The 144,179-nt window shown below is 37.7% G+C and overlaps 6 protein-coding genes across 22 annotated transcripts in view; 2 read left to right on the forward strand and 4 right to left on the reverse strand.

Annotated features, from left to right (window-relative positions):
• Positions 1–6,873: 6,873 nt before the first annotated feature.
• msrb3 (methionine sulfoxide reductase B3) lies at positions 6,874–28,118 on the reverse strand. 7 transcript variants are annotated; one of them, XM_065285022.2, is made up of 8 exons: positions 27,991–28,030; positions 25,420–25,503; positions 23,977–24,103; positions 18,361–18,469; positions 16,080–16,157; positions 15,269–15,297; positions 8,588–8,685; positions 6,874–8,513 (listed from the first exon to the last, which is right to left on the reverse strand). In XM_065285022.2, exons 3-8 carry the CDS (start codon positions 24,092–24,094, stop codon positions 8,340–8,342), a joined length of 606 nt encoding a protein of 201 aa, XP_065141094.2. In that variant the 5' UTR covers positions 24,095–24,103; positions 25,420–25,503; positions 27,991–28,030; the 3' UTR covers positions 6,874–8,339. The 7 variants fall into 7 exon arrangements, with proteins under 7 accessions (XP_065141094.2, XP_065141093.2, XP_065141096.2 ...); XM_065285021.2 differs by lacking the exon at positions 25,420–25,503 and having other exon boundaries at positions 27,991–28,111; XM_065285024.2 differs by lacking the exons at positions 23,977–24,103; positions 25,420–25,503 and adding an exon at positions 23,156–23,310 and having other exon boundaries at positions 27,991–28,095.
• Positions 28,119–29,005: 887 nt separating this feature from the next.
• Positions 29,006–51,300, reverse strand: lemd3 (LEM domain containing 3). Its single transcript, XM_065285015.2, has 13 exons — positions 49,901–51,300; positions 39,966–40,006; positions 38,789–38,858; positions 38,594–38,670; positions 38,355–38,434; positions 36,855–37,000; positions 36,661–36,762; positions 36,475–36,577; positions 35,982–36,160; positions 35,322–35,403; positions 35,050–35,155; positions 34,884–34,962; positions 29,006–30,501 (listed from the first exon to the last, which is right to left on the reverse strand). Exons 1-13 carry the CDS (start codon positions 51,246–51,248, stop codon positions 30,338–30,340), a joined length of 2,577 nt encoding a protein of 858 aa, XP_065141087.2. The 5' UTR covers positions 51,249–51,300; the 3' UTR covers positions 29,006–30,337.
• Positions 51,301–53,818: 2,518 nt separating this feature from the next.
• On the forward strand, positions 53,819–70,323 carry wif1 (wnt inhibitory factor 1). Of its 2 annotated transcripts, XM_065285016.2 has the most exons (11): positions 53,819–54,674; positions 54,759–54,898; positions 57,739–57,847; positions 58,580–58,720; positions 60,640–60,735; positions 62,986–63,093; positions 63,289–63,384; positions 65,357–65,452; positions 68,429–68,524; positions 68,818–68,913; positions 69,455–70,323. In XM_065285016.2, the coding sequence occupies exons 1-11, from the start codon at positions 54,521–54,523 to the stop codon at positions 69,586–69,588; spliced, it is 1,266 nt and encodes a 421-aa protein (XP_065141088.2). In that variant the 5' UTR covers positions 53,819–54,520; the 3' UTR covers positions 69,589–70,323. The 2 variants fall into 2 exon arrangements, with proteins under 2 accessions (XP_065141088.2, XP_065141089.2); XM_065285017.2 differs by lacking the exon at positions 62,986–63,093 and having other exon boundaries at positions 54,265–54,674.
• Positions 70,324–79,902: 9,579 nt separating this feature from the next.
• On the forward strand, positions 79,903–81,973 carry vhll (von Hippel-Lindau tumor suppressor like). The gene is made up of 3 exons (XM_065289850.2): positions 79,903–80,117; positions 80,187–80,321; positions 80,837–81,973. The coding sequence occupies exons 1-3, from the start codon at positions 79,937–79,939 to the stop codon at positions 80,995–80,997; spliced, it is 477 nt and encodes a 158-aa protein (XP_065145922.1). The 5' UTR covers positions 79,903–79,936; the 3' UTR covers positions 80,998–81,973.
• A 183-nt stretch (positions 81,974–82,156) lies between these two features.
• tmbim4 (transmembrane BAX inhibitor motif containing 4) lies at positions 82,157–88,209 on the reverse strand. The gene is made up of 7 exons (XM_065289849.2): positions 88,009–88,209; positions 87,351–87,459; positions 86,909–87,014; positions 86,698–86,731; positions 84,240–84,357; positions 83,748–83,793; positions 82,157–83,668 (listed from the first exon to the last, which is right to left on the reverse strand). Exons 1-7 carry the CDS (start codon positions 88,127–88,129, stop codon positions 83,462–83,464), a joined length of 741 nt encoding a protein of 246 aa, XP_065145921.1. The 5' UTR covers positions 88,130–88,209; the 3' UTR covers positions 82,157–83,461.
• A 6,986-nt stretch (positions 88,210–95,195) lies between these two features.
• grip1 (glutamate receptor interacting protein 1) overlaps positions 95,196–144,179 on the reverse strand; it is a 342,888-nt gene continuing 293,904 nt past the window's right edge. For 4 of the 10 annotated variants that reach the window (XM_065289844.2, XM_065289839.2, XM_065289843.2 and 1 more), the window contains 15 exons: positions 138,123–138,309; positions 135,215–135,360; positions 133,215–133,295; positions 124,448–124,517; positions 120,879–121,024; positions 115,020–115,224; positions 114,680–114,819; positions 114,416–114,601; positions 108,302–108,470; positions 105,445–105,483; positions 105,017–105,128; positions 104,839–104,883; positions 101,392–101,625; positions 101,156–101,302; positions 95,196–97,806 (listed from right to left, as the gene is read on the reverse strand). In XM_065289844.2, the coding sequence (XP_065145916.1) occupies positions 97,552–97,806; positions 101,156–101,302; positions 101,392–101,625; positions 104,839–104,883; positions 105,017–105,128; positions 105,445–105,483; positions 108,302–108,470; positions 114,416–114,601; positions 114,680–114,819; positions 115,020–115,224; positions 120,879–121,024; positions 124,448–124,517; positions 133,215–133,295; positions 135,215–135,360; positions 138,123–138,309 (2,162 nt within the window). In that variant the 3' untranslated portion in view covers positions 95,196–97,551. The remainder of the gene's footprint in view (positions 97,807–101,155; positions 101,303–101,391; positions 101,626–104,838; positions 104,884–105,016; positions 105,129–105,444; positions 105,484–108,301; positions 108,471–114,415; positions 114,602–114,679; positions 114,820–115,019; positions 115,225–120,878; positions 121,025–124,447; positions 124,518–133,214; positions 133,296–135,214; positions 135,361–138,122; positions 138,310–144,179) is intronic. The other 6 variants (XM_065289842.2, XM_065289848.2, XM_065289840.2 and 3 more) reach the window with 6 other exon arrangements.

The following is a 144,179-nucleotide window of genomic DNA, read 5'->3' on the forward strand; positions in this document are numbered from 1 at the left end:
ACTACAAAAAAAGGATTTTGCAAAAAATAAAATAAAATAAGAATCAAATTAGTTATTCAATCTTGCAAGCAGTCAGAGCACAAAACTTGTCCATTTTTTCTAAGTGATCTTTGGGGACTTTAGGATGGCTTTGGTGAATTTAGGGCAATATTCACCTCTGCTGTACCAATATGAACGCTTTAGGTACAAAGGTGTACTTTTTAAAAAGGGTAGTGCCCACATGACAACTACACTTCAAAAAAAATTGACCAGTAGGGTCAAAAAGGGATGAACACCACCCTTTGGGTTATGCTAGATTGTTTTAAACCAGTTTTGTGTCAAATATAAACATTTTCTGGGTTAATTTTGGGCTTGTCTCTTTTTGACCCAATGGTGGGTTGAAAATAACCCAGCATTTTTTTAGAGTGCAGGGACGATGTTTTGACCCTTTTTTTGGGACAGTTTAACAAACCCCCCTGCCCCAAATGGTACACTTCATGTGGACTTTTGGTTCAATTCCTCATGCTCGCTTAGTCTTCGAGTCCGTAAGCTGTCCCATCTGTCATTTTTATGCTCCGAAGTGTGCTCACCAGAGCCCCCTGTGCACCCTTGATGCGGTCTTCCGCAAAGGCCGCACTGCTGCAGGCTCCACGCACTTTCCCAATACAGAAGTCCTTGGGAAAGAGCAATCAGACGACAGATAGGATGAGTTCACGCTTATGGGCAACTTCTCTTCCTATTTCCGGCGTGACGCTCGAGTCTGTCCCAAAATATGACTCCGGTGCGCCCTCATGGACTTGCCTCAAGGGTCTCTAAGGTCTGCACTCATATTATCCAAACCATGCCCCAGCGCGATTGTCCCCTACTCCCCCCGATGCATCACACTGCACTTTTATTGATCCGAGCCCGGGCACGCTTTCGTCATTAGAATGTGATTGTTTTGAACAAAGCAGGAAGTAAAGCGGTCTCTTAACACTCGAACCCACCGTAATGATAAGTCTGTGTTTTTTATTCGGAGTCGTATGGTGCGCGATGACACACAGCCCTCTCACATGCCTATCATATTGCTTAGTTGATCTGTCACATGTGCAGCTCAGACATTCACCTAACCCTGCTGAACGAATCATAAGGTAATCAATGAAGGCAGATGAAGGTAAGTGGTCGGGCAATTGACGTCTCTCCTTTTGAAACGCGCTCTTACGCGATTGCGCTCACACTATAGCCTTTCACGCCTGAGCCCAAGTGAACCGCCTTCCAGCCCACCTCTGCAAGTGCGCGTTACAGAGCGATCACGCTAGTCAAACGAACTAGGCTTTCAGCAATTTCCAAACGGTTACTTATCCTCTGGTATACACATGCAACAACATATGTCAAGGTTATATATGCTCCAGCCTACATATAAGCATCCATTCATGCCCTCTGTAGGGTCATACACTGGGTTCATCAGGACATGATGCAAAGTCAGGCAGTCAAAACAACCTAGCGGATTCAAAACAAACAGGTCGAGAAGTTACATTTCCCAGTTGGAAAGATACACTCGTACTCCACGTTCCCACACACCACATCCATTATTTCCTGTACGTTGCTGCACACGGACACACACGTCCCCAATTACAGCACGTACTGCTAAACCAAACACAGGGGCCGTGGTGAGCCTCACCCCTTGACCAACTTCAAAACACAGAGCTAGTTTGTAATTCCTCGTCCTGGGAAAAGAATGTCTTACCGGGGCTGCGAATGAACTATTTGAAGAGCATAGATCACCAGCAGACACTTCCTGATAGTAATATAAGGAATAACAAGACTGCTGAATCCCGGGGTTTATTTATGTTCGGCATGCCAGAGAGAGGTGGTGTGGTGATTGCCTGGTGGCATTCCAGAGCTGTGATATATCACTCACAGACGCCTGCCGTCATTTAGCAGAGAAGAAGAAAAATGAAGTTTGCTGACAAAACTTTAACAGAAAAGAAAAACCTGTACAACTTTCCCAAATAATTGGGGTTCACTTGTGAAGGATATTTTGTGGAAATAAATGAAAACACTGGTTGCAAAGTTAGGGTGGAAAAGGAAAAAAACATTTTTGGCTCAGTCCAAATGCCTTTAATTTCTTTACTTTCTTTGACAAACGGCTCAAGCCGCAAAATCGCAGAGGACAAGACTTCACTGCCCTCGTTTCTGACCTCACTGTAATTTTTTGATTGGGACATCCTCCGGTAAGGTAGCCGAGCCCGACTGCGCACATTTGGAACCAATCAGGCGAAAGGCGCGCTCGGTACGAGAGTGTCCGGCGATGCCGAACGCTGCTTCCACGCTCCAGAAACCTGGCCGCGCTGCAGACCCCAAGCCCTTCATGTGGTTTCTGTCAAATTGCATCATTTGGAACGGGGCCACAGGCCGACTCTGTCCTTCTGCCCCCACGCTGCTCAATGAAAAAAGTAAATACTTGGCAGACGTTAACAGAGCTAAAATGAGATCATTGACTTTTCTCCGGGAAAGGAGTCACAACACATCCATCAGACGAATGCCTGATAGCTCTAGCGGAGATGCACTGTTGCATAAATTATGCATTTTTTGGCTTCTGCAACTAACCGGATTATGACATCTGAAGATTCCCAAATGCAGGTGAAAGGTGAAGCATTTAACAGGTTAGTTAGGCCTTGGGATGGAGCAATCCTTTCGGGATGGTCCGTGATAACTTGGAAAGGACTTCATGACAACAAAAGAAATTAAGGTATCCAAGGGTGCTACAAAATTTTTGCTAAAACAAATCCTAATTTACTCTTAGACAACGAAATGTGCCCACTTATAGACAATTTATGGAATTGGGCATTTCAAAAAGATGTTGGCCACAAAAAGGATTTGAAAATGAACACAAGCAAGCGTTTTCAAGCAAACACTAATGGCCGAAGTATGATTTGTTTTTTTTAGGCGTACGCCAGGGTCCTCGTACGCCACGCCAGGGTCCTCGTACGCCAGGGTCTGGCGATTTTCGTCATCAGAAGAGTGCCCGTGTACTGTACGCGCACAGCCAGTTTTTGAAACATAGGTTGTGCATACATTGTGCAACGTTGTGTTCAATGCACATGCTTCAAACACTTGTATACACGTAGGAGTCAAATGCAGTGCATTCGACCGTGCACGTACCTTCACGTTAACAAACTGACTATACGTCGGGCTTAAGGCCGATCTAGGCAACGCTTCTCTAATCCCTAAATCAGCAAAGACCTACTGTTAATAGCAGCAACTAACCAAAAAAAGTTGGTTTGCATGTACACATACTTTACGAAAAGTGTCGAGTCTATACAAAGGTCTATATGTTTATCCCAGGGTTGTATGGAGGTGTTTACGTCTTGGGATGACTTTATGGATCACGGACGGTATGTTTGGACAGCATGGCTGCTGTCATGGGTTCTTTTGTTTGGTTTAGTGCTTGACTAATGGGCGCACCGGGACAAGTGATCGTGTGACCCGCCTGGCGTGATGGTTTGTTGGCTAACCACGTTAACAGGAAATGAGGTGGACCGACAGGAAACTGAAAGTGCGAACCGACCGACGTATAAAGTTTACAAACATCTTAAACGCAAGCCGACTATGGAATGCTTTGGAATTTTGACTCAGCCGTCATGCATCCCGAGAGTGTGTCCTGCTTGTTCACATTTGCTCTATAAATGACAAAATTTCCGGATGGGAGATGACATGAGGTCAAAAGCCGGCTTGAGACACCCCAGCTGCCAGTCTAGTCAAACCTCTATCCTCCGTCGAAATCCCCCAGCGCACCAGCGTCCCACAGTCTAAACACACCTGACTTGTAAATATTCTTTATTGCATCAGTAACGTAAACGCTCTCAGCGACAGACCCGTTGGACAATTTTTCCCACACTCTCAGGCTAAGTCCAACCACTCTGTTCTTTAAACAACAGCACCCAGGAGAGAGCGGCGAGGCTTACGTCACCCCTTAAGGGTTTTGAAAAAGCACCACTAGCAGCTCACCAAGTGCACTGCCGCCCCAAGAGACTCCTTGATGATGTTCCAGCACGTGGTGATCTGCTGTGACAAAAATACAATTGAAAACATGCTTTGGTCTGTTGAAATGAAAGTAATTGGTAAAATGTGTAAGGTTGCATTTTAAAATAATAATAAAAGGGGTTTTAATAGTAAAACATTAAAGGTATAGTTCACCAAAAAGTGGAAATTCTGTCATCATTTACTTACCCTCAAGTAAACAGGAGCACCATTGACTTCCATCGTAGAAAAAAATACTATGGGAGTCTTTGGTGGTCCTGTTTCCTGCTCAATTACAAATATTGTCCTTTGTGTTAAGCACAGTTGCAGCCGGTGTCACATGTAAGTAGCTCTAATTTTTTAATATGTGTTCTGTGCATTGAGTGAACTTATGTGCATCAGGTGTCTTGTCAAAATAAGTGCCTGCGGCAGATGCGTCTAAAGGGTTTATGATCAAAGAGATGTGTAATCAAAGTTTACTGTTAAGGGAGTGTCTTGCGTGTATTTTGTGAATGTGAGTGTCTCTTTAATCATAAACATTTTTTAATTTATTTTGACAAAACACGTGATGCACATGGTTCACATGATGCAACAAACACATATTTTGAAAACACGAGCAACACACGTCACACTCCGAACACTTATTTTGAATTTGCGCCCCTCCGAAGAGCAGTCACGCGCCGCCACTGATTAAGCAAAAAAAATTACAAATAAATTAATTAATAATAAAAAAAACCACACAATCATTTTTAACTAAATCATTGTTGTCAAAACCATGGTTATTTTGTGGTTTCCATGGTTTTACTGCAGTAACCATGTTTTTTTAACTGTAGTAAAACCATGGTTAATTTTCATAAGGTAGGGTTCCCACTCTGAGCCAGATGTGAAATTCCCTGACTTTCCTTGTCTTTCACTGACTAAAAAGGTGAATTTCCATTTCTGGAAATGTATGAAAAAACATATTTTGAAAATATGAAAATCCATATTCCATATTTAATTGCTATAATTGGCTCCCCAGTGCTTCTATCAACCTAGAAAATTTGAAAAAGAACTAACCAGTAACTTAGTTTTGGTAAACCATTCGCTGCAAGCATGGCTCCCCTTGTGATGTCAGAACAGAATAATACCGCTCCTTAATCTGCACTATCCAACCACGGCACTGGCATTTAGTGCAGAGATCAACAAATTTTTTCACGTTTTCCTTAGTAAACAGGTGACTGCATGTGACTTAAGTTAAGTGACTGCCAGTTGACGAGCGGGAAGGGACTAAAATGAGTGCCGCAGGGATGACGTATTTTTGTAGGCAAAGCCCGGAAGCAAGTTAGCATTTTAGCAATTCTGGTTCCATCCAACCATAAGAAACATACTTCCAAAACTGTTTGAATCCTGACCGTGCGCTGGACCACCGTTGTCTCGTGCGAGACTCGGAGGTCACTCGATGTTTAGGGCGCAGTGCGACCGCAGTGCTTGCTGGGACTTGTAGTGCAATGCTGCGCATTCTGAATGGAAGCAGGCCAAGATCAAAAAAATTAAATCATTGCATGGGCCGGGTTTAAATGTGCACCTTGTATTGGAAACATCTATGGGATTGTTGTGAAGAACCTTTAAAGCACCTTTATTTTGAGTGTCCCGCAAACTTCCGGGTCAGCCTAAAAAATTAACGTCATCCATGCGGCACTCATTCTCACAAGATGCGTACAAATGACACGCAGTGTGATTATCGTGCAATAGATACGCCAAATTCCACTTTTGCGTGCATATGATACGCCAGTCCTTCCCATTCACTTGTATGGCGAATCGTTTCGTGTCGTTTTATTTATTGGTTTCTCATTTGTTTCCTGTTTTTTAAACCATTTTCGCTTGGGTTTAGGGTTAGATTTTAGATTTGTTTAAGCAGGTTATTTAATATACAGGTTTCTATATGTTTTTGTCTATATATAAGCCATGGTCGCTTGGAGTTGGGGTTAGAGATGGGGTTTGGGTTAGGATGTAATTTTTATATAACAAAAAGTTGTTCTAACCTTAAACCCAAGCGAAAATGGTAGGAAAAACAGAAAACAAATGAGAAAACAATAAATTAAACGACACGAAACGATTCGCCATATAAGTGAATGGGAAAGACTGGCGTATCATATGCACGCAAAAGCGGAATTTGGCGTATCTATTGCACGATAATCACACTGCGTGTCATTTGTACGCTTTTTGGTGAGAATGAGCTGGAAACAACGCAATGAAAAAAATGATATAGAAATTTTTCAATATATGACTTTGTCTGGAATAGACCTATTAAAATTCCATGATATTCCAGAAATTCCATGAACCGTGGGACCCCGGATTAAGTCAATAGATTTACTTAATGTAACATTAAAGATGCTAAAAAGCAAGAATAGGTGTTTATACAAACATACTTTTACCATAAAGCACAAAAATGATGAAGAAAGGCTCATCTACAACTAGTTACAAATCAAAGCCAAACAGGACTTGACAAAAGTATTAAGTATTTTAGGGTATATAAAGCATAATTTGTTTAACAAATATAATACTGTATATCACCTACTAGCAAAACACAGTAGAAAAACTTGCGTTGATGTGTTGAATATACAAACGGTAATTTCCATACAGTACAATCAGACAAAAACAAGGTGCTCCAAAATGAATAAAAAAGCACCATAAAAGTAATCTGTACGACTTATGTGATGTAACAAATCGATTCGCATTAGAATTAAAGAGCAATGGGAATCAATTAATTAAAAATATGAAAGTGGATGCTGTATAATAAGAAAATTTGCTCAGGAACATCATACATTACATGCAATATATGTATTATGGTTAAAAAACAATAGCATTATAAATATATGTTCCTAACATATGACAAAACTCACATCAAACACATTCTTAATAACTCTTTATTCACACTGAAAAATTCATATTCAATATCAATCAAAGTGAACTCACATCCAAGAAGAAAAATAGGCACTGCAAGCAAGGAGACCAAAAAGCACCTTTAAAAGTCAGGCTACATTTGTGTTCAGACTAAACATTTATCATCTGTTCCATTTTATTTCAAAGAATGCTTTGTTCTCCACTTTTGCTTACAGGAGCACTTGCATAGCATTTTCCCCAAACTTCATGACCTCCCTGTATCGCATGTCACTTCAGAAACAGCTCGGCTCTCCGAGTGCACGTATAGGATTTGTTTCTAATCATTGGGCTTTCAATACACAGTGGAATCCAAGTGTCTTTGACCACTACTATGATTTTCCAAAAAATTTTAAGATCAAAAATTTCAAATTGAATAAATTGGATAATATTTCCAAATCTTAACGATCCATGTTTTCCAAGGAAGATTTGTGAATTCTACCAAAAATTTAAAAGGAGGCAAGAAAATCCGATCTTGTGTAACTTCATCAGTATTACAGATTTGCTTGAAAGTTAAAAATGTAAGAAATTAAAGGAAATTATTAGTCATAGAAATTATCACATACAAACATTAGTTTCCTCAACATCTGACTCTTTTTTTCCGTGTGCCACAATTTCTATAATTTCCATGGAAAGTTTCCAAAATTTCCAGAATTTGACTTTATTTAAAATGTCTTGATTGTTTCTCCTCACTGTTATCTGTCGCTTTGGATATAATCTCATGGCAATTCGTACATATTTTACGTATTTACATGCTATATGCGCAACGTTTGGTGCAAAATACAAATTTAATCATTTAATTTACATTTGGCGTTTTCTACATTCATTGCGCGCTATAATGAAAATGCAATCCCATGTGTTTTACCAGTTAATGTATTTAGTCAAATTACATTTAAATGATCATTTTGCTACAGTTTTTGCTTGATCATGTTAAACACATCTAATCAGCTCAGGTAATACATTTCCAATTTAATTTTGCAACTTAAAAAGCATAGAAAACGCATTTAAAACAGGACCAAATGTAAATTAAATTAATGAATTTTCATTTTGCACCAAACATTGTGCATATAGCATGAAAAATGCACATTTAAATACAGAAATGCATTGCCATTGATTTAAATTTGCCACAGGATCTCACTGTATCTTTGATCTCAAAAATATTACACTGTATAGTCCAAACATTATGAAAGCCACCAAACTTTTTTTTCAGATCAAATTCAGCTTTTCAGAATGCTATTACTTATGTCATGAAATTGAGAAGCAAACGTAAGGCCATTATAACCAGATCCTGTATCTGGCATTGCATACTGCATTTCTGAAGGACCAATCATTCAGACAAATGTTGCAAAATATATTCACCCGAACATGAAATATATGGAATTGATATTTCTGGAGTAGTCTATGCGTGACATATGCAACTTGGTCTATTTCAAGTCTTGTTAAAGTTCATCGTTCTTACTAGAAGACGGTGATTGGCCTGCTTCTCCGATTGGTCGCGCCTCTCCAGAAGCACTGTTTTTTGATTGGAAGCTGAGGGAGGCGGAGTTTATGCAGTAACGCTTCTTTGTCGGCCGGGGTCCATCATCAAAGAGGTGGCCAAGGTGAGCTCCACACTGCATGAAAAAAATACACTGTAAAAAAACGCTTGAATGGCTGATGAAACTAGATAATCGTCTTTGTTTTGTACCTGACTGCAGGTTGTCTCCACTCTATGCATGCCGTATGAAAAGTCATCAGTTTGCGTTATAGACTCCTTATTGATCAAATCGAAAAAGGAAGGCCATCCTGGAAAACCAGCAAAGAATTCATTAAGTGAATCTTCAAATGCAAAATGTTTTAGGATCTTGTAATGAAAACGCCTTGAGTATTGTATGGATCGCATTAATATTTAACAGGACTTTGTTTCATGCTGATCCAGACACAAAGTGATCTTCCATATGCCCTACAGTATGGCTAGCCAGCGTCTCATGAGATCAGGAAAAGAAATAAACCTTACCAAAAACGGACAGTGTTATCGACTATCCCGAAACCGTGTTTCTTTTAAACTTTTTACCCAGTAACAGGGGTGGGAATGGAAAGAATGGCTATGTTGGCTCATGGGTGGTCCCTGCTTATGGCTCTTTGGGATGGTGGAACGTCTGGAGAAGAGGAACCTTGGGAACTTACTACTACACAGCGTTGCCCACATACATGTTTAGATCTTTCACACAAAAAAATCACGGCGAATTGAAAAAATACTTAGGACCTCAATGTGTCACTTTGTGCAGCCTTCTTATTGTTGGTAAAACGCCAATAGCACTGTAAGATACATGCCACATCCCATTATTATTCAAAACATGCGTGTGCAATTTCTGAACCACCAAAGAAAAGTGCCAGAAAGAAAGTTTCAAATATTGACAGCCTCGAACAGTAAATATGACAGTTTAGCTACTTAAAAACTCTTTGGCCGTCTTCCATTGCTCACAAATTACATGTTTGTCCTCGTGATTATGCCAATGTTGAGGATGAGTTTTGTCGGGCTGTCCAATAAACAAATCGTAATTCTGTTTGGTTGGCACAACATGCTTTCAAAAATCCCTGTATTTTAATTAGAGATGCACCGATAATACATTTTTCCACTTATAACCGATTATTCGGGGTGATATCTGTTGCCGATAGTTTGGTGGTTATAATAGCTTGCATTATACTACGGGTCTGTTGAATGCTTGAATCTGATTGGCTGATGAATGTTCTGAGGCGTGCAATTATTTTCTGGGAAATGCACGGCGAAGGTAGTTTCAGGCAGCTCTCTTGACCGCATTACAGTCCCATATCTCTTCGCATAGTTAACTGTAATAACGTACTAACAAAAACAACATGACAGAAGATTTTCAGAGGCAATAACAACGCAAAGAGACGCACAGAGGTAGCCTCATTCACACAATCTCTCTTGCTCGCCCTCTCTCTCTCTGTGTCTCTGTCGCTCTTGCTCTCTTTCTAAAAACTTCATTAATAACTGAATTAGAATGCTATCAACGACTCAAGCCTCCATTGCCAACTTTAAGATGACGTTTTAGAACAAACAAAAGAGCCGTTGGATGAGACGCAGAAGAAACAGTCCTACTCACAATAGCAATTTTAGTACAAAAACCACACGAATCCCTTTAAATATATCATGTGATCGATGTCTTGAGGTATGGTAACCGTAGTATAAGCGGAATAATTGACTCCGGGCCGTTGAATTATTGAAAAATAATGCACACCCGAGGTGTTATTTTTCGTATAATTCAACGACCCCTTGTCAATTATTCCTTACTTAACTAAATTATGAAGTTTACATATTCTGATTGTTATATTGAACTAGTGATATTTATTTTACGCTTTCTATAGACCGTTTCATCGGATGCACACACGTAGCGGTTAAGCTATGTTTATACTCGGCACGTCCCACAGGCGCGTTGGTGCGCACGGCAAAAATTACGTCAGGGAGGAGTGGGCGGTCGTGCGCGTTGGGTGCGCGAGACCCCATTTCGCGTGGAGGTGTGCAATGCATTTTTTGTAACTGTGCACGCAGCTCCGCATCCGAAAATTACCGAACTCGAGGCGTTTCTGTCCGAGCAGACAAGCCTGTGACGTATCTCTTTGATCAATCCAAGCAAACAATGTATATATTTATCTGACACACTGGAAGTAAAATATGGAAACTTTGCAGTTTAAAACACAAATTATTTAACATGATTCAGAATATTCGGCTTATATTGGTATTGAATGAACCACTGGATGAGGAATAAAATACAAACCTTAAGATGTCTGTACTGTTTGTTTAGTAAAAACGTTAAAGACATAATAATGTTTAATAAAGACCTGGCGGTTCAAAACATAGTGCAACAGGGAGCGCGTCAACTATAAACGCCTCGTCCGTTTGGTGAGACGCGCGTGCGATCCGCGGAGGCTTGCGTTGCGGACCAAAGCGCGAGTATAAACAAAGCTTTACACGCCTAAACTGAACTTCTGGTCTGTATTTATTTATTTTTCTGGCTAGTGGCTTAACTGATATCTAAAACAAATACCATGCTTAAAATTTAATTTTTGGGTTTCTAAAGATGAGAGGAGACAACGAACATGGATCACAATTTGGATCACAAAGGTTTGTCACCCAGGCAAGGATTTAACTCTTTTCCCGCCATTGACGAGTTATCTCGTCAATATAAAACGAGTTCCTGATTTAGCATAAAAAACGTTTTCCTGATAAATTTTTATGCTAATCTGCAATAATGCCATTATCTACTAGATGGTGCCCTTACCCAATAAAAAGAAACTTGAAGCCAAAACGTTATTAACTAAATTTTAAACTCCGTGTATGTTTTGATTATCGTTCTGAATCTGATCTCTAACAAAATTCCTTCACAAAAATTTAATTGTTTTTTTTTATGCCCGTTTTTTTGTTTATTTTAAAGCAGAGGGTCTGTTGTTTCATTTGATATATTTATATGTTTATATATTTTTAGAAGAAAAGAAAGGCATTCTGTGAAACTTTGTAAAAAACCACAAAAAATGATGCCGGGCAACTTTTAAAAATATGGCTGCCAGGGAATGAGTTAAAGGTGCTCTAAGTGAATCTGTGTGAAGTCACTTCTTGTTGACATTCGAAGTGTTGTAAAACAAAACGGAGCGTAGCTAACTCCTCCCCCTCAATTCATGCTTTCTAAACGAGTCTTGAACGCGTCCCACTCCCAAATCCTTCTTGTCGTCTATTGGCTGGAACACTTTGTTATGTTTCGTGGTGGTAGGTTTGACCACTTTGTTTTTGTTGCAGTTTCTGGAGCCTGGGCTGTCTACAGAGACCGTGTTTTGTCCAGTGTGTTCAGGGGACAGGCAGCTGGAAGATAGTGAGGAGATGTTACTATATGAAAAAATAAATTGGCCTAAAACCTGTGTAATAGATGATATGCGGTAGATATGATATATAAACGAAGGTAATCTACTTACCTTGATACAAAAATAAACTACTATGGCTGATAGCCGACATTGTAAAAAATTGCTTTTATCTACCACTACTAATTATTGGCCGATATATCGGTGCATCTCTCATTTAAATAACACTATAGTGAGGTGCATGTTTCACCTTTTAAATCCTCAACCACTATCATCAGCACCATGTGCGGCCATGTGCCACACATCAATGATTCAGTTAAGGCATATTTTCCTACACTGTCAGAAACATGGTCAAAAATGTTCCCAAGCGGTCACTGAGGCAGTACCCTTTAAAAAGGTCCTAATATGTAGGCACACGCATGTATACATTTGGTACCAATATGTATCTATAAGGTTCTAATATGCAATGTTTAGGTGTGAAAGTGTACTTTTCAAAACAGTAAATGCATTTTTTGACATCGTCTTGCAGGGAGAATTGTTTAAGGACCATTGTGGGAGATTTGGAACTTAATTCGGCAACCGGTAGCGTAATCCATTATGATAACCAAGCATCTTGAGGAAGCAGGAGTTGATTCACTTCTGTCATACTGTAAAACAGAAGTCATTTGAGCACTGCCTGTCCACCTTCCAATTTTATCCCCCCCAACTCTTCCTGTTAGGATGGAGATGCTTGGCTACAACTACAAAGCCACAAAATTCCAATCAGATGGAGGAAGCTCTATGAGGAATATAGGAATCCTATGACTCAGACCGGGAGGATCCCAGCGGATCACAGCAGATCTACTTTTAAGGAGCATTATCAACGGGCCAAAGCGCTCGGTGAATGAAGCGGTGTTGCAGCACTTTAACAGAACAGGAAATTGAGTCTATACGAGGCCAGTTCTACCCGTGCACGACGCGGGACGTTCCACTTCCACCTCTCCAGCGAAGACAGAAACAAAAATGTGATTTTCAACACTGACCCCATATGGTTCTCATTTCTGCCCGCTTTCTGTGGAGAATTCATCCATACACATAAACGGTGTTTAAAAATAGCACGTATAAGGCTGCAGAAGTATGGGATTCGAGTCTGTAACGAATCAGCATACCATAGCTGCAATATATTATGCTGGCATTGTATACATTTAGCATTGGTTTAGTTTGAGCTGATGAGTCTTTTTAAGCTTTTAAAAAAAGGTTTTACGCACATCTTAATCTCATAAGAGTAAACTATGTCACTGCAACAACAAAAGCCATTTGGGCTTCATTTCGAACAAGATGCTCAGCACTTTCAAACATTACTTCATGACCAGATTCATGGGATTTGTCACACGGCTGTTTGTTACAACGAGCCGTAAAGCTTGCATTTGAATCATGTTAGGACAGTAATGTACCTTGACATAACATCCACATTAAGACGACTAACATAGGTATTAAAGTCTGTGTGAAGTTCAATATTCAATGTGTTCTCCGTTTGTGACAACACAAACAAATTTGATATTAACCACCCAGCCAAATTTGAGCGAATAAAAAAGCTAAATAAATAAAATAAGGTTATCAAATTCTTGGAAAAACACTGGGGGTGTGCCCGCCTTCTTTGAGGAAACCACGCCCACCCATGGGAAAGCTACCGTCTCTTTTAACTTTCAAATACCATTACAATTTGGAGTGCGTTTCCCAAAAGCATCGTTAGCCAACTACTGTCGTAAGTTTCGTCGTTATTGATAAAGTTCAACAATCTGGTGTTTCCCGAAACCATAGTTCAAACGAACATTCGCAAGCTGCATCGCAAACTTGTGTGGTTTGAACGACACCTCTTCACCTGTGGTTAGAAGCATCGTTCCTTGTTATTAAAATATGTAGACTTACGCTGATCGTGCTTTTGAACAAAATAAGCAAAACAAAATTTAGTGCATTCTATAGCCATCATTTTAAATATATAAAAAATGTATTTTATGCCGTTAAGTTCATAAACTACAGAGCCCCTAAGGGGACATGGAGCAAAAATTAAATAAAGTTTAGTTTTGCGTGCACACGTGAAGCTATCGTGTAGTTTCAGGTGCGCATGCGATAGTTTCAGGTGCTCACGCGATAGTTTCACGTGCGTACGCGAAAGTTTGATGTGCGCGCGAAAGTTTCACGTGAGCACACAAACTAAACTTAAAAAAAAATTCTGCACATGAAGGTTTCGCGTGTGCACATGAAAGTTTCACGTGAGCACATGAAACTAAACTTTAGATTTTTTTACTTCAATGCCACCTTAGGGGCACGGTAGTAAACAGAATTAAAGCGCTGTATTTGAAAACTGCAGTCGTAAGAGCTTTAAGACCCTGGGGAATCCCTGGGAGAAGTGACTTAAGAGGGAACTTGCGCATGAATTAAATATCTTGAACTTAAACTCAAAAAAACTAAAATCACTGTAATAAAATCCGTTTTTCGATTCAGTGTACATTATTTTACAGCAATAATCTGACATTTGATCGATTTAAACAGATTAATTAGTACTCCACCTTCCACGTGACATCATCAACTATGTTGTTAAACCAACATGGTTCAAACGACGAATGTGCGACAAAGTTACTATGTTTTCGGGAAACAAGTCTTGACAAGGTAGTTAATTTCTCCAACTTTGCATCATACTACGGTGGTTCAGCAGCGATTTACGTCGTTGTACTGGAACGCCCCCCTTAATGGATGCTTGTGATTGTGTTAGGGGTGGGGCCATGCTTAGCCCCACCCAAATAATTCTGAACACAAAGTGTCGAAAAACTGTTCATCGGTGTAACATTCAGTACCATGTAATTCACAGTCTTTGTAACGTGTTTCAGCAATACATTTATAAGATTTATACAAACAATTCTCTTCAAAATCAACCCTTATCAATTTTTCACATCTCATTAAACAAAATTATAAATATCCACTTTCCCCAGAAACACACCAATTTATCCGTTATTCCCTAATTGCCAGGAAGTTATTTCCTAATAAGAAGACAGATTACTGCTCACTGGCCGAAGTTTGATTTGCACAAATTAAGAATTCCCAAAAATTCCAAAGTGACAGCAGTTGAATGTTTACAGCCAGTATCATTAATCTTACAGGAAAAGATAGCGATCATTAAAATTGTAAGCTTCTTAAATCAGGATGTTGTTTGATGTAGGTGCTGTAAATCAAACATTAATGAGCAATAAGGCAATTTACTGGATTCACATTCGTCCTTGCAATCAACCATAACGCAGGTTGATGAGGTCAAACTCTCCCTTTAAGGAGAACGAGGGTAAAATGAGCTTTTCTCTTTTACTCGATTCTTACTGTAAACATTCGGCACACTACACTCAGAACGAAAGTTACAAAATCTGGGACGGTACCCTTTAAAAAGGTCCTAATATGTACCATTTAGGTACATATATGTATCTGTGTATTTTGTTAACCAAAGAAAAAATGTTGTGTTGTGTTATAGGATAGTGTGGAAACATACCTGATCCTGAGTCAAACTTCTTATCAGACCTGCAATGATATGCAAAGTGACAAAGTATTAGTATAAACTAAAAGCCCCATTCGCACGTGATGAGTATTACCTGGTGACCTTTGGTGACTTGTAATAATTGCATAGGTTGAATTTAATCTTTGTACAGCGCGTTGTGAATGTGTTAGCATTTAGCCTAGCCCCATTCATTCCTTAGGATCCAAACAGGGATGAATTTAGAAGCCACCAAACACTTCCCAATATCCCTATTTAAAGTCTGTTACATGAGTAGTTACATGAGTAAGTATGGTGGCACAAAATAAAATGTGGTGATTTTTAAGCAGATAAAAAATGAGAACTATATTGTTATGGCGGAAGTGCACTTAGTTTGCAGAACTTCGACATCGGGCGCAGTAACATCATCACTCCTGGGGCTAGGCTAAATGCTAACACATTCACGACGCCCTGTACAAAGATTAAGTCCACGCTTTAAAAAAAGATAAGTATGTATTAATTCATCTAAGTTGAGGTAAGAACATAGTAAAATATTGAAAAACGGTGGTGTTTTCCTTTAAGCTGGTGTACATGCGGCCTGCTTTCACAAGAATACGTATTTTATGAGTTGGCTAATTCGTGTGACTTTGTACAAAGTGAATCATACAACAACATACCATTATAATAAATAAACAATAATGAAACCCCACCCCTAACCCCGTCGTCAAAGGGGCAAAACAAAGCAAAAAAAAAGTACAAATGTGGTCGTACGAATTAGCCACCTCGTAATGTATGGCAATGTTAAAAATGAGGTCTTCTCAACACTTACGTGAAAAGAGGGGCACCACAGACGGCACAATGGTAGGTTCCCTCCTCTTTGTTATCTGTATATTTTCCTGTGAAAGCACTTAATAGAAAAATAAACAAATTGATATTTAATAATTCAGAATATACACTGGGGTTCCTACATTGGGTTACATGTTAAAGTGGATTTACATTTTCTATGCCTTGTGTTTGTATGGGACAGTACGCTTAAAACATCCAATGGACTATTAGTGTGGACAGAGGATGAAATGTCCGTATGTCTCAAAACAGAGAAACTTAAACAAAATTCCCAGAATACACCTTTCTGGGTCCTGGCTCTCCTCTCCCAGGCTAGGGGCATTTTTCACATTCCTCCTGCCAATGGACCGATAAATACTTTCCCCACGTGTTTTTTACCACCGAGCGATGGAGGGGGAGAGAGGAAGCTTCAGTGTTTTCCCTTTTTACTTTACATCCTTCTGCACAACATCTATCTCAATGCCGTTGGTCATTCAGGAAAATAGTGCCATGCATTTAAGGCTTTAAAGAATCACTAAAGAGTTAACGTGATGGTTCCATGATGCGTTTCACTTTTTGTTTAAGTGCTATAAAAGTCCCCAGTGCTCGTATCAACCTAGAAAATGCGAAAAAGATCAACCCAGTAACTTAGTTTTGGTAAACCATTCTCTACAAGCATGTGGAAAAATAGCTCATTTGAATTTGGCTCCCCTTGTGATGTCAGAAGGGGATAATACCGCCCCATAATCTGCACTATCCAACCACAGCACTGCCATTAACGGTACATTCACACGGGGCGAAAGGGTTAACGCTTGATGGAAGGCTTGTCTGAAACCTGGCCAACAGCCAATCACAGTGGCCGCTACACATGCTGCGGTCTTCCATAAACATAATTGGTTATTTGCATAAGCCTATCTGATTGGCTGATGCACCGTTGCCGTTTAAAACGATGAGAAATGTTCAACTTCTGCCGCGAGCAAACGGCAGTGACGCGACGCCGACGGATCCACAATTCAATTCGGAAATGCATCATGTCACCCATTGAAAGTGAATGGGAAGCGCTAACGCTTACGCCATGTGTGAATGTACCAATAGTGCAAAGATTTGCCGATCTAATTGGCTGACGCATGTGTTGCCGCTTGGAAAGTTGCGAAATGTCAACTTCTGCCGCGAGCAAACGGCAGTGACGCGATGCCGATAGGTCCACAATTCAGTTTGGCAACGCATGAAGTCACTCATTGAAAGTGAATAGCGAGTGTTAACGCTTACGCCCCGTGTGAATGTACCGTTGGTGCAGAGATTTTCCGATCTGATTGGCTAAAGCACGTGTTGCCGCTTGAAACGATAAGAAATGTTCAACTTCTGCCGCGAGCAAACGGCAGTGACGCGACGCCGACGGATCCACAATTCAATTCGGAAATGCATGGTGTCACCCATTGAAAGTGAATGGGAAGCGTTAACGCTTACGCCATGTGTTTATGTACCATTAGTGCAAAGATTTGGCGATCTGATTTGAGAAATTTTCAACTTCTGCCGCGAGCAAACGGCAGTGACGCCTCGCCGATGGATCCACAATTCAGTTCAGCAACGCCCCGTGTGAATGTACCGTTAGTGCAAAGATTTGGCTATCTGATTGGCTGACGCACGCATTGCCGCTTGAAAAGTTGAGAAATGTTTAACTTCTGCCGCCAGCAAACGACAGTGATGCGACGCCGTTGGATCCACAATTCAGTTCGGCAACGCATGATGTCACCCATTGAAAGTGAATGTGAAGCGTTAACGCTTACGCCATGTGTGAATGTACCGTTAGTGCAAAGATTTGGCGATCTGATTGGCTGACGCACACATCCCGCTTGAAAATTTGAGAAATATTCAAACGGCAGTGACGCGACGCATCCACAATTCAGTTCGGAAAAGCATGATGTCACCCATTGAAAGGGAATGGGAAGCGTTAACGCTGAAATTATCTATATGGCATTTTGAGCTAGAGCTTCACATATGTACTCTGGGGACACCAAAGATTTATTTTACATCTTAGAAAAGTCTTGTAAAATGTCCTCTTTAAAATAGCTGTGGCCCTTGAAAAGGGCAAAATTCAGACTATTTGCAAAAAAATCATTTATGTGCACATCCAATTCATGCATGGGTGAAATAAATCATATGTAGCCAAAATTTTTATATTAATAATCTTGCTTTTAAGCATATGCAAAAATAAGATAAGAAACACATTTATTCAGGAGTTTTGTCAGGTTGTCTTGTATGTGGTTTAGTTAGGGTGGGAAAGTCACCTTTCTGTGCCTTTTTCCTGAGTAACATGGTACTGCATTGGGGTCAAGCGTTTCCTCAACTCTTCCTCGGAGAAGGTTTTGGGCCATGTCTTCTTGCTACGACACGTTCCTACGGGTAGAACGTAAGGTAAGGCAAACATAAGAGTCCCTAATCACCAACAACTCTTAAAGGTACTTTAAACCTCCAGTATTTATAAAAATCAATGCTTCTGTATGTCTCTTTCCAAGCAGGAGGTAGCGCTTTTGGTTATTTTTGTTGCAATTTGGCTAATGACAAGGATCTGTCCGGTTTAAATGCTCTGACTCTTGCCTGGAAAAAGTCACAATTTCAGTGACACACACACACACACCGAACATTTCCTAGTCACTGATGTGCTACAGCCAAAGTATTGCACTGTGGTAAATTAGTTTATCCCTGCAAAATATACACAGAGTTGTACAGAAAGCTACGGTAAGAGTTAGTACGCAAGGTCCTAGTTTTACAACAATGCTGACCTCTAGAGGTCAATCCTAAAACGTAACATTGCTGAAACCGACAGCTTTTAAGGATTTGTACCAAGCGGTTCCAAACTATTAATCCCACTGTGATATATCCATCCCAATAAACGTCATTACATTCGAGACACATTCCTGGGAAAAATAAGGCGCCTAAATGTTTAGTGAAAGCAGATTACAGTCAGAAATCTCCACTTTAGCAATGCTATGGCCTTGAGAAGACAAGCATGGTTTTAAAAGGGGCCATATGTCCATTTGTACCCTATTCATTCAGTGGGACGCACAGCGGTTTTGAATTACAAGCAATTCTTCCGCAATTTCCAATTACCAAATACTTTCTCCGCGTATTTCGGCTAATAACTATTTTTTCGCCCGTTGCCATGTTTACGGGGGGTCTGTAGTACTACCTCCTTATTGTTCTGCTGGTTTTACAGCTAGTGTTCTGGTGAGAGCGGGTCTCCCTTCATTTAGGACTATGTGGAGAATTCCTCTCGACAAGATTGAAACCATGTGAATAAAGGAAATAATGGGGTCTTTAAAGGTCCCGCTGGTGAATGGGTTCCATTGATGGGCTCTGCTCTTTCTAGTGAGTACAAAGTTACTTCTGACAAACACGGGAAGAGGGGAGGAAAAAAAAGAGGACGGGCCCCTCCACTCCCTGCAGGATTTCCCATATCCCTTCTCATCTCTGGGAGAGGGGTCTTCTGGATCCTATTAGTGAGACAGGGAGAGAATTCCTATTTTTTTTTGTGAGTGTGTATGGAGGGCTCTGAACCCTATTTATACTGTGAGAGAATGGAAAGGGGGTAGAAAAATGTTTTATTTCTCGGTTTGTCTAGAAATGCCTCTAAGGAGGCATTTAAAGAAATTCAGGAATTTGGTCCGTGTCACCCCCTGCAAATGATTTAGATTTGGTGCACCGAGAGGTCACTCTACAAATCAGCACGTTTCTCCCACATCCATCCGCTATAACCTCAACTGAAAGTTATTTCCTAATTAGAACCAAGATTTGTTTTTTGCACATTTGAAACATCTATTTTTCCTCTGTTTTTTTTACAGTTTCTCTCACTTGTGTTCTTAGCAACTCATAGCAAAAGGTGATTTTTTTTTAAGGTTTTTAAAGGTGATTGCAAGTCAACACTCTATTTAATTACGATGCAGTTTCCCATAAAATACTTGATTGAGCCGTCTTACTTGAAAACTTCTTAAAATATATCAGTGCCATTGTTTTGTCTCAAGATGCACCCCAGTAATGGTTTTTCTAAGGTACGCTTGTAAAAACTACTTAAATGTCCCATTAAACTAACGCCGCCTTACAACTGTACATAACATTTGAACACGACTGTCAGAGCTCACCCCCTAGTGGCAGTCCTCATGAAATTTCAGTTTAATTGTAAATTCGTGCCAACGTGACAGAAAAGCTTATCCAGCGCAAGAGCCTTCAATCTACAAATATTCACTGTATAGCGGAATAAATAAATTAATTAAACAATAAACAGCTATGCATATATGACAAAGACTGACAATATTTTTGGAGAGAACATATTAAGACAAGTAAAAAAAACTTAAATATTAAATAAATAATTTATTACTTATCAGTAATAAATCGTTTTTAAAGGATTTAAGCGTTACTAATAGAAAGACATCACTTCCGGTCAGCATATCGCATGCAGTGTATTTGCACAAGTTCAATTTTTTTAAAGGATCCAACGTTCAAAACGAATCCAAAATTACCGCAGCTGATGCAGCCCCTTTGGGACTCTCCACAGGGAATGATCGAGTTCCGGTTTATAGGCCGTCATTTGTCATAGACAGTGGAAAGGCAGATTAAGGCCTAGTCCTGGATTAATCTAAACCCTGCCTGGGAATCTGCCCCAAAAACTGGTTAGGAGTAGTCTAAACCCTTAACATCAAGATTTACACTTTAATTAATATTACACTAAAATATAGATTGAAAATGATCTTAACATACAGTGGGTAGGACATTTTAACATAAACCATATTTCATCTACTGCCTTGCAAGGGCTATTCACCCTTAAAAAATGCTGGGTTAATTTAAACCCAGTATTGGACCAAAAATGAACAAACCTAATCTTTTGGCTTGTAATTTAATGGGTCGTTTTAACCCAAAATGATGGGCTGTTTTAATGCACAGTTGGGTGAAATATAAACATTTTCTGGGTAAATTTAACCCAACGGCTGGGTTTGTCCCTTTTTGTCCCAGCGCTGGGTTAAAAATAGCCCAACATTTTTCAAAAAGGTTTTTTTCCTTTAGGAAACGACAATCTTGTTATGGTTTTAACATAAACTTGTCCATTTCAAAATATCAATCTTTTAAAATAATTTTTTGTGCACCAATATACAAAATATAACAAAGTGTGCCGTTGGGTCAAAAAGGGATGAGCCAAGCCCACTGGATTGTAAATCTTTTGTTTCAACCCGCAATGCTGGGTTTTAACCTGAGGGCATCCTTCCGATCTCTCTGATGAAGCCAATACGGAAGTGATTTAAACTGCAATTCATCAACTGGCCGCTATTGGCTGGCTCCAAAAGGGAGTTAATTCCCATAGACCTCCATATTAAAATGCCCAACTTTAGAGCAGAAAATGTTTACAGCCGGTATGTTGTTGGTCTGTACAGCTAATTTTGCCCTTCATGACAACTGTGAGGGGGTTAATTTTTTTGTAACTCATCCGTTTAAATTATATTAAGCCTTAAAGTTCTGCATAATTAAGGGTGTGACCACTTAAGTGACGGCCACTGCTGTCACTAGTCAAGCTAGGCGGACATGGTTTTAACAACCAGCCACCTCAGCTTCACCCACGTCCGCCTCTTTACTCATTTTCGGATATCTGCGAGTGATGTGCGGTGACGCTTGGCCAAGATGGCGACGGCAGGCACTGCCTACTATTGGCCTTAAAAAAAACGATCTTCAGAAACCTATGGGTGATGTCATGGACACTACGTCCATCTTTTTTTTACAGTCTATGGTTTTAACCCATTTTTGTTCAAATATGAACATTTTCTGGGTTAACTTAACCCAACAGCTGGGCTCGTCCCTTTTTCACCCAATGCTGGGATAAAAACCCAGCATTGATTGTGTTTCAGTTTTGCTAATTTTTGCGTCATCTTGATTCCTACAATGAAACATGTTTTTTGAAATACCAATCATTAGTAGCAACAGTTATTGTTGAAGCTTGACTGGGCATGCAGGCTTAAAAGAAGGCAAAACAGTGAGTTAGGTGTTAATCCATGAGCAACTGAAGATCTATATGGAGAAGAAGCATCAAGCACATGTGACGTTTTAAGGCAAGGGGTTGTCAAATGCAGAAAAACCAACCTGAGCATCAAATGGAAAATCAGGCAGCCTGCTGTAGTCTACACTTTAATAATGCTGGGCTTTTTCAACCCAGCACTGGCTCAAAAAGGGACAAACTTTTGCGTTGTAAATAAACCTATGCTGGGTTGTTTTAAAGGACCCATATTATGCAAAATCTACTTTGGATTTGAAATATGTGTTGGCAATGTGTGAACACAAAAACCCTACAATGAAAAAATCCACCCATTCCTCCTATTTTTTTATTCCCACTAAGCCAGAGCTTATTAGACATGCTCTTTGATTTTCTTGTTAATGTGATGTCACACTGACAAAAGCCACGTCCACTGCTACTGACTGCCTAGTTAACTTTACCCAAAAGCTTTTTTTAAATGTGTTTGTAAGCACGTTTTAGCATAAATGCGGCTAATGATACTATTGTCCCGGACTGTAATCACATCAACCAGATCTATTTTAACCAAAAGCAGTAGCTTTGCTTCTGCCCAAATAGGGGAATTTTGGGCATGCCAACAAATGACCTTTGTGATATTTTGAGCTAAAACTTTACAGACACATAAGCACACCTGAGACTTATATGACATCTTGTAAAAAATTGGCATAATATTGGCCCTTTAACCCATTGTTGGTTCAAATACAAAAATGTTCTGGGCTTGTCCTGTTATGACCCAGTTAAAAATAACCCAGGATGTATTGTCTGTTCACCTGTTGAAGATCAGCCAGATACTAAATGAGCAAATGAACAAACATGCACATCGGCTGCAAATATATGCAAAAAATATATAAGGCCATTCAAAGCAACTGAGAGTCAGGCTGCCTTTAGTTCAATTGCCAAGTTGGTTTCTCTACAATTGAAATTATCGTCAAACCAACCGCACGCCTCTTGCTGAAGGCTCACACAGAGGAAAGCATATAGACACTCGAGAAAGCAATGCACACTGCACACACACACAGCATCCAGGTGACCTGAGGGAAGCCCGCAAGCCTTCAGTTTTACAGGTTGGCCCTGGCTGACCAGATGCAGAAGATTGAACCCGGACATGGCTGGAGCTGACGCTGCTGGGACAAGAGATAGGGACGAGACAAGGATCGCCCGCTAAAACACCCTCCTACTTCTCAGGCTAAAAAAATAGGACAAACATAGGCGAGAAGGGAGAGGAAAGAGAGAAAACACAACATTGGTCAACACAGATGTCAGTCACAAAGATAGACACTTAGAGCGGCCAATCACAGGACGGCTGACGCTTTTCATGCAAGGAAAGACTGATTACCATTGCTATGTAAAGAGAAAGAGAGGTTAACAACAACTGTAACAATACATGTAACAGTTAAATATACATCTGAAGCAGAGACAGATAACATAGCATGTATTCTGTACAATTAGACAACAAACACATTTGTTAAAATGTATATAAATGAGTAAATCCCATGAAACCTGCAACAATCACATGATACATTATGTTTTGCGATATCGTTGTTGTGATATTGTAGCACGGGCCTGTATTTTTCCTATTTTAAGGAATATAATAAGAAATCATTTTAAACTCTAAAAAATTATTTCTAAACTCATCCGCTGTTTAAACGGCTGTAGCACATCAGAAAACTAAACTCTTTTCACACTCATTCCACTTGAAAAACTAACCATACTAACTTATACTGAATGCTAGCTGAAGAATAGTCTTGTTGTTCAGTCCCACTGAGTGATGCACAAAACAACAATTTATAAAATAAACTGTATATAACCCATTTCAGCATTACAGCCCGAAAAAGCTGATTGTTTACAATACCTATCGCAGTGGGCGGAGTCAAAGTAAGTAGACGCTCTGCTGATCTAGGGGAACGCCTGCAATGGAGCAGGGCGATGGATGCGAGCGGGGCCATGGATCGGAGAAGACGGACAGCCATCCGTCTAGCCTATGTAAATGTGAGTACACAGTGGGTTCAAGAGCAGGAAAGAGTGTGCCAGCGTCACCAAGCAGCCATGCATTTAAGAGTCAAAATAATCTACCTTCTCCAAGCCTTAAAATAAACTTTCATCTTAAAATAATAGACAATTAAGAATAAGATGCATTCATTCCTGTTGAGGTGTGAAATATTGTGCAAGACAAGTTTACACCTGAACTACATGAGATGCAGGCAAAGCCTCAGATTGCAATTGAGTGAGAGGGTAAAGCTTTGGTTTATAAGGAATGAGGTCCATCTAGTGGTCATGCAGTGTGGTGAAGCAAGAAATAAGATTTTATCAAATAAAGAGAGGCATGAGAAGAGACCTAGATGGCTAATTATAATTTTTTATTAAGCAAAATAAGATTAAACGTGTTTATTTTTATATTGGCCTAAAAAGATTTAAGCCACACTACAATGTAAAAAAAAACTATTTTAAACAATAAAAAAATCTTAAATTGGTAACATCAAAAAAAAAAAATTATAATAAGTTTATTCAACTTTAAATGTCACTTTAGTTTCACTTTAGATTAAAAATGTAAGGTGAAGAAAAAAACAAACATTTTTTAGGTGTTACCAATTACGGTAATTTTTAAGTTTATCCAATTTTTCACTTTTTACAGTGTTCCACATCTTCATAAAAAATTTGCTTTCGAACAATTGTCCCTTTGCAATGACTTCTTTCACACAATATAAATGGTTAAACACTTTTTAGGGTTAGTGTACATTAAAAACAATAACAAACTATACACTGAAAAAACAAACTTTTGGGTTTAGTAAATTATATTAGATTAAATCTCATCTTTTTTACATAGTAATATTAACATTTATTGAGAACTAGATTTTCCTAAAGTAAATTATAAATAAATACACAATTAATTCATGTAGAAAAATAACTGTGTTGGAATAGTAAGTCTTATTATATATTTTCTGTATTATTTAACTGTTTTATAGTCACTGCACATAAGTAAATTTTAAGCGAAAACTTTAGCATGTTCAAGTCTGCTTAAAACATTTGAGTTAATTTAACTTTTAAGCGTATAAAATCCATTAAACTAAAACATTCAAGTGAAATTAACTTAAAATGATTAGTACATGTTGTAAGGAATACCCATAATCCTTTATGCCTAAATATTTTGATTATTTAAGCTTTTTTACAGAATAAGAACGGATAAGAACGTAAAATACTTAAATATTTGTCAATAAAACGTGGCGAGGTTTAAGCTCTTATATCATTGATGTTGTTTTGTTGTAAATTATCATTCAGGTGATCCGTGTTTACTTACATGAAACCTGTTCAGCACTTTTATTGTATTTCTCTCCACAGTACTGACAATTCACGTCAAAAAAGCACAGTTTTGTGTGTGTTTCTGTAGAGAATAAAGTTTATTCAATGACTGACTTGAATTTTGTATTATAATACCATTTATAACACCAAGAGTAACGAAGTCCATACAACTATGTTAAAGAAAATAACAAACAGTACAATCTACCATACAACAGTAAATAAGTTGCATTTAATGTTTTTATTACAGCAAAGCTTCAAAACGTAATAGACTTTACATAAACAATTAAAATAAATCTTACTTTAAAATAAAAATAATTAAGTGACATGTACTTAATTATTTAACAGCTGTTCATTATCAAGATTTTATTTGATTTTGTGTAGTTTTACTTGAAATTAAAGCAGTAAATTGTACTTAAAAAAGTTTGTGCAAAATTTTATTAAGTTATATTTTTCAGTGTAGCTTTATAGCAAATTAAAGTTTATTATACTTTTTTATTGTACACCACAGATAAGTGCAAATGATCTTCTAAATAACAGCCACTATCCTGTAAATCCAATGCATGTAAGCTAAACATTTAGACTGCATTGAATCTGTAGACTGACTGACAGGAGTTATTACAACACATGCACAGATATAGACATAAGCAAGGCCACATTTTAAAAATAGCCAGCACAGACTTCAACAGTGGACTACTTCATTCAATTACTCCAGAGTATGATACTATTTATTAATAATTGTCTTCGGTGTGAAATTTACATAGTTAACATTCCTGAAACATCTTTTAAAACACTTTAAAAACCTTGGTTTTGCAAAGATTTAATAAATAATTTGCCTTAAGAAAGCAAATCTTCTATCTCAGAAAACTGTATTTTGAGGAGCACAGACGCAAAGCCGCTAAACGCCAAACTGTATAGAATTGCTAGTTATGCAGCTGTTAAAGCAACTTACTGTAGTTTTACATTTATGTTATTTAATGGCAACAGTTTGTTCAAAGTTAAATAAACATGAAATGTTAACAAGTCTTTAACTTTACAGAATAAAACTATAAAATAACAGCCTCATGCAAAGCTTTCTAGGAACCAGAAATCCTCAAACTTTTTATATTTTTCCTTCTTATTTTAGTTCCCAGAATGCTTTGCATGAGGCCATTTTAGTTTTTTCTGTAAAGATAAAGACTGGTTAATCTTTTGTTAATTTATCTTTGAACAAACTGTTGCTAGTTAACAATATAAATTTAAACCTACAGTAAGTTACTGAAAAACATGTCAGACTCACTTGGAGGGGTTTGCATCTGAGCTCTTCATTTAATCCATATGGATGCATTGGTACACTTTAATGGAAAAAGTGAATGTCATTTTATTTAGTTAAAGAAAGCCATATCAGCATAGATGTATTAACTTTCTCAATTAACCTACATACAATTGTCATAACTATATATGGTCATAAGAGACGAATGAGGACAAGCAGATCTGTAGCCCTTTTAGGGTCATTAAAAAACAATGACTAAGTGAATAAACAAACATCTCAAACATGTAAATATTTTGGCAAAACTGCGCAAGCTGTTTTTGTTACAGACACAGTGGACCGTATTTAGCAGGTTGAATAGGACATACTCTCAACCAGAAAGACCAGAACATTCAGTTTCAGTAGTAAATAACCTGACCGTCAATCACACACAGACAGCAACATCCCTGCTTAAAAAAATATAGGCCTTTATAATGGTTTCCATTACAAATATGAACCATTAACTGTTTACCATTAATAAAACCTTCACAAAATGTAATTATATAGTGTGTTTTGGGTTGTTTCCCAAGTCGGATTTAATGGTGATCTATTTGTTCCCAGTCACAAGATAATACAAAGATGACTACAGACAGTTTTCATTAAAACCAATACAATTCCCATAACAACCATTAAATCGATTATCCGTGATGATTCCGACTTTTTTTGTTTTTTTATCTATAAAATTAAACCTTAAGTGTCTGTTTACTGCGTACAGAGACACAGGACCAGTTAAAATTTCATTTTAGTATGTGTTCAGTAAGGCAAAGCGTCATTAAATTAACATGACATAAAATATTAATGACCTCAAATGATCAGCGGTCTCCATAAACACAACGTTACGTAACAATAGGCGTGTACGATATCATGCAGCGCTGACATCAACATACCGCGAGAGCGATTCATAAGCTCAAATTCGAACCGCACTCGCGATACTTTGATGTCATGTAACGGTCAAACTGCGCATGGACGGTTGCAGTCAAGCACGTCGTCACCTGTGGTAACTGATATACCTCTTACAGATGACCACTGAACACTATTTGGTGGCTGTTTAATAACAAAAAAAGATTGTATATACATAGAAGTCATAAAAAAATCAAACGGAGATCGTAATATAATACAACTGCGTCAACATCGAAATGAAAGTAAAGTATAACTCTATTGCTTTACGTGTTGCACGCGCAGTTCTTTCCAGCCGGTCCTGTCACCCGCAGTTTGCGTTTACTGTAAAGTCCCTTAAAAGTGCGTAATAAAGATTATAAGCGTGTAAGACGGAGTTTAACGTACCAGACAGAAGACACAGTGCTAAAGCAAGGCACAGCAGCAGACTGGAGAGTGGAGGAGAGCAGCGCATTTGTCAAACAGCGACCGTCTGTGTACTTCTTAGGTAATGACAGATGCATTGTGGGAAATTCCTCTCGCGCGCCGGTCAGCGCCGCTCCAAATATGAGCAATGCGTCATTTCAGCGCATGGGTACTCAACCATTTTTGGGACGTCATTAAGTTAATCATCATTAAAGAAAAGAAATGCTAAAGCGTAATGTATCTTATGACATAAAAGAATATGACAGGGGTGACAAATATGAACTTTTATTTGCGTATGTTGGTACGGTATTTTTTCATAAATTATCTCAAGCTTTTTAATGTTAAGTTTAAATTAATCAGTTTACAATATCGACTGCCCATAGTTGCATTTACTTATAGCACGTTTGAACACTGCCATTTCATGGTTTTGTTTCTACTTTATTATTTGCATTATGGTTTTAAAATGTAGGGCTGGTTTACTGCTGGTTTCATTGTGACAACTTACCCCAAAACCGTGACAACATGCATAACTTGTTTGAGAACAAATTGTGATGCTTATACTTTAGATTTGAGATCCTAATCAGCTTAACCAAGTTACTGAAGAAATATTTTGTACCTTCTAAACCTACTATATACATACATATTTTATATTTTTGTGTATTTATGCATGTATATGAATAAATGTATAATGTGTGTGTGTGTCTGTGTATAAATATATACATGCATAAGTACACAAAAATATCAACATGCATTTATGCATGTATATGAATAAATGTATAATGTGTGTCTGTCTGTGTGTATAAATATATACATGCATAAGTACACAAAAATATCAACATGCACATATGCATATTTTTTGTGCATATATGCATGTATATGAATAAATGTATATTGTGTGTACGTGTGTATGTTTAGGTGTATATAAAACAGAAATACCCCCCAATTCACAGTGCTCATGCAAAACAAATTAAACTTTACACAAGAAAGGGAATGCACATTATTTATAAACAAGTACATTTTATTTACCTCATATCAACCCAACCTGGATCTAAACAAAAGCTGATAAATTCTTTCTGTGATCCAAAATAAACATGAACATAGCATGACATGCTCTCTGTTTATGAATGTTTCCCAGTACAAATTATAATCAGAGCGGATCGTCAGATCTCGACCGAGAGGCTGTGACTGCACCACAATTGTGTACAAGAAAGACGACCTTCCATCAAAAATGTCACCGTTGGAATTTTTAGAAAGGCTGGGGACATTTAAAAACAGCGACAGAGTGGAATTAAAATTTTCAAGATATGTGCGAGGAAAAAAGATGGATATCTGCACCAATTATAATGGAAAAAAGCATAACTTTTCAAATATAAACAACAGTAAATAATTATATACTTTAATATAATCAAGCTGTAACAATTGAGACTAGTGTTCCAAAACAAAGCGTTAAAAGGGATCCGAACCATTGTTCATTACGCTTTTAAAGCGATGTAAAATATGACCCTGTGGTACAAACCGCCATACGACATTTCCAAATGCAGCAAAATCAGTGTAGTTATTCTGTTGGCAAGAAACGAACAACAGCTTATGACGATTTTAATTTTATACAGATGATTTTAACCCCCACCACCATTCAATGAGATATTTACAGCACCCCTTTATCTAGAGCGTGTGCATGTCGGTCTTGGACTAAAAAAAAACTAGAAATAAAGAAAAAGAATAAAGGGAATACATAATCTAAAACATCCTCAGGAAAATAAACATCCACAATATATGATACAATTCAAAGCTTAAATATAGGCATACTTTAACCAGCACATGCAGCTATGTAGCCCAACATAGCTCCTTGAAATTAAGGAGGGGAGTTAGTTGTGTAAAAAAAGCAGAAAATAACCATATGATCACTTTCATTTATGTTTTTTTAAATGGAGCTGGAAGCCATTTTGTGTCCTTGAATCCGTGAAGACGGCGTATCAAAAGAGAATAAAGAAAATACATGGAGAAACTTGTGTGTTCCCAGATATGGGAAGGAAATAATCATGGTGTCCATCTCTCCATAAAGTTGTTAATGAACCAAGCAGCTCTCTTTCCACTAGATATGCACCAATGTCCACATCTTGCTTTACCCGATACTAAAGGACGGGAAGAAACAATAACAGCAGCTCACAGGTTTACACACCATCGCTTGCATATAGCTGACAGGGTGGACTAAAGTTGCCCATCTGTGAAGGCTCCCATTACGGTTCTCATTGGTAAGGAGGATGCAGGAGCGTCATGTATAGCAAAAAAAAGATGGAGAAGATGGTGGTGGTGGTGGTCAACACATCCCTCAAGAGAAACTCAGCAAGTTAGATCTGCTGGATCGCTGGTTCAGCCGTGACATGCTGTTCATGCTGGAGCTGGTGGGCTTGAGGGGTGTGTTGCAGCCCAGGGCTTGTGGGAAACGCTGGTGGTAGCGATCCAGGCGCAGATACTTCACCGTCACAAGCTTACCTAAGGAGAGGTGTGATAGGTCGGATGGTTAGTTGTCAACAAATTTCATTATGGATTAGTTGGTCTGTGACTTTACATGCTTTTTTAATAATTAAAGTCAGGCACACTTTCTTCATACAACGCGAGCTCTATGTTTATCAGGCACTACTTCTCACCACGCAACCAGCTTGTTTAAAAGCAAGGCACCGTTTGCCCAGACCACAGCGATGCCAGGTCCTCTACCTTTCGGAGTTCTGGATTGGGCTACTTTTAAATTGTTACTGCAGGTTGATACAGATTTGGTTCATTAGTTTGTTGACATTTGGGCTGTGAATAGTCATTGGGATACTTTTGGACTAATTATGAATGGCCGTTGGGCTGGTTTTGTTATGCAAATCTGGCAACCCTGACAGTAGAATGACAGAAGCAAAAGCGTAAATGAACGCTGGTTAACAAAGGTTTAATTCCCCCCAAGGTGAGTTTGTATTTGTTTAATTGTTGTATTACAGGGGTCTCCACCATGTTGTATGGTTTTCTTAAAAACAGTATTGAACCACAAACTAAGCACTTGTTTTAAAGTAACGGGTAAATAAAGGTTTTATTACCGTGACAACGCATGTATAACACTTTTATATCATAATGGCTTATTTAGTTAGTTAATAACAAATAATGTTTATACTCATCAAGGTGTGAAGTTGAAGATTAAAATGAGTTTATTAATCTGTGGCAAAATTTCCTTACACCAGCACATCCCTGAAGACTCAATATGTTTTGACATAGGGGTGGGCGATAAACCGGTAGACAAAATTAACCGGTAGAAATTTGTCAACCGGTAGAGATTTTGGACTATCGTTTCTATCGAGGTTACGTGCCCACGTCACGCTCCTGTGCGTGTGGTCGCGAAAACGTAACGTTTGTACAAGTATTTAAGCACTGCAGTTTTAAAACAAGTTATTTTAAGCCATTGAAACACAGACAACAGATCTGTATGCGTGCGTTCTTTCTGTGTGTCAGGAGCGGACAAGTCACGCAACCGCTGCTCTTTCTGTCTGTGAGGAGCGCGCAAGTCGCGCGACCTCTGCTTATTAAGCTCGTGAGCATTTTTCCCGCTTTATTGGCCTTAAATACACATATGCGTCAAAATTCCCGTCTTTGCAAGCATCATCATAAACACGACCAGTAAGGTCTTAAGAGAAAGTAAACAGCTAAAAGAGAAAGCGCATGTGTAACAGTGTATTGGATCCGGACTTTGGTCTTAAAGGGGAAGTTACTAGTGATGGGCGGATCGATCCTAAAGTATCGATATTTCCGATCCTGCCTTTGTATCAAAAGGATCGATTCTCCAGTACAAGTATCGATTCTATATGTTTGTTTGTTTTTTAACAAGTGATTTTAGATTTTTAAGTAATAGTTGGACGCTATAAATACACTTAAATTGTAACGTCAGTGGGAACTATATCTTCTTCCGCTGTATCACGCGTTCGCTCATTCAGTCCCAGCTCCTTCCGCTGTATCAGTATTACAGCGTTCATTCGCTCAGTCACTACCAGCAGCACACTCAGTAAGCGCAGGCAGATTTTAAAAAAGGGGTTTAAGTGCATTGTTGCGGTCAGTTAATAATGCGAAACCTCGTGTGACATTTGTCAACAACAAAAAACACAACTGTGGTAATACCACAAATATGACAAAGCATCTGAAAGCAAAATACCTTACAGATCATGACTAAGTGCAGCCTCACAGTCATCAGCCTCACAGTCATCCCTGGTTTGATTTTCAGTGCATCCCTTTTATCAGGGTTTTAATTTATTTTTAAAAGCAGTAGAGTTTATCAGTCAAAAAAAAAAAAAATAGGCTCAAGAGGAAAATGTTAATGTCAGAATTCACTTGTTTTATTATCAAAACGTATACTGTAAAGGGAAGAAATCTTGTAATAGTGTTCAGTGCAAAAAGTTGTCATGTCTATTTTATTTGATATTAATAATGATGGCTATCAAAAGACCCCATAAAATCACTTTAATAAACTTTAATATATACATAAAAATATTTCATAGAAGTATCGGAATCGGTATTGGTATCGGTGATACTTGGCTTAAAATACTTGTTATCGGATCGACAAGAAAATAACTGGTATCGCCCATCACTAGAAGTTACCTAATTTTGCTCCTGTCTGTCACTCGTGTTAATCAAACAGCATTGAGAAAAAAATCTCTCGCTCCTGATTAAATCACTTTTCTACCTTAAATAAAAATATATATAGGCCTATACATACATGCATAATTATTTATTATCATTCTTATTGACTGTGTATCTTCAGAGAGCTTGAGTTTTGTTTGTTTTTATCTTCTTTCTATGCTTGTATATGTTTTTTGTGAGAATTATGAACATTTCTATGGTATTAAAGATTTAAACCTTATTAAAACATAAAAAACTCTACCGTGATACATATCGTTATCATGATATAAAATTAATCCTATCGTGATAGAAGATTTTGGTCATATCGCCCACCCCTATTTTGACATTTATAGATGTTTTAGGGACGCATAACGATTAATCGCAATTAATCTATAGCAGAATAAAAGTTTGTGTTTACATTATATATGTGTGTAAACTCTGTATAATAACTTTGTGTAGATAATGCAGTTAATGCACACACATGCATGTATATATTTAAGAAATGTTTACACATGTATATACATTTGTATATTTATGTATAATTTATATTACATATAAATACTTAATATATAAATATATATTTTCTTAAAATGATACATGCATGTGTGCATCTTTATATATACATAATTATTATACACAGTTCTCACACATATATGATGTAACAAAAACTTTTATTCTGCTATGGATTAATCGTTATGCATCCCTATGTTTTACTATTTAAAAACTGCACTCATTTTTTATTTAAGGCTTAAACTAGCAAAAAGGTTATATTCATAAAAATCTGTAGTAGTATGTGGCTTTTGCACTTTTAAAAATAAATTTCTACACGTGAATACCCTAATTTAGTGCCTTATTTAGCTTTAATAAGTAAAAAAATCGAATTGAGTAATATTTGTGTTTTATCAGATTAGACGATTAATCATAAATAATAATAATCGTTAGTTGCAAGTTTTCAAATATTATTTCTAGGGATGCACCGAATATTCGGCCACCGAAAGACTTTTATCACCGAAACAATACGGCCGAAATGTTGTGATGACGCAAACAGAAACCGCGACCTGCACGTGCTTGTCTGAAGCAACATGTATGCGGCGTGGATGTATTTAACCGCAAAAAGGCGCTAAAGTACGCACAGAGGCACCTGCGGTTGTGTTCGGTCCAGACGTGATCATCACAGTGAGTACGCCCTTCAAAGATCAGAACTCTTGATGTGTAAACTTTAGAGAGAGTCGCGCAAATGTGTCTCATACTGTATAATCCATTAACATACATGTGCCGAATAAAGCAATGAAAAACAACGTAACGTTTTTATGCTGCGCTGTTTGGGATTCGCCTTCGTTCTCTGTGTGCGCGCGCGTTTAAGTGCCCTCAATAGTGCACACACGAGTGAGACGCAAACAAGCGAACGTAAAATCTTTCTGTTATTGAAAGGGCACATATAAACAAAATTATCTCCAAAGTATTCTTTTTCTAATAAAAACATTTGTTTATGTCTTAAGTGTATGTATAGATTACAGTCATAAACCAGTCTCTGCTTATTTAAAGAGACAGTAACCTCAATTAACCTACTTAAGTCTAACAAAGAGACAAATAGCTCTGAAAATAATAATATATTTAATTTATACAATAAAGACAGTGTTATGACTCATTTTATTCGATTTCTGTACCTAATGCTAATGTTAGCCCTTATTAATGTGCAGCTTTGTTCTTTTTTATAAATGTTTGTAATTTCTTTATTTGTTATTAGATTTTCCCCACCCCCTTTTTGCTGATCTGAAAAATAATCCGATCCATGCTTCAAAAACTGTAATGTGATCTGAACCGTGAGTTTTGTGATCTGTTACACACCCCTAGTAAAGTTAGTACACAGTGATAGCCATAAATGCATTTGTACTAATAATTGGCATAATAATTTATTTCGGTGTTTCGGTTTTTCGGCCTTGGTTTCCTCATTTCCGGTTTCAGCCAAGAATTTTCATTTCGGTGCATCCCTAATTATTTCAATAGTTAGTTTTAGAATGGTCACTTCTACAACAGAGAAATATCACATCCATAACGTTGTTTCTTTATTTAAAAAAAAGTAAATATTATTTGTTCTTTGAATAGCCATCTCTTCTCCATTCTCTGAGAAATTATATCTTAATTTTTTACTAAAAATGTCACATTCATAACGCAGGAATTATATATTTCTTATATTGCGTTTTTAGTTCTGATAATCAACATTCACTTACCATCAAACCAGGAGCCATGAAGTGCTTTAAAGGCTTTCCCAGAATGCTCTGCTGAAAGGCACTTTACGTAAACACAACCCTAGACAATAATAAAAGCACACAGAGGATTATTAAAACACTCATATGCCCAAACTGACATAGACAAGTCAGCTCAGAGGATACAAACCTCTCTTGAGTTTTTGTCAACAGCTATGTGAACGATCCCATCGTTATCACTGCATTTCTCCAAAATGGCTTCTTGAATGGCGAGGTGCCAGTTCTCCCCCTCCTCCCTGTTGAGTACAATAAGGAGTATTCACTTAAATCAGATGACAAATGTTTTTCCAGTCTGTTTAAACTTAATTAACAGATAATTTAGCCACAACTAACAAACTTAAAAGTTCATTTCTCTCTGTGCAGTTATCAATGTGAGGTAACGCATCTTATTAGCAAACTTACATTATTGGGTCGAACATGTTGCGAATCTTTAAGCATGGCGTTAAGCTGTTTGGTGGTGAATTTCTTCGGTCCAGTGGAAATGCTGAAACACACAACAAACAACTTGAAGTCCATAAAGGGACAAACTGGTTATTTTTAACATGACACATCAACTTTCCTAAAGATAAAGGTACTTGCAATGTTCATGACTAAAACAACAGCCCACAACTTCGGCCACGCAAAGTAATTTCAGAGAATTGCTAACACATTATAAATGTAAAAGTTATTGCTGAAACACATCACAAAGACAATGAACTACATAATACTGAATTGTCGAGTTACACCACAGTTTTTCCACATTTCTGTGTTAGGGATTATTTGGGCGGGGCTAAAACGGTAGCTCGATGACACAATGAAGCCACCGAGCATGGCCCCGCCCCTAACAAAATCACAAGCGTCCATTCAGGTTACAGCAGTAATTTAAAATTGTTTAAACAGACGGCAGCTTTCCTGCGAGTGGGCGTGGTTTTATCCAGACTTTAACTACTTATTTCATCATTCAAATTGGGCTTGGTGGTAAATAACAAATTTTTCTGAATCTCAGAACACATTTAATATCTGACTTTACATGGACTAAGTTATTAAAGAGTATCGGTTATGTACAATTTGAATGAGTGTTACCTTTGCCTTGCCACACTTTGGAGGGCACGCTGGACATCTTATCAGGTGACATTGAGGGCTGAAGCCACCTCCACACCATGAAGTCCGCACCTCCGATTCTCTGGGTTTCTGTCCGAATGCGAGACTCGTTGGCTGAAAGGAACTTAACAGCCCGGTCCCATACTTTTTTCATCTTTTTTCTGAGAAAGACACACAAATCTGTTGAATACTTCCTTTTTGTTATTTGGAAGTATATGAATTGACATATTATGGGAAGATAGAATGATATAATAGTATAGTAAAATAGTATTTGCAATCTATTCTACTTCAGTAATGCAACGTAAAACAAATATTAATCTTTTTAAAAGGGCGGGACCTAATTTTATCAATTTGGAGTTGACTGAATCACGAAATAGGGGTATGGTGCCGAAGTGACCTTAACATTTGTTCTGCAGGTCCCCTCAAATTTATTTTTGGATCCCAAATCATTCTGTCATTTTTCAAGATGATGTACCTTTCCTGAGGCTGGACCAGAGAGTCACGGACATGAGGAATGGGAAGATACTGCTGCAGGTCCTTATTCTCCTGGCAGGCTTCATTGTGGCTCCTCATTAAATCTGGAAAAACACAAATCATAGGGATTCAAAATGCGTTTAGAGCTTTAAATCACTGAGCTTCTCAACTGATGTGTCTGACTTACCGATGATCCTCTCCACCATCTCGTACATCTGCCTGGTTTCCTCTTCTTCTCTCCGCCATCTGTATTTCATGTAATACACCACACCCCAAACTACACCGATGCCTACGGAGAAACAGAATAAGGGTGTGAAATTATCGATCCAAACACAAAAACTGATCCCAGGTCTGTTTTCTACAAAACGTCAAGACATGCACCTGCGAGGATGAACAGAACTCTGTAGATGACGGTGAAGAAGGCCCGTCTGAAGCGACAGAAGAAAGACATCCGGGGATAGATGGACTCCAGCCTTGAGATCTCCGATACATACTCTATGGGTTGATCAGGGTTAGCAGCGATCAACCTGCACAGAAAAGCCCATATAAAGTAAACACAAAAAATGGATAACCGCACACATACAGATATAAACATATCATTCTCATTAATTATTCACTGCTTATATATTGGATCTGTTGAAAAGTTTCCAGAACATTTGAGGAGCTCAGATGCAAAACCCTCTGAGTGCATCTCACATGATTTCTTGTAAATTAGCATTTTTTTTATCAGAATCTAATGTTTATGTTCAGTAGTTTCAATTAAAGGGCAATAAAAAGGTTAATAATTGAAATGCCTTATTTTCAAAAAATTTCACTTAAGTCATCTTTTGCTGCAAAAGCCTCTAAGTGCACGCAAGCGTTTTTGGCAAAAAAAAAAACTTCCACTTCTTTGGACAAGACATGGTAAAGATGCATCTAGAAACTGCAAATTATTAAAGCCAGAATTCAAAAGGTAAAAATTAAGAAACTGAACCACACATTAGGGGGCGCTGTGATGCATGTGGCTGCCACATTCGAGTTGTATTCAGGTCCAAGTACTCACAATAGGGCTGGGTATCGAATCAGATGTTCCAGATCGATTCAATTTCGATTCACAAGCTATCAAATCGATTCGATTTCGATTCGATTTTCGATTCCGGTTCTTGAGTCGATTCAACACAATGTATATAGATTTAATACAAATAATATATTAATAAAAAACAACAGTGAACATACGTTTGCAAGTGGGTAATTAATAAAAATAAATTAAAAGCCACAACACTATCATTGTTGTCTTGCTTGCGAAATCTAAAATGCTTCCATACCTCTGACTTTTTATGTGAAAGTGGCATCAACGTCGATGAAGCACCTAAAACCGCCATTTTAAGCACTGAATGAAAGAATGACAGGCTCCTTGGTAACATTGTGCAAGGCAAAAAAGAGGGTGACATCTAGTGAAGAAGACTAGTAATTTGATTAACGTTAATCTTACGTTCAATGTTTGCAGAAAAAAATATGGGGGGAAAATCGATTCTGCATCGACCAAGTTAAAAAAAAAACGATTAATCGAAAAATCGATCGAATTTTTGCCCAGCCCTAACTCACAAAGGACTTAAGTTTGAATGTGATCCATGATTGTTCCACATTTGGTTTGCATGCACTTTGAGGACTTTGCTGAAAAATAGACATGCCAATTAACTTCTGCCAACAAACCGGTATTTCTGAATGGCCTCAAGATTAAGCAGATTTGAAGTTAAACTATTCAATAAATGTAAAATACGTGCCAAGAACATTTGGTTGATATCATTTTGATTTTTGACGGTGGTGGCATTTAGTGGCTTTTGCATCTGAGCTCTTTATATGAAGACACTGATAAATCAAGTCTAAAAATATCTCACATACCTTATTCCCACAACATCTTTGGTTTTCATGACCCATTCTAAAGACGTTTCAATAAAGTTTTCATAGGCTTTGTTTTGGAGCTTGATAGAAAGACATTTCATTAAAATGTGAATTACTTCATATTTACAGGGAAAATAATGATATTTTATTATTATTAATATTGTACAAAAATAACACAATTCTGAAAAACATCCATGTTTAATTAAAAAACAGCATTTTGGTTGAAGTCAGCATCAAACCTTGAGGTACTCTAAGGCTTCACTGAAGGAGACGCTTCTGTTTAAAGGATTATTAGGATCCCCACAATCATGTTCTCCTTAAAGGAAATCACAAAATTTTTTGCATTATATTTAATCCGAACTTCAACAATGCCAACTTTAAACCATACAGCATCATTTATCACACAAAGCAGGAGTGTACAATGACATTCTCACCTGCAATATTGGCCAGGTAGTCATGTAGAGAAAGGAGAAGGTTCAGGATGAGGTCTCGCTCTTTGACTTCCTGTTAAGTTAATTCCAGTACAAAAAGTAAGTGCATGTTTGAAAATAGTACAACTCCCAACTAAATCCCTTTTCCAATGGTGCACATGCCTACCGGTCTTGAATTAGGTACCGATTACAGAGGCAAAAGCTATTTAATTTAATTTATCATGTGAATTGCTTTTGAATGATCTATTATATCTTGAGATATATTTTATGTATTGCATAAAGATGCTCAATATGTTCTCAAATACCAAAGACGGTGAAATGCATTTATTTGTGACCAGGTTATGTATTAACAGACAGCAAGATCATTTGAGATTAGGGCTGCAAAATGATTAATCGCGACGTTTTTGTGTACTGTGTATAATAGTTATGTTTATAAATACACACACATGTATGTAAAAATTTTTTAGATATTAAGTATTTATAATTATATATAATATACATTATATGTAAATATAAAAAATGTATACACAAACACACACACGTAAATATTTCTTAAATTGCATACTTGCATCTGTATGTATTTCTATATACATAATTATTATACACAGTACAAACACGATATAAATTAAAAAAAAAATTTTGCAAACGATTAATCGCGATTAATTGTTTTGCAGCCCTAGTTGCGATTTATAGACATAACATCTGAAAGTGAGGCATACGTTTGTTTTCTGTCCATACATTCGTTCTATGAATCGCACATACACGCTTTTGAGAAATTATCGGAAAATCAAATTTAGGATGGTTTCTACACAGCATTTTATAAATGAAGCCCCATGTCATCTAAAATAACACAGCAAGATATCGAAACGGAGCAAAAATAAGGCAAGTTTGCATATCGTGATGGTTTAAAAAGTTATGCATAGTCAATGTTTAAGGGTTGATGGAGATAGAAATGAGACTGATGCTTCTTTTCCCAGAAAGAATGTAAAGTATGTATGTTTTTGTATATAATTTTGCCAATTTAAATAGATTTGATAACTTTCAAGTATTATTTTCATTCAATGTCATGCAGCCCTACATAACAACAAGCACTGTTTTGGTGGAAAAGGGGCATTAAATGATTAAGCGGTCTGACTCGAAGTTTAAAACCTAGCAAACAATTGACCAGACTGATACTTACATAGTGCTTATCAAACTCGGGTCCAAATGGGTGGCTCTTAACTGAAAAAGAGAGAAGAAAGGGAATTACTCATCACATTAACAAGGCATTATTTTTTTGCAGTCCAGCAGTAGCAAAGGTCTGAACAGAACCACAATATAAACGGCTTTTCCTAACCATGCTGACAGACAGATGGGGTGCTTTCAATATTAGTTTCACACTTGAGGAATGACTGATGGCGAGAGCCTATCATCGCCTCAAACTTGAGTCATTGTCTGCATATTGCATTGCTCTCATTGCTCTATACCACAATCAGATTTAGCACAGTGCACTGTATTTCTCAATCATGGGTTATATTTTGCCTGGCATATAAACCGTGAGGTCTGATGTTGTGAGAATTTTATTTTCGCAATTTCAGCATGGAACAGAGACGAAGCAGTTTACTCTTCCAAAAACAAATGGATCTTGCATCAATCCGGATTCCAGGTGGTCGCTCCGAAGATGCTCATGGACCCATTTTGCTCAAAGATCCATGTTTACACAGAACCGCGAAGACGACTAAATCGGCTGTATTAGGTATGCCAGTCCAGTAGATGGCGATGGTACCTTGTAAAGAAGTACTGGAAGCCTGCGCACATACGCATTCACCACAGAGCGAGAAATACAAACGGTCAAGACTGCAAAAAATTCAAGCAGTTTTGTTTAGACAGACGATGAAAAGGATTCATTTCAACAAGTGACCCTGGGCTATAAAACGGCAACATTTTGTAGTTAACTTTTTTAGAGAAGCATAATAATTTCAGTATCTATCTTAACCAAAACAAACACACTGCATGTAACCATCGTTGTTTTGGTTATACTCACGCATGACTGTAGACTGAATTATGTCGTCACCGTTAACACAGATTTACGTTTACACAGAGAGATGTCTTCAAATGTTAGCATTTTCAGAACCACAAATTGCCAATGTTGTGTAAACAAACAGCATAAAACGTTCCCGTTAACAGATGAAAGATAACATTCCAGGATTTTCTCAATTTAGTTTCAATGCAGTTTAAATATGCAGCTACAAAGGGCTCTTAAAGATCCCAAACATGGCATAAGGGTCTTATCTAGCGAAACGATTGTCATTTTCAGCAAGAAAATAAAAAATATGCACTTTTACACCAAAACTTCTTGTCTTGCACTAGCCGTGTGATGCGCCAGCGCGACTTTACGTATTACGCAAGGACATCAAAAGGTCACAAATGTGAAACACACACTCGCGGACCATTTTAAACAATAAACTGACACAAAGACATTAATCTGTATCATTCCACATTAGTGCTGCAACGACGCGTCGACGTCATCGATTACGTCGACTATGAAAATACGTCGACATGCGTAAAATGCGTCGACGCGTCGCTGTTTACATTCATTTCGCGTATTGGCGGCTTCTGCTCCTGGCAGTGTTATCCATACATTGATTTGTTTGTGTGCGCCACAAAATCAACAATGGCCGCAACATTTACATTTTTATTTTTCTTTAAAACGGCTTCATTTATTGTTGTGAGCGCTCGGTGGTTCCTCTCTTGTGCACGCGCGCTCGCTCTCTTTCTCTGCGTGAAGCCCCTAGACAGCGCCTCTCATACATGACACTGAGTGAAAGAATTAAAAGTTGGCTGTGTTTTCCATGCGGATTCCTCTGTGTACTTGCATTTTCACGTAAACGTCAGATGTTACTGGCAGAGAAGACGACTGATTTGAGTTTATCATGAAAGGTTAGCGGTGTTTTCACACACACACACACACACACACACACACACACACACTGGTTCTCTATGTGCTTGTGCGCGAGCTCGCTCTCTCCTATGCCCGCGCATGCCTTCTCTAGTAACTCTGTGTAATGGCATTTTTTTAATTTGCGCCAAATTGTCTGCGATGTCGCGTTTATAAATCAAGATTTTAGTAACTTAGTAGTTAAAGTAACAGCTGGTTGGATTAAACACAAGGTTATTGGGTCATGTTTAGTTTATGCCAGGACTAGACCTTAGTTTAATTAGGAAATATAATTAGTTTAAACAAACTAAATGCCTTACTAAAAACATTACTTGTGTGCATTTTGAGGCCAAACTAAGGGCAGTGATGTATTTAAAGATATGTCAGTGCAAGATGTTTTCAGTTTGGACAGCTCTTATATTTATTTTAGTCTAGGACTAGTCTAATCCCTGTCTGGGAAACCGCCCCTATTTGTCTGACAACAGAACAGATAATATGTGAAAATATAGCATTCAGTTGTGTTAAAATACAATTAAAAAAAAACAATGACTGTCAGATCAGACAGAGAGTAGAAAAACAGATTATCCAACAGATTAAATAGCTAATCAAAAAAAGAACACTGTATTAATAATAAAAAATAGATGTTAGACTAGTCGACTAATCGGAAAAATAATCGCTAGATTAGTCGACAGAAGAAATAGTCGTTAGTTGCAGCTCTATTCCACATACAACAACGTACAATCCTCTTTCTCTGCACTTGTAAACAATAGAGAGGTAGTTTCGCATACGTCATGCATAATTTTTCAACATGATTACGCAATATGTAAGGTCCCACACGGCTGGAGCAAGACAAGAAATTGTGGTTTAAAAGTGCTTTTTCTTGCTTAAAATAACAATCGTTTTGCTAGATAAGACTCTTATGCCTCGGTTGGGATCATTTAGAGCTGCATGAAAATTGCATTGAAACTGTTGAGGTGCAATAAAGTCTTTTAAATTATTGGGATTTTTTTAAAGTGGAATATTCCTTTAAAGGGATACTTCACCGATTTAGCATTCAGCTTTGTATCTGTAGAAACCCGGCAGTATTACTGAATGACCATGTTTCCCTCCCTCATTTCCCCCTGAGAGGAGAGATATCTGCATTTTGGTTCTGCAAAAAAGTCCTCCGATGATATAATATGACGATTTTTGCATCATCGGAGGACTTTTTTGCAGAACCAAAATGCAGATATCTCTCCTCTCAGGGGGAAATGATGGAGGGAAACATGGTCATTCAGTAATACTGCCGGGTTTCTACAGATACAAAGCTGAATGCTAAATCGGTGAAGTATTCCTTTAATATCCTAATGATTTGTGGCGTAAAAAATAAATAATTTTGACCATTACAATGTATGGTGGTCTATTGTCACAAATATACTCGTTCGACTTATCACTGGTTTTTGGTCCAAGATTGTGTACAGTGTATATACTGCATACTGTTGAAATACTAAGAGGCCATATTATATCTCAACTATATTATCTCAACATGGCCTAAATTGCACACAACAAGTTATGTAAGCAAGTCACAATAAGCGTGCAAGTCAGACATTCAGACAGCCAGAGAAGTCAGTTTATCTAGCTGGGCACAAGCTTGCATGTTCCCCTGAGACCCAGACAATTAGTCTGCTTGAGCTTGTCTGTGACCTAGATGTCTGCAGCGCGCTCTCCAGCCAAAGCTTTCTCCCAGAGAGACTGGCCATACCACAAATATACATAGTAATTCATCAGTCGCTTCCTCTCGAGAGACGCCTCTTGCCTCAAAAGCACTTCGCTCTGTTGGTACTTAGGCCGTTTAAACTGAGTGGCAGAACATGCACGTCTAACAGACGTCGAGTTTTCTCTTATCGGGGGAAAATGTTGTTTCGAAAGATTAATGCCGGCTCTCATATCATAATAGAGTGATTACGGCATACAGATATGTGGAGACTACAAGACCAGCTACTGTTATTTATCGCATTACAGGAAGTGGTCTGTACAGAAAATGTAAAAATGAAGATACATTACACATGGTATTACATTCTGAGGACCATTCTAATGAGGTTTTATTGTGCAGAAATGCATTAAAATGTAATTTAAAGAGCAGTTATCTAAAACTACTTAAGTGAATGTTTTAGTAAGGACAAACATGAGAACTGGACAAACTTATAAAAGGCTGTAAACACCGTAAAAGGGGAAAGTTGAAAAAAATTGGACAGGGCTTACATTTTTATGTGTTACGAATTGAAGTATTTTATAAAGTTTTTTACCTTAAATTTTTTACTTCCAAGTGAAAGTATTTTTACGCGTACACAAGAGTCCATGTGATACCATTTTCAGCATCGGAAGAGTTGTGTGTACTGCACATGCACACCAAATTTTGAAACTCTGCGCAGGGCTCTACACTATCTTTTTGCACTGGTTGCACTGGTGCGCCTAACATTTTTTCTTAGGTGCACTAGCACAAAAGTTAGGTGCACCCAAATTTTAGACCGCATCGGATTTATAGTTCACCCAAAAATTAAAATTCTGTCATAATTTACTCTCTCTCATACATGTCTTTGTTCTGGTGAACATGAATGAAAATATTTTGAGGAATGTTTGAAACCAAACCATTCATGAGCCCCATTCACTTCCATAATATTATTTTTTCCTACTATAGAAGTGAATGGGGCTCATGCTTGGTTTGGTTGTTAACATTCCTCAAAATATCTTGCTTCGTGTTCATGAGAACAAAGAAATTTATACAGGTTTGTAACAAAATGAGGGAGAGTTAATTATGACAGAATTTTCATTTTTGGGTGAACTGTCCCTTTAACACCGCAAGTTTAGCGCCCATGGTGGTTTAATACAGAATATAAACATGCAGGCTATTTTATACTTTTCATGTTGTCATTCCATTTTCCTTATACGAGTCATGCACAGTCCTGTTTGATAACCCGCATCCGCGCGATTAAAATAACACTTGACTCGTTATCCGACATCAGCATCAATTTATTTCATACCCGCTCGTTTGACAAAGACTGCAACCAGGCGCACCGCAAATCGTGAAGTAAGTAGAAACCTTTAGAGATCTTCATGCAGAACATTGACAGAAATAAGCACAGGACCATGATTGGACAAATATATTATCATTTAATGTGAGGGTTGGCAGATTGACAGCTGAGCGGTCAGCAGTATTTGAACACTCATACGCGATGCGCTTATATTTATAATTACCTTATAAATTGATGATATGATTGCAGTGATTCCAAAGGGATGTCCAAAAAAAACTCAAGTAGAATGTTAAATGTTTAAAGTTTAATGTCTCTTTCTCGCTGCCCTGCGTAAACCCGCGCCGGTGATGGCATGATACGCGTGATGAGCTGGCATCTTGCATTACCTTAAATTACCTTAAATTAGGTTCATACAAATAAAAGTTAAACAACATTCAAAACTGTAATGTTGTACATTAATTTATGTAAAGTTACACTCACAATAATAAAAAAACATTGTGCTTTTTAAAATAGGTTAAAAAAATGTTTGTGCTGCGACCAAATTGGTCGCACTTTAGATCCCTGCTGCGTACATTGTGCACGGGCGTACAGGAGAATGCAGTTTGTGGCACTGGAGATGCGTCACATTTTGTCACAATGTGCATGGGTCGAACCTCTGTGTACACGTACGAGTCAAAAACTATGCTTTGCAGGGCTATGCGGTTGACCGTGCGGGTGTGTTCACGAACACGTAAAAAACAGACTATACTTCGGTCCTAAATGTGATTGCCAAATAATGTACATTTTTTAAGTTCATCCAACTTTCACTTTAACAGTGCATGTGACTCGGCCTGTGAAAACCCAGCTAAGGTCGATTTTTGTGGGATTTACATAAAATCATCCTACATAATGTAAAGATCATTCTGTCAAAATATAAGTCAAAGATTCAAATTGAAATCAATTACTAAACGTTGATGCTCCTAATCTCATAGTTAGATAAGACTTTATGGGGCGGTTTCCCAAACAGGGATTAGACTAGTACTAGACTAAAATAAATATAAGAGCTGTCCAAACTGAAATAGTGATGGGCGATTTCAAAGCACGCTTCATGAGGCTTAGAAACATTTACGAATCTTTTGTTTCGAATCATCACTTCATTACGTCATAACGGTTTCGAAGCAGTGTAGGTGAACAGTTTTATTATAAAAGTTCATAAAACATTCATCCTTCTGACTAATAACCCTACAATTTTTTCTTCTTTTTGTTTATAGACAGATTTCACAGACAGTAAATGTGCATAATTAAAAAGGGAGTTCGTGTTAATGATTTGTTTGCCATAAATAAAACTAAAATCACAGAATACACTTTTAAATATGTCTTAATTAAATAATTTATTTTTCTTAAAAACATTTTTAGAACAATCTTGCTATTATTTTGTAAAAAGTGTAAAATGTTTGGAAATGTTTGTTTGCTTTCACACTATTTTAACCAGCAGGTGTCGCCCGCGTGTATGGTGTTTCGAACACTTAGAAAAACTGAATCAATTTGCGAAGCAATTGGTTTAATTGATTCGAAGCTTCGAAAAGCTTTGTTTCTCTCATCACTAAACTGAAAACAACTTGCACTGACATATCTTAAAACACATCAGTGCCCTTTGTTTTGCCTCAAAATGCACACAAGTAATGTTTTTAGTAGGGCTAGGGAATAATTTGCATGCGATATCATATCACGCGCATCTCGTACGGCTTTGTGTAGTAAATGTTACTTCTAATCACGGAACCGTCTTCACTGACGAGATGCGCAATGACAATCATATGCAAATTATCGCCCATCCCTACTTTTTAGTAAGGCATGTTTGTTAAAACGAGTTTCATAATTAAACTAAGGCCTAGTCCTGATTTAAGCTAATCCCTGTCTGGGAAACCACCCTGAAAGGGGGTCGCACACCAGACGAGAAGCACAGCACTGCGGACAACTCCGAGGTATTGTACATCGGAAGTAGGGATGGGCACGAGTACTCGATTGCTTGAGTACTCGAACATGGCATCGATGATCGATCACGAAAACGATGATCATGTAGGTTTATTTATTTATTTATTGTGGATATGGCGGCATTTGGGTGTCTGGTTAGCATTACAAGCGCATGTGGTAGTAAAGACTGGGTCTAGAGATGCGTGTTTGACGTCGTGTCGAGCTACGCAGACCGACGTATGACATCAGTAGCATTACCATGCGTGATTCAAAAACAAACAGATAAATCCACGCGACCGCGCATCAGCAACCCGCCGGTCTGCGTATGCGCGGCAGCCCGCGAAGCCGGTCACACCTCACATCACTGAGCCACTATGGTTTAAAAGGATGCCGTGATTTTCGGAAATAGTCAGTCAGTCAGTTGCAAAATGTACAGCGCCGTCAAAAGTTCAATGCATCTCATATTTAAACATCAAATGTCAAGAGATAGACTTTACATCTTGACTGAGGTAAGAGGACGACACGACACAGCTAAATGCTAAAATGATAGCAAAACACTTAAAGCTGCCTAATGTTATGAAGCTTGTGCTTTGACTGGATGTGTTTAAAAGTGCACTGTTTATGATGCACATCCACAAAGGGAGTTAAACTTTCTTTTTTTTAGATAACTTAGTTGAAAACTTAGTTGAATTCTTGCATTTATGCAGATAGATGGACGTTGTACATTTATGTTGTATAAAGGCTTAATATTATGCAGAGTGCGTCATATAGAAAGCGCTTTGTTTGTGTTTATTAACCCTTTAGTTTCATTCCATCACGCAGCTTTTCCTGTTAGAGGTTTCTGTTAAAAACATTTAATTTATTAAAAATCGAGTATGTGTTCATTGTTCTGTCATAGTTTCTTCGAAATTAAGTTTTATTTGAGTGTTTTTAATAAAAATATTTTCATTTTCACCATGACGCCCCTTTGATTGCCCCGCCCCCAGTTAATCGAGTACTCGTTCTTCAGACCTATGGATTAATCGAAATGAAAAAATGACATAAATTCACATCCCTAATCGGAAGTGTACATAAAATAGCGTGAGCTTAGTCAGATAGTGTCTACTTCAAAATACAAAATATAAATTTTTTTTAGAACGGCGCAGAGCTACGCAAAGCCTATGGCATAGGCGTAGCCACATTTACGTCAGGCAACGCAAAGCCTATGGCAGGGTTCCCCAAATCTTAACCTATAGGGCCGGAGCACTAGAGAGTTTAGGTCCAACCACTGATCTATATAAATGACTGGATTGCGCATGACGTCACACTTGTGAAGCCACCGCGCCGCCATGTTGGTATACCCAAACGTTCTATTAAATCAATGGACGTTATCAGATTTTAATGATAAAACATCACTTTACTCGTCTTCGTTTTTATATGTGAACTTACCCTGTACATTATTACAACACAAACGTCCAAAGCATGTAAATAGTTATTTACTGAAAGTTGTACATTTTGCGTTTTAATCAGTTATTATACATTCATCTTTATTACAGTATCAGATCAGCAGACAGACCGCAGCATATTTAGTATTAATGACAATAAACGTGCTCATTCTGAAATCTATATAAATAATCATGCTTTGTACCGTATGTGCATGCAATAATTTGCTAGTTTTAAATTATGTTATCTAAACTTACAAGTTACCTAAACTTATTTAGAGAAATAACGCTGACCGTCACAGTGTAGCTGAATGTCAAAAAAACTTTATTTATACCCGTGTCATTAACAAATGCAACAGACACACTCACCTTAACGTTTTTTTATAAATCAATTATCCTGCCCGATTAAAACATAAACATTGCAAATAACACCAGAATTAACAAATAATTAACCTACACATATCCTAAAAATTAACCTTGTGTAACTGATACGCTGTAAAGGGGGTAAATTTTGATCATGATTTTGAATGGAAGTCAATGACGCTCTCTGCCGGTTGGGTATACCAAGATGGCGGCTCGAACTCTGCGCTGGCTTCACGTCACGCAGTTACGTCAAGCGTTCTATGCGCAATCCAGTCATTTATATAGATCAGTGGGTCCAACCCTACAGACCTGTGATTTTCTAGTGATCATAAAGACCTTGCTCAGGTGTGTTTTATCAGGGTTGGAGCTAAACCCTGCAGTGCTCCGGCCCTCCAGGGTAAGATTTAGGGAACCCTGGCCTATGGCATAGGCGTAGCTACCTTGTAGAACCTATGCATTACTATAAATTGCACAAAATACATAGACTAATTTAGCTATTACTTCAGTATTCAATCAATTTTCTATATCCTCGTCGCAGTATTTTGGGTCAAGCTGCTCAACCTGCTACCTGCATGACCAGACTGAGGGCGTGAACAGTTACTTTTGACATACATTGGAGGACACTCCTATTTTTAATGAAAATACCTCGGTGTGTGTCATAAGCTGCAGTGGCATGGGCCATTTCCTGTCTAAGAAGGTGAAAAGAGTCTGGGGCGATAACTGCTATGTAGATTAGGAATGTTTTATAAAGTCGCCAAACAATGACAGGAACTACGAGGAACTTTCTGAAGCATTAAACGTGACATTTAAGAAATACACAAACTCTGAGATTTTGGATGGCGATCTTAAAAGGCTAATTTGAATGCTGAAATGACAGAGCATGAAACACTGAGACATCATAGACAGTTGACTTAAATAATAAAACAATAAATACCAAAGAAAACTTAGTATCATGGTATTTTTTAAAGGAATGGTCCACAAGACAATAAAGGCTCTGGTTTTTCATTTTCCGCAAGCCTATGTTTATAGCTTAATAAAAATTTTCTTAAACAAGCCCATCATTTTACTACTGAGGATTTTTATTAACCCACTGGAGTCTAGTGGATTACTTTAATGATGAGTAATTTTACTACGCACATGTTTAAACTGCTGTAAAAACTAACACCATCACATTAATTTTAATGGATTTATTGGTTTTAATGGGGATTGTACTAGTTTTAACGGAAACTATAATGGTCTATTTGGGTCTCTACTGTCTGGTATGGGAACCACTAGATGGATGGGAACCAATAGATCACCATTAAATCCTACTGGAATAAGACCCAACACACTTTATAGACATTTTGTATTAGTTTTCGTGGTAAGCTGAAGGTTTCAGACGCTGGGTTTTAAGACGCATGCGCAACATTTATACAATAAAATTATAAGTTCTGATCCAACGCTTAATACTTACTGACTGCATCCGCCTCTGAGGTGCCGGAACCCCGCATCCGCAAGTACATGAGACCCAGGACCAAGAAGAACAGGCAGGCGGCCGTCAGGAGGATCATGGACAGGTAATGCGCGCTGAAGCCCCCGGTGGCGGACACCTCCTCTCGTTTAAACTGCTGCAGGAGCTCGTCCTCCGGCACCGTGGTGTGCTGCTTGGGCTTGAGGGGTGAGGAATGACTGTAGGAGTGGTTCGAGCCGGTATGGTTCGAGTGGTTCGGCCGGTAGGTCGCGTAAGAGGAGAACCGCGGTCTCAGTCCGATACTAAACCTGCTGCTGATGTTGTCGCCGGTGGTCTCGCTTTCTCCGTTATCGATGTGGTTCTTTGTAAAAGCGGACGGGTTGGTGTTCTTACTGTCGTCCACTGAGAACACACTGGATCGCTGGGGGTAGCTGTGGCGCATGAAGCCTGCACCGAACTCCCTCGGTTCCTTGTCATCGTCCTCCCTCTGTTTCTCAGCCATGACTGGGCTCCTGAAGTCTGGAGTATCATATGCACCGGCCGCAGTTTTCTCCGAGCCCGGGGCGCTTATGTACCCGGTTTTCGGCGGACTGTGTCTGGAAATGAAACGGCGGGGACGGTCTCGATCAGCCTCCTCTTCTTCCTCCTCCTCGTCGGTATCGGAGTAATCCTTGACTTGCGTACTACTATTACGACTACTCGACACGTAAAACGTCTTATTCCCGTTCAGAGCCCGGCTATTAGTCTCAGTTTCCTCTAAATCGTCGTCAGGCTCACCGTTATCTCGATCATCTGCGTTTATGCTGGATTTAGCCAACCACGGAGATGTGCTCTTTCTGTCCACGGATAACCCGAGAGAATATCTGTGCTCGCTCCTGCGAGAGGCGGCGGGTGTTCCCGCAGGCCTGATGGGTGTCTGCGTCGCAGATCCGCGGTCTCTCCTGCTGGCGCCGCCGTGATTCGGGCCTGCTTTCTTTTGCGACGCCTCCACGTCCGACTCGTCCGAGCTAAAGCCCAGAACGAACTTTCCGGTTCTGTCTATAGTGCGCTTTTCGCTAGGCGTCGGACGTCCGCTAGAGCTCCGACGCGTGACGTCACTGCCCGGTGGCCTGGCGCTCAATCCCGGAGCTCGCGCCGCGGCGTTACCACTACCACCGCCGTTGTTGATCGCCCCGGTGCTGTTGCGCCCTTTCCCGCTCCGGGAACCTCGAGGCTGTGGCTGCTCCTCCCGCAGCTTTTTCAGCTTCTTCAGATACACGGGCCGAGTGTTTTCCGTCACCGGGCCGGGGGCAAACCCCAGTCGTTTTAATTCAGAAAAAAGCTCCTCATCCGTTAACTGTGCAGACGCCATCTTTGCACGAAAACGCACACAACGAGCCGCGGCGGAAGTGACGTAGAAGTAAGCAGACAGACGGCCTAAAAAATGCCGCGTTCCTCACAGGGATTACTTACTTTAATACCAAACCTAAGAAAGACATTCTTTTGATTGATAACTGGCGTCCAATTTGCTTATTAAATTGTGATTATAAAATATTAGCTTTGTTACTGGCCAAAAGAATTAAACCAGTTCGGAGTACAATAATAGACGAGACTCAATCAGGTTTCATTCCAAAGAGGCATATTGCTAACAATATACGCCTTGTTTTAGATCTGTTGGACTATGATGAACTGATAAGAGATGAAAGTTTTATTCTTTTTTTAGATTTTTACAAAGCCTTTGATTCCCTTGAACATGAATTTATTTTGCAATCCATGTATACATTTGGTTTTGGTGATTTCTTTTGTAAAACTGTCCGTACGTTATACAAAAATGGAAACTGCTCAATTAATCTGAAATCGGGCACTTCCCCAAGATTTAATGTGTTTAGAGGGGTGCGCCAGGGTTGCGGTATCGCCTTATTTATTCTTAATGGCTGCTCAACTCCTTACTACTTCCCTGTTGAATAGCCAATTACAAGGGGTTCATATAGCAAATAAACACATTATTATTACTCAATTACCTGATGATGTGTTCTCAAAAGCCTCTGGCCTGTCTTTGAACTTAGATAAATGCGAACTTCTTCCCTTAAAGTCTTGTTCTACCCCATCCCTGCATAATATTCCTGTTAAGTCTCAAGTGAATTACTTAGGTGTTACAATTTGTAAAGATGCCAATATGAGAGGGAAATTAAATTTTGATCCAGTAATTACTAAAGCTAAGAAAAAATTAAATTCCTGGCTCCAAAGAGATTTGTCTTTACGTGGAAGGGCTCTCCTCGCCAAAGCGGAGGGTATTTCTAGATTGACCTACCCTGCTCTTTCCTTGCATGTGGATAAGACATTTTTGGTTGAGATTGATAGAATGCTTTTTGACTTTTTATGGAAACACAAAAGACATTACATTAAAAAATCTGTGGTCATAAATAGCTTAGAACATGGCGGTCTTAACTTTCTTGATTTTGCTTCTTTAAACAATACTTTTAAGATCAATTGGTTGAAGCAGTTCTTGAATGATTCTGATTCTCTATGGAATGCTATTCCCAATTATATTTTTTCTAAAGTTGGTGGTCTCCCTTTTCTGTTAGTCTGTAATTATAATATATCTAAATTGCCCATCAAATTGTCTAATTTCCATAAGCAGGTGCTTCTGGCCTGGCATTTGATTTACAAACATAATTTTAGCCCCCACCGGTATTTTATTTGGAATAACCAAGATATCCGGTACAAAAATAAAACACTCTTCTTTTCAGGCTGGTTTAATAATAATATTATTTTAGTTTCTCAACTTGTAAATTCAAATGGGCATTTGTTTTCTTATTCTGAATTCTTAACTTAATATTGTATTCCTGTTACCCCACGAGATTTTGCTATAGTGATGGATGCCATCCCCAGTGGAGCTATTGCACTTTTGAAAAACTCAGGTGACTCTTTACTTTCTTCTACCTCTTGGATACATCCTTGTGAAACGGCAATAGGGAAGATCTGTTTTTTATCTAGTCCCTTTCTTAGGAATAGAAAGATTAGACAACTTTTTCAGAATGATATTATTACTGTCCCTGCTATAATATCATATTGGAACAATTGCTTTAATAATATTCCTTGGAAGGAAGTGTGGTCTCTATCCAACAAATATTTAATCACTAATAAGGTTAAAGAGGTATCATTCAAGTTGTTACATCGATTTTACCCAGTCAATCTTTTTATTAAAAAAATGTTTCCTGAATTGGATCCTCTATGCTCCTTCTGTGGAGTGGAAGACGAGTCTGTACCTCACCTTTTTTGGGACTGTGTTCATGTAGCTACTTTTTGGAAGAAATTTGTGCGTACTTCTTTGTTAGTCAATTTCTCTTTGGAGTTTAAAGATGTCTTATTTGGTTGTTATAACTCTGATAAAAATTTAAAAGACAAGTATTTTCTTGTAAATTTATTTATGTTTCTAGCCAAGTTTTTTGTACACAAGTGTAAATTTTTATCTGTCAGACCTCTTTTTATTATTTTCTGCAATGACCTGAACTCTTATTTGGGTACTATCTCTTCTTCCAACAATGCCAAAGCTTTAAAGTCAGTTACATTGTGCTCAAAGTATAATATTTATTCTTTTCTATAATGAAAGCCCAAGGATCTCAAGGCACTTTTATATTTTGATCTTATTTTAAATCTTATTTTTCCCCTGGCTTAATTTTATGTTATATTATTGTTTTTGTTATTTTATTTATTTATTTTGTATTATTACTTTATCCTTTTACTTATTTTTTGTTTTGTTGTGTCTATTTTAATTGTTTTTTCATTGTACTCGTTCTTTATCTACTGTTTATAATTGTTTTTGTTGTTGAATTTGTAATTGCTGCTATGCTTCTTCAATAAAAAAAAAAAAAAAAAATGCCGCGTTCCAGACGAAGCCGGAGGTTGAAACATCCCAGTTTAAATGTCAATCACACGATACATTTTCATGTCATTAAACTTTTGTGTTCTTGTGCCAATTATGACAAAACAGGTACTGAATATTTTAACGTTCTTTTAAAATTAGTTTTAAAATCTGCTCCGAGTTCAGAGGTCAGATATCCGACTTCGTTTGCCGTTCCAGACGTTTACTTTAGCATTTAAGGTGGGAAATATCCGATATCCGAGTTGTATGGAACGCAGCATAACTAAGAAAAGAAAAACAATTATTAATTTTTATCTGATTCATTCTTTCTTGTTTTATTTATTTATTGTTCAAGGTCTGCTTTTTATCAATAGTTATTTTTCAATATTTATTTGTGTCCAGATTAGTTTGATCTTAAATAAAAACAGGGAGCGTTTGGTGTCCAAAACGATATATTTCAAATCAAATGAAGAATATTAGTGTAAAATGGAAAAATACAAGGATTGAAAATATTTACTTATTATTCTTAAACATTCTAAAATGCAGAAATGTACAGAAGTTTTTACACAGAATATTATAATGGTAAAGGGCGCATTTGGCATTACACTACGCCATCTAGTGTCGTCATTTGTGAATTGCACGTGCTGGTGTGTACAAGTAGCCTGCGGAGCAGTCCGCTCGAACCATTCTGTCAATACAAGACTCGCTTGCGACACATTGCGCAGGAATAAAGCAAGAAGAGAGATCCACCAAACCGAGAAATTCACCTTATCCCATTGATGAGCCAAGGGATGGCTTTTACGACGCCTGCCGTTCAACTGCACTTTAAAACGTGTATTCTTCTACTTTTATGGGGTCTGTTAATCGAAGCTGCCCCAGCGCAAGGGAGCCTGTACATGTGGATTGATGCCAATCAAGCAAGAACATTAATTGGTAACATAATGCTCATTTATGTCTTAGGTATATTTTCTCAAAGCTCTTCTTAGGCGTTGAGAGGCTCAATGTTTTATCCAACAGGTTTTGATGAAGATATTTTAATAGTCTCTGAGGGCAAAATGGCTCCATTTACGCACGACTTCAGGAAAGCACAGCAGCGGATGCCAGCAATACCTGTCAATATCCACCACGTGAACTTCACCTGGCAAGCCACTGATCAGGTACTGTACAATTTTATTCTGCAAGATGCAACCCTTTGTCAAATTTTAAACATACTATTGTAGAAGAGTTTGCTTGATGTTTGATTGTGAATATTAGGGAGATATCAATGAATGATTAAGTACATTTTTAAAAGTGCATGTAAAAACCTTGTTATCATAATTTATATGAAAATACTTATTATAACATATATACATCCATTTAAAAGTCTAAAACTCACAATACTGAAAATAATTTATTCAATATATCTTAATAGAATTTTTTCTTAAATTTCCTTTAAATGTTTATCCAACTTGTATCGTAAAACGAATTGAAAGTTGGACAAATTCAGCCCCTGGTATTTTTCTTTACTTTCTAAAAACGGCATTTCTTTTTCTTGCGGTATTTTGCGTCTTGGTGTTGTAACGCCGCGCACCGCGGATCAAAGCGCGAGAGCGCCTCGTGAGCGCGCCTCCTCATGCATGTGCCAAACATCTGGCCAGTCATCAGTACACTGAAAACACGCGTGCCAGAGCCCGCGCTTTATTATAAAGTGGAAAGTTTCATTTGGAAATGCTTTGTTGCGTGGTTATTGCCGCTTGATGCTCGTTATGGTTTTGGCAGAAACAGTGGCAAACCCCAAAGTGCCCTTTCTCATCAGAAACTGCTTTAACAATACCATGTTTTATAGAAGTCTTCAAACAACTAAAAAAAAAGTTATAGTCATTGTGCCTATTTATTGGATTATATTTCAGTGTTTACTAACTAATAACATTTTAAGTAATGGCATATGAGAATGGCAACCATCACACACAATTACGTTTATTACATTTTGTTATAAAATAGCAAAATTTACTGCTTTGGTTTATCCTTACAAAAATTAACCACGGTATTTTGTAGTAACCATGTTTTTTTGGTAAATTGATTACCATTGGCACAACCATGGTACCACGTTCTATAGTAAAACCATTGGTAATTTTGTAAGGGTATTTACAATCTATATTTTTCCAAACTCATAAAAGAATTTTAAAAATGTTTATATAATGTCATCATGCTGAATATATTTTATAGTGTTCCAGTGTTCATAATGGGGGGGGGGGGGCTGGGGTGGTCCTGGACCTCCTAAGCATTGCTGGTTTTTATTAAAATTAATTGTGGCACTGCCACAAAGAGATACGGTTCATTAATTGTCTCAATTATTATTATTATTATTATAATTATAAATCCATTTTGATTGTCACTTGAATGCACCATTGCAAAATTTGCACATCTGAATATCTAAATGCGAGACAATTATGTTTTTTTGGAACAAATGTAAAGGAATCCACGATCCATCTATGCGCACCATGATCATAATCTGTGAAGAGCATGTTGACTTGACGAAAGAGATGCAAGAAGAAAATTTTAAATAGCAAGAGACGGGATGGGGAGAAAAAGAGAGGGCCCGCTCTGTCCTGGCCCCAGTTAGCGTTCACTTCAAAGACAGCCGCTGAGGGTTTAGAACAAAGGTCCCCGACATAAAAGCCCGCCGGCGAGAGTTATCTATGTTGGTTATTGCCATTCAGCTATAGGATTAGCTAAGCTCTCCACACAGCTTGTGTACTTTTCCCTTCATCAAACGCTGCCCAGCTTTTACACCAGAAAAAGAGGGAGAGAGAGAAAAAGAGCCGTCCGCCTTGCTTTCATCTCCTTTTGGGGTGGTTTTTTGTGTGTGCTGCTGTGTGTTTTGCCATCTCATCATGGCTGTCCTCACAAATGTGTAATTCCCAAAAGGTTGAGGTCATTAGAAAGTGAAGCCGTGCTTCTTTTGGTGGGAAATTGATTGCCATGGAAACTTAAAGGAGCAGTTCTCCCTGAAATTATAAATTCGGTAGTCAACTGTCGACCCATGTGACTTTTCGACTTGTTATTTTCCTCTGTGGCACACAAAAGGGTTTTTTAATAGCAGAATGCTCTTTTTCACAGAATGAACGTGAATGGTGGTGATCACAGCAGCTTAGACATTTTATTAAACACCAAAAAAATCAGTTTGAACGCCTTACAGATATAATGTTAAGAATTGTATTGCATAACCTCACCCTGGTAAAAGAAAGTGCACTAAAATACACTTTATTTAAGTACACTTATTTTACTCACTAATTTTGTTTACGAAAAATGTGTCTTTAGTACTTCTTAATAACATCTAAGTGTACTCAACTGTGTTATTTTGAGCACCATTTATTTCAATACACTAAAAGTTTATATTAATTCAAATCAATTTTATTTATATTGCACTTTTTAAATTGTTAAATTGTTCCAAAGCAGCTTTACATTGATGAAAACAAGAGAAAACTGAAAAATCATAGGACAACTAAGTACCAAAGTACAGCAGCTAAGATTAAACCGTACTAGTAAGTGGAGTAATAATGTAACGTATATGTAAAGTAATGTAGTCAGCTGACTCCCAAAGGGTTGAAAAAACTCCTAGGAGAAAACCCTGTGGGCAAAAGGTCCTTAGGAGCAAAAAAAAAAAAACCTTGAAAGAGAGCCAACATAGCTAAGAAAATATAATATGCAATTTTATAGGAATTAAAATATTATATTTTTTATTTAAAGTTAAAGGAAGCTGTTGGTTGTCGCTGGGAGATCTATTAGGGAAAAAAATATTTATTTAGAATTTTAAAATTAGCTTATTAGCTTAACTATTACTGGTATTTAATATACTTTAATTAAGTGCACTTAAGTACTAATGAAGTAGAAATTTGTATATTTGTAGTGTATACTGTTTATACTTTTAAATATCAATGTATTACAATAGTGCTGGTATTTTTCAGGACATTCAACTTGAAGTTCATCTCTTTGTATTTGTTTGTGTGTTTTTCAGGCTGAATACTTCTATGAGTTTCAGACTCTGCGTTCATTGGATAAAGATATTATGGATGACCCTACTGTCAACGTCCCACTCCTAGGCACAGTGCCGCAAAAAGCTTCTGGTCCGCTTTCATTCTTTCATTTTGTTCATTTATGCTGTAATTCAAAAGGTTATGGTCATTTTTTTTGTAACGTGCCAATTCGCAGTCTTAATTGGTAAATGGTACCCTTAATGTTACATACTTAAATAATGGGTCAAAAATGGATGAACCCGACCTGTTGGATTGCAGTTTAACTCATGCTGGGTTGTTTTAAACAATTGTTGGGTCAAATATACAAATTGTCTGGGTTAAAGAATACAACGCTTATGTTTGTCCCTTTTTGACCCAACGCTAGGTGTATAGACCGTTTCAGCAGTAACAACATAAACAAGCGGCTGTCGCGGACCGCACGTAACTTCCGGTAAACTCCGCTAAGAATAAATAACAACAAAGTTCTTTAAACGTAGTTTATTTATATAACAAGCAAAAAAACAACACATAAATTACCTAGGAAACCAAAACATTTGTTATTTTCGATGAGTCATTTGTTCAAGAGATCAGTTTAGCAACTAGTCAGACCATTAAAAAAACGAAACCGGAAGCAAGGTTCGGATCCAGACGTGCATCCGATGAAACCGTCTATAAATACCCACTATGTTATGCTAAACTAAAGGGTTTTTTCAGGTAGACTTTTGAAAATTTCTAGTCAGACATTTACAATATGAATATGTTTTTATCTTAACCCATGACACTTAAGAAGAACTGTGTTGCTTAGCTCACAGTTAGTTCACCAAATTGGTTTTGTTTACTCAGTGGTCCAGGTGGGCTTCCCATGCCAAGGGGATCAGGATGGTGTTGCAGCATTTGAGGTGACCATCCTGGTCATGGATGCTGGGGGAAACATCATTCTGAGGACACCACACAATGCAATTTTCTTCAAGACCTGCCAGAGAGGTGAGATTTTAAACTTTGTATTAGTTGAGAGGTTAAAGGTCAAATTATTTGTTGCTGAACATTTATATGGATATACATATGTAGCAGCAAACTTGTATGAGCTATGCAAAACCTGAAACAAGATAACACAGGTTAACTGTCAGGAAAAATGGTCAATGTTCCCCATGGTCAAAGCTGTCACTGGGGCAGTCCACTTTAAAATGGTCCTAATATGTACAATTTAGGTATAGATGTATACACTCACCTAAAGGATTATTGGGAACACCTGTTCAATTTCTCATTAATGCAATGGTGTGGGGGATGTTTTCTTGGCACACTTTAGGCCCCCATTGGGCATCGTTTAAATGCCACGGCCTACCTGAGCATTGTTTCTGACCATGTCCATCCCTTTGTGACCACCATGTATGTACTCGTCCTCTGATGGCTACTTCCAGCAGGATAATGCACCATGTCACAAAGCTCGAATCATTTCAAATTGAACATGACAATGAGTTCACTGTACTAAAATGGCCCCCACAGTCACCAGATCTCAACCTAATAGAGCATCTTTGGGATGTGGTGGCACGGGAGCTTTGTCCCCTGGATGTGCATCCCACAAATCTCCATCAACTGCAAGATGCTATCCTATCAATATGAGCCAACATTTCTAAAGAATGCTTTCAGGACCTTGTTGAATCAATGCCATGTAGAAATAAGGCAGTTTAGTATGGTGTTCCTAATAATCCTTTAGGTGAGTGTACATGAGTAACAATAACATATGGTACGTAGAAAATAATGGTTTTTGAACCTCAAACGGCGTAAACACATTGCATTACACCAAATACACAAAATAATGTACATCATGATCACAAACTTAAGGGATCTTCTGCAAATGAAAATGTTTCCTCATCTCTTTTCTATCTGAGGACAACATTACATAGTTGGCGAGAGAGAGGGGCGATCATGGTATGGTTGACTCTCAACCTCACCCACAAAGCCATCGTTGGCTCATGAGGTCATGTGAATTCTGCCAGCTGCAGCCCTTTGGAATGAGCGTGTTATGTTTTTCTGTGATCCCCCACCCCCTTCTCACACACACTAACCTCACGGTGTTGCATTCCCCTACACACCCTTTTCCACCCTTCTCCATTTCGGCGCGGAGACTTCCAAGATCAAATGGTCCATCTGTGTGAAGTCACCCCGTAGGGAGGAAGCAAAGTGTTTCCTAGTGACAGCTGACGGTCCCTTAATGACTCGTACCCGCAAGTTTTTTTTTTTAAACACGCCTGGCTGCTTAAATTTCTCCCAGAGAAGAGAACGCAGACGACATGGCTAATAAATACCTCACCCAAAAATGAAGAAAACCCACCTACTTTGCGTTTAAAATACGTCTAATTGGCGTCCAAACGCAGCCCAGACGTCTAGGCTAAAACAAGGCAAAGTGAATTTATGTTATTATTTACCAAACATATCAACATCGACACGAGTTCTCATTGTACATTCATAAAATCTTTAGGAGAAACAATGATTTGTAAATGAATCATTGCAATGAATCAGTCTAGTTTACAAAACCCATCCAACTGATTCATTCAACATCTTAATTTGTAGATCAACAATTATAAGAGTAAAAGTCTTCCTAAAACATCTTCTTGCATGTTGCATTGAGTAAATCATAACTACACTACACTTGCTGTACAGTATTTGCAAAAGTATGGGGTTGCAGAGTGGTTGACATGGTGGTTTCACCTCAAAGCTTTTGAGTTTGTTTAGTCTCTGTTTAGAGTATATGCTGGGGTAATTTCTTTAGAAGCAAACGCTAATATTGAATTTGCTTGTCCTAAAATTTGCTGTCCTTGAAGTGGTGCAGGAAGTTTGGTGAAGATAAAAAAAGAAAAAATTCTCACCAACCATGTCTTCTCTCCTCATTGTATCGTTTGAAGCAAAGTGTCCTGGCGGTTGTCGCAACGGAGGCTTCTGCAATGAGAGGCAAGTGTGCGAGTGTCAGGATGGTTTTTATGGCGTGCACTGCGAGAAAGGTAAATATTTATATACTGAGTTACTGAGAGTATATGAAGAGTTCACATGCAAAACCCTCTAATTGCGTCTGACATGTTTTCTTGTAAATAAGCATTTTTTTTATTAGGCTCTTATGTTTTGGTTCAGTAATTTTACTTTAATGGCAAAGAATAGGTTAATAGTCAGTAATTGAAATGTCTTCACAAATGTAGTTAATTTCATTGGTATTACATTTTTTTTTTTTTTTTCGCTGCAAAATCCTCTAAGTACACGCATACCTTTCTGAATAAAGGTAAAAGTAGGGTTGGGCATCGTTTCAAATTTTTTGCTTATCAGATTTTATTCCTAACGCCGCTTGGTTTTGATTCCAAAGGGGTGAAACGCAATAAAAGTCAAGCCTTTATAGATCAAAAATAGTACTTTTGTGCCATTACTTACAGCTGAACAAAAAAAAAAGATTTTTGGTATTCAAGGGGACGGTCCTGCACACTGTGCAGATGACGTGAAAATTATGTGACCGTGCGGTCCGGAATTGTTAAGTGGAATTGAAATAGTTATTTTTATTTTTATTTATGTTAATTGTTATTTTAATTGTTATTTGTGATTCTCTTCTTATGAATCCGATTCAAGAATTGAAATTCGATTCGTAAAAAACTTAAAAATGTGGTCAATATTCTATTATACTCGGTAAACCTACTTTAACCAGGTAAAAATCTTGCAACTGGAAAATTTAAATCCGACTATATATATATACGCCAGTCCTTCCTGTTCACTTATTTGTTTCTCTTTTTTATTATTATTTTTTAAACCAATGTCGCTTGGTTTTGGGGTTAGATTTGGGATTTGCTTTAGTATTTCATTAAATTTCTCCATGTTTTTGTCTATTGTTAAACATATGGATTGAGGGTTGACAATGGTGGAAGTTGGGGTTAGGATGTTTTTTTAATGTAACAAAAAGTTTTTTTGACCCCAAACCCAAGCGACAATGGTAAAAGAAAGAAAAACCAATACATTAAATGAAAAGATGCGGCGCATATAAGTGAAAGGGAAGGACTGGATCATATGCACGCAAAATTTGAATTTATTGCACGACTTACACACTGCATGCTTTTTATACGTATTTCATGAGGCTGTTCATCCAATTCTTCTTCTTCGTGCCTTTTAATGGATTTGCCAACAAAGCCTGGATTAGGTGAATTTGAAGCAAAAGTATTTGATGAAGATATAATACATGCCGTAAGCAATATCATTATCTAATTTTTACAGATGTGGTGTTTAGCGGCTTTTGCATCAGAGCTCTTTATATGTGAAATGCTTAAGACTACTGTGCTGTAAATGTGTGAACCTCACACATTTTTTATCCCATATATTTTTATACACTGGACTTTAGATCAACGCTTTGGCCTTTTTGGATCTCCAGAAATCCCAAAGCATACCTGCAACAACAAATCTCTATTAAAGGTGACATAGAATGGTTGAACGGGGTATTTATCCTTGTTCTGTGATGTGACATGTAGACAAAAAAAATTTTAGTTTGGGTCTGTAATGCCTTAGAAGCTTCCTAAAAACCTCTCTCAGATAGCTCTATTAGGGTGGAGATTTTAAACAAGTGGTTTTGCACCTATTTGGCTCCCCCTACTGGCTTAACTTACAATCTCATTACTGATTGGCTGACTTTGCTGCCACTCAAAAAATGTAGCCAATTATTTTAAAGTGGAGGGGGAGTGAGATGCCTGTGATGTCATAAGCATCAGTTTTTCAGATTGGGCTGTTTTCTGGCTGACATTTCTAAAAGAGGAATTTCTATGAGACTGAGATGTTTAGCATGTTTAGCACTTTTTGTATGTTCATGAATGCGGGTAGACTGCCATTATTCAACAAAGACAAGGTAAAAATGGTTTTTCATTCTCTGTCCCCTTTAACAGCAGATGTAGAGCATCCAGAGCTTTGTTGTAAAATGTAAATGTATTCTGCAAAACAGAAACTTCCTTTGAAAAGACAAACTATGAGCGTGTGTAGTTTATTATGATGATGATTATACTCAACCTCAGGGCATCCCAAAATGCCTTGCGCAAATTACAAAGCATGGTTAAGCCTGCTATGTAGTAGTTTAGATGAGAGAATGGTAAATTGAGAAAAACGAAAAAGAATTACCCAGCAGGTTCAGAGGCACAAACATCTGTTTTTCATCTATTTACAACTTTAAAGAGCGGTTTACCGAAAAACACTTCTATTCGATGCTAAAAATGTTTTCAATATCCTCTCTGTAGCTGCTGTGTTTTTACCTAACCACTTCCCCAAAACACCTTTCATCCAACACAGCTTCTGGCTGATTGGTTTTGGCCAACGTCGCTGCCAAAACCACCAGGTTTTGTGCGGTGCGTATCAAAAACTTTTTGACAAAAATATCCTTCCCTCTGTAGCTGTAAGAAGTTTTTACTTTTAACTTACGAGTATGGACTTAACTACTGATGTGTACAAAGCACATCATTAGGAATATTAGATAAACACTTTAAACTAACAAACCCACTGACTGCAGCAATAACTGGAATTGGTTTCTTCTCTCTTTTAAGCTCTGTGCTCGCCCAGATGTCTGAATGGTGGTCTGTGTATGAGTCCGGGTGTGTGTATATGTCCTCCAGGTTACCATGGACCCAGCTGTGAGAGAGGTTTGTTTCGGAGAAGCCACTGAATTCATTTGAATACATCAATGCGTAAATGGTGTTCAACAACGATATTGTATTTCTCATTAAGTCTTTAAGGATATAATTGAAACATAATCTGGACTTGTAAGATAAGCGAACTTAAATATCTAAGTGCAATTTATCATAAGATAAAACAGGGTTGTCGTCGGTGGGGGGACTGCTGAGTTCCTCTTTCTCATTGGGCCCCAGAGATGGAGGCCCCTCTATAAAAATTAAGGGACAGCCTTGACAAGACGTAAACAAAACCATAAACCAATACTCAATAGGCACAATTTGGGAGCTCCTGTATAGCCCATTGCGTTAGTTTCGGATCATGGGTTCGAACCAAAGGAACGCACATACTAATAAAAAATGTATACCTTGTAAGTCGCTTTGGATAAAAGTATCTGCCTAAACATAGAGGCTGTTTACACTTGGCATTAACATGCGTTTTCGTTGATCGGATCACAAGTGGAAGACGTAAATGCCAGGTGTAAACGGTGTTCAAAACGTTTTGAACGCGTCCACTTTCGACCACTTTCAACCACATCCAGAGGTAGTCGAAACCACTTGCGATCGGATCGCTTTGGAGTTGCGGAACGCATATGTGGTTGAATGTGTTCGAACAGCCACACGCGACCGCCTTATCTCCGCCCATTTATCTAATCTGAGGTATTAAACACAAGTTTTACGTCTTTTTTTGACTTCAGGCGTGAACATACGGTGAACAGCGCTATTTTTAGCCTTTCATTGATAAAACTTCTGTGGGTGTTCTCCGTAGTTTCGTTTTGAAAGCTTGAAAGTTGCGCGATCCTATTTCATCAATTGCGTTGAAAATTTAGAGAAAGCTCCAACATATAAACGTACAAAACACTATGCAGCATGTATACTTGCTAAACAAGCAGTGGACTCCGACATAATATTAGTTTGCGTCCATATAAACTCATCATTACTACCGCTCGCGTTTGAATGACAGCAGAGAGACTCGCCCACTGTCTCACAGACCACCCCCTTACAGTATTCAGGACAGATGCGGTCAGTGGACAAAAGAGACGGATTTAAATACCAGGTGTAAACGTAATGTGTCTCTCTCGTCCACTTGTGATCCGATCGATGAAACCACATCTTAATACCAAGTGTAAACAGCCCCATAGATCTAGCATGCAGTTCTAAGCGTGACGAAAAAAATAATTATAAAATACACTACCGAACCAGATTATTATTATTATTTTCAACATGATCTCACAAAGTTCCGTGGTATAGTCACCGAATATTTTGGTCATTTATCCGTGTCATTGTCACGGATCTCTGCATTTTTCCATGTCCGTACCACGGACTTTCTCTTCCGTGTCAGTTTCACGTATTGGTTACTCAATTGTTTTTCCTATTTTAAAAAAAAATTTGCGTGGGTTTGGAGTTAGATTTGGGGTTTGGGTTAAGATGTCACTTTAACTATTGGTTTATACTATTTTTTCTGGATTTTTTAACAATTGTCGCCTGACGTTAGGGTTAGAGTTAAGTTTGGGTTAGGATGTCATTTTATGTTATGAAAGTCGTTCTAACTCCAAACCCACACGAAAATGGAAAGAAAATAGGAAAAACAATTGAGTAACCAATGCGTGAAACTAACACGGAAAAGAAAGTCTGTGGTACGGAAACGGAAAAATGCAAAGATCCAGTACGACGAAATGGATAAATTAGCAAAATTTTCTGTGACTATAACACGGAAATTAGTGAGATCAGGTTGGTTATTTGTAGCTACACTGTCAATAAAATGCAGCATGAAGTTCATCAATTCATAAAACTGTTTTAAGTTTTGACCTGTGATAAGTTGACATAACTTAAAAACTTAATTTGTTAAGTTAAAATAACATGTTAATTTAACAAAAAATTGTCAATTTTTTTACTGTGTAGTGACAATTTTGTTGACGCTGTCTGCTTTGTGTCACATTAACAGCAAACTGCAGCACCACCTGTTTAAACGGAGGAACGTGTTTTCATCCCGGGAAATGCATCTGCGCCGCTGGCTTTGAAGGAAGCCGCTGTGATCTCAGTGAGTTAAGCAACATGTTTTTGCATCCACACTGACCAAATTATGACAAAGTCCCTTTAGGGAACCCTGACAGCAATAAACTCCGGGACAGATCCGCAACGGATCCAGACCGGAGCTGCCGACTTCGGAGCAGACCTGGTACGGAAGGCATGCCACTAGGCAGCCATGTTTGCAACACCTCCGGGTGGTTATTTTCATGTGAATTAAGCAACATAGTTCTGACATCAATTAAACCTGATATCAACAGTACCGTGACTTTTGTTTCTTAAGCTTAAGTTGTGCAAGTGCGCAATGTGCGCAAGTTGGCAAGCGCCTCACAGGACTCTGTACAGCTTCTTCCCCATTTATCGATCGGTTCTTGTAACTGGAAAGTGGGACTTGCCAAAGAGGACCTATTAAGCGCTGCATTGTCCCCTATTCATTGTAATAGCAGTGCCTAATCTTTTTATATCCAATATTTTTGACTATAGTCAGACTGACACACACAAGGCGAATAGCAAACTAAAATGTTTTGGTAAAACCAAACAAACGGTAAGAAGAGCACTATATAGTCTGATATAAATATACATTCAGTATACACTTAAAAGCAGTTTTAAAAAAACAAAAAACAAATAAAGTGTTTAAGAAAACATAAGATTTGTGAATGTTGACTCAGCGTAATTGCACAACATGGGTATTAACTCCTAATGTAGAGTATTAGCCAGCAATTACATCTATCATCCTTAAAAAGGAAAAGCCTGGGTTGTTGTTTTTTGGTGGTAATTGGCTCATTTCCACAAATTGCCCTTAGTGTGAACGTCCCGAGTGAAGTGTGTTCTCACAGCGGTGTTAAATGGGACGGCACTTACGTGGACAAACACAGGATGTAATGCAGTTGTGTTGTCACCCGAATCACTAGTAAGCATCTTTGAACTTATGAGCTGTGACGTTAAGTGTTCATGACTGTTATTGTAAGAGGAAATGGAAGGTTCTCTGGCTTTGAAAATGTCTAGTCGATAATTTTAATTAAAACTCATCTCTTAGCATGCAAACAGCATATGTAAGAGTTTTTGGTGTGATAATTTCTTCATGCCTCAAAATAGCTCGAATGTAACTCCCTCATTTAGTATTTACAGATCTATGTCCCCACAAATTAGGCCCCCACCACACAATCGCACTAGCTCCGACCATAGATATATATGTACATAGATGCCGCATGCGGCAGTTCCAGACACGAAGCTGCTAAGGCCGGTTTTTACAAATCAAACATTTTCCAGTTGTTTAACTATGTTATGCACGTGATGTAGAAAACCTGGGCAATTTTAATATCCAAATTTTATGGATAAATAAATTTGCACATGGTTTCAGTTAAAGTATATAAAAAGCTAGATTTTCACCATGGGGGGGGGGCGGTATTTTTGTTGTTTAAACTGCTTCCTAAATGCTATCTGTGAGTTTACCAGCCATTGGCTTTAAAGATCTCAGACTCTAAATCCTATGGACACTTTAAAGATTTAAAGCTTTAAGAAGGGATTAAGACGTGGCTTTATTAGTTCCGATGCTTGATATAAAAGGTAGGGAATACAAAAATATTTAAGTTACATTAATGTAACACTTTAATAGCATTGGGCCCTCTGATCCACAGAGGTATCGCATTCTCTATTAAAACATGCACAGACGTCTGGGGTCTCACCAAGGTCTCCCTCCTTGTGCATTTCCATGGGTATGAATTTCATTGATTCGTCAAGGAACAAAAAGCACACAGATATCCGGTTGATCAAATATACTGCCGTAAAACATCACAAAGTGTCCCCTTAATTTCTTATTGTACATTTACTACACTTTTATTGTCATCCTCTAGATCAGGGGTCTCCAACCTTTTTGTGAGCTATCACAATGGATAAAACAATCTGGAGGGCCACTTTTTCATATAGTCTACTCAAAACTTTTTGTTTAACTTGTTGATTTGATTTGATTTTACTTGTTGATATGTTTTTTCGTTGTTTAAAATGTTAACATACATAAAAGAAGTCAAGCTAATATAAAAAATATGTATTAAACAATATTACAAATGATAAGATTAATAGAATGTGCTTTGGCGGGCACCTCACAGACTCTGCGGACACCATGTTGGAGACCATTGCTCTAGATCCTTGTTTACATTGGATATTACTGGAAAAAATATTACAATAATTATCAACTTGTCTTCTACAAGTTATGAACTTTGCTTTACTGTTTAAAAAAATGCTATAAATTCAAAAAAGAGCTGTAAATTTGTTTGATAAGATGATATTTGCTTTTGACACACAATTTCCACCAGATGTAGCCATCAAGCCAAATATTTAATTCATACAAAGAAATCAGAACATTTAAGTATACAAGTTGAGTCATAATAAATAAAGTGAAGTGACACAGGGAATAAGTATTGAACAGACTTTATTTAATACTTTGTAGAAAAGCCTTTGTTGGTGATTACAGCTTCTAGACTCTTCTTGTATGGAGAGACCGGTCGTCTGCATTGCTCAGGAGTGATTCTGGCCCATTATTCCACACAAATGGTCTTTAAATGGTCCCTAGCCCTACCCTTTCAAAAAGTACACTTTTGCTCCATAAGAGTTTATAATAGTACCTCGTAGGTACATATTGGTATCAAAGAGTGCATATTAGTACCTTAAAGGTACATAATGGTACCAGATATATCCTTAACTAAACGGGCACGTATTAGGACCTTTTTAAAGGGTACTGCCCTAATGACAGATATGGACCATTTTGACAAATTTTTCTGAGAGTAATTTGAAAATAAGGGTAGAAAAGTATAGTTTGCAATAGATTAAAAACACCATGAACACAATTAAGATACTAAAAATTTTAGTTTTTAAATTAGCAAATTAACACATCTGAAAGATTAAGAAAATGTTTGGATGACTCACACCACACTTTCTCTTTTTCCCAATCAAATACTTTCTAGAAATTAATGAGATTGTCGTTTATCTGCAGGTAAATGTCGGCAGCCCTGCAGAAATGGAGGCAAATGCACAGGGAGGAACAAATGCAAGTGCAGCAAGGGTTACCATGGAGATCTTTGCTCCAAAGGTGAGATTATCCCAATTTGGCAAAATCTTTGATTTACATCACAGGGTTGTTCAATGCTTTATTACCAACTTGGGTGTGCATTATTTTCGAATCTTCAACGGCATGTTGTCAATTATTCCAACATTTGCAGCATCAATCTTCTGCTCTTGCAAAATGCAAAAACACGACAAAACCAACCATTGGTGGTCGATTCCACCCTAAAATTTCCACTCGTCCTGCAGGCTTTATGAACGGCACGATACGTTTTAAAGACTAAACAGTATGTCTTTGTATGGCTGTATGTGTGTGTGCAGCTGTCTGCGAGCCCAGCTGCGGAGCACACGGGACCTGTGTTGAGCCCAACAGGTGCGAGTGCAGGGATGGTTGGCATGGACGTCATTGCAATAAGAGTAAGTAAGACAAGATCCCATAGCCCGTTTTCCCAAATCGCATATGCCAGTTGCCACCAAGAAATGGATTAGAAGTAATCTGATTTAATCCCATATACGCTCAAGAGCCCTTTGAACCCCAAAAGTGTTTCAGCCCAAGCTTAAAAGCACCTGGATCTACTGCTAAATCTTTTACCACACTAGTCACACATTTCATGGTAGTACTATGGTAATTTTGGAAGTACTATAATGGTATGTATTGAATGAACAGGGTATTATTTTTTATGTTTTCACAGTACTTTGGTGTAAGGCTTTACCATGGGTTATCACGATAATCATCTAGTACCATGAATGATAAAATCATTGTACCATGGTAGACCAAAAGACATTTTTTTAAACCCAAACCCATCCTGTTGGGTTGCAATTTAACCTATGCTGATGCAAAAAGGAGTATTTAACAGTTTAATATGAATATTTAATACTATAACTAATAAAAACCCCAACCCCTAAGCGATTCGTTTTGCAGCATCGTGCTGAAGTTCCTCCATCATTGTTTCCCCAGGATTTCGTGGACTAGTAGTTTCCAACAGCCAGCGGGTCTCTGGTTCCAAGCACAAGGCACAGCCTGCAGCCGCAAGGGACGTTGTGGTAGCACCCGACTCCAAGCATCCCTCAGACACCAACTATGTGGTTTAAGCCTCAAAATTTTGGCCGACGATGTCTGGCCACCCCCCTCCCATTCAACGTCGTCCTCCTCGGACCAAAGCTTTCATCTTCCACTTCCGATCCGACGTGACACTCCCGAACTGCTGCTTTTTCAGAGCGAGATGTTTTTGTAGCACGGTCACGGTGTCTTATTTTACCGCATTGGTTCCTTTGATATAATATCTTCCAGAGTTACCCTTCATTTAGCTTCTGTACTGCATTAACTAAGGGGAGTGAATCATTGGGTTGTTTGTATGGTCTGGTGAACGTCTGTGATGTGTGTGAGTAGCCCTGCGGTTTAGCTCCAAATGTGGCGGTGAATCACTTGTACATAACTTCTTTTGTGTGTGGATTCGGCTTTTCATAATTGCCATGTTTGTCCACTGCTCAAGGTTTATTACTTTGAATGACTTTTTTGTAAACATGTTGTTGTCGTCGCCTGTATTATTGTGGCTAACATTCTGTTCTTTTATTCAAATTGCATTTATTTTGGTGAGGTTTCCGTGTCTTTCTAAAATATGTATCTTATTTGTGTTGTGTAAAATTTTTATATATAGATTATATATAGAGAGATTATACATTAGTGTAGACCGCTTTCCAGTGTATATCCTTGAAGTTTTCGTTGTTATGTATATTAATGCACGTAAAGCTGCTTGTAGCCAAAGTCTTAATTTTTCATATGTGTGACTTAATGTATTACACAAATAAAATCTTCAGCTGTTTTCATTAAGCTTGTTTTTGTATTCCTTGTCACATTTACGTTTAGGAACAATTTACACATTTTCAAGATAACTGTGACATTATGCGCATGTGTTAATTGGTATAGGCATGCATATGTACAACCAAAACAACAATGGCGGCCTACAGGACTGTGTTGGTGCTGCAAAAGATACTGAGTTTATTAAAGGGATAGTTCGGCCAAAAACGCTATTAAACCCATGATTTACTCACCCCCAAGCTGTCCGAGTTGCATATGTCCATCGTTTTTCAGACAAACACATTTTCGGATATTTTAGAAAATATTTTAGATCTTTCTGTTGATTAAATGTAATTTTACGGGGTCCAGCAATAGTCCACGACCTTCAAGTCCAAAAAAAGTGCGTCCATCCTTCACAAATTAAATCCAAACGGCTCCAGGATGATAAACAAAGGTCTTCTGAGGGTAATCCGTGCGGTGTTGTTGTAGAAATATCCATATTTAAAATGTTATTAACGTAATTAACTACCTTCCGGTTTCGCCGCCATCTTAGAGTCATCCGCATTCAGGATGAGCGCTTACGCAGCATACAGCGGTTTCTCTGTTGCTGCTCTGTCCCCCGCCCTCCGAATTTGTCATACGTCACTAAGAAAAGTGCGTACACTACGCTAATACTCTCTCCTGAGTCTAAGATGGCGGCGAAACCGGAAGGTAGTTAATTACGTTAATAACATTTTAAATATGGATATTTCTACAACAACACCGCACGGATTACCCACAGAAGACCTTTGTTTATCATCCTGGAGCCGTTTGGATTTAATTTGTGAAGGATGGACGCACTTTTTTGGACTTGAAGGTCGTGGACTATTGCTGGACCCCGTAACATTACATTTAATCAACAGAAAGATCTAAAATATTTTCTAAAATATCCGAAAATGTGTTTGTCTGAAAAACAATGGACATATGCAACTCGGACAGCTTGGGGGTGAGTAAATCATGGGTTTAATATCGTTTTTGGCCGAACTATCCCTTTAACGCTTCTCTGGCAAAGTTTACACAATCTTGTCGCCTTGAGTCCAGGGTCACTTGAAGTAAAAACAACCTTTCGTCAAATGCATGATGCTTTCGCTGTTTTGGTTGTTTGTGTTTGCGATACTTCTTTACAAAGTAACATTGCCATCTAGTGGCCTGCCACTCATAATAAAGCGATTTTAGTTATTAGCACACATCCAGTAAAAGCGTATTGTGTACGTTAAACTTTTCACAAATGCAAAGAATATCCATTTTTAAGTTTTTACTACATTGTTGTCGTGTAAACATAGCTCCAAAGCGACGTACATGAGTGAGAAGAACAACAAGGTGATTTGTCTTAAAGGAAAACACCACCGTTTTTCAATATTTTACTATGTTCTTACCTCAACTTAGACAAATTAATACATCACTATCTTTTTTAATGCGTGCATTTTAACTTTGTACAGCACGTCACGAATGTGTTAGCATTTAGCCTAGCCCCATTCATTCCTTAGGATCCAAACAAGGATGAATTTAGAAGCCACCAAACACTTCCATGTTTTCCCTATTTAAAGACTGTTACATGAGTAGTGGCACAGAATAAAACGTGATTTTTTTAAGCGGATAAAAAATGAGAACTATATTGTATGGTGGAAGAGCACTTAGTTTGCAGCACTTTGACCTCGGGGGCAGCAATACTGACAGATGTTTGAGCGAGAGGGGGAGGAGTCAGGAGTGATGATGTCATTGCGCGTCAAGGTCGAAGTGCTGCAAGCTAAGTGCTGTTTGGATCCTAAGGAATGAATGGGGCTAGGCTAAATGCTAACACATTCACGACGCGCTGTACAAAGATTAAGTTCACACATTGATAAAAGATAGGTATGTATTAATTCATCTAAGTTGAGGTCAAAACATAGTAAAATATTATAAAACGGTGGTATTTCCCTTTAAGCCTGAAGTATAATTAGTTTTTCATGTGTACCCGAGTGTACACACACAGTCGAATGCACAGCCTTGCAAAGCATAGCAGATTTTACTCGTACATTTGATGCATGAACATTTTAACACCTCTCATGGGCTACATACTCCTGTATGCACGTACACAATCTACGTACTATTCTGATGACGAAATTAGCTTCACACACAAAATGAGAAGTGCTATACAAAGTTACTTTCAGCTTACAAAGTTTAACATTTCTTAGAGATGCATTTTAATATAAGCAGAGCATCCAACCAGTTCCTGTGAAGTAAATACGTTTTTAGATGTTGTGAGAGATGTTGCTGACCTGACGGAGTTTGGAAGATTTTTCCGTAAATAATCTTTCATTATATTGGTTTAATTCATTTCGTCCAAACTCCACATGGAGTCTAATCCTATGAAGGAGGATTGTAAAATATAGAAAGTGGGCCAGACTTCAGAACCCTGGAGAGACTGCTCTGTGGTGGGTCTCAATGTGTTTTGGCAGGAGAAGTGTTTACCTGTTTGCACTTGATTTGATGCGCAACCATTGAAATCGACAACAAAAGACTTCGGAAGCATTGTTGAGCCAAATTATCTATTTAACATTGTGTTTTCACTGATGTCCACTATTAAAACAGACCCATGACCCACCAGTTAAGTACCTCTTCTATAAAGAGTTCATTCACACATTACGGCAATTAACCTTGGCTCATCTGTTATGCCGGGGGTAAAAATAAACAAGTGTCTGGGTGATTATTTGTACTGTTCCACATCAAGTAACGGCACGGCCCACCATGATCGCCCCCTGTGCCCAAGGGAGCCACTGAAAGTTGCCCTGTTGGGTCATCTTTCATGTGGGAAATAAAACAGTAACACTATGTGGAATCCCAAAAATGCAGCCGGCAAATAAAATCAGTTTATTTTGAGTCTATTTTAAGGTTTTGTCCTACTATTTTCCTTTAACATTTGGTAACTTAAAACAGGTGCAGCCTAGGAAAAAACAGTTCCATTCGTATCTGTCTTTGGGTACTAAAGTGGAAGATTTAGTCTAAAACAGGTCAAAATTCCCATTGACTTGCACTGAAGGACAGTCCTTAGCTGTACCCAAAATATCAAACACTTGAAATGGGCCAGTAAGTAACCACTGCGAACTCCCACTTTAGCAACCATGCTAGCAATTTACATTTATGCATTTGGAAGATGCTTTATCCAAGTGTATTTGAGTTATACATTCTGTCAGTATGCGTCGTCGTCTCTTGGGATCAAACCCATGACCTTTTGCATTGCTAATATAATGTTCTACCGTAAAGCTACAGTAAAAATAATCAAGCATTGTTTTATCCAAACATGTAGTAATCTAGTGTTTGGACGATAAATCGTGCGATTCTGTTTGCAATGCTTCTCAATAAATTACTAAGAAATGCCACTACATCCAAAAGCCAGAGGGCGCTCTCGTGCAGAAACTCAAGATGCGCCGCAGAAAAAGTACCATTTACACATACAGCTTGTATGCAACGAAATGCCTGTATGCATATTTATATCGCTGTTCATCAAACCCTTTCACGTATTTTCATGATAATAAAGAATATTTATAATGATTATGTTGATCAAAGAGCCGTAGTAAATGAAAGAGCTTTGCATAATACTGCATTTGTGATTCAAAGTCGATATCAAACAGGCATCATTAGTATAAATCGCGAATGATCGTCCCAGCCTTATCCCTGGGATTTAGCACAGACCTTCACTTTAAGAATGGAAAGGATCATCTGAAGGTCCTGGCTGAAGAAGTCAGTCCAACAAGTCCAAATTCCCCCGTGGTGTGCTGGAGAACCAACAAAAGCAACCAGCACATTATGCCCACTGTGCCAAAAGGTTCACGTCATTGTTCTAGCCAACAGAGAAGCAATGAAAGCAGGACATCAAAGGGCGAACGGGAGAATGGACTGTCTGATCCATGGGCTTTAGATCTGCTCTGGCCTCATACATAATCACCCTGCTGGAAAATACAGTAGGCTTACAAGTAGAGGTCAAGCAGTTTTGTTATCAGGGATGGGCACTGACTATAAACCACAAGTGTCATTGTGTTATTATTGGTTCTCCAAGATTAAAAAGAGTAAGAAGAAAGGGCAGAAATATAACAATGAAGAGAAAACAGATAGACAGAAAGTTTGATAAAAAATACAGAAGCCTAACAATAATCAATATTTAAATGAGCCCAGTTCAAGCTAACAAGCTAAACTAAACAATTCACCTCAAACTAGTCTTTATGCTGCATACACGCCAAACGCAAGGAAACGTGTTCCTCACTCTAGATTACTCGTGGGATTTAACTTTGTGTTATGGCCCATTCAGGCCATCAGCGATGCAGTAGCAGAACATGCAACCTCGATTTCAATGAAAGCTTGCCGACTTCTGGCGGCACGAGCGAAAGTGACCGTTAAAGACCCGATGGCCGTGTCCATCGATGTGAGAAAGTTAGCAAAAGTTAAACTTATGCAAATTATGAGTGATTTTGTGGAGTGACTACCAATGGGTGCGAAGCAGTGGACTTCATGTCATCCTTCTCTCGTTAGTTACTGTAGTGGACGGTACTCATTTGTTTATGACCAGATTTAGAAAAGCTTCTAAAATGTTTTGCTTGAGTTGAATATTTTCAACTCGCACGTCGAACATTATGGGCCCTATCTTGCACCCAGCGCAATTGACTTTGTCAGTGACGCATGTATCATTCGTATTTTGCACCGGCGCACAGCAAATTTTTCCCTCCACAGACACACGTCGGCAAACTAGGGAATGAACTTGCACTCCCTGGGCGTGTTCCGCCCAAAAAAAGAGGCGTGTTCAGGTGCAAACCATCCCTGATGCTATCTTGCAGTTTCAAAAAACAATTGCGCCACTGACCAGGAAAAACTAGTCTAAAGTCAGTGGCGCGTTGCGCGTTGTTCATTATGCTATTTTAAGGGCGCATGCTTGACCATAATGTATAGCTGGCACAATGCGCACACACTTTGCATCTAATCTACACAGATCCAACAGTTATTTTTGCAAATCATAAAAAATATTAACACATGAGATAAGGGAAATCATTGTGGTGAGCATTGTGGTGATCGTTTTTAATTTATTTTGTGTGGCTGCATTAAAAAATTATCATGCAAATAACGATTAAAATATTTTCATAAGTTTGTTGTGTGGCTGTATTACGTTTATTTTATGTAAATAATAATTAAAATGTTTTCATAAGAAACCTTAATGTATGTGAACTTGATTTGTAAGTGTACTTTGGGGTTGGACTGCTTGCGTTTCTTGGCTTTCAGCGGTGAGGGTGGACGCAGTGATGTCCTCTGCTGGCGTCTGTGTAGAGGCAGATCCACCTCCCGTTACACGGCGTGGCCGATTTATGCTGGCAAGCTTGGGATTCCCCCGTTTCCTGACATCATTGTAGCGCTTGCGGCGCAACGTCCTGGGGATGCCAGCTGATGAGACAATTGCGGCTATTTCCTCCCACGCCTGTTTAACCAACGCTGATTTGGGCGGGTTTCTCCCATCCCCATACAAAACAACTTCTCTGCCTTTGACTGCTCTTACAAGAATGTCGGTCTCCTCGGCTGTGAACCGCTCCTGGCGTGCGCCTGGTAAATCTGTCATAATAATAGCAACCCGCCATGGAACTTGCTCACTTACGTTTAAAGGGAATGTTGGATGACGTTCTGATTGGTTTATTTGACGTTTCGCCCAAACCACACCTATGAATAATGAACCTACTTCAGACCAACCCCTTATTGATTTGCGCCCGGCGCAAGAGTTATTTCTCCCGCCGGGAAAATAGCAACAGTGCCCAAGATCCGCCCACAAACTCACTTACGCTTTGCGCTTCGCACTTGCGTTTCAAATTGTTAAAATAGGACCCTACATGTTTTTGCTGCAATCACGCCACCCAATTCACTTCATTCGAATCGCCCCACGCGAGTTCGCCTCTATTCGCATCTTTCCATTGTATGTCATCTACTCACGCAAATTGTTGAATTCGCATTTGGTGTGTACGCCCCATAAGTATACTAAGCATCGTGTCCCTCGCTCTAGATGACTCATGGGATTTAACTGTGTGTCATGCACATTTTTTGCTTAAATTTGCGCAAAAACGTGTTTGAGGCGAACATTGCATGTTTTCACAACAATCGCACCACCCAAATCATGTCATTTGCATCGCACTGTGCGAGTTTGCCTCTATTCGCATTTTTGCATTGACTTTAAATGTAATCTACTCATGCAAATTATTGAATACGCTTTTTTTGCTTTTGTTGAATATTTTCAACTTGCGCGAAGACGTGTTTGAGGCGAAAATTGTGTGTTTTCGCCGAAATCATTCTGCCCACTTGCATTCATTTGCATCGCCCTCCGCGAGTTCGCGTCTATTCACGTATTTGCATTGACTTTGTAATCTACTCGCGCAAATCGTTGAATTTTGGTGTGTATGCTCCATAAGTATACTAATGCTGCTAATATACACCACATGCGAAGCATCACGTCCCATGCCCTAGATTACTTGTGGGATTTAAGTTTGTGTCATGCTAATTTTTGTTCGAGTTGAATATTTTAAACTTGCGCGAAGAGGCGTTTAAAAGGCGAACAGTGCGTGTTTTGCTGCAATCCCTCCACCCAGTTCGTGCCATTCGCATTGCCCCATGGGAGTTCCACTCTATTCGCATCTTTGCATTGACTTTGTATGTAATCTACTCGCGCAAAACGTTGAATTCACGTTTTGTATGCCCCATAAGTTAACAAAAAAAAATATGTTTAACATTAAACTTTTCTTCTTATATGGAAACTAGCAAGAGTTTCTCATCTGTTGTAAGTGCCTGTGTGGAAAATTGACAGATCTGTTTTGTAATATTATATAACAACACCGTCTATATAAACGTGTGTGTGGCAATGCTTTTATTGTTAACAATAAAACAGCAAAAACAGATGAAAAAGCTAAACAAAAACATCTTAGTAAACTTCAGAAGAGATGCCAAACACGCCACTACATCAGAACCCCAAAGCTGCCAGTAACATCAGAGAGAGAAACCTGCTGGGCTACCACTTTAAAATATGATGAAATGCTTAAATAAATGGTAGGAAAACTGGTATGAAAATACATGAAAACAAAATCAATGTGCCATATGGTTCTGATTAAGTCATTGTTAAAAATCTTGATCCCTCTTACAGATTATCTTCAAAAACTAGTGACTTTTTACCAAAAAACCGAGACCCTGCCTGTGAAAACCATGCAGGCTAGAGTGTTATAATCTAATTATAGGAAAACAAGAATCAAAGTTTGGTTTCAATTTTTGACATGACATGATATTAAAGATAAGGCTATTTTCACTGAATGTTCTTTACATTACTGTATCTAGTAAAGCTCAAAAAATGACTGTAACTGGGTATTATAAATTCTGTGTAATTAAACATCAGCAAAATAGGACTACTAACCAAAGCACTACGTTGTATCATTTAATATGTTTTGTTTTATTAAAAATCTTAGTTTAATTTTTTTTTATATCATACATTTTCTTTGGGGGGGGGGGGGGCGCAATGGGATGCACTGTACACAAGGGAGGCTGCATGCCGAAAAAGTTTGAGACCACTGCTCTAGATAATAGGATCTATTCCTCATTTTTTAAGAGAGCCCTTCCTGCTTCTCCAGAGACAAAACACACTGACATCAAAGCTATGCTGTCATCACACAAGAATTTCTAAGTGCCCCCATCCTTCAGGAATACTGGCCACCCTGGAATTTTAAGTGGATTTCACCATCTCTTTCTGGGTCTTTAAGAACAGAAGGGGTGAGGGGATACTGAAATGTTTAGATATTCAGTATGGTTTAAAGTCTACCAATCAGAAATCCATACTGATTTAAACATATCCATCCAGAACCTTGACAGACATGATAGGGAATCACATGAAAACTTTACATTTACTATAATAAACTGTGAATTTCCAGGATACTGTACTGCTTTTGAACCTTACCCTAGTAAATGTTATTGTGTACTACAGTATTTACTACAGTTAGTAGTCTCTTCTTATATTGCTGTGGTAATAGACCTTTTGCGTGTTTGCAAACAGAGATGATGTTTTTGTGGGCGGAGGCCAACTGGCGGCAGAAAGTGACAGCTCTGCAATAGCGATGTGAAGTGTTTTAGCGTTAAACTGTGATTTTTATGTATCCGGTGTTCTGTCGAAGTCTGTTTTCCCTATGTTTCTCTTTAGTGTAATGGTTCTTATAGTATTTACACCACGTTACTTTTATTTTTTAGATAAATTAAAAGTTTAAATGGCTTGGCTACTGATATGTGTGCATGCATAGATATGTATAAAGGCTAGATGTGTTACGGCGGAGTCTCTAACGTCATCACCTGGCGGCCATCTTACCACAGGCAGCTCACTCACTCGTAGCATTGAGTTTAATGGTGCAGGTACTTTTAAAGGACCATAACTTGCTCAATTTTCTACCAATTTTCAAACGGTTTGGTTTGGCTATATTTCTGGATGCTTTACCATGTTTCTTTAATTTTTTTATTGTATTAGTATGCAGTGTCATAGGTACATCTTTGACGTTTATAACAAACCAAACCGTTTGAAAATCTGTAAAAAATTAAGCAAGTTATGGTCATTTAAAATACCTGCACCATTAAAACTCAATGCTACGAGTGAGCGAGCTGCCTGTGGTAAGATGGCCGCCAAATGCGGACGTTCCATTCAATTGGCCAGCAGCGCGGACGAGACATCTAACCTTTATACATATCTATGTATGCATGTATGTAATGTATGAGTATTGTTCTTTATTGGTAAATAAATAATTTTCACACTATGAATCGCTAAAGTACTTATAAGAGCAATACTCTCATGTATTTTATATAATATCATTTATTAAATATTTAATTATTTTCCTGTTTTCTATTATTTCTTCCTTATATTTATAGCCTACGTATTTGCTCTAAAACTATTATAAAACTATTATGTTTAAATACCAATTAATTTGTGTAGGGCTGTTTATATATTAGACATAGGCTAAGATATAAGGTAAAAAGAAGTAATAGAAACCGGAAAAAATATTAAATATTTAATAAATGGTGATATTATTCATATAATCATCCTTCTAAATAAATTATAAACGTAACGTGATGAAAACGCAATAAGAAATACATAGAGGGAACAGACTTCGACAGATAACCGGATATTTCTCTAATCATTTTCTATTGTAATTATTAAAAGATTTCCAAATGATTTCATCACTCCAGTCTGTCCGTTTAAGGGCTTATTGCAACCATAAACACCTACGTTTATTTTCAAATGGTGCCTCCGACGACGGTATACTATAAAAATGAAGGTCATCTTGTTTTGGCATCCTATTCTGACACTCAACAGCACAACAAGACATTTTCTAGTGAGTTATCTTGCTCGTTTCACTCGTGGCTAATGCATTTCCACTGTTTTTCTGCCACCACATTGCGTGCGCAGCTTGCAGTTACGTAACTGTGACGCAAAAGTCTATAAAAGTCACAATAAAAGTGACAACTTGCCCCAGTTCCTGCTTTAAAAAAATCAAAAGTCCTTTCAGTATCAGAGTTAATAGAGTTTATTACTGACCCCTACTGTTTGTGTGACAGAACTGCATTATCATCATCACCATGACTGAACAGGAAGAAGTCGCGCCTCTGAAATCTCTCAACTCTAATGATCCGACTTACATCACTTTTATGAATAACTGCAGAGAGAAAGCAGAAGGATGGTGGTTAGATTTCTCGGGGATCCCAGTGTCGTACGGTGCCATAAAACCGGGGCAAGCATTGCAAATGAACACCTATCTGAGTAAGTTGGAAACATGCATGCTTAACTTCTTCATACTCATTGTTTACTAAAAAGACGTGTACATTACAGCTCACCCGTGGGTCTTCAGAGCATCTGATGGTGCTAAACTACTAGTAAACTTGAGTGAAGTTTATTTTCCTACGCCTGCGGAGTACGAGGAGCACGGAAACCCACTGTACAAGCCAGTGTACGTCACTGCCCCAGGTGCGCGTGACCATTCATCATAAAGTAACACTTGAGTATAAGTTTTATTTGATAGGTAGGAAAAATGTACATCCAAACGGTCGCAAAATAAATTCCGACAGATGTATAAAATGGCTATACTGTACTGTATAGGCCTACTAGTAACGTTTACTGTAGTAAATGTATTAGTAAACTTTGTTAATGCATTTAATTCTGCAGGATAACTATGTTGAATTGATAAACTGTAGTAAATACTGTAATATAGCCTACTTGAATGTTTACAATGGTAAGGTTAGGGAAGTACATTACACATGGACATGAAATATTAATTTTAAATATTTTATTAGCTCATTTGTAAATTAAAACCTGCATGAGAAAAGAGACAGCGGAGTGATACATAAACATATAAGTAGTTCCGGTAAAGATGACTGTGTGGAAGTCACAGATTTCTGTCGCTAATGACAAATCAGAATGAAGTTTTCCAGAGCGTTATATTATATTACAGTAATAATAATATTTCTTTCTCTGTTTGTCAGTGTACTCATTACAAGAATACTGTATACGGCTGATTCAGAAAACGGTACGAAAGGAAGACGTCAACAAACTGGAAATCCCCGAGTATTTGAGACAGGAAATCAGCCGACCACCTGATATACTGAGGGACATTAAAGCTTTATCCGCACAGAGAGCAATGTGAGGTGCGGAAAACCGACAGACGGATGACGTCAGGATACCGCGAGAACGAGTCAAATCTTACGCAGAAGTCTCTTTTCGAATCGCTCTCGCGAGAGTTTGATGTCAACCGCCTAAGGTGACATTTCCCCTCCTACCACTCAAACTGAAAGCAAAAATAACTTTAAATGTCAGATATTCCTCCCTGCTTACAAACAATAAAATTACAATGGTTTAACGTAAACCAATGAACGGTTTACCATTGTAATACCGGATTTTAAATCAACTTTGGATTTGTTTAGGAAAAAGACTCTGTGAAATAATTGACCTAAGTTGGTGCTGTTTGAACCTTTTGATCTCATCATGATATCTTCATCTTAAAGGTTTGAACCCAAAACAGTCTTCCTAATCTTAAGGTTTGAGTAACTTGATCTCATCATCTCAGAGGTTTGATGACTTGATCTTGTCATCTAAAAGGGCTGACTCACATCACTGAGTAACTGTTAAAAATATATGTTATTATATATTTAGTATGTGGATCTAAGATGACAATTTTATATTCACGTGTGGTATTATTTTAAAGGTCACGGTGCGATGCGTAATAAGGTCTAATATTTTCTTCCAATGTGAGGTGAATATAAATGATTTAAAATATTATTTAAAAATATACAAAAAATGGCCAAAATATATTGGTGAAAGATATATTTTTGTTAACATATTTTAAAATATATTTCAGTACATATATTTTATCCCTGGAGAACCCACGGGTCAAATTTGGCCATTGTTAATTAATGCTAAGAGAACGGTTCTCCAGGGTTCAATAATTTTTTTGCCGTATGGGATTCCAGTTGGACGTAATGGTGATCTGTTGGTTCCCATCCACTAGATTACATTCCACACAAAAACCCAACCCAATTTCCAGTAGAGACCACAGATCCCATTATAGTTTCTAGTTAAACCAATACAATTCCTATTACAACCATTAAAACCACTAGAATTACTGTGGTGGTTTCTATTGTTTTTTAACAGGAATGTGCAAAAGCTTTGGCATTCATGTACCAGGAGATATGTTATATGTATATAAATAATGTCAGCCAGTCAACAGGCAAAGCAAAACCAGTTATTACATTTATTACATTCTGAGCATCATAATGTTCTGAGTTACTACGAAGAAAGCACACGGGTTAAAACACATTCATTTTTATTGAGTACTGTACATTAAAGAAGTGTAAATAATATAACATCTGAGTTAAATCATTTCTATTTAACAAAAAAGCATGAATTTCAGTTTTATAGATATTGCACTTTGGGTCTGGTTAATAAATAAGGTTCAGGATTATACTGGCATCTTTATAAATCATTGTGAATATTGTCTTTTTAATTACATTGTTATTTCTACTTTATTTAAATGAGATGAGATGCATGATTTCCCTAAAACATGTTAATTTTGTATAATAGATTAGTGATTTTTTTTTGGGTTTATATGGTATTGAAGTATTTTTGTGTGATAGCATTTGGAATGTTAACGTAGATTTAGGCCTTTTTACTGAGGAAGTCGAATTGAACAATATGCCAACAATATTCATATTTAATGATGAACATCCCATGCACCAATCAAAATGAATCAAAAAGTGTAAGCTGAATGTAAAGTGCGTTCCCAAACCATTATAACTAATTTACGGTTGCACCCAACTAGACAAGACATTAGCACAGATGAGGTACACCACACTAAACACAATTCAGGAAGCATACTAGCATTCATATCTATCACAGCTTAAAAGATCAAGTATTTTTTTTAGAATCATAACTTGCTGTAGCTTTCAAATATATCCAAACTACAAGTACCGAAGCGAGATGAATGTATGATGCACCTGGTTTGGAAACATAAGGAAAGTAATACATCATACAAGAAGTGACATTTCAAACACCTGCTGTAAAGAGTTAACAAAGAAGAAATGATATGCAAAATCGCTTGCATGTACAGTACTTTCTAAAGAGAACGGTGCACATAGTCACTTAACAAATAACTTTGATGCAAAAGTTGCACCAGTGTGCATCCTCTGTGAGACATAAATCCATATAAATGATATGTAGCATTTGGTTGTGAATGTTAAACATTGCACAGGTTACTTTTGATACGATTAGTTGAAAATTGCAAATATATTTTGTGTTGTGATACTAAACACTGCAATAAGGTTGTATTTGTAATTAGTTAATGCATTAGCTAACATAAACAAAACTTCTACAGCATTTATTAATCTTTGTTCATTTACCAATACATTTACAGAATCAAGCATTAACATTAATTAACTAACATGAATATTGAAATTAACTAGTGGTACTACAAAAAAAAAAAAAACATGGTTCATTGTTTGTTCATGTTAGTTAATGCATTTACGAATGTTTACTAATTTAACCTTATTGTAAAGTGTTACCGATTATTAAATTAAAATGTTTCTGTATTTGAATCTACTCAGAAATAAAGTGTTTCAGTGTTTCTTCATTGAGTCAAGAATGCGCAGGATGTGCAGAAAGAGGTTGATTATGTCCAGGTACAGATTGATGGACGCCAGGACGTGTTCCTCTGGTGAGAGCTTGTGCATCAGCAGGTGCGTATCGAAAATAATAAACCCACAGAACAGCAGCGCGCCGGCCCCAGCAAAAACCAACTCCATGGTGTCGTTGTAAAAGAAAAGCTAGGAGACAGATATTTGCATGGTTAATGAAATGTGCATGCTTTCAAAAAAGGCAACAGGTCTAGGACGGTCTACTCACCCTCAGAAAACCTGCAATGATCAGGATCCACAGGCCGGCGAACAGACTATTGGACACAATAAGGGTTTATAAGCATGCATCATTTTGTTTCACTAAAAAAAATAATACTGATATGAAAACATCATGACAGCAAGTAAATTATAACAAAAAGTTCATTTTCTGGTAAACCGTTCCTTCAAGCAGTCTTATAATTAAAACTATTGCTAGAAATTCTTCAAGCCCCTCCAAAAGACATTAATTTCTTATTGGCAGTGATTTCCCTGCACACTAAATGGTGGATGATGCGTCACACCGTAAAAGTTATTACCCGAGGAAACCCCATTATTTTATTTCAATTTAATGACTGCAAAGAAGAATGTTTCACAAGAGAGCCATTTTGCCTCGAAGAGCACCATTCCTCACGGATTCGAAGCAAATGGATTAAAAAAATATCCTGGAACTTATTTATTTCGACACGTCCATGCCCCGAGCTTAAGGTAGGGTGAGAAATACCTGGCCCCAAGTTTGCTGAAATCCCGTTTGGACTGGCAGGTGTAGGCAGTGAGACCCAGGAACACAGCAGATGTGAGCACAAAAGCCTGAAGCACTATGGTGTAGTCGTAAAATGTCACTTGAAAGAGAAAACATAGCATTAATTGTGGCATAATGGATGCATCTAAAAGAAATTAAAGGGCATTTTGTGTGCTCATTTTTACAAGATGTAATATAATTCTCAGGTGTGCACAAAATGTGTCTGTGAAGTTTCAGTTCAAAATACCCCACAGATTATTTATTATAGCATGTCCAAAATGCCACTATTTGGGTGGGAGCAAAAAAGCGTTGCAAATAAATAAATAAAGCAAATAAATCACGCGAATTAAGCGAAAAAAATCCCGCACATGAATCGGGCGAATGAAGCCAATAAATCACGTGAATGAAGTGAATAAATTACGCAAATAAATCATGTGAATGAAGCAAATAAATCCCGTGAATGAAGCAAATTATGCAAATAAATCACGCGAATGAAGCATATAAATCACGCAAATGAAGTAAATAAATCATGCGAATGAAGCAAAAAAAATCACACAAGTAAATCACACAAATCAAACGAATGAAGCAAGTTAATCATACGAATAAAGCGAATAAATCACGCAAATGAAGCGAATAAATCACTTGAATGAATCAAATAAATCACACGAATGAAGTGGAAAAAATCATGCAAATGAATCGAGCGAATGAAGCGAATATATATCACGCGAATGAAGCGAATATATCACACAAATTAAGCGTATAAATCATGCAAATGAAGTGAATAATCAAGCAAATGAAGCAAATAAATCACGCGAATGAAGTAAATAAATCATGCGAATGAAGCAAAAAAATCACACAAGTAAATCACACAAATCAAATGAATGAAGCAAGTTAATCATACGAATAAAGCAAATAAATCACGCAAATGAAGCGAATAAATCACTTGAATGAATCAAATAAATCACACGAATGAAGCGGAAAAAATCATGCAAATGAATCGAGCGAATGAAGCGAATATATATCACGCGAATGAAGCGAATATATCACACAAATTAAGCGTATAAATCATGCAAATGAAGTGAATAATCAAGCAAATGAAGCAAATAAATCACGCGAATGAAGCATATAAATCACGCAAATGAAGTAAATAAATCATGCGAATGAAGCAAAAAAATCACACAAGTAAATCACACAAATCAAATGAATGAAGCAAGTTAATCATACGAATAAAGCAAATAAATCACGCAAATGAAGCGAATAAATCACTTGAATGAATCAAATAAATCACACGAATGAAGCGGAAAAAATCATGCCAATGAATCGAGCGAATGAAGCGAATATATATCACGCGAATGAAGCGAATATATCACACAAATTAAGCGTATAAATCATGCGAATGAAGTGAATAATCAAGCAAATGAAGCAAATAAATCACGCGAATGAAGCAAATAAATCACGCAAATGAAGCGGAAAAAATACCGCAAATGAATCGAGCGAATGAAGCGAATATATCACGCGAATGAAGCAAATAAATCACGCAAATACAGTAAATAAATCACGGGAATGAATCATGTGAATGAAGCAAATAAATCACGTGAATGAAGCGAATAAATTATGCAAATAAATCACGCGAATGAAGCATATAAATCAGGCGAATGAAGTAAATAAATCATGCGAATGAAGCAAAAAAAAATCACGCAAGTAACTCACACAAATCACACGAATGAAGCAAGTTAATCATACGAATAAAGCGAATAAATCACGCGAATGAAGCGAATGAATGAAGCGAATATATCACGCGAATGAAGCAAATATATCACGCGAATGAAGCATATAAATCATGCGAATGAAGTGAATAATCACGCAAATGAAGCAAATAAATCACAAAAATGAAGCGTATAAATCGCGTGAATGAATCACACGAATGAAGCAAATAAATCTTGCAAATACAGCAAATAAATCACGGGAATGAAGCGTATAAATCATGCGAATGAATCACGCGAATGAAGCGTATAAATAACGCGAATGAATCATGCGAATGAAGCAATAAATCACGTGAATAAAGCGAATAAAAGCGTAGTTCGACCCTTGAACTTTTTTGGATTTTGAGTTAACTCACTTCATTCAATTGAATTTTGCATCAATCGTGCGTGAAATTCAGACACAAATATGCACAATTTGCCGGCTTTAGCTAGGTTGTAGTCTCAATATGTAATATGTATAATTTATCCCAATCGCACTGCAGGATGTCTTTCGCGTCTACTTAACACATAAATCACTTGTGCTTAACACTTCGTTTGTGTCTGGTGTGAGTGCACCATGAGACAATACTATTTCACTATTGAGATGTTGTAGACGGAAACTGGGGTCGTGGCTTTATCAGTGTGACGTCACATTAACAAGAGAATCAAAACAAATAAATAAAAATGCATAAACTTACCTGCAGTAGCTACTGACAGTGACTCGAGCAGTGTCTACAAAAAGATTAAATGCCCATTATGTACATTATAGTATTTAAGAGATGATTTTAAAAGTGAAAGTAAAAATTTGGGACTGAAAGTGAAAGCTGTATGATTAAGTCTTAATCTATGATGTAACACATTAAGGCACAATGCAATCATAATGATTTGACAAATCTATAGTATACTTACAAATCCAAATAGCAAATATAGATTGATAGGGTGCTGGTGTCGGTACACAGCGAGGGCAAGGAGCAGGATAAGAGAACCGACAGCAGATACCAGGACAAGAGCGGGACTTTAAAAAAGAAAATCAAAGTGATGGGTTTGCATGTTTAATTGGATTACCTGCAATCCTTACTGAAAAAACAGCTAAAACAGGCATATATGATAGGCTGGTTAGCTGGTTTTTGCAAGCTGGTCTAGCTGTGTTTTGGTCACTTTTTAAGATGGTCAAGCTGAGCTGGATTTAGCTGGTCTGGCGGGAAAACCAGCTGACACACCAGCTTTTACGGGCTGGGAGGACCATCTTAAACCAGCTACTGCCACCTTAAAACAACTATCAGCTTATACTGGTCTTAGCTGGATTTTTCGGTATGGATTGAAATAGTGAATGCAATGGGTGTTACATTACCTTGAGTGCACAAAGCTTTTAATGGGGTCGCAGAGCATAAACACAGCAGATATGACAGTGGTTACAATAATCTGCAAGGACAGGATGGTGTAAACCTTGCGAAGAAAATCTAAAGAAATAAAGAGTTCAGAGTTATCGAACCATTTTGACAAATATTTGCAAATACAGTATAACTATCTATATATGTCTAAATAATTACCTATTAATTTATTGGCTTTTATGTTGTTACAAACCTGTATAAACGTATTGTTCTGATAAACACAAAGGAAGATATTTTGATAAATAATCAAACTGTTTGTGAGCCCCATTCACTTCTATAGGATTTTTTACTATGGAAGTGAATGGGGCTCAGGAAAAGTTTGATTACAAATATTCCTTTAAAAATATCTTCCTTCGTGTTCATCAGAACACAAACATTTATAGAGGTTTGTAACAACATTTTAACGTGAACTATCCCTTTAATGACTCGTGTCAGTCAGCTGACATTTACAGCGTATGTTTGATATTAATTTACCCACATCGCACGAAACAATGTGAAATAAACTATTTAAAACAGCTAAATAAAATAGATGTTACACACAAAAACATTTAAAGACACTAATCCTCTACAATCCACGTAAACAAATCGCCATTTAAATAGACGTAAAGTGTGACGCACCCATCCGGATGTGCACGCTCGCGCTCGCGACGTTCGTGCCATAATTGAAGTCATCCTCAATCGATGATCGCGGATATTTCTCCTCATTCATGTTTGATGGATTTAAACTGGTAGGTATCATAAATTGGCAAAGCTACTGTTATGAAGATGTCTTCCGTCTTCCTCTTTTGTCTTCTTCTCTTCTTTCTGGACTTTCACCATTTGGTAGCTTTGAGTCGTCTACTGCCACCAAGTGGAGAATATTTCAGTGTTGTAAAAAGTCACTATCCCACGTGACAAGTACTGTAATACAGCAGTATTTACTATAGTAAAGTATAACAAATTGTAGTATACTGTAGTATATTATAGTAATTATAATTTAGTGTAGTATTGTAATATATAGTGTAGTATTCTGTAGTAAGGTACTATAGTAAATTGATAAACTGTAATACTCTTCTACACATTTAGAAGGCATAGTATGTACATTACATATTGCATTAAGTACAGTATGCATTGGTGGAGGTAGAATGTACTTGTATATATATACTACATTCAACCTACAGGGTGCAATGCACTGATACTGTACTACAAGTGTAGAAGGCAGTATGCATAGTATGCACATTACATATTGCATTAAGTACAGTATGCACTGGTGAAGGTAGAATGCACTTGAATATTTATGCTGCATTCTATATACAAAGTGCAATGCAATGATACTGTACTACAAGTGTAGAAGGCAGTATGTATAGTATGCATATTACATTTAGTACAGTATGCACTGGTGGAGGCAGAAGGCACTTTATATTTATACTACATTCAATATACAGGGTGCCACACACTGATACTGTACTACAAGTGTTGAAGGCAGTATGTATAGTATGCATATTACATTTAGTACAGTATGCACTGGTGGAGGTAGAAGGCACTTGTATATGTATACTACATTTAACATACAGGGTGCCATGCACTGATACTGTAATACAAGTGTAGAAGGCAGTACAAATAGTATGCATATCACATTTAGTACAGTATGCACTGGTGGAGGTAGAATGCACTTGTATATTTATACCACATTCAACATACAGGCTGCAATGCACTGATACTGTACTACAAGTGTTGAAAGCAGTATGCATAGTATGCATATTTCATTTAATGCAGTATGCACTGGTGAAGGTAGAATGCACTCGAATATTTATGCTGCATTGTATATACAGGGTGCAATGCACTGATACTGTACTACAAGTGTTAAAGGCAGTTTGCATAGTATGCATATTACAGTTAATGCAGTATGCAGTGGTGGAGGTAGAATGCACTTAAATATTTATACTGCATTCAACATACAGGGTTCAACAAACTGATACTTTACTACAAGTGTAGAAGGCAGTATGCATAATATGCATATTACATTTAGTACAGCATGCACTTGTATATTTATACCACATTCAACATACAGTGTGCAACACACTGATTCTGTACTACAAGTGTTGAAGGCAGTATGCTTAGTATGCATATTGCATTAAGTACAGTATGCACTGGTGAAGGTAGAATGCACTTGAATATTTATGCTGCATTCTATATACAGAGTGTAATGCAATGACACTGTACTACAAGTGTAGAAGGCAGTATGCATAGTATGCATATTACATTTAATGCAGTATGCACTGGTGGAGGTAGAATGCACTTGTATAATTATACTACATTCAACCTACAGGGTGCAATGCACTGATACTGTACTACAAGTGTTGAAAGCAGTATGCATAGTATGCATATTACAGTTAATGCAGTATGCAGTGGTGGAGGTAGAATGCACTTAAATATTTATACTGCATTCAACATACAGGGTTCAACAAACTGATACTTTACTACAAGTGTAGAAGGCAGTATGCATAATATGCATATTACATTTAGTACAGGATGCACTTGAATATTTCTACCACATTCAACATACAGTGTGCAACACACTGATTCTGTACTACAAGTGTTGAAGGCAGTATGCTTAGTATGCATATTACATTTAGTACAGTATGCACTGGTGGGGGTAGAATGCACTTGAATTTCAGGCTGTTCCTTAAAATCTTCTTTTCATGAATAATCTAAAATTGCTTCTTAATCAAATTCCAAAGCAGGTGCAACTTCTTTTGAAAAATCTACACCTAATCTATTCCTCTGTCATTTATCTTTGCAGACTCAGTAGGACTGTGCACCTGTTCCCCTTCTTTGTGGCGATAATAAGCTCATGCAAGTCTCGAACACACCCTGCAAACAGATCCGCCTCATATTTAACCAACACATGTTCACATATCTGCGACTGACTCTCCTATTTTTAATATTCTAATGATTTTATAACCCCAGCAGAGGTGGAAATTAATTTCCTACAGGTTTGCCTTTAGCCTTACAGTATCTCCACTGAGAATATCTCTCCAATTACAGAAGGGTTCACCTACAGTATCACCCCATACATGGGACACATTTTTCTCTAATGACATGGTTTTAAATTGTGTCAATGTTTCAACAGAAGCTGCTCACAATCTCTCCTGGGCATTTGAACAAACGCACTATTGCACCTCGCCTGTTCCCAGGTGTTTGAGGAGAAACTGCTCAGTATGAAGTTCACACAGCATTTCATTAAAGGCTCTGTGGTGCCTGCCTTAGGGACTCGCTCACATCATTCATTTGGAGGTTCACATACTGCAGGCTGTTCCCAGTTATAACCTGCCGTCCTGTATTCAGGGGACATCAGCTTCACATTTTCTGCATCTAATCCTTGTCTTGTCCATTTTCGCTTTTATGAAAAGAATATTGCAGTTGAATTACCTAAAAGACTGAGTCAGAAAAAAGACACTTGTGGGAAATTGTGTTTGATTTATTCACTGTTATTTAAATCCATTTTCATCCTCTCTTCATTTTAAGCCATAGTTTTCAGCTTGACAGATATATGAAATGTATAATATTGTCTACACCAGAGGTATTCAACCTTTTTACGCCAAGGAGCCCTTAATGGATAGTTAGGACGAGTACGGACCCCCAGCAAATGTAGCAAATTTAAACTGTTGGTTTATTGGTTACGTTACAAGGATATTAAAATAATAATTTTGTTGAAAAAGTAGTACACTTCCATAAAGTACTTAAAGTGCACTATTTTAACACTAATTTTGTACTTAATATACTAAATATTTCTTCTTTAGTACTTTTTAAGATGTTCTTAAGACTATTTTGAGACACCATGAATATGAACAAAAATGTGGTTTTAATATACTATCTCCTAATATTTTAACTCTTTCATACAAAGATGGGTTCAAGTTTACTACAAGTAGTATTTTTTTAACACATTTTCAGCACATTTTAGTTCATATGATGTCTCAAAATATCACAGATAAGTACACCTAGATGTTCTTAAGAAGTACTAAAGAATTTTTAGTATATTAAGTACAAAATTAGTACTTAAAATTATGGAAATGTACTACTTTTTCACCTGGGGTCACATACTGTTCTCGGTACTGTGGCTACTACACAACATTTTAATTTAATAAATTTTAAGCTGGGAACATTATGCTCTTTTTTATTCAAGTTGTAATTTTCATTATTAGCATATTAATGCATTTTTGCTTGATGCCTAATTGCATTTTTTTAATTTAACAATTTGGAGGACCCCATGTAATACCACCACGGACCCCCAATGGGCCCCCGGACCCCCTGTTGAAGACCCATGCATCAATAGATAGAGGAGTAGGGACCCCCAGTGCATATATTAAGACTGGATGTACATATTTTTTTTATATATGTTTAGATTACATAGATATTAAAACTAAAATTGTATGTAGTATTTTAACAATGTGACTGTGTATACCTAAAATGATTAATTTACTGAAGTTTTTAATGTGGGAAGCTTTATTTTAATCAAGTTTTCCTTTTAATTATTAATGCCTTTTTTATGTCATTTTTCCAAATAATTATTTTGATTTCAAATAACATTTGGAAGACCACCCATGGTCTACACCAGGGGTCTCCAACGTGGTGCCTGCACATTCTATTAATAGTCTCAATTGTAATATTTATTTATTACATATTTTTTTATTTGCTTGGCTTGGTTTACATACACTGTAAAAAACACTTTGTAAAAAATTTTTTTGTTGAATCAACTTGGATTTACAAGTCATTTCAACTTACTATTATTTATCTTGACCAGAGATGAGTTGTTATAACTACAGGTTAGTTGTTATAACTTATAAAATTAAGTTGACTTTTCTCAACTTTATTTTATAAGTTGTGACAACTCATCTTTGTTGACATGACTTGTAAATCTTAAAAGAAATTGAAGGCAGCAAAGTATTTTTTACAGTGTATGTTAACATTTTAAACAAATTAAAACATATCAACAAATAAAATAAACTCAACAAGTAAAACAAAACAATTTTGAGTAGACTATATCAAAAAGTAGCCCTCCAGATTGTTTTATTCATTGTGGTAGCCCTTGCTCACAAAAAGGTTGGTCTCTACACTTTTTCTGATTAACAATTTTAGAGTGACCACCAGATGGAGCTATTTTTACTGTGTAGAAAGAGATACAAACTGGACAGGACCAACAATAAAATAAAATACAAATTAAAAAAAGTATAATATAAAAAAGAATATAAACATTTGGTTATCATTTACTATGATTCATCATCATTACAAACCTGTATGACTTTTTCCTATAAGATTTTACACGAGAACTCTTCAATACAACACAAGTGAGTACTGTCAGTCTAAAATAAGTACAACACTTACAGTTTACTTAAAGACTGACATGACATGTGCCATGAACATGAAGGAGATTTCATGCAAGTTTATGACAAGTGTCATTAAGTGTTATTTGTTCAATTATGTCATTTTTAATGCAAAGATGACATTTTTGGAGATTTCTTTGTTATGACAACTTGACATTTTCCAATACATCATAACTTGTCATAAATCTGTCATAAACATGACATAGCAGAAAGGGATGCACCGAATCCAGGATTCGGATTCGGCCGAATACTGGGCTTTTTGACGGGGTTCGGGTTCGGCCGAATCCTAGATTTTTTTTCCACCGAACCGAACCCTAGGCTTGCGCTACGCAGGTCGACGTCACGCGGCCGTAGATTACACACATCGGGTGCTGACGTGGAGATGAGCTTTTTCTTTCGGTGAGCTTTAGGGGCTGGACACACCAAAACTTTTAAACACGGCTGAAAACGCCTTGAGGACGCCAAATGCCAGCTTTCAGCCGAGCGCTTGGTAGCTGTGATGCTTCAGCTGTGAGCCGGTTGGTTGCTGTGGTAATGTCCCGCCCCTCCTCCACTGTAATTGGACGGCCGTGTGAAACCTGACATTGACGAGCGGAGCTTCTCACTCAAAGTTAAATATAGTTTTCAGCGCGGAGCTGCTTGCTTATTGTAAAAACGAGCGTGTCGCAACGCATCGCTTTCATTGTGCATAGGCTTATAGTAATTGTCAAAATAGTTTTTCCAACTTGTCATCCTGGCATAATGTACAGTTAAAATTAAATAAAATGAAAAATACACTATTGTGGACGTTGTTTAATTCATTAATGTGTTTTACTGTGTTAATGGAATAAGGATGCGAGTAGGATTCGGTATTCGGTATTCGGATTCGGCCGAATCTTAAACGGTGGATTCGGGATTCGGCCGAACCTAAAAAATCTGGATTCAGTGCATCCCTAAGCAGAATAATTATCAAACGTTTTTTATCCAATTTTAAAGGTGACATAGAATGATTGAACGGAGTATTTATCCTTGTTCTGTAATGTGACATGTAGACACAAATTTTTTTGTTTGGGTCTGTAATGCCTTAGAAGCTTCTTAAAAACCTCTCTCAGATAGCTCTATTATGGTGGGGGATTTTAAACAAGTGTTTTTGCACCTATTTGGCTCCCCCTACTGGCTTAACTTACAATCTCATTACTGATTGGCTGACTTTGCTGCCACTCAAAAAATGTAGCCAATTATTTTAAAGTAGAGGGGCAGTGAGATGCCTGTGATGTCATAAGCATCAGTTTTTCAGATTGGGCCGTTTTCTGGCTGACATTTCTAAAAGAGGAATTTCTATGAGACTGAGATGTTTAGCACTTTTTGTATGTTTGTGAATGCGGGTACACTACCATTATTCAACAAAGACAAGGTAAAAATGGTTTTTCATTCTCTGTCCCCTTTAAATTATCAAACGTTTTTATCAAATTTTAAACAAAATGCAACATACATATCAAAATATTATACTTAACTTTATGTATGTGCACAATACATAAAAAACTGACAACTAACAGAATTTGTTCTTTCTCACACAGAGGATTCTAACAAAAGAAAAACTAAAAATTTTTTTAATTAATTAATTTAATGTAATTAACTGTTAGCGATATGGACCCAACACTGCATGGGTTAAACCATTATTGTACTGGTTTCTGTTTTCATTTAAGTTTAGGTGAATCTGTCTCCAAATGCAATAAAATTTTATTTGTAATACAATATAAATTTAATTACTATTATTATTATTATTTTTGAATGATTGATTTTATTTCTTAAACACCTGGAGGAAACTTAAAAAAAAAAAACATAATAAACTGAAGAATATTCATGATGCTGTTATAAAACTATTTACCAGACTATTAACACTTAATTACATTTTAATGACTAATTATATTTGTACGATAGTTGAGGTCAAGAAAAATATTCATGGCGCTGTTATAAAACTATATGACAGAGTATTAACACTTAATGACATTTTAATGAGTAATTAAATTTGTATCACTTGTAAAAAGTGGTCAGTTATGTTGTCTTGTTAATGTCAAGTTGTCATAACAAAGACATCTCAAACAATGTCATCTTTGCACTAAAAATATGACATAATTGAACGAATAACACTTAATGACAGTTGTCATAAACATGCATAAAATCTGCTTCATATCATGTATGAAGGTGTCATGTCAGTCTTATGAACACCAATTTAAGTAAAGTGTTACCACAACGTCAATATTTCATCCTTTATTTTGCCTTTTACTTTGATGAACTAAACATTTGGCTGCATGGAGCCTAATGATATAAAGCTGATGTTGCATTAGTCATGAAATGTAGTTTAAAGTGTAATTAAGTATAATAGCAGGTAGCTTTTAACAGTGCCATGTGCAGCACACGTGCATTACATCACCACACAATGATGTGACACGACAAACAAGATCATTTCATCATTCTCTCTCTCTCTCTCTCCACTCGGTACGCTTTATTGTTTTCTCCATTTGTCGGCCATACAAAGGATTACAGCCCAAATTTATACATAGACGATAAACATCATGCTAACAAAGTATTAAATTTGTACAAAAATACTTTACAGCTCATAATACCTGTCCATTAGAAATAAAAATACAATATTTCAGGGACGTAACCGTGACGTTGAATCAAATTCATGGTATACTGAAAATGGACACCCACTATTTTAACTGGCAGTGCTTGACTTCACTAAACGTTTCCACACGTGAAACATAAAAATGATGAGTATTTTTTTTATTAACACAAACGATGTGCGCACTTGACACCTGCAGTAACACAAATTAATTTGTTTGAACATCCAGTGCATGATTTTGGGAAATGAACCCATACCTGAAGGTTTGTTTGAAATAAAAAGACACCTTTCGTCAAACGTTCCCCTTGATGAGGTTTTAATGTTCGGTCCTGTAGTTGGACCACAATGTGCCGTTTGAAAATAGTGAGTAGACAGGATTGTTGAGCACTGACAACAAGGGTGACATTTTTCAATGTTTCACAAGGGTGATGGGCGAGGGTTCGCCGTTAGCAGCTTGCCCATGACACATTTTTTCTGTATTTTTCTCTCAAGATGAGCAATAAATTGTATGTAAAGTATGTTTGGTGGTCTACCACATTTCGTAGGACTGACAACTTTTCCTCTCAAGACACTTTTTTTCTCCTCTTTACAAACAGACAGCTCGCCCCTAAGGCGTACACACTTTAAACAAATATCAGATGAGACAAAACCATAACATTACCATATACAAATTACCATAACTATTTAAACAAAGGGGGAAATACAAAAGTATTTTTTATTCTGGACATCATTTTTATTATCGACCCCATGCTTTTATTTTTATTTTTTTTTAAACATTTCGTTATCATCAATGAGACATAGTTACAAAAGTTACCACGGTAACCGCATATTCCTCCGACATACCACGGTTACTACAGTAAAACTGATTTGTATGAATAAAATGTATCATTTACTACTGTAGTAACTAACCCAGACAGCAGACGACTCTGGGCCGGATCTGCACCAGATCCGTGCCAAATTCTGCAGCTCCGGCACGGATCCGTCTGCTGTCTGACGTGTCACATCGGTGGATAATGGTTAACAATGATACGTTTTTTGTAATGGACCTTGCGGAGAACTCAATAATTGGCATAATTGTAATTTCTGTTTGTTTGTAATTCATAATATTTTTATATATCATTGACGTAAACATTAATATAAAATTATCTAACAGCTGTCATTTTTAATGAATTCAGAGATTGATCGTGGACTCACTGGAGAAAATAGCCGATCAATCAATTGGACCAATAAATCATTTCTTCATAGCAAGAGCAAGTTTTTGAACCAAATGACCTTCTCTACGCTATTTGCTCCTGTACACGACCAATAGGGGAGGCCCAAATTACATACATCCTTTATAAATCATCCCGACTCTACTAAAAAATAGACATCTGTCCAATTTCCAAGATTAAGGTGCCTTTGTGCCACCCCCTCCTCTCATCACCATGGTGACACAGACTTCGGTTCGTTGTTTGTAAGACTTCGGGGCGATGCCTAATGTTGTTTACAGGATGTACCCAAGCTCCCATTTTTGGACTAAAGTACCCAATACAAAACGGTTTATAAAAGGTCTCATGCATTATGCTATAACCCACCATTCAGTCCGAATTGGCTACCGAATTTATTGTGCTGATATTCCCCCCACCCCCCGTGCGCAGCTGTCGACCCCTCCTGGCTCTGACCTTGGCATCAGAAATAGGAAACACACACATACACTATACACACACTTGTGTTTCAGTATCACAAAATAGGAGCATTAATAGTTGCGTTAAGAACAGAGACTTGAAGTCTTCGTACGTTTGCGCACGCATTCGAACTCACACAAACACAGATAATCACAGAGTGGCCAGTTTGATATCGTAAGTATAAGTCTTAATGTTGCTTTTATGCATCTTTTTTTGTCGTCCTTAAAACTATTGGCAATAAAATCATGGATGGCACGGTTTCACTGTTTGTGTTTTTTTCTTCTTCTTTTTAACAGTTTTGGTTTTCCAAGAGGTCAGTGTGGTCTTCTCCATTTTCACAGGGTAAAAGCACAACCCAGCAAGTAAGGAAAGGACCTCTTTGTCTTTGTGGCTCATGCTCTGACTCGGGAAAGAAACTGGGTGTGTGCTATACGAGAACGAGCCCCTTTGTTTTTTCCTCCACCAGGGGGAGCCGTGGTTCACTTTAGCACCATGAGGGCCATTCCAGTGCAGGCACATGGGAGTTCTGCTATAAGGTCTTGTTGGGGTCTTTGATTTCTAGTCCGGCTAGCGTGGAGTTGTGCTGGCCCTGATCCAGCCCCGCGCTGGGCTGGTCCACAGTGTCTGACCAGTTCACGGGCTCTTCGTTGGACAATGAGTTCAGTTCTGACGGCTGGGATGAAACCGGGTTTCGGCTTATGACTAGATCCAGTTTGTTCCCGGATTCGGCTATGAGAGGAACCACTAAGCAGCAGTCGAAGTCTCTAGTCCGGACGTGGTTTATCTGTATATTGGAAACAAAGCCGAAACAAATCTTATTCCATATTCGATAAACAAAACTTTCTGTAGAGACTGAGAAATCATTATATATGGATATTATAACATTGCAAAGCAAATCTATAGGTGGCCTAATGGGGCATACAAACCAAACGCGAATTCAACGATTTGCGCGAGTAGATTACACACAAAGTCAATGCAAAGATGCGAATATACGTGAATTCGAGTGGGGCGATGTGAATGACGCAAATTTGGGGACGCGATTGCCGCTAACAAGCACTATTCGCCTCAAACGCGTCTTCCGCGGAAGTTAAAGAAATTCAACGAGCAAAAAAATTTGCCTGACCCAACAATAAATCTAGCGAGTAATTTTGAGCGAAGAACGCAATGCGAATAAACACTAAACGCTTCACATTTGGTCTGTACCAACAATAAATCTAGCGAATAATATTGAGCGAGGAACGCAATGCGAATAAACGAGTACCAACGATAAATCTAGCGGGTAATATTGAGTGAGGAACGCAATACAAATAAATGCGTAACACCGATTAATCTAGCGAGTAAAATTAAGCGAGGAACGCAATACGAATACAGTTAACGCTTCACATTTTGTCTGTACCAACGATAAATCTAACAAGTAATATTGAGCGAGAAACACAATGCGAATAAACGGTTCACATTTGGTGTGTACCATCGATAAATCTAGTGAGTAACATTGAGTGAGGAATGCAATGCAAATAAACACTAAACCCTTCACATTTGGTGTGTACCAACAATAAATCTAGCGAGTAATATTGAGCGAGGACCGATATGTCAATAAACACTAAACGTTTCACATTTGGGCTGTACCAACGATAAATTTAACGGGTAATATTGAGCGAGGACCGCAATGCAAATAAATGCATATCAACAATAAATCAAGTGAATAATATTGAGCGAGGAACGCAATGCGAATAAACGCGTACCAACTATAAATCTAGCGGGTAATATTGAGCGAGGAACGCAATGCAAATAAATGCGTACCAACGATAAATCTAGCTGGTAATATTAATCGAGGAACGCAATGCGAATAAACGCGTACCAACAATAAATCTAGCGGGTAATATTGAGCGAGGAACGCAATGCAAATAAATGCGTAACAATGATAAATCTAGCGAGTAATATTAAGTGAGGAAGGCAATGCGAATAAACGCATACTAACGTTAAATCTAGCGAGTAACATTGAGTGAGGAAAGCAATGCAAATAAACACTAAACCCTTCACATTTGGTGTGTACCAACGATAAATCTAACGCCTAATTTTGAGCGAGGAACGATATGTGAATAAAGACTAAACGCTTCACATTTGGGCTGTACCAACGATAAATTTAACGGGTAATATTGAGCGAGGAATGCAATGCAAATAAATGCGTATCAACAATAAATCTAGTGAGTAATATTGAGCGAGGAACGCAATGCGAATAAACGCGTACCAACTATAAATCTAGCGGGTAATATTGAGCGAGAAACGCAATGCAAATAAATGCGTAACAACAATAAATCTAGCGAATAATATTGAGCGAGGAACGCAATGCGAATAAACGCATACCAACTATTAATCTAGCGGGTAATATTGAGTGAGGAACGCAATGCAAATAAATGCGTAACAACGATAAATCTAGCGAGTAATATTAAGCGAGGAACGCAATACAAATACAGTAAACGCTTCACATTTTGTCAGTACCAATGATAAATCTAACGAGGAATATTGAGCGAGAAACACAATGCGAATAAACGGTTCCCATTTGGTGTGTACCATTGATAAATCTAGTGAGTAACATTGAGTGAGGAATGCAATGCAAATAAACACTAAACCCTTCACATTTGGTGTGTACCAACAATAAATCTAGCGAGTAATATTGAGCGAGGACCGATATGTGAATAAACACTAAACGTTTCACATTTGGGCTGTACCAACGATAAATTTAACGGGTAATATTGAACGAGGACCGCGATGCAAATAAATGCAGATCAACAATAAATCAAGTGAATAATATTGAGCGAGGAACGCAATGCGAATAAACGCGTACCAACGATAAATCTAGCGGGTAATATTGAGCGAGGAACGCAATGCGAATAAACGCGTACCAACAATAAATCTAGCGGGTAATATTAAGTGAGGAAGGCAATGCGAATAAACGCATACTAACGTTAAATCTAGCGAGTAACATTGAGTGAGGAATGCAATGCAAATAAACACTAAACCCTTTACATTTGGTGTGTACCAACGATAAATCTAGTGAGTTACATTAAGTGACGAGTGCAATGTGAATAAATGCTTCCCCATTGGTGTGTACCAACAATAAATCAAGCGAGTAATATTGAGCGAGAAACGTTATGCGAATAAACGCTTCGCATTTGGTGTGTACCAACAATAAATCTAGGGAGTAATATTGTGCGAGGAAAGCAATGCGAATAAACACTTCACATTTGGTGTGTACCAACAATAAATCTAGCGAGTAACATTGAGCAAGGAACACAATGCGAATAAACGCTTCCCCATTGGTGTGTACCAACGATAAATCTAACAAGTAATATGAAGCGAGGAACGCAATGCAAATAAACGGTTCAGATTTGGTGTGTACCAACAATAAATCTAACAAATAATATTGAGCAAGGAACGCAATGCGAATAAAGGCGTAAAAATGATAAATCTAGTGGGTAATATTGAGCAAGGAACACAATGCGAATATACGCTTCCCCATTGGTGTGTACCAACGATAAATCTAACAAGTAATATTAAGCGAGGAACGCAATGCAAATAAACGGTTCAGATTTGGTGTGTACCAACAATAAATCTAACAAATAATATTGAGCAAGGAACGCAATGCGAATAAAGGCGTAAAAATGATAAATCTAGTGGGTAATATTGAGCAAGGAACACAATGCGAATATACGCTTCCCCATTGGTGTGTACCAACGATAAATCTAACAAGTAATATTAAGCGAGGAACGCAATGCAAATAAACGGTTCAGATTTGGTGTGTACCAACAATAAATCTAACAAATAATATTGAGCAAGGAACGCAATGCGAATAAAGGCGTAAAAATGATAAATCTAGTGGGTAATATTGAGCGAGGAACACAATGCGAATATACGCTTCACATTTGGTCAGTACCAATGATAAATCTAGCAAGTAACATTGAGCGGGAAGCGCATTACAAATAAACGCTTTGCATTTGGTGTGTACCATCAATAAATCTAGCGAGTAATAATGAGCGAGGAACGCAATGCGAATAAAAGCTTTGCATTTGGTGTGTATGCCTCATAACATTTTTGTACAGTACTTAATATGTGCCATAATTCAATTATCTTACCTGTAACATCCGGTCATATGGCTTTAGGCCGCCGATATCAGCTGGCCCTCCTGGACGGATGTTGTTAACATAAACCCCCTTCTCCAGTACTCCATCAGATACGCTGAAACCAAAATCATCAACGTCCGAGTCCTTCAACAGACTCACCTGTAAATGTGACACACAACACAGGTTACACACACAAAAAAAATGAGGCAGCATTACAAATATGGGAAGTATTTGCAAGCGTTCCCAACCTTGTGAAGCTCAACCGGGGTGGGCGACATTATGTCCTTGATTTCCTGCTTCATTCTTCTCATGGCGAAAGCTTTTCGGCCGACGTCGGTGGGCAGCGTGTTGCTGCGGTTGGCCTGCGTGTATTGTTGTTTGTTGTTGCTGCGTTCTTGAAAGCTTGCTTGGCGACCAAGGTGGCTTCGAGTGGGCGCCGGGTCATGGTTTAAGCTCAGAGAGCTGCCCGACATGATGGTGGCCTAAGGGGGTGGCAAGAAACCCACCAAAAAAGTGAGGCTTAGTAAAAGTAAGCAAATGGTTGGACAAACGCAACCATTGGGTTTAAATGAACGTATGTTTGGTCAAATATAGAAATATTATGGTTCATATTTTACCCAAAAAAACTGGCATTTTTAAAAATATACAGTTTTACAGAATACAGTAAAGTTTAGTATATATGTAAGTTATATTCACATGAAACATTCATAAGTGTAACAGTTAGGGGGCGTGTACTCCAAAGCATTTAAACACGGCTGAAAGCGCCAGGCAGATGCTGACTGTGGCCGCTTGCCAGTGTTTTTTCAGCTAAAAAACGATTGTTGTAATATTTGTCCCACCTGTCCTCCACTATGATTGGACGGCCGAGTGAAAAGTGAAATTGACGAATTGAGCGTTTCAATTGAAGTTGAAAACATTTTCTAATCTGGGCGCTCAGCAACGAGCGCAGAAAAAACACAGCGGTGCAAAAGCCACCAGCTGCTGGCAATTTTTTTTATTGCGGCACTTCAATTAAAAACAATTGAAAATGTATGCCGGCCATAGGCGTAAATGCTTCAGTGTACGCGCCCCCTTAAGGTAACATTGAACAAACAGCCTTGCTAGCTCTTGCACTAGAGGCTGACATTGCAAAGCATTAATGATTCAACAGTTGACAAGTTTGTGTTAAGCTTCCCGTTTAGTGTGACACAAAAAGCGAAAATGCTGATGAACAACGACACACAAACTTTTAAAAACATGCATTTTTTTCAGGTTTGAAACACTTCGACTTCCAACATGGCAAGCCTTTGCGATGAACAAACATTATGACCGGTGGGCGACTGAGATGTGGAGTCGATCTTCAAAAAAAGAACCTTGTTCTGGTTCTGTCTTTTGGAGTAGGCACTACCCACAAAAAAATCTCCACAACAAAAAGCTTCGAAGCAGCTATACCATCATGCTTTGCATGAGCCCACATGCCTTTAATCACACCTCCTCATTCCACTGTCATTCGGCAGTTCAAAATTGGAATACTAGGATAATGACAAACAGGGAAAAACCTTCACATCAAGCCGATGCATTTGTTTAAGCAGTGTAAAACCCATTTGATTGTTGATCGGACATTAAATCATGCACCTTATCAACTCAGCATATAAAGTATGACTTTTTCTGTCTTTGACTGACTGACACAAACCAAAGGCAAACACTTTCAACGAATCCATTTAGGGCCAAAGGGTACATTCAGTGTAAAAGCTTTTGATTTAATTGTGTTTCCACAGACTGGTATACGGTGGAAAGCAAAGAGCTTTCAAAGCGATCCCTAAAATCGAGTACTAAAACCTTCCCTGTGCCATCGGCTACACGTAGTCCGCATTTAACACGAGGTGCTGTACCTGACAAAGCAAAGTCAGGAAAATCAATCTGCTTTCATGAAGTGTTTCAAGGTTGGCCACAAAGCATGTCAGATGAAACTATGAGTAACATGACGGAAGACATTATCTACTCTATGAGACGGACAAAGAAGGAGAATTTAATTAACAGGGGGCTTTGACAAGTAAATCCATTTCCCAGATATTTCTTTTTTAACTGTTAGACAGTTGTATCCAGATTTATTTAATATTTGTTATTTAAAGAGATAGTTCACCTAAAAAATATTTTCTGGAACTAGAACCGTTTTTGGTTTTCCAATGAACTTAATATATGGAAGGGTGATGTGAAAAATATTAATTAAAAGATCAAATTAAAATTAAAATAAACATTTCATTATAGAAAACTGTACATGAAATAAGTGCCAAGAAACAATTGCTAGATTTGCTTTTTTGTCCGAAACGGTTCTACATGTAAACCCCACACACTCATTAACATATAATTTTGCATACAAGTTAACTTTAAAAACAATAAAATAAAGAGAAGATACACTTTAATTTAGAAAAAAATCTCCCTTGTGGAGATTTTTGTCACTATTATTGCGTGAGAATTAATAAAAGCCTGTATTTATAAAAATGTATTTGCAGTTTATTTTTCACGTTTGCCTTTTAATTTTCATATTGGCATTCTTGCCTAGAGATTGCATTGAAAATGAAATGTCAAATTATGAGTTGCATTTTATTTTTACATTTGACAAAAACAATGCATTGTTACAATAAAAATTTTACAGAATCTGCATTGTTAAAAGTTTTAAATGATTTATTGTTGATTGTTGACTCTGGCAAGTGTGCTGTTTTAATTTCATTGGACCTTAAACGCCTACAGCTTATTGGAATCCAGGGACATGTTTTAGATTGGTTTGTTTCCTATTTAAAGGACTGAACCTTCTCCATAGAGACTGGCAAATATACATCATCATGTGCACCAGTTTTGTATGGGGTTCCACAGGGCTCAATTTTGGGTCCTGTTTTATTTTCCTTTTACATGCTTCCTCTGTATGCTATATTTAAGAAGAATCATGTCTCATACCACTGTTACACGGATGATACTCAGTGTTATATCTCCTTGCATTCAACAGATGTTTATATGATTGTCTGAGGGATATTAAAGAGTGGATGTCTGCTAATTTCCTCCAGTTAAACGAGACTAAGACTGAAGTTTTAATCTTTGGCCAGTAAACTGGGTCACTTATCAGATAATCTCCATCCACATGCCAGAAACTTAGTCGTCTATATAAGATCCCCACAAACTTGCGCTGATTTTAAGTCTCTTCTTAAAACATACTTATTTACCGTCGCCTATGGTCATGACTCATGAGTAAGCACAGTGGCATAATTGTTGTGTAGTACTTGTTGCCGTGTTTTATGTAGTTTTCTTGTATTCTGTTATATGTCTACATTTTTTACAGCACTTTGGCCAATAGCTGTTGTTTTTAAATGTGCTTTATAAATAAATTTGACTGACTGATTAAATAGGTGCATGTGTGCTGCATGTAATTGCATAATGGTTTAGCATCATACCTAAGTGCATTTATTTTACGCATTACCAAAGTAAGATTAGTAACAAATCCACACATTAAATTGACAGCCCTAGACATAATTTAGTTTTGAATGCACCCCAAGGATCTGAACTGCATGCCAATAGTGGTCATCTATGAGGAATCTCCCACCCCTCCCATTTTCAAGCAGGCCCCCAGCAAGAGACACTGAGCCCATTAGCACGAGGAAAACACTTGGGTGCCAGCGCTACAAGCAAATAGGAAGCCCAAAAGAAAAAAGTAAAAAGGGTACCAAGATGGCCAGGTTTCTCTTATTCAGAAGCCTGCCTGGCTTGTCCTGGAAAAAAAAGGACCTGTTACACAAAACTAGGGTTGGTAGAGCATGCTACTAAGAGAAATGGTGAAAGGGGGTGTGCCATGAAAGGGGAGGGGGGTTAACAAGCTCTGCAAGATAATGGAGGATGAATTACCTCAAGTTCTCGCAGGATCCCGGACTGGCCACACGTCTCCAGATCTTCCAGAGCTTGGGACCAGAAGTTCTCCTCTTGGTCTGGCTCCGTTCCGTCGTGTCCCACGGTGAACCTGATCGAAAACAATTGAACATTTTCACCACTTGGTACGACGCAAAAGCGGCAACCAATGAGCAGGCAGGCAGGCATCACGGTGATGAGCACGGAGACGGCCAATGGTCTGTGGAGGCTATGGTTGGAGGTGGGGCTCTTGGAGAGAGGAACATACAGACACACCCGGTGTGGTTGGAAACACTATGATGGACACGCACGCCATGGTGGGCGGTGATGTCCTGGTGGATTGTGGGGCTTTGATTTATGAGGTGAAAGGGGCCGGATTGGTTTAGGGAGGCAGTGTAGGTGACAGGCACACAGCACTGAACCCTCACCTGCTGTCTGAGATTAAACCGGTGGGCAGCGTTGACGCTCTGTAATGGGAAATCAGCTTCAATCAATAACAATACTGACAAGCCCAAACTCAAAGAAACAAATGCCAGATATAGATTTAAAACGTATCAGTCAATCTGTCACCTTTTGGTTTATGGAGTCAGCGTTTACGTAAAACACCATTTGAGGGCTTTCAAATAATTCCAGTCCCACTCAGAAACAACATAAAAATGTGTGATAAAGTTGGGGAAAGCTCGGTTTGCATTGTTTTTTGTAGAGACTGCAAAATAATGACCAGATCTGGAATAATACTGGAGTACATTAAAGATAAATGTTTTTATGAGCTGTGCTAGTACTGTGTATATATATAGCTATAGACCTGATTCACAGAGATATTTTAATGGCTTAAAATCAACATTCGCAACTCATTTTACTGCCATAATGTAATGCATTTCAGAGCGAACACCTAATGAGAAAATAATGTAGAGAGGGAATTCAAAATAACCACAGCAACCATTATAATATAAGTTTCCCACATTTACTTCTGAGTAATAAAATGTTCACATCTTAAGAGCTTTTTGCTCGGCCACAGCGCAAAGAAAAATTTACCTGACCGTGTAAAGAGAGTTTTAAGACTCTTGAAAAGTTGATTAAATAATGAAGTAATTCACAATCATTAAATACACTGTAAAAAAATGCAACAACTTGGTTTGCAAGTCAATTCAACATACTATTTAAGGTTTTGACCTGTGAATAGTTGACATAACTTAAAAAATTAAGTTAAACAATTTCAACATGTTTTTATAAGTTAAAGAAGCATAAAAATATGTGTCGATTGACAAAAATGCTGCATTTTTTACAGTGTGGTAATCGCATGCGCCAACTTCCTCTAAATCCTCAACATTCATTGGTTGGACATAATGACATCAGCTAAAAAACTTGCAAACTTTGTTTCAATAACATAGGGGAGAGCAGGGGCGAAAGTAAAATTTTTTTTCAGAAAAACTGTATTTTAAAAGCTTTTGTTTTAGACTTTTTTTAGTAAATATACATTACTATGACCTTGTCAATATCTAACTGCAAAAATATTTTGTAGTTTATCTTTGCATTTCATTTCATTTTTTAATTTCAGTTTCAGCAACCTGACAGTACAAACTTGAATTGTTGAAAATAAAAAAAATCAACAGTTTGAACAATATAAAATTAAATTAAATCAAATTAAAATAAATAATAATGCATAAATAATAAATAATAATAAAATAATAAATAAATAATAATAAATTTTCAACATAATGCAACAGTATTAGCAGTTACTTTCATCCCGACAGGAACTCCAGACATTTAAACCCAATTTACTTTTATTTAAAAAAAGTCAAACTTCAGGATGTGTTAGAGCACTAAAAACCCGTAGATTAATCAGTACTTTAACACATGAACCGAGAAACACAATGCGTTATAAGAAATAATGACAGCTTTAGGAATTTACTTTTCATGGTTGAAAACAGCTTTCTGGACCTACACACGCAAAACAGTGATGAAATAACGCAATATTTGTCAGATGCTTTCATAGTTTGGAATGCAAATGCAGTCTCTGGGAAAATCACTTTGTTACTTTCGTCCCGTGTTACTTTCACCCCGGTTCTCCCCTACAATTTGATAAAAGACTATGAAGACATCTATGTATAACACCAAGAATGTGTATTAAAGGGATAGTTCGCCCAAAAATTAAAATGATGTTATCATTTTCTCATCCTCATGTTGTCATTAACCTGTATCAGTTTCTTTTTCTGATAAATACAAAATAATATATTTTGATAAATGATGGTAAGCATTGACTTTTCTAACCAAAACAAATATTATGGAAGTATTGTGATAAATGATGAAGATACAGATTTAAAACAACACGGGATGAGAAAATGATGACGGAATTTTCATTTTTGGGTGAACTATCCCTTTAAAGGTTGATAAATAATGGTAACCACACAGTTAACGGTACCAATTGATTTCCATAGTAGAAAAAAACAAATAGTATGGAGGTCAATGGGATCCATCAATCTTTTGTGTTGCAAAATAAGGAAACTTTAGGGGAGTAAATTATGACAGAATTTTTATTTTTAGGTGACCTATCCCTTTAAGAAAGTACATTTTGATTTCATGTTGACTTTAAAGCACCATATAATGTGAATTATAAAAGTATTGAATGTAGAGATAAATACTTTAAAAAGGCTTTGTCATTTTCCATGACCTGTAGGCTTCATTAATGCACATACTGTAAACGTGCAACTTTGATCTACTACACAGTAAATATGAATTACACACCCAGTATAAGATTTACAGTTTTTTAACAGTGTGTGAATTAAGTAAAATCACCCCAGTAACTATCGATCAAAGCTCTGGTAAAAGGGTTTTTCACAATCCAGTGTGCCTCAAATGTATTGCATGGCTCAGTTAACATTATCAGATTAAAGACTATTATACTCAGTTGGATTTATAGCAATATTGCAGCTGCCCCATTTAAAGCAAATATTAAAATGTGAAGTAAAACTGTTGAAATGTTAAACACTACACAGATGATGTCTTTGGACCCAATGATTCAAAGAAGCACAATAAACATTTTAAGAGATGCTGTTAAATTCCCACAATGGCTTTTACACGATCTGCTTCATGATCAATTGAATATTGACACTTCAGTCGTTTTCAGTTTTTAAGAAAATCGAAGAAGGACCTGCGGGGGTTTTCAACCTCAGTCTCATCTATTTAACTCATTTTGTGCTTTGTAAGTGGCGCGTGCAAGGTCTATTTCAATAAATTCAAGATATTGCATTAATAAATATAGTTTGAAGTGGTGTGTTGACGTACCCACTAGCACTCGGTCTGTCCCATTCATCCATGCCGAGTCCAAAGTCCGGCAAGATGTTGTTCCTCTGCCGACTGTTGTTGACCGGAGACAGACTCCCCCGGCTGGGTTTGGCGTTCCTCCACTCGTGGCTATGAAAACTGTAGCCTGACGCCTGGAAACCTGTGGGAGCTGAAAAAAACAAACAAATAAAAAAATAAACACTAGATGCATTTCCATTAACCTTCAAATTGCGCAAAAAAATGCCCAATTTTACACAAGCTCCCATATTTTGCAAAAACAATTTACGCTTGAGTGAGGTGGTTTATCTGCAATTCGAAAAATGGAAACCTGATTTGCGTAAAACTCAAATGATCATTCTTTAAATATTGTTTGTTTGGAGGACAAGACAGAAGATGTGTGGTTGAGTTCACACAAGAAATGACAAGCGCATGACATTAAAGTACCATGAGAGCGATTTTGGCGGCGATTGCTCTGTATGCCTTCGATATTTTGCAGTCGTCCGCATGTGGGTCTGCGCAGCACCATATGAAGTCGAACACACCTGCCATGTTTTCTAAAAATGACTTTAAGGGAGACAGCAAAATGACGTTTTTGTCACATAACATCGGTTAAATTTCGCAATTTTTTTGGTCGACATTAAAAAAAAATAACAACGAGCATATCTTTAATAGAAATGCAACTACCGACTCTTAATCTGCCAAAAAACCCTTGATAGTAAAATATTCCCAGAAGATATTGCATGATTCTCTCTCACAGCATTCCCCTGCCTATTAAATACCGCAGTCAATCAACTGGAGGCGCAGGAGCTCCTGGATGTTCAGGTTCCCAGGCTCCGATCATTAATCTGACTCAAGACTGCTAGAGGGCAGGGTAAGGACTATAGGGAGAGCGGGAACAACATGCTCGCTGTGTTTACACACACATCTATGGAAGGAGCCGCAGAATTTTGCTTTATGCGCTTTCGTCTGATTCTTCCCCGGTGAACGCCGCCGAGCGCAGCACAGCCTCGGGCTTTAAGATTCACCAGCAATTCAATAAGGATTAACTGCTTGTGATTTGTTCACCCCTGAGGGCTTGGGAAGAGGGAGGAATCCTTAATGGGATTCTCTAGATAGCTATTTTGGTTTCATATTCTCCTTTCCGAGAAAGAAAAATGGAAAATGAATAATGATACATACAGGCATAGTTCGCTTTAAGCAGCCGAAAGTAGGGACGTCCGTGTATGCGCGCCATCCATCATCATTTTCGTCATCAGGAGGGTCCACGTCATCTGCACGTAGCCGCGATGAGTATACTTTGAAAGCTGCGCTGATGTGTGCGTGCACGAGCCAGATGCGTAAAAAAGTATAACCGTGGCTTAATGGTTAGCATGCATGCTAATCTAACACCCTTACAAAAATGAACCATGTTTTTTTTGTGGTAAAAGTGTATTAACCATGTTTTTTTTTATGTATTGATTACTATTATCAAAACCATGGTTTTACTCCAGTAACCATGTTTTTATGGTTTTAACTGTGGTAAAACCATGGTTAATTTTCGTAAGGGCATAGCCAATCGTGTGACTAAAATGCTAAGGATTTGCTCAACATTACTGCCAAAGTCCCTTTAGGGAAGTCACGCCACTAGACAGTTATGTTTCTACTTCAGTCCTATCTAATTGAATGGGAAAAGTCAGATATCTCTAAAATTAAACAACATATTTCTGACCAACAATTAACTCTTTCACCGCCACTGACATGTTAACTCGTCAATTAAGACAAAACGCTTCCCTGCCAATAATGAGTTTTTACTGCAATCCGTAATTTCGCTATTATTCACCAAGTGGCGCTCTTACCCAACTTATGAAACACTGAAGCATCCACTAAGGCCAATCAGTTAAAACTCTGTGTATGTTTTGATTATCGCTCTAAATCTGATCTCGCTCTAGATTACTCACAGGATTTAACTTCGTGTGATGCAAATTTTTAGCTGGAGTTGAATATTCGCATTTGAGGCGAACCAAATCCCTGATTTGATTACATTTTCGTTTCTAAGGCCACGATTTGATTCGATTCCCGATCTTTACTTTTTTTTGAAAGACAAAAATGCTATGCCATTATTATTAATTATTATTATAGTATTACATTAACATGCACATTGCGTGCTTTTCCTCGCATGAGGGTTTGTTGGATTTACTTTACGCAAGAAAGCTTGTAGGATTCCTTCTTGCACGCACATGGACTTAATGCGCGCATCTTGGACTCTACACAAAAGATGAAACTAAAGTAGTAATACTTACATATTTGTTCACTTTTATGCATTTCATGCGAGCTGATGCAAACTATCCCTTTTGTTTAAAATATAACCCGCTGCATCTTGGCGGCTCTCTCCCGCACGTGCAGAGAGCTGCGTTCTGTCCGAAGTCAGATCACTAGGTAGTAATCCTGTTTATGATATGCATTTCAAGGAGTTGTAGCATTACATCCCCCCTGTTTAAAATATAAATCTCTGAAAGTTTTTTCCCCCGCTTGGCAAGCCAAGCGGATGTGACATGGGGGCGTGGCAGCATCGACAATCCCATTTTTTAAATCGAAGTTCGAGGGTGTGACTTAATTTCGATGGATTTCGATTTAAAATCGAAATCGTGACACCCTTAATTTTTATTGGCTGGCAACTTAAAAAAAAAAAATGCTGGCTGGGAAAGAGTTAATCCTGACATCAACTGTACCATAACGTATGTTTCTCAAGCTAAAAAACTATTTTTTTTTAGGTTGTTTCAGCTACTACACATGGTTGGCAAGCGTACAGAGCCCTTCCCTCAGATAATCATCAGTCATTATCGATTAATGATGGGTTCTTTAAACTGGAAGGCGGGACTTCAGTCGCCAGAGCGGCCATGTTGATTGTTGCATTGCCTCTATTCATAATTATAAGAATGCGCAATCTTGTTATATCCAGTATCTTTGTTATGGCTTACTCTGCCCACTTAGACAGGAAGAGACTGTCTGATTGACATTTAAAGCGACCAATCACAGTCTGTCTTGTTTTTTATGGCATTTAGTGGCAGGTTTATCTGAAATACATTAAACCACAATAACAGGCTGCAGTGGACAAAAATGATTTAAATAATAGCGGCAGTCAAACGCAACATATTATACAGAAGCATGGCATATGGATTTTTACCCTAACGCCAGGTTTGGCCTTATCACCAGATACAGCTTGACTATGAATTCAAGAGGGCCGATGCTTTTTCAGCAACCTTGAATTTATGCTCTGTCCACATCATCTATAATTTAAGGGGGAGATTGCTTCTCCCTGTAAATGGTTTCTGTAACTATCCCAGATTCATTTGTGAAAGGAGGGAAGGAGAGGAATGCTGCCTCTGGTGAGGTTAGTAGCTCCATGTGAACCGGTTAACACTAGTCTCTCTCGCTCTCCTTTTCTTTCTCCCATAAGGGTGAGACACGGTAAAAAGCATAAGAAAAGATGGCCTTGAGAAGAGATTGGCCACTAGCCCTGGGATAAATTAATCATGGCTATAAATGAAAAATGATGCCATTTGGTTACAAACTGAGCTTCTGCTCATTGACAGGCTCTCATTATAATTCATTTTTTTTATCAGTAAGGCTGTCAACTTTGCAATCTAATTAATTGATATGATCATCTGTTTAAATTATTATTTCAATCTGTAAAAAAATTCCCTACAGAAATCCGAATTTTTGGGGTGGGGCTATCTGCCTCTCTGACCAATGGTGGACAAGGGGAGTGTCACCAGCCACTAGCACAAAAAATATGAAATATTTTCTAAGATAAACTAATACTGAGATCATGATAAATTGCATTGTTTGTAATAAAACCTTTTTGGACAGCTAACAAATTGCTATTGCAGTTATTATTTTCACTAAACATACACAGATCTGTGTGGGTGCCAGACCCGGAAGGATTATTCATAAATGAATAATATCAATTCGACAGAATAAGCTAATACATACTGATGTGCCTACTTGACATTCTCAATGCAAATAGCTCGTTGCAATTAATCTTGACCAGACCTCAGTGTCAAGAGTGCAATTCAAACACACCGCTCCAAATAGTCATGTGTATCCCAGCGCTCATCAGGACTCATTTTACACTTAGTAAAAGTGATGCATACAGTGATCCCACTGTACCACCAGCTGGTTTAATAAAAGACGCTCCCCACTGCAGCTTACAGTAAATAATTACTTTGGTAAATACATATTTGCAGGTCTAGAGAGAACCGCAATCTCAATTAAACCTACATTAGACCTGCTGGGCCGAACCCCCAGCATGCAATGGGGCTGACAGTGCTTACAGCTGTAGATCAGACTCACGCAGCACTAGAGGTGTAATTATGTGGCATATTCATAGTAATCATAAAGCATCCAGGTTAGGTCTCAAAAAGAGACTTCATTTGTATATAAACAGTCATAGGATGTATTCATTTACTGTAGCTCAGTTGGCAAAGCAAGCGATAGCAACTCAAAGGTTGTGGGCTCGATTCACAGAGAGAAAAAAAACACAAAATGTACACATGAGCCACCTTGGATATTAACGTTTACCAAATGCATGAATACACATGGAAATGGATAGCTTTTTGTTGCAAAGAGTGAAAGTTATATATGAGTTACAGGCCCACCAAATATGCACTTTTGCACATTCTAATGCGATTGCTGCAGGTTTGATGTCAACAACATTAAATGTCATCTGTTCAATCATTAAATGTCCTTTTAAATGTTTTACAAAAATAAAAACTTCATAGTTTGTTTGTGCAAAGAGCTTATTATGAAGTACAGTAACGTTTTAGGGATAAATGCCCTCTAGTGGCCAGCAGCATATTACAACCTGTGGTTACATTTCAAGGTTGTTTGCATTAAGCCCGATTTATAGTCGCGCGTAAAAACTCTACGCCATAGGTTATCCGTAGCCTGACGTGCACCTCACAAAATTTTTAACAGCGTGTCAATTCTATGCGGACTGCAAGCGCTATGATTGGTCCACCAGAAACCCTTCCCGTCAGGTAAAAAAACTTCTGTTTGGGACGGTGAAAACAAAGATGAGCCAAGTTGAGGATTGATTTAACTCAAACTGCAACAAAAGTCGTTGTTTATTTAATTCCTAATCTTCTCAAATCATTCACAACAAGTTGCTGTTTCTTCTTTGTTTGTGGGTTAAACTTGCCAAGCTGCTTCTTCATTGACGGTCGCGCTGCTACTGCAGTTACACGTGTGGACAGTGCCTCCAGTCGACGCGGACGAAGACGCAAAAGTATAAATGAAAACCGCCGTGGAACCTAAGCCGTCGCGGCTATGCCGTAGGATCTACGCATAGACTATAACGAGCCCTTTATGCGTCAGATTAGACGCCTTTAATTTTGTGAATTTGCATCAGATAGCAATCGTTTCTGTGTCTTTTCCACATATAAATTGATTGTTTGACTTCTGTACACTTGAAAAATGTTTACTTTTTTATTACCGTTTTGTATGCTGTGTTTTATAATATAATAAATAAATGCGTACGTTATTTGCTCAAAATGCCTGAATAGTGTGATAATATAAAAATCACAATATTTCATCACTTCAAAAATACAAAAATTTCAGCCTGATCTCACGAGAAATCGTACATATTTTACAAGTAGGCTAATTCATATGAATTCGTATGAAAACATACGATTATCATAAAAAAAACATAACAAACATCACCCCTAACTCAAACGTCACATCATCAAATCGTACAAAAATTTACAAATGAGGTCGTACAAATTAATGCGAACCTTATAAACACGTACGAATTGCAATGAGATAGCATTGATTATTTCATACTCCAATATTAAGTTTCACCTGCTTCTGGTAATTGCGCTAATTTAGTAAATGCACCTGTGGCTCGTATTTGGGGGAATGAACAAACATTACAGGAGATGTCATTTTTAATATCCATTCCAAAATTAATTCGACAAAACTTTCAGCAAGTGAGACATTTCACATCATTATCCTGAAAGAGCGGCAAACAAATTTTACCCGGAGAGTAGAGGACCTGCAAGCCTATTTATTGCAATAGATGCTGAAATGTTTTGCTAATTGCGTGAAAAGTGCAAAAATACTCTTGGCCAAGTTTACCCTGTGAGCTGAAGTTGGCGTCGATGGCCGAGCCATCCCAGGATTCGACGGCGCTGTCAACGCTGGGAATGGTGGTGGAGTAGATGTCAGACAGTTTGCTGGGTTTCTGTCCTGCTTGACTTTCATCTTCCACGTCACTCAGATCATTCATCCGACCTGTTACCGAGGGCTGCTTTGGGCTTGCCACTACAGAAAAAAAGAAAAAGATTGGTACGCAATGCTCTTTTGGTATACATCTGTGTATGTGCGCCCATGTGCACTTACGCTCTCCCTGTTTCTTGATCTTCAGCATGACCGATTCCCCCGCCATCTGCAGCAGGTGAATAGCCTCGCTGAGAGGTTTGCCCTTCAAACTGTTGCTGTTAATGGCCAAGATGCGATCCCCAATGTGTATGGCACCCGTCCTGCAGAGATAACAGCGCAACGATCGACTCTTCTTTATGGTGCCATAAAGCATCCAAGGATTTTAAAGTAACCCTTTATTAATGGAAAACTCTAATAATACTAGTACTCGCAATGCCAAGGTCCCGGCTCCAAACTGATAAAAGATAAATGTGCACTTAACAGTATAACAATACAATCAAAGACCCGAATATAGCGGTACCTCTCTGCCAGGCCGCCTTTAGTGAGGCTGGAGATGATGATGGGGTCGAAGGGCTCCTCGGTACCCGATATGGTGATGCCCAGCGGCCCACCGTAGCGTTTCAGCTCCACCGTGTAAATGATGGAACCGGAGCTCTCCTGCTCGTCTGCAACACAGGCCAACAGCACACGGGCGTCCTTATCAACACTGCCATCACGTAGGATACCTCACAGAGGGGCAGAGAGCAGAGCGAAGACACCCCTCACAACACCGGACAGAGAGAGGAAATCACGGAGCGGAGGGAGGTGAAGGATGCATAGGGAAATAAAAGATGGGCGGAGGGAAAACAGGAAGTGGACGGAACCAATAGACGGGAAACAAAAAAAACGGGAAAAACTAGGGCTGTGGTAGTTTAGTACACATTTGAATAAAACTGTAATAAATATGTATGACTTTAATCATATTTTAGTTTTAAAAATAATGCCAATGAATGGAAACAATGCAGTGATGCTAAAATCGGTCAGAATAATCTCTATTTGTGGGGTTTCCTTGTAAATAATGATGTGCATGGTTAATTTTGATTATTTTGGTTAAATAATCAGCATATTATGTCATTACTTGAATAATACACATGAATTGTTTGACAGCCCTGAAAAACGCAACTAAACTCAAAAAGAGAAACCAGAGAAAAATAGATGTCTGGATGAGAAATGAAAGTAAAGGTAACTCAATCGAAGTATGATGTAAGATAACAGAAAAGCAGCATCCGGAAAACAAAGTGAAATGAGAGAAAATACAGGGCAGTGGAAAAATGGATATTCACATGCATAATATAAAAAATGGGATATTGACTGTGCGATCCATTTCATGGAAGCCCTTTAATCGGGTTCAGAAATGGATGCTGCATCTACCGCTACAAATCATCACACACACCAGCAGCAGAGGAAAACCTGGACCAGGAAACTAAATGTCAGGTGTAAATAAATTATAAAAGTGAACTCTGCTGCTATTGTGTGCGTGTGTGTGTGTGTTCTTGATCAGTATTTTGTTGCGTTTTCAAGTAAAATATCCCAACATCCGTAATACAGCTTCATTCAAAGAAGTCTTATCTTATTTAGGTTCAAGAAATGTTGTTTAGATATTTTGATAGAGTAAGATCCCATTTGTTAACTTATATCATGGTAACACTTAACATTAAAAGTATAGCGTAATATTTTCTTTTTCCAGGTGGATCATCAAGACTATTGGTCATCCTAGTTGTTAGTCATTCTGGTGATATGTTTACGTAAGGCCGTCGTACGTGCTCATCCCTGGGATCGCTTTCCGCGCAGTTCACTTTACGGTTTTAGCCATTCATTGAAGCTCGCGTTCTCACCATATTTTTTCAAAATGTTTGAGGGTCGCAAGAGAAAAAGTGTTTACGAATTGTATGACAAGACGAGAAAGGCCTCTGAAGAATGAAACAAAGTGTTTTTGGGAGAATATTTCACACAGGTTGGGCTTCCCACTGATGCCTCAGTCGCAAAGTTTCTACTCAACAGGTAAAGTTTGGCATGCTATTTGGAGAAATTCATTTAAAATCACTGCTAGGTAAAGTTGATGTAAGCTATGATTAGCGACGCTAGCCCTGGCACAAGTCACGAACTGGGCAGACAAGGTAAACATCTCAATGTATGACCGGCAGCAACTTGTAAACAGTGCAAAGAGAAGAACTAGGCTTGTGCATGCTCTCTCTCTATCGTGCACATGTTTAATAGGCATGTGCACGATAGAGAGCAGGTAGAGTGTTGCGTATGTGCATTTTTTTTAAAAAGTGGAGGGGCGGTTCTTTTCAAAAATTCTGGAAAATCTTCCGCTATACCTTTAAGAAACTAAATCAATGAGAACTACTTGTATAACACTAATAATCTTGGTAAATGTTTATTTTGACACATACACAAAAATTCTGGGTTATTTTCAACCCAGCGTTGGGTCAAAAAGGGACAAACACTGCTGTTGGGTTAAATTGACCTAGAAATTGTTTATATTGTATTTGATCCAACAATGGGTTAAAACAGCCAAGCATTTTGGGTTTAAACAACCCAACGGGTTGGGTTTGTTTCTTTTTGACCCAACACTGGATTGAAAATTACCCCGCATTGGATTTTTAAAATGAAAATGAAAAGTTATATCTTTTAACATTAGTTAATGCACAATAAACTAACATGTTCAAACAATACAAAATTATAAATGAATTCATAAAAATGAATAAAAACACTCACTGTTAAAAGTAAAAGTTAGATCAACTTAAACAATTACTGTAATTGGTAACGCCTAAAATATTTTTTTCAACATAAATTTTTCATTTAAAGTAAAATTTTAACTTGAATAAATTGAAATTACCAATTTAATTTTTTTTTTAAGTTTATCCAACTTTTCACTTTTTATAGTGTAAAGTGAGAAAATTTGAAGAGGACATTTCACAAGACTTTAAGATGTCAAATAAATCTTTGGTGTCCCCAGAGTAAGTATGTGAAGTTTTAGCTCAAAATACCACACAGATAATTTATTATAGCATGTTTATATTGCCAATTTTTTAGGTGTGAGCAAATATGTGCCGTTTTGGGGTGTGTCCTTTAAATGCAAATGAGCTGATCTCTGCACTTAATGGCAGTGCCGTGGTTGAACAGTGCAGATTAAGGGGCGTATTATTATAATAAGATCCTCTTCTGACATCACAAGGGGAGCCAAAGTTCAATCACCTTCATGGTTATAGAGAATGGTTTACCAAATCTAAGTTACTGGGTTGATCTTTTTCACATTTTCTAGATTGATAAAAGCAGGGGACCCAATTATACACGAAAAAAGTCAGATCTTCATGATATGTCCCATTTAAGTTGAAAAAACTTTTAGGCGTTACCAATTGAAGTTATTTTATCCAACTTTTACTTTTTACATTGCTGTAAAATATATTGTCCATTGTTTGTTTATGTGTTAGCTAATGCTTTATGGGAACAAAACTTTATGGTGAAGCGTTACCTATAGCATTTATCAATTGACCAATGTTTACATTACAATTAATAAGAAGTAAAATTCATAAATGCTGTTCACTGTTAGTTCAGGTTAAGCTAACTAATGCTGACCCAGCAAGCAATAGCTATAATTTCCCTGTCTTTAGGTTAACTATAGACCCAATATAGTCTATGACTATGAGTAACCCACTTCTAGCCAAAATGAATTTGAATTTGGTTACATGTCGTTTTTCTCTAAATAACTTTATAGATTTATGGTACTGCATTATGTAAGCTAAGTCAACTGTGATTAAAAAATGTTTGGTTTGCTTTCATTTATTTATTTTATTTTAATTTTCTCGGGCGTCTATTCATTTTGCCTTGTTTTAGCCTAGATGCCTGTGTTTGCATGGCTTCTAGACGTCTTTTAAAAGCAAGTTTGCTTGATGTGTATTAGACAAATTGTTTTGCACTGTGCAATTACAGAAACACCAAAAGCTACTTTATTTATAACGCCGGCCCGTTTCATAAAATATTTCCTCATAACACTCAACACATCTATTAAAAGGTCAATATACCCATTTAGCACGGCTACCCTGAAGAGTAAATGTGATAAAGTGAAGACTAGAGAAATATTCAAAAGACCCTCAGGGCGATCAACTCCAAACATCTTCCACATATTAATGAAGCGCTGATATCTGCCAGTTCACAACATTAACTTTCCCACTTCACAGGCTACGTTTGCGTGTGTGCATTTGTACCTGCAGGCTTTCCGGACTGGGGGTCTGGGGATGTTGGTTAACACAAGGTCGGCTCATTACGCCTTTGTTTTTTTGACTTTGAACTAATGGAGAGCTCAGATGGAAATTACCCCATTTAACACGCAAGTCAGGGCCCTCGTTCAGAGAGCGCTGATGGTGCCCTTGATGATTTGTTGTCACAGCTCTAAAAAAGCGGCTTGCAAAAACGAACGTCAATATTAATGTTCGCAGCGAGAAAGATCTAAACGATCTTCTAGCTTTGTGCAAACAAGCATGAGGTCTGTTCAGCTCTTCTATCCATTTATTCCCCGGATGCATTGGATGTTCTGCATGAAATATAAATGTAACACAAAAGCCTTTGTGCTTCTTTTCTGTACGGTGCTCCCGAAGAGGACAATGGTGCAGGGGATTGTGGGTAAATGCTTTTGAGAGGATCAGAGAGAGATAAAAACAAGTTATGTTTCTGTAAAGACCGGGTGAATGCTCTAAGGGCTTCTAATCAGATAATTGAACCAAAGGAGCATTAAATTGAGGCGATTAAACCCAATTTTCCTCTACATGCACAATGCTAAGTAAAAAGGATGAAGTGAACAGGGTGCAGATACAATGGGAGCTCTACATCTCACCAGAAGAAGGGACAGGTTTATTAAGCCCTTTTCACACATAGATTACAAAAAATAATTTGTCCAAAGATCGTTCGGTTTTGGTTCATTCACACCGCTAATGATTTTCCGAAATGTTTACATACGTTCACATGCATCCCATAAAGTTTTTGTAATCGTGCATTTTTTCCGCAAATTAATACTTATCCACGATAACCCTCTTGAGAAACCATGCTCGTGCATTTTCGATATTAAACTGACGCATAATTGAACAAAATCGATCTCAGTTTCAGCTCGGATAGTTAGACAGAGGTCTTCTCGGGTCCAAAGAAATGTACTTTACTTTTATTACTTTTTTACCCAAACACGACGTGCATAAATCCAGATCGGAGACAAGCCAGACAAAATTACGACCCTTTGGTGGCCTCGCAACAAATTTGGCCTGCTGCTCCATTTATGTGTTATCTGACGATGATACCAAGGTAACTGTTACAGTGTGTATTCAAAATTGATTGACAGGTCTGTCTCAACAAAAATAAACCATGCAATTCGCAAGCTGTCTTGGGGGGGTTGGAAAAGCACTCGATGCACACACGCGAGATAGTTTGGGTCTTCTCGGGTCCGTTCGGCAAAAACACATTCATTTGAAATTACCACTAATATTATTCCTGACCTGTGAAACTATTCCCGAACCAGTTTGTGTCAGACCTTGGGTTTTTGGATCTAATTGCACTTTTCCATTGCATAGTACCCCACGGTTTGGTTTAGTTTGGGTCGGGTCAGTTTACTTTTGTGAGCTTTTCCATTGGGTGCAGTACGTATCCGATACTTTTTTCATACCACCTCGGTTGAGGTTCCAAGCGACCCGAGCTGATACCAAACGTGATGCGAAAACACAGTAGATCACTGATTGGTCTGAGAGAATCGTCACTACCAGCGTCATCGCTATAATGTAAAAGATTAGCTTTACCTTCATGCTAGCTTGCGCTGTCTCGAGCAAACATGTGTCATCTGTGCTCTGCTATAAGTTCCCAAACTACCTTTTAGCGATGAAAAACATCCACAGGTTGAGAATCAGAAACACCAGTAAACGCTTGCCCAATTTTTTGGCAATTTCCTGGTATCAAGGCGTTGTGTGAAATGAGTTTTAGAAGAGCAAAATGGAGTTGCAGGGTTGAGTTGCAGTTAAAAGAATGATCCCAGGAAAAAACATCTCTTCTTATCAATAATACTATTATCTGTCATGAAAAAAATCATCCAGGGTTTCTAATTCCTCATCTATGTGTTGTGCGTTATAGCCTTGAATGCCTACCCAATTTCTCTCACTCCGTCCTTACGATGTCCTTGGTACATCTTTTTGAAACCAGATTATATCAGAGTATGGTAATCAGCCAAACCCTAATAGTTAATTCATGATCTTCCCTAACAAACACTGCTACTGATGCAGTTTCTTTGACCTTGCGTGCTAGTTTGTAGTCTTTTAATGTGCATACAGTATGTGTTTGGGGTGCAGGGACTCTGGGGTACCTGAGTTGTCCTCATCCTTGCGGATCTTCAGTTTCACCAAATCTTCGCACTGCTGGAGGATTTGTACCGCGTCCTCCATAGAGCAATTGTCCAGACGTATGTTGTCTATGGCCAGCAGCTTATCTCCAAGCTCTAGGGTGCCCGTCCTTCAAAGGAATACAAGCAAAGCTGTACAGTTTTAAGATGCTCTTTTGTGTACACGAGTACTGTTTTAGCTGTGTTGTTGGTGAAATGCAATTCAAGTAGAGTCACTACAATTCAGAACGGTAAAAAACAGAGAAATAATAAAATTACATTTTACTTTTTGACCCTTATGACTTAGAGGCATGCAAAAACATCTTAAAAGTTGAGGTGCAGGGACATCAGTAGAGATATATATGTATATCCCCCAAAAAACATGGGCGGGAATGATGGCGAGTTGAAAGTGCGGGGGACAGAATCATCTTTATGTCAAGGTGGGCGGTACCCTTTTAAAAAGTACACCTTTGCACCTAAAGAGTTCATATTAGTACCTCAGAAGGACATATTGGTACCAAACGTATACATATCTGTACCTAAATGGTACATATTAGGACCCTTACAAGGGGTCCCAGTGACCGCTTGTGACCATTTTTTCTGACAGTGTATCATCTTCAGATCTTCAGATTCAATTCTGCACACATCCAGTTTTTATAAAAGCAAATGTTTTCTGGATTTCTTAGCAAGCTTTCTACAAACACACAGCACAGCTTCGTCTCAATGTTTTAAGCAAAAGATTATTTTGCATTTTCTCTCTCACAGCACTCATTTTGTCGCTGCTTTTCTTATGTATTATTCAGTGGACTGACCGTGGTACACAGTTAATAGCTGCTGCGAGTGTTAAAGTAGATCCGGAAAACAAAAAACAGGGACTTTCTGTTATCATATTGTGAATTATTGAAGAGCTCAGAAGCAAAACCTTCGTAAGCCGCTTTTCCACTGTACACGACCTTTGTACACGGCTGCTGGAGTTCGCCCCCTAGTGGCAGTTGTAATAAAGTTACAGTTTAATCATAAATCCATGCCAACATGGGGAAAAAAGCTCATTCCAGCGTAATTTTAATATTCACCATATTGAAATAAATAAATGAATGAAACAATAAACAGCTATGCATATATCACAAAGACAAAGACAATATTTTTTGGAGAGAACATATGGAGACAAAACTACAATAACAACGTATAGATATTAAATTAATAATGTATTACTTATCAGTGATCAACATTTTTTTTTAAGTATTCAAGGGTTAATGACAAAGTAACTTTTACTGTACTACACTGAAATGCATCACTTCCGTTCTGCGTATAGCATGTGGCGTCGCACAAGTTCAAATTTTTCAACGGATCCAATGCTCAACCTGGATCCGAAAATTACGTATCTGCAGATGGTCACTTTGTGACTCTCCATAGGGAATGATTGACTTCCGGTTTAACGACCACTGTTTGTCGTGTACAGTGAAGAGGTGGCTTAAGTTTTATCTGACTTTATTTTCTTGTAAATTACTATTTTTTTTTCAGACTCTAAATAGATTCTGCCAAAGAATCGTTTTTCTGAATGGCCTAAGCAGATATGAAGTGAAAGTATTTGATAAAAGTATAATACATGTTGAGAGCATTCGGTTCATATCATTATCTTATTTTTGACATAAGTGGCATTTAGTGGCTTTTGCATCTGAGGTCCATAAATGCGCTACTGTGCTGTTTTATAAACGGCGTCCTTATACATACATTACAGCAGATTTTTGAGATGCAATTCTGCCTGATTTCACAATTATTCCACTACAGCCTCAAATTTAATGACTGACTTATTTTTAGGCCTGAAAAGAGTACAGAGAGATTTGAAAGACTGTGACACAGTCATCTCAACACAAAGACAGGATATATATCCACTCCGTTTTTCATAGTTTGGTTCATAACCTGATTCTCCTTCCTGCTGGCATAATTATAGGTAAACATATGTTCAATTATCTTAAAGTATGGTAAATTATAATATTTATGCTGTATTTGAGGTAATTAGGTAGTATACATCATTCCTTCAACCACCCACACTCTTACCATGAAGACCTTTTTTTATTTATTTATTGTATTTAAACATTTTACGTTTTGATTACATAAAACAATCACTGAGAAGTTTTTTATTTTGTTGGACAGAATGAGATCATGAAAAATTGAGATGACAAATATATTATTTCTTCATTCGGTGGAACATTGAGATTATTGAAAAAAAATCACTGGTCATGTGACACATGAAGATCAATGGTGTTTGATGTACTTTTTACATTTGTATCAAATAGAACAATTATGTAAATTTAACATATAATATTATATTTTGCGAGACACATTAAGATTGAAATTTTTTTTTATCTAATTTGACAAGGCGTTTGATAGACGTTTGATGGATGTGGGGTCTCTGTGATGTCACACTGAACCAACAGTGGTTTAGTGTGATGGACGTGGGGTCTCTGTTATGTCACACTGAACCAACAGTGGTTTAGTGTGATGGACATTTGATGGACGTTGGGTCTCAGTGATGTCACACTGAAGCATCTTAACACACAGCAGAGTAAAAAAATCTTCAAATTTGGTCTGTTCTTTACACAAAGCTACTGTCTGGCTTTTAAAAACGACATAATACAGATTACGGTGCTTTGGACCTTGGCTATGGATGATATTTAATTTCGAAAAAGTCTCTTCCACAGAATAAGTAAATGATGGGTATTTTCAGGTGAACTATTTCATTTTATTTCAATTTAAAACCTAACTGCTGGACATGGAGAAGAGATTTATGCTTGCTCTTCACACCTCAGCATCTTTAATCAGATCAGGCTATGATACTCAACGGTCCGTTGTCAGGCCAGGCACACACACACTGCTGCATTTTTGGACTCTCGCCCAAATCAGTATTTCATCTGCTCCCAAAACGGATGATGCTACAACATCTGCGCGGAAAGACTTCAGGGAGACCACAGAGCGTTGCGCATCCGCCTGGGAAAGCAAGCTTATGCAGATAAATGCTAATTTTTTTCTGGGCTCCTGATTCGGTGCAGATGGGAGAAGATGGAGACCTCCGTATTGAGGCAAATCTCAGCAGCTGCCCTCTGGGAAGGTGTTTGACTGCATTGTTGTTGATTGCGATTGTGAGGTCTACACGGGGCTCTAAGCTGTAACATCGAATTAGCTGTTCACCCCTAAAAATGTACTGCAAAAAATGTCACCAGTTTGGCTTTCAACAGTATTTATAGATTTGCATGCGCTGCTAAACAGCAAACTTCATGTACTCAAAAATTATTTGGTGGAAATACATGACATTGTGCGGTGTCGAATGGATCTGTTTGCATTTCATATACCTCATTGGGAATGCACTGGAACATTGCACTTTTGGATATAACACCCATCCCTTTATATTTTGTATTTAATACAGTAAAGCATGATATGCTGGTGGGTGTATATGTACTGGCGGATGTATACAATGAGTAGCACTGTTCCCATGAGATAAGCGTTTAATACTACCATATATTTAAAGGGAAATACAGTATAATGTAAGCGGGTACCTGTGTGCCACACTTCCCTTCTTAATCTCAGAGATGATAAGAGCGTCCCCGGGCTTTCGGCTGGAAGGTGCTGAAAAGAGAGAAGAAAACAACTAAAGTGATTTGTTGCCACACTCCCACCCATTCATGCAACACCGCCATTAAGATCTTGAGTTAGGGTTATTAAAGGTGTAGGCCATCATTAACAAAAAGGTGCCAGGTGTTAGCTTTGTGAAGAAACTATTAGGGTGGTTTTACACAAAACACCAAGGAGTCCATAGGCATTGTTTGAAACGTGTAGTAAGATGCCTTGCTGGTTATAGTCTACATAGGCAGCTGTCTTCTTAGGGTGAATCTGAATGTATTTTCATAAGTGACAGATTTCCATGTTTTTCATGGGCCAACACTACAACTTGAAGCCAAAACCTTTTGATCGCCCCCTACCCATAAACCCCACCCCCTCCATGTAAACAAATTGAATGTGAGCAAACTTTAAACTCAAGCTATAAGTTTATTCCCAACAAAGTTTATTTTAGATATTTCTTGTATTGAGGAGCTTTAAATCTAGTAGTATAGTTTCCGATTTTAGGCATACACGCGCGTGTCCCCACCGCCAGATTTTTGTAACCGCATGCACTTTGCATGCGCATACAGGAGAATGTAGTATGTAGCCCAGGAGATGCATTGCATTTTTGTCACACGTCGATTGTCTGTGTACACCTACGAGTCAGATAAATTAATAAGAAGGCCATGCGTACGACCACTCGCGTACACTACACTGCAAAAAAGTATTTTCAAGAAAAACATTTCTTAGTATTTTTGTCTTGTTTTCAGTAAAAATATCTAAAAATTCTTAAATGAAGATGCTTTTTCTTGATGAGCAAAACAACACAAAAAAATAAGTCTAGTTTTTAGACCAAAAATATCAAATTTAAGTGATTTTGTGCATAAAACAAGCAAAAAAAAAAAAAACTGCCAATGGGGTAAGCAAGTTTTTTTTTATTATTTTTTTATTTTTTTAGTATTTAAGAAAAATTTTCAAGATTTTGTTGCTTACCCCATTGGCAGATTTTTTTGCTTGTTTTATGCACAAAATCACTTTGATATTTTTTTCTAAAACTGGACTTATTTTTTTGGGTTGTTTTGCTCATCAAGAAAACGCATCTTAGTTTAAGAATTTTTTATATTTTTACTGAAAACAAGACAAAAATACTACGATTTTTTTTTCTTAAAAATCATTTTTTGCAGTGTCACGATCACTACTGCGCGCACACTGCAAAAAATTACTTTCTTACTTAATATTTTTGTCTTGTTTTCAATAAAAATATCTAACAATTCTCAAATTAGGATGTTTTTTTCTTGATGAGCAAAATAATCTAGGAAAATAAGTCTAGTTTTTAGACTAAAAATAAAAAAAATTAAATAAATAAGTTTACATAAACACTTAATTCAAGAAAATGTTTCTTACTCCATTGGCAGATTTTTTTGCTTTTTCAAGCACAAATTCGCTTAAATTGTATATTTTTGCCTAAAAACTAGACTTATTTTCCTAGGTCATTTTGCTCATCAAGAAAATTCTTAATCTTAATTTAAGAATTTTTAGATATTTTTACTGTAAACAAGACAAACATACGAAGTAAGAAAGTTATTTTTGCAGTGCAGACTAACTCCAAATGACGTCATCAGTGCAAGATGACATTTTTAAGATATTTTAGCTTCACTTTTTACCACGGAAGTCTATGGAGACACATCATCCATTTTTTTACAGTCTATGGGCCAACAACATGAATGCTCATTTGACAAACAAATTGCAAACACTTGATTCCAATAAAGTCTTGTGATTTACTACTACTAAATAAATGTATTAACCCATGGGCATGTTCCTCAATGTCGTCCACCATCTTAGATAAAACATTTGAGGTTCGCACAAAGCTTTTGTGACTGCTTTATCTGTGAAGAATGCATGTGATGCCGCATTAAGATTTTGGTGCTAATCTAGATAATGCTAAATATGGAGCTTTGTAGGTTTGGCACAGATCTACTGTCTGTATAAAAGCTTTTCTACAGCCATGGTGGTCATATGACGGCTCGCTATTGGGGACAGATGCGAGTGTATAATCACATTTGTCATATGTGGTCTTTTGCACACCAACAGAATCTGCGGGTGTGATATTAAACTTCTCAAAGGATGCCTGCCCTTCAAATAGGACGCCACCCAGGAGTACTGAATAATGTCATATGTGGAGGTGGCAGAGATTATTAATCCATTTTAATTGTTTCTAAGACATTCGGTTAAAATCCTGGAGCTATTATGACTTATTCAGATGTGTTAAATAAGAAAGACTTATAAGAACAGTGGCTGGAAAAACACTCAACGCAAGGCTAAATAAACATTTTATTTAGTTAAATTCACCCGAATGAGACCACTTTTTTGTCCAAACTGCAGACAGAACCAAAGTAGGCAATAGAAAAAACAAGTTTCTGTTTTCACAGCCAACTCTGCGATGTAATGATTTTAATGAGAAAGGTCAAATATTCAGTCTACAGCACAAGCTTCAGTCAAAAGAGAAAAGAAATGACTTCAGGGCTGTCGATCAGGGTTGACTTTGAAACTATCTGAGGACACATAATCTTTTCAGCAACACGGGTGATGTTTCTGACCAAATTCAATCTCCAAATGTTAGCGAGTTCTCCAAAGAAAAACACGTTTTTTGCTCGGTGTGAAGAGAGGGGGCGACGTCCGCTGATAATAAGGGCATCTCACCATATGTCACATTGACATCACACCACATGCACATACGCTACAAAATCCTGCCGAACTCACCAAACTCCTCGAAAGAATCTTGCACAAGTTTGCAGAAAAAAAACTGACAAACAAGCAAAGCTACATAAACACACATCTCTCAGTTCAAAAGTGTGGGAAAGTCTATACGCAAGGGACAAAGGCTGCATTCATGCAGTCGTTGCTAAAGATTGAACTGCACTGCAAAAAAAATACTTTTTTTATACTTACCGTTTTATCACTTGTTTTTAGTAAAAATATCTAAAAATTCTTAAATTAAGATTCAATTTTAAGACAAAAAACTATCAACTTTACGTAAATTTAAGTAAATGAGTGCTTAAAACAAGCAAAAAAATCTTGAACATTTTTCTTAAAGATTAAATTCAAGAAAAAATTTGCTTACCCCATTGGCAGATTTTTTTGCTTGTTTTATGCACAAAATCACTTTTTTGGTCTAAAAACTAGACTTATTTCTTGGGTCGTTTTGCTCATCAAGAAAAAGCATCTTAATTTAAGAATTTTTAGATATTTTACTGAAAACAAGACAAAAATACTTTATTTCTTACTTAGTATTTTTGTCTGGTTTTTAGTAAAAATCAAATATCTTAAATAAATATATCAATATCAATAAATATTCTTAAATTAAGATGTATTTTCTTGATGAGCAAAATTAGGAAAATAAGTCTAGTTTTTAGACCAAAAATATTTAATTTAAGTGATTTTGTGCATAAAACGGTTCTGCCAATGTCTGCCAATGGGGTAAGCACATTTTTTTTTATTTAATGTTTATTGATTTTTTTGTTGCTTGTTTTAAGCACTAATTTACTTAAATTTACTTAAAGTTCATAGTTTTTTTGTCTTAAAATTGAGTCTTATTTTAAGAATTTTTAGATATTTTTACTAAAAACAAGAAAAAAACAGTAAGTATAAAAAAGTAATTTTTTGCAGTGCAGTGCAATCTTTAGCAACGACTGCATGAACGCAGCCTTTGTAACTTGCATATAGACTATCCCACACTTTTGAACTGAGAGATATGTTTTATGTAGTTTTGCTTGTTTGTCAGTTTTTTTCTTCAAACTTATGTGCAAGATTCTTTCGAGGAGTTCGAAAGTGAATTTGTGCTTAATACAAGCAAAATAAATATGGAATAAGACATATTTTCTTGAATTAAGTGTTTATGAAAAAAGTAAACTTATTTCAAGACATTTTGTCTTATTCCGTTGGCAGAATTTTTATTTTTGCTTGTTTTAAGCACTAATTTACTTAAAGTTGATATTTTTTGCTCTAAAAACTTATCTTATTTCACTGTAAAAAATACTTTGCTGCCTTAAAATTTTTTGTTAAATCAACTCAGATTTACAAGTTATGTCAACAAAGATGAGTTGTCACAACTTATAAAATATAGTTGAGAAAAGTCAACTTAATTTTACAAGTTATAACAACTCGCCTGTAGTTATAACAACTCATCTCTAGTCAAGATAAATAATAGTAAGTTGAAATAACTTGTAAATCCGAGTTGATTCAACAAAAAATTTTAAGGCAGCAAAGTATCTTTTACAGTGCTCATCAAGAACATTAATCTTGATTTAAGAATTTTTTGATATTTGAAGAGTTTCTTGCAAAATGAGATAACTCCGTTTTTTAACAAAATACTAAGCAAGAAAGTCATTTTTTGCAAGTTATGTGACTCCAGAATTGTCCTGTTTACACAACAGCTCATAAAAGCAGATTGAATACCATTTACAAATTTCACAATATGAAGATATATGTTGGCAGAAAATATATTTAGTAAAATATAAACAATTTGCACATTTTGTGTTATGAGGTTCTATAGCTCAAAAACTCAAGAACCGGTCTGTGCCTGCTGCTGGTTAGCAGATTTGTCATAGTCTCAGCTTTCGCTTGCATTGCTATTTGGCTTAACGGTGATAAATAGCACAGCCTACCCATTGTCTCTGAATCCGCTTGGTCACGTTAGGTATGTCAAATGACCAGGTCTGGACATGTTTGTTCCACAAACTAATGGTCAAACTAAAGCAACTCCAAAAGTAAACTTTAGCAATGTGCATGGTTTGATCCAGTTTAAACGATGATGATGAGTAGGTGATGCGTCAAAAGCATTTTTGGGGTTCTCGACTGGGACCAGTAAGCCTATCGAGCAACCACCCAGATAAACCTACACTAGCAACATCCCTAGCAACCGCATAAACACTTTAATTGTAATATTCAATTTGTTTTGTTCACTATTTTTTGGGGGGGCCATTTTATGTGCTATTACGTAAGGAGAGGATAGGGTGGAGAGAAAGGTAAAGGACCTCGAGCCGGGATTCGAATTCGGGGTGCTGAAAGTGCGTCTGCGCCATATGTCGGGAGCACTGCACTACACCATCGGCTCCGACTATAACCCTTTAGTTTCTAATTTAGTTTTATAGTTTCAGTATTAAAATATCCTGACAGTTTCTTCGTAATGTTATATAGTCAGCCGTGATGGATTGGGACATGACATGAACACATGCAGGTATATTTAAATAGATACTATATATTACATTCTTTAATTCCCAATGAGCTGCCACCAGGAGAATAAGACGAGGTAATCTTTAAGGAGAAGTAAACAAGACATCTATAAAGGTGTCCCTCTATGGCTTTATTAGTACCTGTGAAATACAGGCCACACGGAGGCACAAAGCAGAAAGCCATTAAACCCTTGAGGAAGGCCACGAGAGCCTGGCAAAGCCCATACACATTAATCAAGGCACGGATAAGGACAGCCTTCTTCAACACCAATCCTAAATCATACAAGTTGACTTTCTCAGACGTTTTACTGGCCCTGAGCCGAGCGCAGGCATAATTGAGCAGACTTCCTCTGCATATGATGCATTGCCTTGTGGGATACGAGAGGTCCACTTTAATAGCGTGGCATTTCTTATAGCTTTGTAAGTGCCTTGTGATATTACTAGGCACTTCTCCTAAAGCACTTTGTCTTCATTTGTAAAAAAAAAAAAACAAGAGCTCCGCCCACTCCGTGTTGAATCTAAGTTTGTGTTTCTCACCAATTGGAGACTGGGCTGTAGAAATACACTATTGGGTAAATTGAAAGTGGGCGGGATTAGACACAATTGGATTACACAATCAAATTTTAAAGTAAAATCGTGCTTTTTTTAAAGAAACAGGTATGTGAATTTTTCTCTGGAGAACATTTGACAAGTTTTTCTAATGATCCGAAAAAGAAGCCATGCTGTTATTTCAATAGTTCATCTGGTTTATTACAAAAGTTCAGACGGCTGTAAAACCAACAAAAAGCTTTTCTGGGAATAGTTTGCGATTATCTTAGCACAGCAGATCCTTGGAGAACTGCGCCACCAAATTAGCAACGAACGCAAGGACTGTGCACAACATGTGCACCGACAATGTAATAAATACTTTCATTTAGAAAGCGTGGAGGGCGACAGGCAGAAATTGCTTTGGAGGTAAACAACTCCTGGGCTTCAGAGAGAGGCAATTACCGGTGGGCTGTTGCATGCGAGCCAACGAATGCAAAACCATTTGACAAGGCTTTCACTCACTAAAAGCAGAAGGTTTGTATCATAATGCTTTAATGGTGAAAACAGTCAATATGACAAAACTGAGCTCAGATGAGTTGATGAATCACTCTGGCTCGACGACGCGGGCAGCATTGATGAAGCAGCTGGCAGGGGCTTCGAGCGATGGGCATGTGGGGTTTACCAACGCAGCTCTGGGGAGCCCAGACTGCAGACAGAAAACGGATCGAGTTTGCAGGCAGATCTACATCTAACATTCTTTCCAAACAGTCGGGCGATGATAAACGAATGAAAAACGAGAGAGAAGACACAGCGTGTTCCCCGGAGTGAGAAGGGAATAGCCTGGTATTTATTTCCATGAAAACTAGCTTCGTTTACGAGCCTCTGGGAGATGATGGTTTAAAGGTAGAAGGGTTATAAGGGACAGGGGAGACAATAAAGGCTCAAAAACGGTCAAGGGGAAATGGTCTACTGCAGAGAGTGATATATAACACTGGTTAGATGTTGCAAACGGTCTAGTAAAAGGTGTTTGATGGGATGGTTCACACAAAGATTCAATTCGGTCATCAATTAAAAAGCCTCATGTTGTGCCAAACGTTTATAACAAAAGAGGTCATCAAAATGTCTTGAATGAATGAATGAAAGAAATATATGGTGATCATCATCATATGGAGATCAATTTTGTGTTATGCATTTGATTCCCAGGGAAATTGCAGGTTTGGATAAAGGCAACTACAAAACCAAAAAATGCTGGGTTGTTTTACACCATGGTTGGAAAAATATGGACAAAACCAACTATAGGGTTAAAAAACCTACGCTGTGTTGTTTAAACTAAAAATTATGGGTTTTTTATACCATGGTTGGGTTAACATGGACAAACACAACTGTTGGGTGTAAATTAACCTACAATGGGTTGTTTTAACTAAAAATGCTGGGCTGTTTCATACCATGGTTGGGTAAATTTGGAAAAAAACAACTGTTAGGTTAAAATAAACGTACGCTGGGTTGTTGTTTTAACTAAAATGCTGGGTTGTTTCACACCATGGTTGGGTTAACATAGACAAACACAACTGTTGGGTGTAAATTAACCTACGCTGGGTTGTTTTACTTAAAAATGCTGGGCTGTTTCATACCATGGTTGGGTAAATATGGACAAAACGAACTGTAAGGTTAAAATAAACTTATGCTGGGTTGTTATAACTAAAAATGCTGGGCTGTTTCATACCATGGTTGGGTAAATTTGGACAAAACCAACTGTTAAATTAAAATAAACTTACGCTGGCTTGTTTTAACTAAAAATGCTGGGCTGTTTTATACCATGGTTGGGTAAATATGGACAAAACCAACTGTAAGGTTAAAATAAACTTATGCTGGGTTGTTATTACTAAAAATGCTGGATTGTTTCACACCATGGTTGGCTTAACATGGACAAACACAACTGTTGGGTGTAAAAAACCTACGCTGGGTTGTTTTACCTAAAAATGCTGGGCTGTTTCATACCATGGTTGGGTTAACATGGACAAACACAACTGTTGGGTGTAAATTAACCTACGCTGGGTTGTTTTACCTAAAAATGCTGGGCTGTTTCATACCATGGTTGGGTAAATATGGACAAAACCAACTGTTAGGTTAAAATAAACTTAAGCTCGGTTGTTTTAACTAAAAATGCTGGGTTGTTTCACACCATGGTTGGGTTAACCTGGTCAAACACAACTGTTGGGTGTAAATAAACCTACGCTGGGTTGTTTTACCTAAAAATGCTGGGCTGTTTCATACCATGGTTGGGTTAACATGGACAAACACAACTGTTGGGTGTAAATTAACCTACGCTGGGTTGTTTTACCTAAAAATGCTGGGCTGTTTCATACCATGGTTGGGTAAATATGGACAAAACCAACTGTTAGGTTAAAATAAACTTAAGCTCGGTTGTTTTAACTAAAAATGCTGGGTTGTTTCACACCATGGTTGGGTTAACCTGGTCAAACACAACTGTTGGGTGTAAATAAACCTACGCTGGGTTGTTTTACCTAAAAATGCTGGGCTGTTTCATACCATGGTTGGGTTAACATAGACAAACACAACTGTTGGGTGTAAATTAACCTATGCTGGGTTGTTTTAACTAAAAATGCTGGGCTGTTTAACACCATGGTTGGGTAAATATGGACAAAACCAACTGTTGGGTTTAAATTAACCAATGCTGGATTGTTTTAACTAAAAATGCTGGGTTGTTTCATACCATGGTCGGGTGAACACGGACAAACAAAACTGTTGGGTTTAAATTGAACTATGATGGATTGTTACTGTGTACTTTAATACATTTACAGTACATTCATACCATTCTTCTGTCCAAAGCAATTTATAGTTCAAGTAAACATTTTTGTCAGCATGCTATACCATTTGAGCTACAGGAACCACAAACACATCTACAAAGAAAACGTTACAACCTGAAGAGGTTACAGATACTTACAGCTGATGGTGATGCCCAGCTCCACACCTGGCTTCTTTGGTAGCTTCACATGGAAGGTTCCACTGCTTGGTATGACTGATTCTGAATAAGACAGAGATAAAAAAGAGGTTCGAGGGGATCAGATACAAGCCCATCTGTCACAATTCCTAGTTTTACGAAACCCCGGGACTTATACATAACGACAGGGAGATTCAATACCAAACCAACCCTTGGTAAAGGTGCTTGGTGATTTTTTAAATTCAGGAAACAATGTCCAAGTCTTTTAATCAGATAGAGATCGGTCCCAAAAGCTCAGGCTCTCTATAGAGAAACATCCCTCTCTTCTGGGCAGCGATTCAGGTGCGAAAGATTGAAAGTGGTGCCAAACCTGTCCAAACAAAAAAAATGTACCGCACTCCAGTGACCAGCAATTACATATAAAGGCCACTGCTCTTGGAATGATCATCCAATAATTCAAGTGAGCCCATTTTCTCCAAACCAACAAAAGAGTCTCACAAAACAACCACCTGGTCAAAGAGATGATGAATACACTAAGTGCAAAAACACAGCACGGCTGAGCTGTTCCCAAAGAATTTGTTTGAAAGTAAACATTATGCTGACGCACTTACTGTACATTCATTGGGTATATAGACAACACCCTAAAGCAGTTTTGAATAGCCAGACCTAATAAAACAAGGTCTGGTCCATATGGCAGATTATTCTGGCCAAAAACTGGATGGTCATTTAAACCTAATGGCATGTAGAAAATATTTTTTGTGTGCTGTTTATGGACATTTGTCTTATACTAAACACAATCTCTGTAGTAACCATGTTTTTTTCGGTGTGTTGATTTCCATGCTGTTTTTTTTGCAGGTTTTGCTGGTGGTCACTAGCATACCAGCACCAAAACACAACATATGATGGTCTTGCTGGTATTACCAGCATTTGAAGCTGGTGCTGGTTTAGCTGGTGTGGGTGCTGGTTTGGTACTGGTTTAGCAAAAGGTCACCAGCATACCAGCACCAAAACACAACATATGCTGGTCTTGCTGGTATTACCAGCATTTGAAGGTGGTGCTGGTTTAGCTGGTGTGGGTGCTGGTTTGGTACTGGTTTAGCGAAAGGTCACCAGCATACCAGCACCAAAACACAACATATGCTGGTCTTGCTGGTATTACCAGCATTTGAAGCTGGTGCTGGTTTAGCTGGTGTGGGTGCTGGTTTGGTACTGGTTTAGCGAAAGGTCACCAGCATACCAGCACCAAAACACAACATATGCTGGTCTTGCTGGTATTACCAGCATTTGAAGCTGGTGCTGGTTTAGCTGGTGTGGGTGCTGGTTTGGTACTGGTTTAGCGAAAGGTCACTAGCATACCGGCCCCAAAACACAACATATGCTGGTCTTGCTGGTATTACCAGCATTTGAAGCTGGTGCTGGTTTAGCTGGTGTGGGTGCTGGTTTGGGGAAAGGTCACCAGAAAACCAGCACCAAAACACAACATATGCTGGACTTGCTGGTATTCTGTTTATTTAAGCAGGGATCTTGCCATCCTTGTGGCTTCTCAGTTTTGTGAGCGAACCACAAGGATCTTCGCTGTCAGAAACCCTAAATACTTTCACTTTGAAGATTAAAAGTTTTCTGACAAGTTAAATAAAATGAACCAAATTAAATAACACACAAACACGTAGCTGACAAGGACAAGTGACTCTTGATCTACCGCGTTATTACACTGCCACGCACAGCAGGACAGAAAAAATGCTCCCGGTTTTTGTTATATAACACCACATTGAGCCTCTATTTTTCACGTTGATATCTGTTTGGAAACCCTAGCCTTTATATCACATGCGCTTGTCTTGTGGTTCTAATCATTTTCACACATCAAACGTGTGCCAGATGGTCGGGCACTCAGAATTATGGGGCAACTTTTTAAAACAAACAACTATGATGAAATCAAAAGCGCTCCAGATGGACCGTTCATCCCCGAACAGGTTCAGATATAATGAATCGGTCCTTGTGCCTACCTGCTACGTCAAACTCGATCTCCAGTGTGACTCTGCTGGTGATGCTGGAGTCCCTCAGCAGCTGATTGGTCTCCTCAAGTGTGCTGTCCTCAGTGGGGATGCCGTTTATTGACAGGATGCGGTCGCCGATCTGCAGGGTGCCGCACCTGTGCAAGAATAGCACAAACAAAATTTGTATTATAATGACCCAGAGAATAGCATTAGATGTGTTTAAAGAGACAATTCTTAATTGTTAACACTTAACTATACTTAAACCCGTCAGTGTTTAAAAAAAAAGTTGCCAGCCGGGAGCAGCATTTTTTTTTATGATTTTCACAAAAGTTTAATGCCTTCGAGAAAAATTTCTTCTTTAAATATATAAACTGTACAATACATAAAGGAAAGAAAATAATTTTTCTGTCAAACAATCCACCAATAATATGGAAGTTTCTTCAATGCATTTAGGGGTGTGGTCCTGGTCACTACAACTACAAACTGAATGTCAGAATGGGAAAGAAAGGTGATTTAAGCAATTTTGAGCGTGGCATGGTTGTTGGTGCCAAACAGGCCGGTCGGGGCATTTCACAATCTGCTCAGTTACTGGGATTTTCACGCACAACCATTTCTAGGGTTTACAAAGAATGGTGCGAAAAGGGAAAAACATCCAGTATGCGGCAGTCCTGTGGGGGAAAATGCCTTGTTGATGCTAGAGGTCAAAGGAGAATGGGCCGACTGATTCAAGCTGATAGAAGAGCAACTTTGACTGAAATAACCACTCGTTACAACCGAGGTATGCAGCAAAGCATTTGTGAAGCCACAACACGCACAACCTTGAGGCGGATGGGCTACAACAGCAGAAGACCCCACTGAATACCACTCATCTCCACTACAAATAGGAAAAAGAGGCTACAGAGTTCACCAAAACTGGACAGTTGAAGACTGTAAAAATATTGCCTGGTCTGATGAGTTTCGATTTCTGTTGAGACATTCAGATGGTCGAGTCAGAATTTGGTGTAAACAGAATGAGAACATGGATCCATCATGCCTTGTTCACTGTGCAGGCTGGTGGTGTAATAGTGTGGGGGATGTTTTCTTGGCACACTTTAGGCCCCTTAGTGCCAATTGGGCATCGTTTAAATGCCACGGCCTACTTGAGCATTGTTTCTGACCATTTCCATCCCTTTATGACCACCATGTACGCATCCTCTGATGGCTACTTCCAGCAGGATAATGCACCGTGTCACAAAGCTCAAATCATTTCAAATTGGTTTCTTGAACATGACAATGAGTTCACTGTACTAAAATGGCCCCTACAGTCACCAGATCTCAACCCAATAGAGCATCTTTGGGATGTGGTGGAACGAGAGCTTCATGCCCTGGATGTGCATCCCACAAATCTCCATCAACTGCAAGATGCTATCCTATTAACATGGGCCAACATTTCTAAAGAATGCTTTCAGCACCTTGTTGAATCAATGTAAAATTGAATTAAGGCAGTTCTGAAGGCGAAAGGGGGTCAAACACAGTATTAGTATGGTGTTCCTTATAATCCTTTAGGTGAGTGTATATTATCAGTGGTGTATAAAGACCTTACATAATAAACTAAAAATAAAAATAATAATACATTCGCGGGTTGTCATATTTCTATGGTAGCTCTACACGGACTAACTGCTCAGTGGATCACGTTTTATCACTACGTTGTCTCATATGATGACGTGTTTGTCATGTGGTGGCTACCGTAGCTTCTCTATGCGTTTCAGTTGTGGACTGAGCCGTTGGTTACAATTCACAGTCTCACCGCTAGATGTGGCTAAAAATCTACACACTGGCCCTTTAAGAGAACTTCACAGTCCAAAAATTCAGACCGGTTTCAAATGACACAATGCAATGTTTTTATTTTTAGGTGAACTATTTCTTAAAAAACTGCACTGTTGAAAAGAGCCAGACAGACAGCTGTATCAGCCAGATGGCACCAATGAACAAACATCAATGAGTGAATGTGACATTTTAGCCAAAGGTACAAACGCTCACTTAGCTTCAGCCTCAAGGTCAGAGATAAAGTGCAAAGTTTTTCAACAGCAGGGAGAACAAAACATCGACTGAATGCTCAAACAGGCTGTGAGCAAACAAAAATTTACCATACCTAAAACATCAATCGTAGCTGTTTACCGGATACTGTTGTATCCTTTCAAAACATGGCATATTGGGGACCACAGGAGGTATTCAGCAATGGTGAACAGCATGATTATTGGGGGATGTATGGGATGCAATACGTCACAACATTAAACAAGAAAAAGAAAAGCAATAGATTATATATGATGTATCAACACGGCTCTAATTGCTATTCTGGTCCACCAATGCCAAACCAGCCAAAACATTGAAATTCATTCTGCCTCCAACTGGTTATTTCAGCAGGATTGTCTTCTCGCAAGACCACAAGGCATCAAATCACCGACATGAAAAGGTTTACGTCCATAACTGCAATTATAACTTCGGCTGGAAGCTACGAGTCAGGTTGCTCAGGTCAGTAATTACAGCGAAATTGCGACCTAAATCTTCTCATGCGACGGGCAAGTTCCTTCAGCTGCGGCGTCGACGTGCACGTAATTACACTTAAGTGCAGCGCTCTGTCACGTAACGACGCAGTCGATCAAAGCACACGCAGAACCGAAACAAATCGGCTATACATCATGTGCCATCACTGCATTACATCACCGAGAAATCGGTGTGATGGGATTCGGGATCTGTAGAGATAATCAAAATTAAACTCGAGATTAAATATTAAAGATTCCCAAAGGGAAGTTCACACTTCTCTGATAAAGCAAACAATTAAGCCGTCGGAAAGGCGCGTGGAATACTAAATCCCAGAGTTTTAACTAGGTCGCATCAAGCAGTGAAGGTTAATAATAATGGTAATGGGTTGACTTACCGCTCTGCCGGGCTGTCGGGATCTATGTAAGCAATAAGCGGAGGGGAGGACAGGGTTTCCGTAGCGAAGACTCCTCCCTGGAGCTGAATACCGAAACCCATGATGGGGTCACTGATGAGGGTCACCTCTGTTGTTTCCGTGTGGACTACCTGACCCGCCAGACCTACGGTACTGGATGCCAAAGACACTACAAAGTTGAAAAAGAGATAAACAGAGATCAAATAAACAAAACAATATTTTCACTGTGTGCAAAACAAAACAATGTCCAGATTTCTCTTGAGGAAACGCTTGAATGAAAAACCATGAAAACTCTTTGATTTTTTCCCAAATGGGATTTTTCTGAGCGATGGGCAAGCTGCTTGTTTTCCATATAATGAAAGCATGCAGTGAAAGAACAGTTTGGGTAAACATCTCCTTTTGTGTTCAACAACAACAACAAATGTATTGTTTTCTGTTCATCTCAATGCACACGCAGCTTTTCAGACTAGACACAGCTTTTGCTATGACTGATCTGGATTTGCGCTGTCATTGCTGATAAGTATTCAGCGTGTGTACTAGTATCTTTGCCCAAACAAACGCTAGTGTACTTTGTTTAAGACCATACAGGCTTTAGGAATGATTTTACAACCAATCGAATCATACATATATACACCTAATATGTATACAAATGCAAAAAAACAACAACTCTAAAATATATTTTATTATTAAGCAAAGTGTCCTGCATGTAAATCTAACACCAAATTCAAACCATATAATTTAAAAAATTAATAAAAACTACATAGTAAAAACAGCAATTTTTTATCCTTTCCGTTCTCTATCTCTATACTTTACATTTAACTTCTTACACTCTGAGGCTATTTTGGGGATTTCCGCCTGGATTTGGCCTACCAAATTTCAAAAGCTTCCCATACCCACATGCAGAGGTGCACATACAAAAGTTTGGTATCATTTTACAAGAAACCCTTTGAAATTACATAAAACACTGTTAAAAGTGGTCAACATGGTTGTATGTGTTGTCAGTCCTCTAATAAACACAAAAATAATTAGGCGCTTTTTGATGTTTTTTTTCTAAAGTCTGTATTTAAAAGTGTATAACTCTGGCCCTGAGTGGTAACGAAACCTACAGACAGTTTTGTTTGATTCCAGCTATTGCCAGCTTACAGAGGAAAAAGGAATTTTTTCTCTATCATAATAAATGCAAAAGTTATTTTACTCCAACTGAAGGGAGGAATAATACCCTTTTTGTATTTAATTTCTGCCTAAAAATATTTGAAGTGCTCCCATAACCACATACAGTGGAATAAATGAAATATCTTTATATCATTTTAAAGAAAACCCTTTGAAGTTACATAAAAAGCTGCTGTTTGTGACAAATAGTGTTATTTATGTTGTTTTTCATATGATGAAACACCAAATTGTCTTTTTTTATGTTGTAAACACTGTCTGTGATAGTGTATAACTCTGGTTCTGTGTGCTCTAGCAGACTGCAGACAGTTCTGGTTGTTAGCAGCAGCAGACAGTAAACACCCAAAAAAAGAATGAACTCTTTAGAATGTCGCATTCAAAAGTTATTCTCATTTTACTGAAGGGTGTGAAAATACATTTTTCATATAAATATTAATTTTTTGTTTTGCACATATAATAAATAGCAAGGGATTATATATGCACACAACCAAAGAAAATGCTGTGAATGGACTCATTTTTTAGAGTAGGACCTAAAATAAAAGATGGTGTATCATTTGTAGCTATATGTGCTATCTGAGGCAGATCACACTCAAGTTTCCCATATGTTTACAAAAGACCATATTTTACCTCATTATTCATTCGACGATTGTTGAATATGTGATAATAATAGAACAAAAATAACGATGTAGCTGTATTCCTGAGAGTGAGAGCTTTCATTTGATATAAGACTTGCCCATGTTTGTCATACTTGAAAAATATGAAATACGTGAATATTAAAATCATATACAAAATTGTGGGGGGTGATAGTGTAAATTAAGTGTAAATAACTTTCTTACAGTGAAAGATATCTCAAAGTGATGCATATCTGCAGAAAGTAGAGACTCTAAGCTTTCAAACAGTATCTCATATGTGGTACTGGGTCCATGATAGACCATTAAAAATTACAGGAATATTTTATATTAAGTCAAAATAAGATAATTCTGGACCCGGTACAGGGTCCCAGAGTTAAAGAAGGGGACATTTCACAATGATTTTTAAAAGATTAGTCCATTTTCTTAAAAAAAAATCTAGATCAAACTGTTGATGTCTTTCTTTGTTCAGTCGAGAAGATTTTTTTTTAAGGAAAACATTCCAGGATTTTTCTCATTTTAATGGAGTTTAATGGACCCCAACACTTAACACTTAACAGTTTTTTTCAAAGGAGTTTCAAAGGACGATTTCAAACGAGGCATAAGGGTCTTATCTAGCGAAACGATTGTCATTTTTGACAAGAACAATAAAAAAATGCACTTTTACAACACAACTTCTCGTCTATCTCCGGTCCTGTGGCGTGCCGGCGCGACCTCACACAATACGTCATCACGTCAAGGATGACGTATGCGAAACTACGCCCCAGTGTTTACATGTTTGGAGAAAGAGGACCGTTCCTACGTTGTTGTATGTCGAATGATACTAATTAATGTCTTTGTGTCAGTTTATTGTTTTAAATGGTCCGCAAATGTGCGTTTCATGTATGTGACACGTGACCTTTCCACGCCATTACGCAATTACGTGAGGTCGCGCTGGCGCGTCACAGGACCGGAGATAGACGAGAAGTTGTGGTTTAAAAGTTATTAATCCTTATATAATCCTTTAATGTGTCAAATAAATCTTTGTTGTCCCCAGAGTACGTATGTGAAGTTTTAGCTCAAAATACCATAAAGATAATTTATTATAACATGTGCCATTTTTGGGTGTGTCCTTTTAAATGCAAATGAGCTGATGAAATGCAAACACTGATTGCCATAATTTTTGGTTGGATGGTGCCGATTAAAGGGCGGTATTATTATATTATAATGGGAAAAGCAAGAGTTTCATTTTATGTCCCCTTTACATTTTTGTGTGGGCCCATATCCCATCTTTGCTTTAAATATTTTTTACCATTGAAATCATAATATTTTAGAAAAAAATGCACATTTTAGTAATGTCCCCATTATTTTGACATCACCTAGATCTTCTGAAGGCCATGTGAAGATCAAAAGTGAATTTTCTCATTTTCTTTTCTGTATATTTTATGATATTGACGTGAATGTCAATCTTAATGTTCAGTCCTGTTACCTATATAACGTTTTGATGTTATTGGTTTATTTGAAAATAAAAAATTGGTAGAATTTGCTCAGTATCTTCATACTATTAGCACACATTTAATGCAGCTATATTTCATGTATTTGCTAAGTCTATGCTAAAATCTCAGTACTTTTACTTTCAGTCCTGTTACCAAAATGCCTCCATCCTATATTAAGAAAAAATAAATTGACGAATAATCATTTTGAAAAGTAAAATGTGTGTTATTAGATTTAGTGTTAAAAAAATACAACATGCAAATGGCATCGATTCGGAGGAACGTCCCGTATACTTTTTGAGACCACTGTACCCAACTATTTGCACTGCAGTGATTGAAACTGTTTCATTCAGGGAGAAAAAGCCACATAACCAATCTGATTTATACACTCCGCCGCCTTTCATTTACAATTGTCTATCTCAATAAAGTGACATGGCAAGCATCTCAATTGTAAAACCAGAGAACCAGGTGACAAAAAGTGATAGAAGCGGTTGCCCAGAAATGTGGGCAAGTTAAATCGGTTTGTTGTGTACACCTCCAACAAAACAAGTGAAAACATAATCAAACACATAATCGCCCGTCACACTCGACCACGTTTGATCCACCATACAACAAACATCAGAAAGCAAACAACACTGAGATGTGTACTCTCTATCTCTGCGAGCACATACAAGATTGTATTTCCGGCACTATGCCACATTAAACCCCCGTGGACCCAAAAGAAGTGTCTGCTTGGAATGCCTGTTTAAATATATATTACACTATAACCACAGATCCGCAGACTCCGGGACAGATCCGCGTTGAAGTCACAGCTCTGGTGCAGATCCGGCTTGAAGTCGTCTACTGTCTGGGACAATATCATGCTTTGGTTAAGCAAAATATTAATTTTTATGAAGAATGCATGTAAAGTGTTATATAAAGTAAGTGTTCCTGTGGCTCATGGGTGGAGTATTGCCTAGGAACAGAAATGTAATGGGTTCGATCCCAGTGAACACTCATATTGAATGCACAGTAAATCACTTCAGATAAAAGCTTGATAAAATAGGTTTGCTGGCTACTTGGCACCAAATCGAGTGCTCCAAAGTTATTTAAACCAACACAAAGACTAAGGTGAATAGGAAACTGAATCTTGCACATTTTCCCAACCAAACCAGACAGGACCCATTCCCAAAAGCCCCTTATTCTCTCAGGATCGCTGTACTGTGACTTCGGAGTGCATCAGTCTTAGATTGATGGCTCTGCTCACGGCCTAGATTTACCGCACCAGACACCTTTATTGTTTTAAATGCGGTGACCTTTCCATTTTTATTGGGAATGAGGGATGAGAAAGGGAGTTTAACGTGACGCAGAGGAGGACAGGACGTCTCTTTGTGTGCCAGAAGGATGCTGAAATGTTTCAGGGACGGTTCGGCAGGACACATCGATCAACATCCGTTTGGGACTTCTTGCATCCGTAGCACGGAAAATGATACCGACTGTTTGTTTCCCCGCAAATGGCCTGCACTGTCTGGGGGCTGCAGACTATGAAATAACTCGAAATGGCTTTTATGCTTTAGGGTCGCGGCTCAGTCTTGGTTAAGTGGAGTCTCCATTTCTGGTTGACTTCAAAGTCTCTGATATACACGAAGCACCCGAGGGGTCATGTTCGGCAAATCTTTGCTTAACTCTTAAAAGAAATGTTCATTTCTGCAACCCACAGACCTATGAGTAAGCTGTAGATCTTACAATGAGTCAGAATCTTTAGCAGAAACCAAAAGGCAGTTTTTTGATCCAAGTTAAGATTCGCACATGCATTGAACTTTACAGATGTGAATCATCTTGATCCGTGCCTTGCAAAAGTTATTTGGTATATTTAGACAAATACTTTAGTCAAGGACGCAAAATGTAAATGCTAGGCCAACGCATTGCAAGCACTCTGTGATGCAATCACAAACTTTAGCTCCCCTAGTGGCAATGCTGAGAATGCAACAATACACAAAATGTATTTTAATAGCTAAAAGCGTTTGCATTTACATACGCCTGTCTCAATTCTGTCCTTCAATGTAATTACTTTTCTTTCTAGCAGAACGCATTTAGCACCTCAATGTTCATGTCCCCACATACAACAACAAAAAAATTAATTTCTCTGGTCAAAGATATGTTTTAAATATATGCTAAATACATTTTGTAAAAAGTAAGGCTTAAATAAATATATATTTAAATTTTAAAATATATTTAGTTTTAACCTTCATATATGATTTCAAAATATATATTAGGGGCAACAAATATATTTCTAATTTTATAACCCATACAGCAAAAATATATTTTTTCCTGGTCAAAATATTAAAGTTTGTATAAAATGTATTTGCATGTATAAAATATAAAGTATATTTTTGCAGTTAAAATATTTTTAATTTTATCATTTTCAAACCTGTAATGTATGTTTCAATGCAACGTGAATATAAATGCTTTAAAATATATTTATTTTTAAAATATATTTCAAAATATACAAAAGTGGCCAAAAAATATATTGTTGAAAAATACATTTTTGTAAACATATTTCAAAATACATTTCAGCACATATATATATATTTTTTTATATATTTTAAAGAAGAATTTTTTTATTGACTTTTTTAAAATATCAAATAAATCTTTGGTGTCCCCAGAGTACGTATGTGAAGTTCTAGCTCAAAATACCATATAGATAATTTATTATAGCATTGTCACTTTGTATGTGTAAGCAAAAATGTGCCATTTTGGGGTTTGTGGTGTGATCCCCTTCTGACATCACA

The sequence above is a fragment of the Paramisgurnus dabryanus genome, chromosome 1, assembly GCF_030506205.2.
Source record: "Paramisgurnus dabryanus chromosome 1, PD_genome_1.1, whole genome shotgun sequence".
In the NCBI taxonomy this organism is placed as follows: domain Eukaryota; kingdom Metazoa; phylum Chordata; class Actinopteri; order Cypriniformes; family Cobitidae; genus Paramisgurnus; species Paramisgurnus dabryanus.

Coding starts and splice junctions, on each gene's coding strand:
- msrb3 (XM_065285021.2), bottom strand. CDS start 24,094: ATGGCTGTCCGTCTTCTCCGATCCATGGCCCCGCTCGCATCCATCGCC. Junction 18,470..23,976: donor GACTCCGCCCACTGCGATAG/GTATTGTAAACA, acceptor TTCTACCCGTAG/GAACGTGTCGTAGCAAGAAG. Junction 8,514..8,587: donor TGGAGACAACCTGCAGTCAG/GTACAAAACAAA, acceptor TTTTTCATGCAG/TGTGGAGCTCACCTTGGCCA.
- lemd3 (XM_065285015.2), bottom strand. CDS start 51,248: ATGGCGTCTGCACAGTTAACGGATGAGGAGCTTTTTTCTGAATTAAAA. Junction 37,001..38,354: donor AAAGATGTTGTGGGAATAAG/GTATGTGAGATA, acceptor TTTTCTGTGCAG/GTTGATCGCTGCTAACCCTG. Junction 30,502..34,883: donor TCATGGCTCCTGGTTTGATG/GTAAGTGAATGT, acceptor ACCTCTCCTTAG/GTAAGCTTGTGACGGTGAAG.
- wif1 (XM_065285016.2), top strand. CDS start 54,521: ATGAGCCAAGGGATGGCTTTTACGACGCCTGCCGTTCAACTGCACTTT. Junction 54,899..57,738: donor CCTGGCAAGCCACTGATCAG/GTACTGTACAAT, acceptor TGTGTTTTTCAG/GCTGAATACTTCTATGAGTT. Junction 58,721..60,639: donor CTTCAAGACCTGCCAGAGAG/GTGAGATTTTAA, acceptor TATCGTTTGAAG/CAAAGTGTCCTGGCGGTTGT.
- vhll (XM_065289850.2), top strand. CDS start 79,937: ATGACTGAACAGGAAGAAGTCGCGCCTCTGAAATCTCTCAACTCTAAT. Junction 80,118..80,186: donor GCAAATGAACACCTATCTGA/GTAAGTTGGAAA, acceptor TGTACATTACAG/CTCACCCGTGGGTCTTCAGA. Junction 80,322..80,836: donor AGTGTACGTCACTGCCCCAG/GTGCGCGTGACC, acceptor TCTGTTTGTCAG/TGTACTCATTACAAGAATAC.
- tmbim4 (XM_065289849.2), bottom strand. CDS start 88,129: ATGATACCTACCAGTTTAAATCCATCAAACATGAATGAGGAGAAATAT. Junction 87,015..87,350: donor AAAAGCTTTGTGCACTCAAG/GTAATGTAACAC, acceptor TCTTTTTTAAAG/TCCCGCTCTTGTCCTGGTAT. Junction 84,358..86,697: donor ACTGTCAGTAGCTACTGCAG/GTAAGTTTATGC, acceptor TTCTCTTTCAAG/TGACATTTTACGACTACACC.